At 47.7% G+C, this 101,033-nt stretch overlaps 4 protein-coding genes and 1 long non-coding RNA gene across 6 annotated transcripts in view; 1 reads left to right on the plus strand and 4 right to left on the minus strand.

Moving 5' to 3' along the window:
* The window catches only part of KIF3B (kinesin family member 3B), a 34,434-nt gene extending 17,473 nt beyond the window's left edge, over positions 1-16,961 (minus strand). Inside the window, exons 1-5 of the mRNA XM_081916807.1 lie at positions 16,840-16,961; positions 6,206-7,684; positions 3,629-3,730; positions 1,858-1,980; positions 414-532 (exon numbers count right to left, since the gene is read on the minus strand). Of these exons, the coding sequence (XP_081772933.1) occupies positions 414-532; positions 1,858-1,980; positions 3,629-3,730; positions 6,206-7,615 (1,754 nt within the window). The 5' untranslated portion in view covers positions 7,616-7,684; positions 16,840-16,961. The remainder of the gene's footprint in view (positions 1-413; positions 533-1,857; positions 1,981-3,628; positions 3,731-6,205; positions 7,685-16,839) is intronic.
* Positions 16,962-23,431: 6,470 nt separating this feature from the next.
* On the minus strand, positions 23,432-42,483 carry POFUT1 (protein O-fucosyltransferase 1). Of its 2 annotated transcripts, none has more exons than XM_081917148.1 (7): positions 42,237-42,483; positions 38,783-38,904; positions 37,771-37,953; positions 31,354-31,466; positions 29,053-29,245; positions 27,665-27,907; positions 23,432-27,154 (listed from the first exon to the last, which is right to left on the minus strand). In XM_081917148.1, exons 1-7 carry the CDS (start codon positions 42,376-42,378, stop codon positions 26,966-26,968), a joined length of 1,185 nt encoding a protein of 394 aa, XP_081773274.1. In that variant the 5' UTR covers positions 42,379-42,483; the 3' UTR covers positions 23,432-26,965. The 2 variants fall into 2 exon arrangements, with proteins under 2 accessions (XP_081773274.1, XP_081773275.1); XM_081917149.1 differs by lacking the exon at positions 42,237-42,483 and adding an exon at positions 41,913-42,076.
* A 92-nt stretch (positions 42,484-42,575) lies between these two features.
* PLAGL2 (PLAG1 like zinc finger 2) lies at positions 42,576-51,267 on the plus strand. The gene is made up of 3 exons (XM_081917034.1): positions 42,576-42,845; positions 45,481-45,846; positions 46,475-51,267. Exons 2-3 carry the CDS (start codon positions 45,596-45,598, stop codon positions 47,676-47,678), a joined length of 1,455 nt encoding a protein of 484 aa, XP_081773160.1. The 5' UTR covers positions 42,576-42,845; positions 45,481-45,595; the 3' UTR covers positions 47,679-51,267.
* Positions 51,268-57,298: 6,031 nt separating this feature from the next.
* Positions 57,299-89,638, minus strand: TM9SF4 (transmembrane 9 superfamily member 4). The gene is made up of 18 exons (XM_081916885.1): positions 89,502-89,638; positions 81,886-81,999; positions 79,461-79,560; positions 78,203-78,371; positions 77,946-78,075; positions 75,113-75,236; positions 74,177-74,295; positions 72,962-73,073; positions 68,892-68,962; positions 67,595-67,727; positions 66,272-66,353; positions 66,095-66,170; positions 64,134-64,217; positions 61,968-62,143; positions 60,339-60,402; positions 59,456-59,575; positions 58,293-58,382; positions 57,299-57,618 (listed from the first exon to the last, which is right to left on the minus strand). Exons 1-18 carry the CDS (start codon positions 89,520-89,522, stop codon positions 57,469-57,471), a joined length of 1,935 nt encoding a protein of 644 aa, XP_081773011.1. The 5' UTR covers positions 89,523-89,638; the 3' UTR covers positions 57,299-57,468.
* A 2,461-nt stretch (positions 89,639-92,099) lies between these two features.
* LOC309373187 lies at positions 92,100-96,200 on the minus strand. The gene is made up of 2 exons (XR_014169806.1): positions 95,863-96,200; positions 92,100-94,050 (listed from the first exon to the last, which is right to left on the minus strand). It is a non-coding gene; the product is annotated as an uncharacterized lncRNA (long non-coding RNA).
* Between the last annotated feature and the right edge of the window lie 4,833 nt (positions 96,201-101,033).

Consider the following 101,033-nt stretch of genomic DNA (forward strand, 5'->3'; position numbering starts at 1 on the left):
CCTGGGCAAGCCAGACAGGAGGGAAACACGCCCTTGCCATCGCCCATCCTGCGCAGTAGCCTAAGGCCCAAAGAGGGGAGGAGACGGTTGGGGGTAACAAAGCTCTTACGTTGGGGGAGGTCCAAAAAAAAGACCATTCCTGGATTCTGCTAGCGATTGAGCCAGACATGAGCTTTGGGGCTCTTCACTGCAAATATTTTGCACCAAAAGAAAGCCTGTAAAACACAGGTTGGAGTCCTGCCTGGTTACTCTCGAGCAACCGCAACAGCCACCTGACAGTAATGTTGCAAGCACGCTCCAAGCAGCCTCAGTAAAAGTGAAATATTCGCTTTTCATTCCTGGCCAGCAGACAGCTTGCTCTGCAGGCCATTCCCAAGCCCTCGAGAGCAACGCACAGCTGGCTGCAAACCTACTTGAGCTTCAGCTCCCGTGTGAGCTCATTCTGGGTTTGCTCCAGCTCCTGGCGTTCTTTGATGTGCTCCTCCTGAAGGTCGTGGATTTCAGCCTTCACGGCTTGCAGCTTGGAAAAGAGCTGAAAGAGAGAGCCAGAGTCATGGGCTACAGCACAAACCGCCAAGCCTACCACCTCTGCCTCATGAGCGAGCGGCTGAGTTCTTGCACAGCTCCCAGCCACTTCAAAAGGGTTTGTGCAGGGAAACCTCTTGGTGGATTGTGCCCCACAATGGTATACCATAAGCTCAGGTTTTGGTTAAAAATAAAGGGCAGAGGCTGCTCAGTCCAGCTGCCTTCTTTAAATAATAATAATAATAATAATAATAATAATAATAATAATAATAATAATAATAATAATTTTATTTATACCCCACCCTTCCCGGTTCAAAAAATGGGCTCAGGGTGGCTAACAACAAATTTAAAACACTTTAAAACACTTAATTATAAAAGCAGCATAAAATACAGTATAAAAACATGAATAACAATAAAATTCAAAAATCAAAAATCAGTTAGATAATCCCCAGGGCTAGCTGGCTGAATTGGTCCTACCTGGGCCAGGGGAGAATTAGCTGTGGTGTCTCAGAGCGGGTGATCCTCATAAAAGGGGAGGGGGAAGGAAGAGAAGGGAAATAAAAGAACAGGGAAATTAAAGGCCAGGCAGAATAGCTCTGCCTTACAGGCCCAATGGAAGGAGGTTAAATCCAGCAGGGCTCTGGTCTCATGGGACAGAGCATTCCACCAGGTTGGAGCCATCACTGAGAAGGCCCTCGCCCTGGTGAAGGATAGTCCGACTTAAGGATCCAAGCAGGGTCAGCAAAGGGTGTGGTCTAGGGACAGTCCCAAGGGCTTGGTAACGAAATCTGGAGGGCCACAGTTGGATTTCAGGCCTGAGGTTCCCCCAGCCCTGTCTGAAACCAACCTAGCAAAATATTAATTCTATTGCAAAATAAAAAAAATCAAGGTAGTACATGACTACATAGCATCACAACCGATTACGTATAATAATTATGGCTCATAGAACTAGTTAGAACCTGTAAAATTACAACAGCTTACCAGGTCATGCAAGTGGAGAATTTTCCAGCCGAAAACTCTGAATTTTAATATGCATCTGTCAAAAAGCTTTGCATCTCCCCCAAGGTCAAAGGGAACCACTGGGCCTTATTCTTCATGGGGAGATGCAAGCTGTGCCTGGTTTGGGTAGGGGGAAATTCAGGGGGTTTGATCCACTCTGACTCCTTTGAGACAATTAACTATTGCCTGCCCTAAAAGCGCGGAGAAAACTGTCACATCTTAGTGCCTTGAAGATGGGAAGCCCAATTCTTTGGCCACATCCATGCTAATTTCCAGAGCTCACCTACAGTACCTGTACATACCTGCCTGCCCACCTCCAGGGAGGCCACTCACCTTTTTCAGTTTTTTAGTCTTGATATCCACTTCCTGCTGCAGGGAGCTGTAGGTCTCCTTCAGCTCCAAGGTCTCCTCGTCCCGACTCTCCATCTGCTGTTGGATTTCTCGCTCTCGTCGTTTCTACGGGAGACAACAAAGATGCCCTGTTTTTTTGGCCTGGAGCTCAGCGCTGTCCCATGCCATTCACTCGCAGGGGGTGAGAGAATTTACACAAGGCGTTACTGTACCAATCAATGCTGTGTATTTTTGGAGGATTTTATGCTGAAAGTTCCCTTTGTTCCAAATCATTTTAAGGGGAAATATTGTGAGGCTCAAGAAGCCTGAACTTTGTCTGGAATTGCTGAAAGGCTTACTGATGACCTCGGAACAGACTTGAAGACTGACCCCAAACCATGTTTACCATGCACCACTAGATTCAATGGGCTCATTTCCAAGTACCTGTGCACTGGACTGCAGCCACAGAGTGGAATTCAATGTGGCAGTAAGAGGTGGATCTGTGAGCAGAATGAGGTCCACTTCCATAATAGGATTTCCCTTCTCTCCTCCTCCTAAGCCTGTTTTTGGTTTTCCACCAAACACCAGAGCAGATTCAGGGGACATGTAGAGCAGAGACAGGGGTGTTCTGTTGCATAGGAAGACTTTGTTCTGCATGTGCATCAACTGAGACAAATCCCACCCCTACATTCTAAGTCAGGGGTAGGCAACCTAAGGCCCGGGGGCCGGATCCAGCCCAATCGCCTTCTAAATCCGGCCTGCGGATGGTCTGGGAATCAGCGTGTTTTTACATGAGTAGAATGTGTCCTTTTATTTAAAATGCATCTCTGGGTTATTTGTGGGGCATAGGAATTCGTTCATATTTTTTTCCAAAATATAGTCCGGCCCACCACATGGTCTGAGGGATGGTGGACCGCCCCACGGCTGAGTAAGGTTGCAAAGTGTTAATTGGCCAGAGGGGTTTTACAGGATGAAAAAGGGGAAGAGCCAACGAAGAACGTAAGCAAAGTTCAGTAAAATAGCTTTTCTCATGCAGCTTCTTGAAGATCTTGCAGTGTTTGCATTTTACCAGCTTTCAGCCGTTCTCAAAGTTTTCAAGCAATTAAGTTCATGAACCTCATGTATTTAAAAAGGAAACAGTAAGAGCAAAAGCCGCTGAGAACATCCCTGGGACACTCATCATTGAAACTGAAAGGACTTTCAAAACAGCAGCATTAGAACTTCCATATCCAGAGGAAGTATACCTTTGAATACCAATTGTTGCAGAGCAACAGCGGAAGAGGGGAGATTTGCCTTCAACCCCAAATGCGCTTTCTAGATGCATGAAGTTTTCCATTGTGGGCAGCAGGATGCTGGATTAGACCAACTACTATTCTGATCGAAACTGGTATATTAAATAAATAAATAAATAAATAAATAAATAAATAAATAAATAAATGATCCAGCAAGGCTCTTATTAAATTCGCATTGCTGCAGACTGGATTCCAAAGGTGCTTGCCCAGGAAATGTTCCCAGTGGGTTCTGCCCAAATGTTATAGACATCCTTGATCCTCGGTGGAATGGAAAAACGTGCTATGAGCTTCCCAGGGCCACAACACAGGGCAGTGGAGAATGTTCAGCCCTCCAACTTTCATCATCCCCAGCAAGAAGGGCCAGTGGGAAGGAATGATGGGAGTTGTAGTCCAGCCACAGGCTCCCCCCCCCCCCCCGTTCTGCACACTCTGGAAACCCTGCAACCCATCTCAACGCATGCACTTCTCCCTCTCCCTCTTACCTGTTCAGCAATCTCCTGCCGCTTCTGCTCCAGGATTTTTTGCTGCTCGTTTGTGTGGTCCACAATATTTTTCCCTCCAACAAGGAGCTTGCTTTCCATTGCCTGAAAAGCAGAACGGGAGGGGTGGAGGGTTCCAATAACCGAAGTCAGCATATTGCAGAGCCTCACAATTACTGCTTTCTTTAAAATAAAATGGGTAGAGATCTCCCACAGTTGTCTCATAAACCGTGCCTCCTTAGACCTAAGTTTGGCTTTTGGTTCGTGCTGCCCAGAAGCAGCTGTTCGGCTTTGCAGCATCTCTCAAAGGACTCCAGCAGAGGAGAACTGCCCCAACCCTGGAGATACCAGGGAGTGAGCCTAGAATCTTAAGATGTGCTTTCTCCATACATTTCCCACGCTTATAATGGGTACCCTCAGTCCATTATAACGACTCTACACTTTGGGTGAAGATGGAGGACTGTTCATGTTTTGCATTTTCCCATCAGAGTTCTAGCTCTTCTCCTTACCTTTGGGAGGCAGTGAAATTGGGTGGCTGACGCTTTTGACAAGTGTACCCTGAGGAGATGGCTCAAATGGCCTCAAAGACTTCTTACTCTGCTCTCCCGGCACATTCCTCTTTCTTAACATCTCCTATGCCAGGCATGGCCAAACTTGGCCCTCTAGCTGTTTTGGGACTACAGTTCCCATCATCCCTGACCACTGGTCCCGTTAGCTAGGGATGATGGGAGTTGTAGTCCCAAAACAGCTGGCGGGCCAAATTTGGCCATGCCTGCCCTATGCAAATCCGAAGACAAGTTGACCTTTTCTAACACACTCATAAATTTGGGGTTTTCCTCTCCGAGTGACTTATTACGGTCCTTTCACACCAACAGATCACTGAGAAATTAAGAAGGATCAGACTCGATTATATCATCATCATATTTATTTATATCCCGCCTTTTCCCCTGACAGGGACTCAGGGTGGCTTTCTAGCTGTTTGGTGGGCTTTCATTACATATATGAATAATCGTTCCCATCTGAACCTGCCAAATATGACTTTGCATGGGACTATTCATGGCATAGGATGCGGGTGGCGCTGTGGGTAAAACCTCAGCGCCTAGGACTTGCCGATCGCATGGTCGGTGGTTCAAATCCCCATGCCGGGGTGCGCTCCCGTCGTTCGGTCCCAGCGCCTGCCAACCTAGCAGTTCGAAAGCACACCGGATGCAAGTAGATAAATAGGGACCGCTTACCAGCGGGAAGGTAAACGGTGTTCCGTGTGCTGCGCTGGCTTGCCAGATGCAGCTTGTCACGCTGGCCACGTGACCCGGAAGTGTCTGCGGACACTCCCGGCCTATAGAGTGAGATGGGCGCACAACCCTAGAGTCTGTCAAGACTGGCCCGTACGGGCAGGGGTACCTTTACCTTTATTCATGGCATCTGCATAGGTCTCGGTGTATAAAAACCTCCTGTGTCTCTGGGTCTTCATTTGAACCACATGGCAACCGCTTGTGACCCATGTCCCTGCCTCTGTTTTTCTTATTCTTTTCACACTTTCCTCGCATCTCAATGGAAGATTTGGTCATTGCTTTGCTTTGCATTATCACTGTTTTCACGTATCAGTCGATTGTTACGTGTTCATTAAGATTCATAAAAATGCAAATAAATAATGACAGGAAATGAATTGGGTTGGGCTGAGAATACCTGCTCAGGTCCCACTCCTTTTTTCCCCCCATCAAGCATTTCTTTTACTAATCACAGTTAGAAGAAAACACTGATTTTTGACCGGCCTTCAGATCTTGTGAAAACTTACCAAGATGGGAAGCTGTTTCACCTTTGGCTCATTAAGGTGAGGTGGCCATCCCCGACTCTACGAGCAGCTGACAGAGGAAGGATGAAGATGGTTCATTGGCAGCTGTGGGCAACACTTGATTAAATGTGCACAAGCTCTTCACATGCATGCCACCCCTTCACTCTCCCCTTCATGAAAGCAAGGAAACAAGCCAGGAAGTCACAATAAACTAGAGCTTTCTATTACGTGTGAACTGGACTAGGAAGCTATGGGCAACAGCTTCTGAACAGGCCAGGATAAGACAGGATAAAGCAAACAGCTGCAAGGTTGTTTGTTTGTTTGTTTACAGTGTTTTATAAATTTTATGAAATAAAATAAAATAAAGCTGGCCTGCCAATACCTGGAAGCCACTGTCCATCACTCCCCACTTAGCACACAACAGAAAACTATGGCTAGATGCAAGGTCTTGGCTTGCTTCCCTGCTTGCACAAAGAGGGAGTCTGTGAGTGCACAGATCTCATGCGTCCGTCCTTGCCTCTGAAGCCAGAATTTGATTGTCCAAATCAGGTCTTAAATCACCTACACCTCTCCAACTGCTGGCTGCAGTTCTCTAGCTGTGAATAATTTGGAAAGGAAAACCTTTGAACTCAGAATCTCAGAACCACTCTGAACATCAGAGAAGCGTTTCAGGAACAATTCCCAATCCCTATGTTTCTGTTTTTAGTCTTCAACACTGAACCTCCCCCAGAGAGGTTCCTCCCAGGCCACTTTTCTGAATCCACAGAACTCGGCAAAGAGCCTCCTACCTTGATTTTGGCGCCCAGCCTTTCAGCTGCCTCCTTCTCTCGCTTCAGGTCTTCCATCTTCTTCTCCTTCTCCTTCAGCAGCCTCATCTTGTCCTCGGCCACCAAACTGTGGTCCTCCAGGATAGCCCTCTTCTCGATCTCCAGCTTCTCCTGCTGCTCTTTCCAGTAGTCACCTTTGTTACCGCCTCCTTCCTCCTCCCCTTCTTCGCCATCTTCCTCCTCGTCCTCATCCTCCCCGCCGGCGCTGAAGCTTCCATCTCTCCTCCTGTCTTTCTTCTTCCTCTTGACAACGGACCGCTTTTCTAGCTGCGCCTTGAGCCTGGCAATCTCCTCCTGGAATTCCCGCAGCAGCGCATCCTTGGGGTCTTCGTTCACTCTGGGCTTGTTCTTGATGTTCTTGGCCCGGTTGGCGTACCGCAGCGTCGTCAGGGTCTCGTCGACGTTGTACGAGGCGGGGCCGATGTTGGCCACCATCACCGTCTTGGCGTTGCCCCCTAACGAATCCTGGAGCAGCCTGGTGAGCTTGGAATCCCGATAGGGAATGTGTGTGCTTTTGCCGTCCACCAGGGCAGATATGACGTTCCCCAAGGCAGAGAGAGAGAGGTTGATCTTTGTCGCTTCTTTCAACCTCTCCCCCTGGGCTCCAGTCTTAGACTGGCGCTCGCTGCCAGCAAGGTCCACCAGGTTGAGCTTCCCGACACGTATGTGGTTCTCCCCATCGAGCCCCACTTCGCTGCACTCGATGGTGATCACAAAGATGGCGTGCGAACGGGAGCTGTGCTCGTTCATGTTGGTGGCCCCGACTGAGCGGTTCTGGTTCCCCACGTTCATGACATGCTCTATTTCCTTGACGCTCTTTGTGACGAAGGACGACAAGTCCTTCACGTACACTCCCGTGTCTGGCCGCTCCTTCAGCTCCAGCCTCTTGGACTGATCCTTTGACAACAAGTCCCGGATTTCCTCCTGATAGATCTCCAGGTAAGAAGCCCTCACCAGGTACTGCTGGTTTTGAGACCGGGAGATGTGCGTGAAGATGTGGTCGAAGGAATTGGGGATGACGCCCCTTTTCTCGGGGTCGCCACGCACACCTTCCATCGTGTACGTCTTCCCCGTGCCGGTTTGCCCGTAGGCAAAGATGGTCCCGTTGAACCCCTGCAGGACCGAGTCCACCAGGGGCCGGAAGGTCTCATCGTAGAGTTCAAACTGCTTGGAATTCCAGTCGTAAACGGCATCAAAGGTGAAAGTCTTTGGCAGCTCGTGAGAAGTCCCCTTGGGGTTCTTCACCGACACCTGCCCCAACTTGACGTCCACCTGGACCACTTGCTCGTAGGACGCGACTTTCTCTTTGCTGTTCATCGGCCGGCATCGCACCACCACTCTGACTGACTCTGAGCACTTTAACTTCGACATGACAACAGGTTGGCGCTAGGGCAAACTCAGCAGACGGCAGGACCAGGAAGGCCAGGGGTTTTTCCAAACCTGGAAAGAATCAAAGGTGAGAATTGAGCACAGAGGTAAGGCACAAAAGCAGTGAGTACAAACCAGCCCCCCACTCCACCCCCCGGTCTGGCTTTTAACGCTAGAGATGAAAGTTGAAACCCAAGCCCAAACATCCATTCCCAGGGTGGACAGGCCAAGCCACCATCTCAAAATCTCAATTTCCCAACTGTAATAGGAAAAGAAGCAAAAACATCCCTCTCGGAGTTACTGTGAGGCAGAACAACAAGAAGAAATAACAATGTAAAATGTTTTTTCCCTTTCTAAATGACAGGAAATAAGTGCTTCCTATTCCCATTTGATCAGTATTAGTGCTGAAGCAAATGGCTTTTAACTCAAGTTTCGTTAAAAATGAGAAATATCACTTTGGATGATGATAATAATAACTATGATAACAGAAATAACAGTAGTAGTAGTAGTAATGATAATATATTAAATATGTATACAGTGGTGCCTCGCAAGACGAAATTAATCCGTTCTGTGAGGCTCTACGTATAGCGGTTTTTTCGTCTTGCGAAGCAAGCCCATTGACAGCTTAGCGGATTAGCTCTATTAGCGGTTTAGCGGCTTTTAGCGGCTTATCAGCTTAGCAGATCAGCTGATAAGCGGCTTAGCTGCTTAGAAAAAGGGGGGAAAAGGGAAAAAAACCTGCAGGAACTCGCAAGACATTTTCGTCTTGCGAAGCAAGCCCATAGGGAAATTTGTTTTGCGAAGCACCTCCAAAACGGAAAACCCTTTCGTCTAGCGGGTTTTCCGTCTTGCGAGGCGTTCGTCTTGTGGGGCACCACTGTACCACCCTTCATCCGTAGATCACAGGGCAGTTCACATCATAAAAATACAAAATCAAAACACATGATATGTAATAAAACAAGCAACAAGCAAACCTTCCCACAAACACATTTAAAAGGCCATAGAATGTTTATCAGCCCAAAGCCTGGTTACAGAGCAACATTTTCGCCTGGACTCTAAAGATAAGTAATGGAGAAGCCAGGCGAGCCCTCCTGGGGAGAGCATTCCACAAAAGGGGAGCCACTGCAGAAAAGGCCTGGTCTCATGTTGCCACCCTCCAGACCTCTCGTGGAGGGGGCACACGAAGAAGGGCCTTGGAGGATTATCTGCCGTGGTTCCTACAGCATCATTCAAAACCTTAAGTCTGAATAGCCTGTGCGGCCAGAGGTTCAGAGAGGTCTAGCCATTCTGAAATTCTCAACTTTCACCCTTTCAAGAAAAATGTGCAAAAGGGCAGTGCTAGCTCTTTTATTTCCCTTCCCTTCTCTTCCCTCCCCCTCCCCTTTTATGAAGATCACCTGCTCTGAGACCCCACAGCTAATTCTCTCCTGGCCTCCTCGCTGGCCCAAGTAGGACCAATTCAGCCAGCTAGCCCTGGGGATTATCTGATTGATTTTTGATTTTTATTGTTATTCATGTTTTTATACCATATTTTATGCTGCTTTCATAATTAAGTATTTTAAAGTGTTTCAAATTTGTTGTTAGCCGCCCTGAGCCTGGTTTTTGAACCAGGAAGGGCGGGGTATAAATAAATAATAATAATAATAATAATAATAATAATAATAATAATAATAATAATTATTATTATTATTATTATTATTATTATTATTATTATTATTATTATTATTTTCAGCCAGCTTCCAAGTTAAGAGTCTCTTGTATGTTCAGGGACGTTGTCCACACGCTGCCGGACTCCTTTTGCTCCTCTTTCCTTCCCTCACAGGCCCAGATTTTGTCACAACCCTGTTGCCCTCCAACCATGTTCTACAATGCACGCCTTTCCTTTCCACCTCGGCAGCAGCTGACCTCACCAACCAACTCAAAGCGCTGTAATAGTGCAAGCTGAGTTATATGACAATGATCTGCTCGATTAAAAAAAACCCCAACACCACCATTATTCAAAACTGTTGATTTCTTGCCCAAGGAGAAGCTTTTCCTGATAAGAAAGTAGAACACAGGAAGTGGCCGTAGACTGATGAGTCAGGCCGGTGGACCACCCAGCTTAATATTGTCTACACTGAATAGCCGCAGTTCTCCAGGCTTCCAGACATGGTCCTCTCCCAGTCTTCCCTGGAGATACCAGGGACTGAACCCAGGATCTTCTACTACTGAGCTACAGTCCTACACTGTATAACTCTGTACACCGTGGACTCTCCTTCCTTGGAGGTTTTTAAGCAGAGGTTGGGTGGCCATCTGTCATGGATGGTTTAGCTGAGATTCCTGCATTGCAAGAGGTTGGACTCTACGATTCTAAGATTTCCCAGATGCAGCAATTGCACATGCTATCCAGGAACTCTCAAATTTTAGATCCTAGAAAACTGCCCTAAAGCTTTTGCTTTCTTCCTACTTAAAATGCTTCCAAGTCACTTTCGTTAGCCTTAATTAAAAATGTAATAGAACTCTCAGAGGGGCTCATCATTGCTAGGAAACCACACGTTCAGGCCAGAATGATAACATTCCAGAAAATGCATGGGTGGCACTGAAAGCAGCGGCTTCTTGCCTCCTTCTCACCCTCTTGCCCCCACAATGTGTGATTGCTAGAAAATGCACGGCACGACATCCTCGCACTTCCCTCTTCCACTTCCTTGGGGTCTAGGATCTAGGGATCTTAGTGGGCCCACAAGCTGAACATGAGTCCACAGTGTGACGCAGCAGCAAAAAAGGCTAATGCTATTCTAGCTGCAGGGGCGCGGGTGGCGCTGTGGGTTAAACCACTGAACCTAGGACTTGATGATCAGAAGGTCGGCGGTTCAAATCCCCGCAACGGGGTGAGCTCCCGTTGCTCGGTCCCTGCTCCTGCCAACCTAGTAGTTCGAAAGCACGTCAAAGTGCAAGTAGATAAATAGGTACCGCTCCGGCGGGAAGGTAAACGGCGTTTCCGTGCGCTGCTCTGGTTCGCTAGAAGCGGCCTAGTCCTGCTGGCCACATGACCCGGAAGCTGTACGCCGGCTCCCTCAGCCAATAAAGTGAGATGAGCACTGCAACCCCAGTGTCAGTCATGACTGGACCTAATGGTCAGGGGTCCCTTTACCTTTATTCTAGGCTACATCAACAGAAGGACAGTATTCCGATCAAGGGAAGTCATAGTACAGTTCTATTCTGCCTCGGTTTCCAGACAGACCCGGCATCCTTTCCTGGAAATCACATACTGCCTGTATGGCTGCAGTAACGGAGTAATTTTGACTAATCTGTTTTCGCTTCCACCTCTGTGCTTGGAAAGTCACTGCAAACCAAGGCTGAGAACTGGTTCTGGCGAGAGGGCCAGATCCTTAGCTCTTCCACCCCTAGCAGGCCAAGTAGGACAGGTCAGTGGAGCAGCCCAGCTGTCAATCACCTAATGTCACAATGATGACAGGTGACCTTCTTTGCCCACAGGGGTCTTCAGAAGCCTCTTTTAAAGTGCTGCAGAAAATAGCATTTTGAAAGGGGCTTCTGAAGATCTGACCAGTTGTCAGGTCTTCAAAAGCCCCTTTCAATGTGCTTTGTACCAATCAGCTAGCAGGCAGTGCCTGCAATCCCCATGGATCTTACCTGCCACACAACAGACGTCATATATGACTTCACATGCAGGGCAGCTGGCCATGGCTTTGCCAAAAGGGCCTTGTGGGACGAATGCAGAGGCCCGGCAGGCCTAATTAGTCCAGGGTGGAGGCTGGAGACCCCCACCCCTGCTATAACCAAACCAGTGGAAGAGCCAAGAAGCCAAAGGAAATAAATGTTCAATCAGCCCTGCCAGGGACGGAGCCTGACAGCAGCCACAATCTAAGAGCATCAAATAAACAAGTTCGGTCAGGCTGCCTGTAGCTTCAACAGGAAAGCGATTCCTGCCCGTCGAGCCTTCAAGCACAACATGCCATGGCCTGAATGCAGGCCTAATTCTGTACTGACATGACCTGAACAGTTTTTATTTTAGTGCTGTCGGCTGTAAAGCAGACCATTCAACTCGGTGCAAGATAAAAGATTCAGAACGCTGCAACTGCGCCTTGCCAGAGATTAGGACACCTGGTGCATCTTCCATAACCCATATTACACCCTCCCCCCCAAAAAACAACAACTATTTGTGCTCTGCGGAGGTTTTGGACTACAACTCCCATCAGCCCCAAGCAGCACAACTGATGTGACATAGTCCAAATCATGCAGAAGGTGCTACTTTCTGGAAAGCGATAACACAGGTTCTCTATTTGCACGCCGAAGGAACACACAAGCATCAGAAAGTTAGGATGAGAGCTGAACTGAATGATCCGCTGGGCCCTGTTTCCGTTTAAGGCACGTACTGAAGTATACTCAGCGCAGATGAATTGCCTCGTCGTATTAACTGTATGGCTGGCTAAGGAGAGATAATGAGGGTGGATTTTCTTCCCCCTTTCAATTAACAATTTATACAAAGTGGGTGAAGTCAAGGGGAGAGGCTGCTGCTTGGTGGTAGAGCGCATGATTTGCATGCTGAATGCTCCCGTTTCTGCCACAAGGAGATCCCGTGAAAGGACCTTTGGCAGGAGGGCTGAGAGACCTCACTGTTAAGCCCTGGGGAGACGCTGCCAGCCACAGCAAAGGCTACTGAACTAGATGGGGGAGAGGTTTGTCTGAGTTTTAAGGCAGCTCCTTACCTTCCACAAAGCTGGGATTTCAAGCCTGATTTTGACATTGTGAGGACAAAGGGGTGGTATTCATCCTGGAGCATGGAATGAGGTTCTTTGAAACTAGCACGGATGGTAGCTGAAGAATTTGGGGGTCGAGGAGACGTTCTGGGAACCACACGATGGGAGGAAACGCATGGTTCCCAGCAGTGTGCCTTTGTTTATTTTGCCAAAAGCAGAGTACACCACATGTGACAGCAAATGTCCGTCAAGCAGGTTCTGCCATGCGCTACTGTGCCTTAATTGCTTGCACCCAAATATATCAATTATTTGTAACCAAACATTTCATGAGGCGACGCACTCCATCCCTGCTGAATGCCCGGCCCAACATCCTATTTTAGACACGCCTTTAAGACACGGCGTTCTCCGGAAAGATCCCTCTCACTCTTCTGAAATCCAAAAGCAATCTGGCCAGATCCCAAATTGACTCTAATCCACTACACTCACCCAGAGCTTCAGATTGCATTTCCAATTGTACAGAATACGGGAACCAATTCAAAGCCTGTTTTCTTGGAGCGTAGGATGAAGTCATGCCTGAAAATTAAGTCCTGGTACTATTTGAAATTAAATTGGTGTGGCAGTTCAATCATCAAAGAATTTTAGAAGAAATCGGAAATTAAGGAGACCAGTTAATTCAAATAGACTGAGCCTTGAGAACCAACAAGCTAGGACAAGATTGCTACATACTGGATATATTCCAGGACTGCCTTTAATTTTATTTTAGTAGTGTAAACACAAGATTCCACACTAGACCTGGAAGGTGGAGGCTGAGATTTAAAGAGATTCTAAGAACAATTATTTTCCATTTTTGCTACTTGAACCTGTCAAGTATCTGTAATTATGTTCCTTCTTAGCATCATTTGGCTCCTTCCATTATTCCATCTTATAAATGGGTAATTTGTGATTTTCCTCTCTTTCAGCAATTTTTCCTCTTTATGGTAAAGAGGTGTCTCAAATCAGACAGAATATTCCAGGTGTGAACTGTGGAGCATTATGATGAGGTATTTTTCTCAGCTGAACTAATTCTACTGAGTACACACCATAAACTTAACCTCCAGCTAAAAAATAGTAGTAGTAGTGTATTAGTAATAATAGTGATTTTTTTTTTAAATAGTGTTTATGTTCCCTGATCTATGGGCTCAAAGAAACTGGAAACACAGATATGTCTTAGGCAAAATATATTTCTTTTTGTGATTTTATTTTTTAGGAGTTGAAAATTGAAATTGAACACCCTTCAGAAAAGCAGAGCAATCAATGGCTGTTTGGCTTCTCTTGAAAAAGCCAAGCTTTGCTACCTTTCAGCTTTAATAGGGCTAGAGAAAATCACCCACCTCAAAATCTATCCTCATCCTGCCTTTCCCAGATGTCTCCCTCTCATATAGATATCACAGTCATGTACAAAAAAACTCCCTATATATACTAATTGACGCTCTTATTTCATCCCCATGAAATACAAAAGAGTCAAGCAAGGCCTTTGATCAGGGACAACATCTGCTGGGTTAGGGGCATAATTGCACAATGCTCTTCATCAGTTGGAACACAAAAATAGCTAAATCTAAAGTATTTTTTTACAAGACAAGGTTGATTGCATATGTAAACAATTTTATCGGTCCACAAAATCTCGCGTGTTCTTTCACTAAAAGACGGTCCAATAAAATATATCAATTCAGTCTATTCTGTGTTTCTTATTGACTGAAAATTGCATGACAATCGCCCTTATATGACCCCACGCTGCTAGGCATTCAGTGACAACCAATACAGCCAAGCAACAGAGCAACTGTCAAAATCAGATCTATGGCAGTTTAGAGAAACACACCACAGGCTCTGTTAAAACACACCGTCCTGAGAACAAAGACAGAATAAACTATTCATTTGCAGAATTGGGTTTCTTCTCCTGTGTAAGGAGAGGAAACAAGCACCCTTCTTACTTTGATGAAATCATTTTTTGCAGCAATGAATTGCTACATAAGCAAGACCACCACAGCCAACTGTCCCTTGCGCAGATGAGCAATGAACATAATGCTGCCTTCCTATTGCACCAGCAATATTATGTTGCACGAAATAGAATAGTGTAAGATTCTCTAGTAAAATGTGCCAAATTAAATATCCGAATCCCCTTTGCAGTTGACCACTATTTTATCTAGTTCTTTCCTCCTGATCTTCTTAGCTGGCAATAGTATGGCTCCCTCTAGTTCGGCTCCTTTGGTGGTGCCTGGTCTTCAGTGTCTATATGAAGCCTGATCCTATGTCTGCTTACTCAGAAGCAAGCCCTACTGAATGCAACAGAACTTGCTTCCTAGTTGTGTGGATTACACACACAGATGCATGGTTATGTGTGCAAGCCTACAAGACAAGGAGATTCAACAACCACAGGATGGAGACAGGAAGCAGAGTCTAGGAAGCAGTGTTAGAAATCAGCAAGGCGCCGGGCACATTTTGCTGCTGGCTGGGATGCAATTGCAACCATCTGGCTGGCCTCTCCAAGGTTTCTTAAGCAGGTAAGCAGAATAACTCATTTATTGCACTTATATCCCACCTTTTCCTCCAAGGAGTGGAGTACATGGTTCACCCCCCTCTCAGTTAATCCCCACAACAACCCTGTAAGGTAGGTTAAGAGGTTGTGACTGACTTCAAGATTACGCAGTGAGCTTCAGGACTGAGTGGGGATTTGAACCCTGATCTCCCAGGTCCTAGTCTGACACTCGAACCACTTCACCACACTGGCTTCCTAGAGTACTTCTGCTGTGGGGGCGCTATATAAATTAAGTAGGTAAATAAATACGGGGAAAGCAAAATGTCACTCAGAGAAGGATCTGAAATATTTTCCTTGAAGCTTGAATTTGTTTTATTCTGGACTGCTTAATTTTATGTTTTAATGTGTTGTAAACCGCTTTGATTTTTTTGTCTTTAAAATATAAAGTGGTATCAAAATGAAATGCGAAATATTAATAACAATTAAAAAAATCTCACTAGGGGGAAAAATGGCACCTAGACAGTCTGTAGGTTCAAGGTGTTCAAGGTGATATTTGGCAATTAGCTTATAAATCTGAGTTTCTAATACTGGCAGAAACTCTCCAGGGTCTTTTCCTATCATTTAATTTGTAGACTTATTTTATTTTTTTAAATCCACATATAAATGGTAAGTAATTCAACCTTGGCATGCGAAAGATATGCTCCACTGCTGAGGTACACTCCTTCCATCTCCCTAAATGTTTTGATGAGCAGCCTTGATGTGCAAGCTGCCTCCTGAACACAGGTAGAAGCATCCTCATATAAGACACTTAAAGCATGGCAAGAGGGCAGGTGTTCCCACCCAGAAAGGAAGATCAGTCACAAGCAGGGGTGAGTTCTGGTCCATAAGAGGAGCCCTGCTGGATCTGGTCCGGGATCTTGCTCTCACAGGGCTATGGGAAGCACAAGGGGGTTTCAGCAGAGGCTCCACGACCACCTGTCACGTATGATCTAGTTGACATTCATGCATTGCGGGGGGTTGGACTAGATGACCCGTGGGGTCCCTTCCAACGCTACGGTTCTACAATGCTGTGGTGCTGAGAGGCATAATGCCTCCGGCGGTGGAGGCAGACCACAGCCATCACGGCTAGCGACCACGGACAGCCGTGTCTTGTCTAATTGTCTCACAAAAGCCATCCCTGCTGGTGGCTGCCTCTTGTGTTTGAGGACTCCCTCAAAGAACTGCAGGGGACGGACGGACAGGCATTTAATAACATGCGGAAGAACAGAAGAAGAGATCACGCCCATGGCCCATGGCGTCCAGCATTGCCTCCTCACGGTGGCCCACCAGAAAACCCACAAGCAGGATTCGAACACAAGATCCCTCTCCCTTCCTGCTGGGGTTTTCCAGAAAGTGGGATTCAGAAGTGGAGGGCAAGAGCATGGCCCTCCTGGCTAGGAGCCCCCCATAGCCCCCTCCTCCTCCTCCATGTATTTGTTTCCATCCCAGCTGGTGGCCCTCCCTGCCTCCTCCTGCGGGGTCAATTCACCTGGGCAGGGCCTTGTGTGTATGAGGCAGACGCCGACCCCCATCCTCCAGAGGAAGGGAGGGGAGCATCCGGGTGCGTGCACGCATCCACCATCCACACCCACGCCCAGACACGCGTGTAGAAGGTGGCGGGAGGAGGGGAGGGGAAGGGAGCACCCGGGTGCGCGTGCACGCATTCCCACGGTTCCACGCCCAGACACGCGTGTGCCTTGAGGTGCAGAAGGATACGGGGAGAGGAGGGGGAGGGAGCACCCCGGTGCGCGTGCACGCATTCCCACGTTTCCACGCCCAGACACGCGTGTGCCCCTGAGCGTGAGGATGGGGAGAGAGAGGGGGAGAGGCGTGGGGCCGCCCGAGGCCCCCGCCCCACAGATGCGGTTCCTCCCCCTCCTCCTCCCGCCGCGGGCGCGCACCCCCTCGCCGCCCCAGGCGCGCGCACGGTGCTGGTGGAAGGGGGGAGAAGGCGAGGGAGGGCGAGGCCCCTCACTCACCTGCGCCGTCACCATGGAGACCCCCTCCTCCTCCCGCCGCTGCGGCAGGGACAGCGGCAGCACCGGATACGGCAGGGGGAGTCCGGCCCCGCCGCGGCCGCCGCTCACTTCCTTGGCAACGCGGCCGCCCGCCCCGAAGCCATCACTTCCTTGGCGACGCCCCGCCCCTAGCAACGGGCCCCGCCTCCTCGGCGCCCTCGGCCCTGGCAACGGGACACGCCCCTGGCAACGCGACACGCCCCTCCGGCCCTCGAGGCGCCCCAGCCACGTGCGCCAGGCGCGGCTTACGCGGGCCTGTGCTTTTTTTAAAAAAAAATATAATTTTTATTAAGTTTTCTGTTTCTACAATTTAAAATCCTCGTTCCTGAAGATATCAGTGACTTCCCTTCTTCTCTTTCCATGGTTCATTTTACATATCCTGAATCCCTGCATATTTTACAAAAACTATACAATTCAGTATTCCATTATTACAGCCATCAAAACTAATTTACACCGCTGAATTTATCTTAATGCTGCCGGCGTTTTCAACTGTATGGCTTAGGTGTGTTTTAATCCACTGGAGAAAGCAGGAGATCCGGAGTTTCTATGAGCTCAGCTTGATCTTTCCTTTTATAGTTTATAGTTGATATATGAATTTTTATATAAATAAACTTATGTATATATGACATTAATATCAGTCCATAGATCCATAGATGTCAGGGTGGTCCGCAACATAAAAATGCAATATAAAAAATACATAATACAGTTAAGCAAAAACAAACCAATAGCCTCTCCTTGTAATTGGGATGCTTAGCACATCTTTTAGTTGCTGCTTCGTTAACAGTGTTTATTGATGCTCTGTTTGCTCTTGGTTATAGTGTAAATTTTAAAAAAAAATAGTGCATAGTTTTTAGTGCTGCCTTTGCTGTGAACCAATGCTGGATTATAAAGTAAGTAAATCTTATTTTTAAACTTACTTTACAAGCTGTTGCCTGATTCTTTCCTAAGAGGGACTGGCTAAAAAGGAGGTTTTGCAGCCTAATTCCTATGCTTGCAATTTTGCTGCCAAGGATGGGATTTTAAAACTCTGTTTAACAGTCACACGTATGGGGGAGGGCCTGGAAGGATAAATTTGCAATTACCGGTAATATACCCTCCTACAGCACTCATGAAATTAAAAGACGCCTGCTTCTTGGGAGAAAAGCAATGACTAACTTAGACAACATCTTAAAAAGCAGAGACATCACCTTGCCAACAAAATTCTGTGTAGTTAAAGCTATGGGTTTCCCAGTAGTGATGTATGGAAGTGAGAGCTGGACCATAAAGAAGGCTGATCGCCAAAGAATGGATGCTTTTGAATTCTGGAGGAGACTCTTGAAGATCCAACCTCTCCATTCTGAAGGAAATCAGCCCTGAGTGCTCACTGGAAGGACAGATCCTGAAGCTGAGGCTCCAAGACTTTGGCCACCTCATGAGAAGAGAAGACTCCCTGGAAAAGACCCTGATGTTGGGAAAGATGGAGGGCACAAGGAGAAGGGGACGACAGAGGACGAGATGGTGGGACAGTGTTCTTGAAGCTACCAGCATGAGTTTGACCAAACTGCAGGAGGCAGTGGAAGACACGAGTGCCTGGCGAGCTCTGGTCCAGGGGGTCACGAAGAGTCGGACACGACTAAGCAACAACAATCTGTTAAAAATCATCCCATAAGGGCAAGGAGGAAAAGAAGCGGAATGAGAGCAGAGCAGCCGCTGGGGGGCGGGCAGCGGGAGAGGCAATAGGAGACCCCTCAAAAACTGGACAGCTTCACTGCCAGGAGTAGGAAGGGAGCTGTGGCAAGATGTGGGCATAAAGGAAGAGAGGATGGTAAAGTGATAAAAAACCTGTAGGAAATGCAAATTTATTCAGAGCGGTCCAGCCGGGAGCAAGGATGGGAGAGCTGCCAGATCATCTCGCGAAAACAGGTGATTGGGCAAGAAAATGGCAGATGGGATGCAATTTGGATAGGTGCAGTGAGGTGGCACCTTAGCAATAAATTGCGCCGACTCGGCGGAGTGAAGCCTGGGCATTGGGTCAGCTCCTGCAGCTTGGGACAGGCGAAGTGGCTCCCCAAAACCCCACAGCAATGGAGCAGCTCCCTGTGGCAGACAAGGATTGGGGTGGCGTCATGTGGCTTCCTCCCTCCCCAAAAGAGCAGCCCCTCTCCTCCTGCTAATTATGCTGTTTTAAATGATCGTTTTACATCTGACTTCCTTTAGTAATGTTTTCTATCGAAATAATGGTTTGGAATTTTTGGTTAAACTTCGCTGTGTTCAATGTTTATTTTGTAGTTCACCACTTCTGTAATGTTTTCTTTTGAAATATTTTATTTTTTTCATTTCATGCTAATTATGTTGCTTTGAATGTATATTTTATATTTGACTTTTGTCAGTAATCTTTTACTGTGGATTGTTTGATTTGATGTTTTGATGTGTGGTAAACATCATTTAAATGTTTTTCTTGAAAATATAAGTTGAGTCTCTTCAGGTTAACCTATTGATGGTTTGTACATTATATTAACCAAACCAGTCCAAACCAGTAATATCCATTTGTACACTCATCCAGCCATGGTTTGGAGGATCAGGAAGGTGTTGCTTTCTCTTCCCCCTTTCGTTACTAGATGCCCTACTCCATTTTTCCGTTGCGCTTGTCTGTTTCCCATGCCTTTCCACATCAGGAAACTATGGTTAGTGCTACCACCAAACCATTGGTTCACATGGGACTGAAGAAGTGAGAGAAGTTATGTGATTTGAATGACTATCTGAAGTGAGCTGGTGAAAATGGGGTCCCTCTGCGCCTCGGCACACACTACTAGCTTTGCGTCTACACACAGAAAAATTACATGTGTTGTGTCCATTGGAATTCATTCCGTATTAAAGTCCGATGCAAGTAATTTTTGTTTAGGCTCATCAAAGCCCCTTCCTAAATAAATCTGCTATATAATTTTTGTTCTTAAAACTATCTTAAAAGCTTTATGATCCTAATTCATCTTCTCTGCACAGCAGATGATCTTTGTTATTTGTTTTACAGCTAGAAATGCCATCTGATCTCAGTCCTAAGGGCAAAAGGACTTCTAGGAATTCAAATTTGGCACTGGCGCCCAGTGAAGCAATTCTGGTAGAATGGAAATGAGGGAAGGAACATAATTTATGGCAGTTCTGGCAGAGAAAACATCAAGTGAATGGAAGCACAAGTGCCCACTGGAGGAGTGTATTGATAAAAAAAAATTAATTGTGATTAATGTGTTTTATGGGACTTTCTGGAAGAGACCAGGGAAATTGCATCTGAGGCTATAAAGCCTTCAATGTTCCAGATCTTGGCCTGTTGCCCAAAGCCTTATGCTTGCTGGATGCAATTTCTCCATTACTTTGCTATCTTGCTGTGCACAATTTCTCTGTCCCCCATTCATTAAAGAGTGTGTGTGAAGCCCCATTAGGGAACGGGAGACAACTGAAAAAGAAAGCGAAGCAGAGATGCTTTTTGGTTAAGCTGTCGCAACGTTGTCAATTTGTATACTTCCCTTCAACTTCATTTTCCAGCATGGTTAAAAAAGGGGCAGAACACCATACAGTATAAACAAAGAGCAGCATTTAAAAGAGGGGTGCTCAGCTCTCCCCAGATGCCGCTGACCTCAACTCAAGACAGGAGCTGCACAGAACTTTACACCTTGCCTGGGGCTTGGAAACGACACTATTTGAACTTCGCCTCTGTGCAGTATGCCTCTGAATGCTAGCTGCTGGGACTCACAGGTGGGCAGAGGGTTCAGAGGGGAGGTCCAAAAAATATCTACATGGTGCCTAGGGAACAACTTGCACCTTAATATCAGCAAGACAAAGGAGATGGTGTTGGACTTTTGGAGGAAGAGAGGAGAACTAGCCCCCCTGTACATCGGGGAGGGCTGTGTGGAGAGAATCTCTTCCTTTAAATTCCTAGGAGTGTATCTCAGTGAAGACCTTAAATGTAAAGGTAAAGGGACCCCTGACCATTAGGTCCAGTTGCGGACGACTCGGGTAGCGGCGCTCATATCGCTTTACTGGCCGAGGGAGCCAGCATATAGCTTCCTTCTGGGTCATGTGGCCAGCATGACTAAGCCGCTTCTGGCAAACCAGAGCAGCGCACGGAAACGCCGTTAACCTTCCTGCCGGAGCGGTACCTCTTTATCTACTTGTACTTTGACATGCTTTCGAACTGCTAGGTTGGCAGGAGCAGGGACCGAGCAACGGGAGCTCACCCCGTCGCGGGGATTCAAACCGCCGACCTTCTGATCGGCAAGTCCTAGGCTCTGTGGTTTAACCCACAGTGCCACCCGCATCCCTGTGAAGACCTTACTTGGAAAATAAATACAACCCAGGTGGTTAAGAAAGCCCAACTGAGACTCCATCTCCTCAGAGTATTGTGAAAGAACGATGTCAATCAACATTTGATGATCTCCATAATACTGGTCAACAATAGAAAGTGTCTACAGAGGGTGGTGAATACAGCACAAGATATTATGGGCTGTCCCATGAATCCGCTGGATGAAATAGCAGATGCCTCAGGAGAGTGAGGAAAATTCTCAGGGATGATTCACACAGAAGATATAGAAGCATGATTAGTCGCACCAACAGGGTAAAGAACAGCTTCTATCCATGGGCTGTTAGGCTGCTGAATGAAAAGATAACAATAGGAGAACTGACTTTCGGGTTTGGTGGGTGTGCGTCAGTAAACGAGGGGAATTAAGACTAAGAGAGCTGAGTGGGGGGTGCTCGTGGAATCTCACTGTACACAAGTTGTACAAGTGACAATAAAGTATTTCAATTTCAATTTCTTGTGGTCGGATCCTGCTTGCTGGTTTCCCACAGGCATCTGGTTGGCCACCATGAGAACAGGATACCAGACTAGATGGGGCTACTGGCCTCATCCAGCAGGCTCTTATGTCCTTAGGACTAGGATTGATGTTCTAGGACCTAAGAGCATCCTTAAGCAAGGAGTCTGAACCTTAAGGGAGTGGACCACCCCCCAAACTGACTGAACACCAGTTCAAACAGTTGAGCCTCAGTTTCTGAGCTTGTTTGTTGGCCCTCATCCAAGAAGAACAACAAGAAGAGGAAGAGGAGGAGGAGGAGGAGTTTGGATTTGATATCCCGTTTTATCACTACCTGAAGGAGTCTCAAAGCGGCTAACATTCTCCTTTCCCTCCCTCCCCTACAGCAAACACTCTGTGAGGTGAGTGGGGCTAAGAGACTTCAGAGAAGTGTGACTAGCCCAAGGTCAGCCAGCAGCTGCATGTGGAGGAGCGGAGACGCGAACCTGGTTCCCCAGATTACGAGACTACTGCTCTTAACCACTACTCCACACTGGCTCTCCAACACATTACCAGTGCTGGGCACTTCTAGTGCCTTGCTTGATACAGATGAAAGACGAGTAGAATTGATTGTTAGACTCTCCATATTCACAGGACCTCTCTCCCGGAGTCCTGTTTCTTCATTGTCAAAGCGTAGGCCTGATGAGCTGTTAGCTCGTCACAGGTTACCCATCTTCATCCTAGCCATTTCTCAACCTGTCTGGTGAACTAGAGAGCTAACTTGGTCCTGTACCACAGGTGAGGACGTAGTCATGCCAACCACCCAAGTCGTCACCACATTCAACAGAAGTACCAGCTATGTCAGCTGGAAACAGAGAGCCCCCAGGAACCCACCAGACTCCATCAATCTTCAGACACACACCACCCTAATTAATGGAGCAGCCACCTCGCAAAACGGAAGCAGCTCCTCTAGAGGCCAGGCAGTGGCTTTTACCACTGATGGCTGCTTGCGTTCCTGTAGAGAAATGCCCCCATATAAGAGGTGTTCAAGGAGGAAAGCTTTGGTTCTCTGCAAGATTTACACTCACCACTTCCTGGCCAAGGGGTCAGGCTGCCTTTCTGCCCCAGCTAACAAATTTAAAATTGAATGAAGTAAGGTGGTGTGCTGCCCTTTACATAATGACATTCTAAGAACTACACTCAAATAGTAGGTGGTCAACTGACACTATTTAACAGGTGAATTGCGCCATGTACCAATCTTAAGTCAACACTGCCCAAGCTGCTGCCCTAAACTGCTGACTTGCAAGTAACAGAAATCAACAGAACTTCATTCCATTCAGAATTTGATCATCTGTCTGGAAAAAAATCAAATTGTTCAAGGTGATTATTATTATTACTACTAGTACTAAATGCAATGGGAGAAAAGCAGTTCTTGGGCAGTCAGATAAAATCTTCAACTGTGCAAAGAATCTCTTGGTTAATCCACTCTGCATAAGAATCTGTTGCTTTTAAAAACAGATGCTTGGAAGTGTGCACAGCTTGTGTGGAAAGAGAGAGCCCATGACCTCACTTCTAAGCTGGGTCCTTCTGCCAATGGCATAAGCCTAATCAGCTCCATGGCAGGGAGATTCTATGTTTGGAGATCCCTAAATTGAAGAGTGAAAGGCAGCCATCTGGGCAAAGAACTTCCTTTTTTCTAAAAGGAGAAAACATCGGCACACGGTTTCACCAGGTGGATGTTAACCATAGCCAAAGCTAGGAGGAATGTTTCAAGTCATAAAAACACTCAAGAGAAAGATTAATGTTTTATTATGAAAATGAAAAATCACAAAGTTATGCTCTGTACATTAGTTAATTAAAAAAAAAAATTAAAACATGGCTTCTGATATTGTGCATAGCACACAAATACCCCAGATGTCTTCCATTCTGAGCCAGCCACATAAATGGAGTTTACAGTGGTACCTCTGGTTACGAACATAATTCGTTCTGGAGATCCGTTCTTAACCTGAGGTACCACTTTAGCTAATGGGGCCTCCTGCTGATGCCGCGTGATTTCTGTTCTCATCCTGAGGTAAAATTCTTAACCCTAGGTACTACTTCCGGGTTAGTGGAGTCTGTAACCCGAGGTACCACTGTACACAAATGCTGGCGAGGCTGCACCCCATGGATGAATTGCCTCCTCTTGGCACGGTGTAGCTGCACCCCTGCAAATTCCATATGGTCAACATCATTAATAGCACAGCCCTATGAGTATCCACACTGAATTCACTGGGACTTACTTCCAGATAATGGTGTATACCAGGCTTCCTCAACCTCGGTCCTCCAGATGTTTCTAGCTATCAGGACCAGTGGTCAAGGATGATGGGAACTGTAGTCTCAAAACATCTGGAGGGCCAAGGTTGAGGAAGCCTGGTGTACAGGATTGGCACCTTAAAAATATTTCATTAGCTGCATTTAAAACCAGAGGTTGGCATTTCCTCCCACAAAGAGGCAAGATATATTGACGGTATAGCACAGAGGATTCTCACGCCCATTTGGAAGCCTCCAGATATGAATGTTGATGCTTCAGTGCTGGCTAAGACACAATGGGCTTTATATATAAATATATGAACTGCAGAGTAACTTCGCATACATGATAAAGGGTTTACAAAACTATGAATAGTGTGGAGAGCAAAAAGGGAGATTCCCCTTACCTCTCATAATACTGGAAAGCCAGGTTCGTCTAACAAAACAGACCAAACCAACTACTGCTGGGCAGACAAAAAAATGTCACAGGACATAATTGAATCTCTGGAACGTCCTTTGATAATATGTGGAGCTATCCATGGGTTTATCAGGCAGTAAAACAGCTATTTTTCAGATTCCTGGCAGTGGAATCTACAAACAGCCATTAGCCAATCAGAACTTCCATATGGCAATATAACTTGATATACAAGATGGAGGTGAGCTGGTGAGGAGAACTGCTGCCTTCAGGCCCTGCCATTGTCTTCTGGGTGGCTGCTGTTGGGAACAAAAGGTTGGGTTAAGATGGACCTTTGCCGGATCCATCAAGGAAATTGCTATATTCTTATGCTTACCGACGAATTACAGAAGAGTAACTGTTTGTTCTTGCTGCTCCAGTCGGAAATATTGTGGCACTTACTGATCTTTGGAATCAAAATACTGTATTTGTTCAGAAGCTCAAGCAGAAGGGAGGATCCCATCTAACAGATGAATTCAGAGATCATCTCCATGTGCTGTCACAGCCTCAGCCTTCCTTGTTTTTGTTTTGTTCTTCATAAACATTCCTGGACAAACTATTGAGAGTCTTTTTTTCATTTGATCATCACCATCATTTTCATCCATATTACCGGTAGCTTTGGAACACATGGTTTCACTGCAGAATCTACCAAAACACAGGAACTGCATTTCTCTTCCAAGCCTAGTGCTTCTCTATACCTTTTAAGACTGAACCTTTAAACAAACTTCTTCAGTACTTCATAAAGATGAGCTAAGACGTCTCCAGCAAATACAATGCTAGTTTTCAGCTTTGTAGCTTGCCAGTGATAATTCACTATCAATAAAGTAAGTGATGCAAGGTAGTGATTAAATTAATAAACTTGCAAAGTTGCTGCTTATAAAAGTGTTTACTGGTCAGCCGAAACTGTTAGCATTTATGAACCAGTTTTTTTCAGAAGATGGCAGAGGAAGACAGAAAAGAGACTGGAGGCAATACTGCTACCACAAGCAAACAAACCTAGGAAAAGTTCATTTGCAATTCAATCCTGCTATTGCAAGATTGTTTCATCAACACCTAAAAGGAAGATACAGAAGCTAACGATGCTGTCTGTGCAATTCAAGCCCAATAAAGCAAATAGAAAGCTCCAGAAAGTTCTCTCCCCCAGCACAACATATTCAGTCTTAATATAGAGTGCAGATGGAAGGATAGTTCAGGCTTGCAGTCAGCAGCCAGGACAATTTGTCAACTGATGTTCAGAATGCACAGGAGCAGATAATTATCAGAGGGCATGTTGCTGTGCCGTCACCAGAGAAAGTTACTACTGATGTGATGAGGAAACATAACATGAACTAGGTAACCTGACAGTTTGCAGATCTCCTGCCTGAGGATTTTTCTGTGGGAAAACTCTACAGGTAAATTAGTGAGCATAGTTCAGATGTACATCGAGAAAGCTGAATCATGATTTCAGAGCAATTATGCAGAGAAAAGTGCATAAACACTTTAAAACAAAAAAAAATCAAGATCCATTATCTGTTGGCTCCTCTTTTCAAGAGACTCAAAGTAAATGTCTGAAATTCAAAGTGGACCAAGTGGTTATTCCTTTCAGAGACTTTTAAAAGGTCACAGCTTCTAAACATAAAAGGGATGCTCAAAGAATGAGTGTACAAGAGTTTGAAGGAATCTTGGAGGTCTCCTAGTCCAAGCCCTGATCAATGCAACAAAATAGTTGCAGCCAGGCTGGGTTTCCAGAATAGAGAGCTCAGAAAGACATTATTGCTAACCCACCACAAACCATAAAATGCAATTGATGCAGTGAGCTCTCAGCAAAGTTGCAAATGGGCCCAATAAAAGGTGCATAATATTTGATTTATGGATTATTATGGTGTTTCAAAAAGGAGATTATTTCTTAACTTCTATTTTATACTATGTACAGTGCTTAGACTGCCAATTTTGTAAAATACAAAACTGCTCTAAAAGACTCTTGTGTAATAGGATTTTTAAAAAAAGTATCTCTATGCTACCTGGGAATTGCCTCAAACAGAACTGGTCCACAGGGCACCAGAGTTATTAGGACTAAAACACCTCTGAACGTCCCATAACGTGTCACAGCTGATAGCAAAATCATTTGCTTATAGTCTCCTCACTCCCAGCAAGGGGGAATGGGAATTAAATCCATTTGGCAGCTCAGAAAACAAAAGCACACAAGGCAAATGTCAGTCGGGTTGCACAACTGAGAACGTATCTGCTGGTTCCCAGTTCTTAATGTCAGAACACTTCTTGTCAGTGAACAAGCTGTCTTGAGAATACTGTGCATTAAGGAAGCACCAGACGAGTCATTAATTCCAGAAGAGGTAGCAAGACAGCATAGAAAGGAGAAGAGAGGAACGGGAGTGGGTTTGCTTATTTTAACCACAACTGTGGGAGGAGGGAATGTTTCCTGGAAGTCATCCACTTCTCCTTTCAGGTCAAGTTCTAGTAATATTCAAGGAATGCCATGAGGATGAACCTGCAGAATCCAGATATATCCAGTGCTTGCTTTGAGGGAGACCTTGTATTTATGAGAACTGTATGCAAGTAGTGGGTCAAAAGGCATCTCTTCCTCTAGGGGCTACAATTCGTCCCTTGATGTGGGTGGATAGTCCATGCCAAAAAAGGACGAGGGTCTCCCATGCACATCGCGTTCTCTTTTCACAAAGGCAGTAAAGGAAGAAACACAGTTTCCAATGAAGTGGTCAGACTTGCTGAGAATGTACAAATCTACCTGGGGCACTTCAGGCTGCAGGTACACCACTTTTATCTGAAAAGGGGAAAACAAGCAGAGCCCAGTTATTGAAAGTGAACACACACAAGAAGACGTGGCATTTGCCACAAGCTGTATATCTATCCCTCCACCTGAACTTGTTTCATCAAGCTGCACCTTTCTATAACACCTTCAGGTTCCCAGAGTATCTTTCAGACAGAGCCATTCTGTCTTACAGTCCTTGGTTCAAGAACCACCACGATGTCTTACCTCAGGTTTGCCATGTGGAAAGTCACCTGAATGATTTTAAAAGTAGTGTTCAGCTACCTCTATATCTAATGCAACCGCATCATATATTCTGAGCAAAAGAACTGTGTTGCCAAATCACTCAAAGACCCAGTAGAGCCCAAACTTTCTTCTGCCCATCCCTGCTGTAAGCCTCCCTGATTCCTCCGTCTAAGAAGAAAAGCAAGATATGAATATTTCCAGTGCATACACCCAGAGAGAGAAAAGCAGTGAGGTTTGCACCAATAACTTCTCATTGCTCCAGCGGCACCAGGACATTACCTTTTGTTTGAAAAGCTGCTGTATTTCCTTCGTATAAGGTTCAGAGTCACTGGCGATGTACACAGCTTTTGCATCTGTCTTCTTCACCCAGAGTCTTAGCGCTCGTTTTATCTCTTTCAGGCCTGGCAGACACATATCCATGGTAAGGGGTGCAGCAGTGTTCCGATCATAGCCCACACACTGTGGCGACGCCATTAAATGAGACCCAGCAGTGCCATCTTTCAACATATTGCATGCATTTTTCTAAGGCGGGGGGAGGAGAAAAACAGAACATCATACACAGGTAGAAGTGGTAAGAAACAGAGCATCATACAAAGGTAGGAGGACTTCATAGCAATGGAGAAGGAGAATTCCATACAGCTAGCCAAAGCAGGCAAAAAAACCACATTGCTAATGGAGGGTCCTTGCCGTGGGATCACAATCATCCAGTGCTTTACCAGCTGCACTGGCTCCTGGTGGAGTACAGGATCAGGTTTAAGGTGCTGGTTTTTACCTTTAAAGCCATTTGCGGCCTAGGACTCACGTACCTATGGGACTGCCTCTCCTGGTATGCCCAGCGGAGGACCTTAAGGTCCACAAATGACAACATTTTGAAGGTCCCAACTCACAAGGTTGTTAGATTGGTCTCAACTAGGGCCAGGGCCTTTTCAGCACTGGCCCCGACTTGGTGGAACGCTCTGTCACAAGAGACTAGGGCCCTGCGAGACTTGACGTCTTTCCGCAGGGCCTGCAAGACAGAGCTGTTCTGCCTGGCCTTTGGGTTGGACTCAGTCTGACCTTTATGTTTCCCCCCCCCTTATGGTCTTGATTTATCGGCTATTTTAAAATGAGGCTGCATTTTAAATTGCATTTTAACCTGTATTTTAATTTTCCCCTCCCTCTCCCTCTCTTTCCCCCCTATTATGTTTTTACTGTGATTTTATTGGTGTTAGCTGCCCTGAGCCCGGCTCTGGCCAGGGAGGGCGGGGTATAAATAAAATGTATTATTATTATTATTATTAGCTTCAGTTATATTCCCATCCCCAAACAGTCTAGTTCAAGTATGCAGGAAGCTGTCAATATCTGCAAGTCACAATGTGTACACCCCTTCAGGATCAGAGAAAGCATGCCTCTGAATATCACCAGCTGCTGGGGAAGAAAACAGAGAGAGGGTACCTGATCTCAACTCCTGTTTATGAGCTTCCCAGAGGCACCCAGCTGACAAAGGATGGCCCTAGGTAGGCAACAAGATGCTGAGCCAGGTAGGATTTTGTTCTGAACCAGCATATGTTCTAAACAGCCCCACCCTCTCCCTTTTTTATTTGTATGGAGCTGGAAGCTGCCAGTCAGACTCTATTACAGCCCTGCCCACATTACAGTCCCCAAGGAAGTACATGTAAGAACCATACCCAGTCCGAACCGACACGCAAATGGATTCCCACGTAGGGTCTGACCAGGAACGAATTAATATAGGACTCGCCTTTGTTCACCATCTCATCAGACCATACCATGTACTGATGCAGGGACCGGTACTCTTCCAGAACTGGAAACTGGGCTGGTGCCCCCGGAAGAGCCACAACAGGATGTTCAGAGGAGGGAAACCTAGTAAAAGACACAGTGGAAAGATCAACAGGAGTTACAACTTGCCATGTTTGCTCGCACCAGTGCTGCTCAGTTTTTACTGTTGAGAACTTTTAATGCAAATGCTTTTTTCTAGTTATTTTTTTTTTTAACACACCTACAACAAAGAGATGAATTACTAACAAGATTTATGAAGAATATGCTAACCCGAATAAAGTTAATCTGTATTTTGCATTTCTGTTGTCATGCTCTTCAGCTCATAAGAACTTCCTAATTCCCCAGACGCTTTGCATCACCTCCCAAATATTTGCATACTGGAGCTTAGGCGGGCCTCCTTAGGGGAAAGAAGTTGCAAAGTGCACCTCCCTGTATTTTAAACTACGGCAGCAATCTCTGAAAAATCAACAGACTAAGCAAGCCGACTTTAGTTATGCATGCATCTGCCTAATACTGTCACAGACCTTTGCCCTACGCATGCCAACTGGCAGCAGTGTCTTACGGTCTCAGAGCTGGAGGTGTCTTTCCTAGTTCTACTGCCCAAGATCCTTGAACTTCTTACAAAACACATACCACCCAAAGACCGTTATGCGACTCTTCTTCCTTATTAAAGCTCTGTGCAGTGATAGCAAATTGCAGGTTAGATGTGGGTTGCAGGGCCAACTTTCAGATTGTATTGAGATGGCAAGGGGAGTGAGACCGGGCTGTATTTTCACCCTCACATTGTTTAGCTTTTTCCTAAATGATTTAGAGGAAAGTTTAATGGACCCAGATGGTCATCTCCCAAAAATAGGAACCAGAAAGACCCCTATTTTGCTATATGCCACTGCTTCTTATCCCATCCTCAATGGAAAATGTAATATTATCAAGGCATTTTTATCTGCTCAGTTTTTGTCTGATATTATATTTGGTCTGTTTTTGTGTTTTCTTGTTGTTAAATCACCTTGGTTGCCACCCGTGCGGAAAGGCAGGATAATTGTCCATCTTTCTTTACGGTCTGCAAATAACAACATCTTGGAGATTCCGGGCCTCAGGGAGATTAGGCTGGCCTTGGCCCCGGCCTGGTGGAACACTCTACCACAAGAGATCAGGGCCCTGCGGGATTTGGCATCTTTCTGCAGGGCCTGCAAGACGGAGTTGTTCTGCCAGGCCTTTGGTCAGGGCTCAGCCTGAATCCCCTTCTCTTTTTGTATAAGAACTAGCATGAAAGAGGCCTCCCAGCATTCTCACAGGCCCATATAAGAACAGCGTAAGCAGTTGGGCCTGATGAGCATTTACTGTTCCCAACCATAGCTGTCAACCTTCCCATTTTTTGCGAGAAATTCTCTTATTCCAGCGCAATTTCCCGCTGCTTTCTGCTGCTATCCCGGATTGTTAGATATCCCGTAGACTGTCCCCAGGACAGGTGAGGCTGCTGATCCCTTATTTTCAAATCTGAAAGTTGACAGCTATGTTCCTAACCCTAATCCTGAGGAAAGCCATCTAATTAGATTTTAATTTGATACTGACTTGTTTTTTAGGAGGTAATTTAATTATTGTTTGATTTTATATCAATGTTATTGTTAAGATATTCTGTTCCACCTTAACAGACGTGTGGAATTGTTGTGTGTCACATGTCTGTTTACACTCCAGCACAGCTTGCTGGGAACTTCCGTTGTGTGTATAGCTACTGCTTATGCTGCTTGCTTGGACATGAAAGGGAGAAGACATGCTTTTCCTTTTGTCCTGGTGTACGCTGAATAAACTGCCTGTAAATATGCTTTACACAGCCTCTCCCTGCCACTTCTGTTGTGTGTTTACTCTGCTGAGTTGCGTGCCCAGCTTCTGAAGCTCTGGGTTGCAGATTCATGCTGCACCAAGGACTGGGGTTTGACTGGCACGTTGGCCGGTAGGCTGGAGCCAGCTGGGGGCTTGCCAATTGCCCCTGATTCCTTAGCAGCATCCCAACAGTTATACGTCTGACGTTAGCCGCCCTGAGAGCGGTTTCAGCTGGGGAGGGCGGGATACAAATAAAAGATGATGATGATGATGATTTCCAAGAACCCTTTACAAGCCAGAGCAGCAATGGAGGAATGTGCCCAGTGCCTAACCATGCCCTTCGCCCAATGGCACCCCCAAGCGACACTTGCTACCTTCGAATCCAGTGGTCCTTGTAAGAGGCACTGAAGGAGAGGCCTCCAAACAGCTCCGACCTATCGAAATCCACAGCAAACTGATCCCAAAAGGGGCCAAAGGGGTTTCCATCCTGCAAAAGCAAAGGCAGCTGCTCGTTCACTGCGGCAGACGAAAGGTGAGGCAGGCCAGAGGAACAGGCAGCTTTGCAGTTGCCACGGGAGCCACAAGCTCCTAGCTGACACAACCCATATTCCATAGTCCCGCCCCCACTGAAACCTGTGTGTAAGTTTACCAGAAGCTTTCCAAGTATAGAGAGGATGAAATGAAGTTAAATACAAACACACTGAAATGATCCACAGAACATTATCTAGAACAAGCTTCCTCACACTCAGCCCTCCAGATGTTTTTGGCCTACAACTCCCATGGTCCCTAGCTAGTTGTTGCATAATACTGTTTTATAATTTATGATAATTTAGAATTTAAATGTATTTTCATGCAATGTTTGATACTTCCAGCTGATGAAGGTGAATACATCGAAACAGGGCCCTGTCCTGGTTTCTTATCCATAATTTCTGATCCATAATTGACTTCTGCTCAATGATTGAAACTAAGATCTTCACGTCAAATCTGACTATGGACTAACATGAACTCTTATCTCTAATACTGTAACAAATTATTGTGTTTGTCAGGGAACTGACATCTAAAGCGCCGCAGGTGCAAAGGCTCCCTGAGGTTGAGAGAGCAGTAGCAGCGGAAGAGGGAACCAGTAGAGGGCGAGCAAGAACTCCAAGGGAAAGTGAGTCGGAGGGATGGCTCAGAGACGCTTCAAGCGAAACCAGTGGGGAGGTCTCAGGACCTCCTATAGGGACACCCACACCTCGACGGAAACTGTCACGCCGAGAGGCCAGACGACGTGTTTCCGTTAAGGAGCTTTTATGTTGGAAACGTTTCCGAAAGCAGCCACTTTCGGATTCTACTAGTGATTGACGCAGCCATGCTGGAGGGGCTCCGTCACAGGCAGAGGTTTGAAAACCTGATCAAACTCTGAGGGACTTGCATTTTACGCACAAGCAGCTCATCGTCCCATCACAGCAATCCGAAAGTCACCGAAAGCCAGCTTGTGCAGAGAGAAGCATCATGAGCAACCCAGCCGGAACCGGGGGTGCAGGAGCAGCTGGAGGGGGTCCAAGCCTGGAAGAAAGGTACAGAGCGTTGGAGATCCAGTTGGCGCTGCAAACGGCGAGGCTTGAGGAGAGGAGGGCTCAGGATGCAGAAAAGGGAAAGGAGAAAACCACCCCGCTCGCCAGAAAGGTACCAGGATTGGTGCAGAAATTCGGGGGGGATCCCAGGAACTATCATGCCTTTAGAACAGAGATGCAATACGCTCTAAACTTGCAGTTTGATGACTTCCCCGACGAGGAATCGCGAGTGGCGTATGTGATTGGCCATCTCGAATCCGGGGCGAAAGATTGGGTTAGACCCCTGATGGCAGCGAATAATGAGATCTTAAAGGACACGAGGAAGTTTTTTCGTGCCATGGACCTGATGTTTTCCAGCGATATTGAGCAGGGGGTGGTGCGAAGGCAGTTAATGGCTTGCCAGCAAGGAAGCAGATCTGTCCGTGAGTACTGGACTGAATTTACTATGCTGATTCATAAATTGGGGTGGGACCTATCGGCGGAGCCCATCCAAATGCTTTTCGAAGAGGGGCTTTCTTCAACCGTCAAAGATGAGCTTTCCCGGGGGCCCAGGGCGGAGTCTATGGACCAATTAACCAAATCTGCGCTGGCCATAGGAGCGCGCCAGGAGGCGAGGGCTTTGGAAAGGCGGGAAGGGAAAGGAGACCGTTGGAGGGAGTTCCGCATTCCAGACATTCCAGAGCCATCTTTCCCGCCGGCAGAGCCGATGGAAGTTGGAACAGCGCGGGCGCGCGCAGTTTCAAATCCCAGTGAAGGGCGGAAGAAGGAGGGAAAGAGCGCCAAGAGATGTTATCTCTGCCAACAGCCAGGGCACTTTGCCAGAGTCTGCCCACAAAGAAAGGAATGGCAAGGGATGGCAGGAACTGTTGGGGGAAAGGAAGAGGAAAGCAAGGAGCAAGTAAAAGCCAACGCCTGGCTGCCACCGTCGGGGCACAGCAGCCAGGCCAAAGAGCAATGAAAGTGCCCATGCCAGAACCTCCCAGACCTGCTTTAGTGATAGAGGTGTTACTAGAACTGCCAAACGGACACCCACTAAAGGTCAAGGCGCTTTTGGATTCAGGCAGCTCCTGTAATTTCATGAGTAAGGAGTTTGCAGCTGAGCACCAGATACAGACCATCCCTTTAAGTAACCCCTTGCAGGTGACTACGATTGACGGCAGAGAGCTGTTGGGGGGAGAAGTTAGCCAACAGACTGTCCCGATGATAATGAGAGTGGCAAGGCACACCGAACAGATAGCGTTTAATGTGGCCATCCTGGGAGGAGCGCCCATCATTTTGGGGATGAGCTGGCTGGCGCTACACGATCCGCTAGTGGGCTGGCATCAGAGGGTGGTCTCCTTTGGGTCAGCGCATTGCCTAGAACACTGCAAGGAGGGGAAGGTCTCGGGAGGAGACAGAGTCACCCTAGCGGGGATGGAAGTGATGGGCAAAGGGAAGGTGCCCCCACAATACGCAGATCTGAGCAACGTATTCAGCGAAAGGGAAGCAGACAAACTGCCACCGCATAGACCCTTTGACTGTCAAATCAACCTACTCCCAGGGGCCCAACTCCCAGTAGGCAAGCTGTACGCCATGTCAGACAGGGAGATGCAGGAGCTGAGGGAGTTCATTGACAAAAACTTGAAGCGAGGTTTCATCAGAGAGTCCCGAGCGGTGGGGGGCAGCCCAGTGTTTTTTGTGGACAAAAAGAACACAGACAAACCGAGACTGGTGTGTGACTTCAGGGCCCTCAATGCAGTGTCGGAGCCCCTGGCTTTCCCTATGCCCCGAATTGACGACATTTTGACCAGAGTAAGGAAGGGAAAGATTTTTACAAAACTGGACCTGCGGGGGGCGTACAATCTGATACGCATAAGGAAGGGAGATGAATGGAAGACCACCATGTTTACCCCTTTGGGAGCCTTTGAATACCTCGTTATGCCCTTCGGTCTACAAGGGGGCTCCGCCTGTTTTCAAGCTTTTATAAACCACGTTCTGGGACCTTTGCTCTACAAGAACTGTGTGGCCTTTTTAGACGACGTGTTGGTGTATTCGGAAGATGAGGAACAGCATGTGAGGGACGTTCGAGAAGTGTTGGGCAGGCTGCAAGCCAACCAGCTGTGGGTGAAACTGGAGAAGTGCCAGTTTCATACCAAGGAGGTGGAATTCCTGGGGTACCGCTTGTCAGACAAGGGATTGGCCATGGATCCAGGCAAGGTTCAAGCGGTACTGGAATGGAAGACACCGAAGACCAAGAAGGACGTGCAAAGATTCTTGGGGTTTGGGAACTTTTATCGGAAGTTCATCAAGAACTTTGCCCACTTGACGGCGCCCATCACCGACTGCCTCAGCAGCAAGAAGAAATTTGTTTGGACGGTGGAGGCGGATCGAGCCTTTGAAGAACTGAAAAGGGCTTTCGCCTCGGAAGAACAACTTCTGCATGTGGATTTACAAAAACCCATGAGAGTGGAAACAGATGCATCCGACCGGGCTATAGGGGCGGTCCTTCTTCAACCGGGGAGGAGTGCGTCGGAGTGGAGACCGTGTGCATTCTTCTCGCGGAAACTGAATAAGTCCGAGAGGAATTACACGGTGTATGACAGGGAACTACTTGCCATTCACGAAGCATTCCGGAGGTGGAGACATTTATTAATTGGGGCACAACACAAGGTGCAAGTGTGCACCGACCACAAAAATTTAGAGTATTGGAGAACAGCTCGAGTGCTCAACCAACGACAAGTGAGATGGGCACAGGAATTCTCCAAATTTAACTTTGAGATTTGTTATGTGCCAGGCCCAGAAAACGTCAGGGCGGATGCGCTCTCACGCAAACCAGAATATTGGGAAGGGGAGGAGGTGATCGAAGAGAGACATGTCATCCCGGAGGACCGCTGGGTGTGTGGGGCGGCGCTGGTGGGGCAACGGGAACTGGTGGAGGAAACGGAAAATGATAAATATGCCCAGGATAAGCTCAGAGGTCTCAGGGGGGAGGGCGAGAGCCCCGGAGGTTTTGAGGAAAGAAATGGGGCATTGTATTACAAAGGGGCACTGTATATACCCGAAGGTGAATTGAGGGGGAGAGTACTCAAGCAGTTGCATGATAGCCCCACGGCGGGACATTTTGGGCAACACAAAACCATGTGGTTGGTTACCAGGGAATTTTGGTGGCCTAAGGTGAGGGAAGATGTAAGGGAGTATGTAAGAGGGTGTGACCAATGTCAGCGAGCCAAAGGGGAAAGAAGGGCGCCGGCAGGGTTATTAGAACCTTTACCCACACCAGAACGGCCTTGGGAAGCGATATCAATAGATTTTATGACGGATCTGCCAAGGTCCAAGGGGAAAACAGCCATCATGGTAGTAGTAGACCTGTTAACTAAGATGTGCCATTTTGTAGCATGCTCACATGCAGTGACAGCGGAAGAAACGGCGAAGTTGTTTGTGGAACATATCTTTAGGTTGCACGGGGCTCCCTCGAGGGTGATCTCAGATCGAGGCAAACAATTTACTTCCAGGTTCTGGAGGAAGCTCATGAGCTTGCTACACGTGGAAGTTAATTTTTCAACTGCCCGGCACCCTGAAACCAACGGGCAGGCGGAAAGGGCAAATGGCATTCTTCAACAATATCTTAGGTGTTATGTCAATGACAGAGAGAACGATTGGGTCGAAAAGTTGGCGTTGGCAGAATTTGCCTACAATAATGCGGAGAATGTGTCCACAGGGATGAGTCCCTTTTTGGCTAATTACGGGTGTCACCCCAGGGCATTTCCAGGGGAAGGAGGGGAGAGATGGAGCGTTCCAGCGGCTGAACATTTTGTAGAAGAGATGGAAGCCATCCATCAGCAGCTCCAGCTCAACTTAGAAAGGGCCAAGGCACAATATAAGAAGCAGGCAGACAAGAACAGAAGGGAAGGTGAAACCATAAGGGTGGGGGATCAAGTGTGGTTGTCAACCCAAGGGTTGCCGTTCAAAGGGGGTTGTAAGAAACTGAGGCCCAGAAGATTGGGACCCTTTGAGGTGATTCAGCAGGTCAACCCGGTAGCTTTCAAACTCCGATTACCCAACCACATGAAATTGCACCCAGTGTTCCACAGGTCGTTACTGTCACCATACAGGGGGGGACGTGAAGGGGAGCACGTCAGGGGACCAGCCTTGGAAGAGAGGGAACGCCGCAACCATGTAGCGGAAATCCTCGATTCCAGGTGGAAGGGTAATCAGGTGGAGTATTTGGTGGCGTGGGAAGGGGAACCGGAGTCAGAAAACACCTGGGTAAGTGCAGAGGAAGTCAATGACGAGGTTTTAACAGAAACGTTCCACCAAAGGTTCCCGAGGAAACCTCAGCCTATAGCAAGGTTTAGGAGGGAGTATTTCGGCACCACCGATGAGGAAGAGGAAATGGAAGGGTTCGCGGAGTCGGAGTTGGAAGATGGAGTGGACTCTGATGACGAAGAGTACCTAGAGAGTAGGAACAGCAACAAGTGGAAGGAAGTGTTCGCGACGTCGGAAGATGAGGGAGGTTCTTTCAGGGGTTTTACCTCCTCACCGCCAGTAGGAGAGGAGACGGGAGGGGGTGAAGGGGGCCCTGGAGGGGAGGTGGATGTCAGGGAACTGACATCTAAAGCGCCGCAGGTGCAAAGGCTCCCTGAGGTTGAGAGAGCAGTAGCAGCGGAAGAGGGAACCAGTAGAGGGCGAGCAAGAACTCCAAGGGAAAGTGAGTCGGAGGGATGGCTCAGAGACGCTTCAAGCGAAACCAGTGGGGAGGTCTCAGGACCTCCTATAGGGACACCCACACCTCGACGGAAACTGTCACGCCGAGAGGCCAGACGACGTGTTTCCGTTAAGGAGCTTTTATGTTGGAAACGTTTCCGAAAGCAGCCACTTTCGGATTCTACTAGTGATTGACGCAGCCATGCTGGAGGGGCTCCGTCACAGGCAGAGGTTTGAAAACCTGATCAAACTCTGAGGGACTTGCATTTTACGCACAAGCAGCTCATCGTCCCATCACAGTGTTATACATATCCTTATGAGTTTGAATTTGTATTCTCTGTTTGAGTTTGTAATCCTTGTCAGAATACATACTTTTGAATGGATTAGTTTTTGTTACAATTGACTATTGATTCGCGAGTAGGGACCACTCCCACTTTTGAAATTTATACTGGCCAGAGTTCTTGGTGTGCTTTTTTCTTGATTTAGAAGAACGGCAGCAGCAGAGCTTTTACTAAAGCCCAGGGGCACCTCAGGGATGAGAAAGACTCCTACCTTCATGGGGCAAGTTCTTTTGTCAGCACTCCTCTGAGCCGCTGCTTCAAAGCAGTATGCCACTCGCTTGCCAGGAGGCCAGTGGATGGGTGCCAACTTTTCCATAAATTCCTCCAAAGTGATGACCCGGTGGTACTCCAGGAGAGGCGCCAGCTTGAAGTATTCTTTGTAGGGAACGTGCTGCTGCAATGCAAAGAGAACAGAGTTTAGGAGCCTGTCCACACACATAACTGTTCCAGCAATAGCGAATCCACAACCGTCTGAAGGAAAAGCGAGCTGCATAACGTAAAGGGCTGAAGGATTTCCAAAGCCTAGTCTACCCTGGTCTGTCAGATTTGCAGGTTTGATGTACTATTGACTCCTTCACTATCCATGAAACTCCAGCTTGAAGCAGAGGCCAGGAGAGCTTTCAAGACCTGCAGTTGGCTAATTAAAGACTAGAGGGGGACCAGGGCTTAATGGTTGAAAACTATTTATTTTTTTTGCTTGTACAAGGTATACAAAATGTAGGTAGCACCCAACACCAGCAGAATTAACTCATCTGTTCCAAGGACCTATTCACTGAGCCTGCCTATGTGTGGCTTTGGGAAAATACAGTATTTTTCGCCCTATAGGACGCACTGGCCCATAGGATGCACCTAGTTTTTTTGGGGGGGGGAAATAAAGGGAAAAAATTTATCCCCCCCCCCCCCAGCCACGGCTTCAGCGCGCCCCGCGCTCCGGGCAGCAGGCTGCTATTCGCAGCCTAGGGAGCCCTGCGGGAACTCCCATGGGCTCCCCAGGCTTGCTGATAGCTTCCTGAAGCCTGGAGAGCGAGAGGGGTCAGTGTGCACCGACCCCTCTCGCTCTCCAAGCTTCAGCGAAATCCTGCATTCGCCCCACAGGACTAACACAAATTTCCCCTTCATTTTTGGAGGGGAAAAGGTGCGTCCTATAGGGCGAAAAATACGGTACTTAGCATTCCAAAAGCACAGAACCCAAATATACCTCAGAAGTTCTCAGAACTACTTACATTTGTGTAGGGAGGCCTGTGATACCGGTACTCAATCCAGGGGGGCACAGCTAAGGTCCGATTCACCATTTTAGCAAACGCCAAAGAGCCCAGAAAATGGTCTGCTTGGTTTCCAAATCTCCCTTGAAATAGAACATAAAGACCTATTTCTTAGTCACCAGGCTGGGGCAGAGCAACAAGCCTAGGGCAACTTCATACTGAAGAACTACATGGCTGCCAAACTCAAAATGCTGCAGATCTTCCTTCATTATGTTGAATTATTCACAAAGCTTAAGCATAAGGCAAGTTGCATAAATGTTAGGACTCTGGGACTATTCCCAACCCACAGAAGCTTGCAGAAGTCCTCTCCCCCCATTAAAAAAAAGTCCTAGTATTCAATGACGACCAATAATTACTTCCAAATTACAAGAATGGAAACTCTTAGAAAAGTTTAAGAAATTTATTGCACAAAGGACTAACAGAAGAAACTATACTTGGGTAGCAAGACTTCTGACCTCTGTGGATTTATTTGGAAAGCTCTCAGAAAGCGGTATCAAGGAAGGTGGCACTGAGACGTCTGATAACCTGGAGGCAAATTATACCCATATTGAATAATCAAGTGGCTATTTACAAAGCTGAAATAAAAATCACAGTTGCTGTTTCCTTAATTGAAAGCTTGCCCAGGGAGCTTATAATAGTTTAGCAGTCTTTAAATCAATCTCTCTCTCACACACACTTTAAGTCAATTGTATTATTTTCTTGCCTTTTAACATTTATCTTCTAATTGGTGCACTCCACTGCAGAGAAGAGGAACCATTACATAGGAGTCCAACACACCGCAGGTTGATCAAGAACCACAAGCAGGTCACTCCCTAAACTATAATGCAATAGTAGCATGCAGCAACCTAACAATAATCGACAGGGCAGCAGCCCCACCAGGAACATGCTGGTGATGCAGCACCCAGCAGGATGGAACTCTCTGCTCGCCAAATGATGAGCAGAAGGTTCAAGCCTGCTGGCAGCACAGGTCTGCTTTGCCCTGTGGAAAACACACTAGTGTAGCAGCACCCAGCAGGACTGAACTTGTCCCTCTGACCCATCATCTGACAGACAGGGGTCAGATTGTAAAAGGCCATAACTCGACTGCACAGCACCTGTATTGCATGCGCAAGGCCCCAGGTTTGATCCCCTATATCATCATTGTAGCCTTTCTAGGCCCTTCATCATTAATATGAATTAATTTTAGATACCACCCTTCATCCAAGGACCACAGGGCAGTTTACAATATTAGAAACACAAAAATACATAATATAATAAGCAAAACAACAACAGCCTTCCACACATACAATTTAAAAGGCCATAGAGGCCTGGGAAGGACTCTTGGTTTGCAACCCAAGGAAGCTGCTGCCAGTCAGTGCAAGCAACACTGAGCTAGATGGACCGCGACCCACATCAAGGGCAAGGCAGCATCCCAAGTTACAAAAAAGCACAGCAGGAGAAACAACAGGTTGGTTATTAGTTTGTTGTTGTTGTTGTTTACTCAAAGGTAAAAGGAACAGAGGAGGAAAAAGATGTGAATCTGCGGCCTCCAGGTATGACTGGACTTCACTGTCAATTATTTTTATTGATTTTCTGAATTACAGTATTACAAATCATTGCCAAATTAATTCCATTAAATATAGTAGTGCCCCGCAAGACGAATGCCTCGCAAGACGGAAAACCCGCTAGACGAAAGGGTTTTCCGTTTTGGAGGTGCTTCGCAAAATAAATTTCCTATGGGCTTGCTTCGCAAGACGAAAACGTCTTGCGAGTTCCTGCGGTTTTCCCCCCTCCCCCCTTTTTTCCAAGCCACTTATCAGCTGATCCGCTAAGCCGCTTATCAGCTGATCCGCTAAGCCGCTTATCAGCTGATCCGCTAAGCCGCTTATCAGCTGATCCGCTAAGCCGCTTATCAGCTGATCCGCTAAGCCGCTTATCAGCTGATCCGCTAAGCCGCTTATCAGCTGATCCGCTAAGCCGCTTATCAGCTGATCCGCTAAGCCGCTTATCAGCTGATCCGCTAAGCCGCTTAACAGCTGATCCGCTAAGCCGCTTATCAGCTGATCCGCTAAGCCGCTTATCAGCTGATCCGCTAAGCCGCTTAACAGCTGATCCGCTAAGCCGCTTAACAGCTGATCCGCTAAGCCGCTTAACAGCTGATCCGTTAAGCCGCTTATCAGCTGATCCGCTAAGCCCACTAATAGTGCTAATCCGCTAAGCCGCTAATGGGCTTGCTTCGCAAGACGAAAAAACCGCAAGACAAAGAGAATCGTGGAACGGATTCTTTTCGTCTTGCGAGGCACCACTGTACAGCTTTAATACAGACCCTCCCTACATGCAGACTGTCTCGCCAGAGTGGTGCATGCTCTAGTTATCTCTGGCTTGGACTACTGCAATGCGCTCTATGTGGAGCTACCTTTGAAGGTGACCCGGAAACTACAACTAATCAAGAATGAGGCAGCTAGACTGGTGACTGGGAGCAGCCACCGAGACCACATAATACCGGTCTTGAAAGACCTTACTGGTACACTTCCAAGCAAAATTTGTGGTGTTGGTGCTGACCTTTAAAGCCCTAAATGGCCTCAAAGGCCCAGTATACCTGAAGGAGCATCTCCACATCCATCGTTCTGCCCGGACACTGAGGTCCAGCTCCGAGGGCCTTCTGGCGGTTCCCTCACTGCGAGAAGCCAAGTTACAGGGAACCAGGCAGAGGGCCTTCTTGGTGGTGGCACCCGCCCTGTGGAACGCCCTCCCTTCAGATGTGAAGGAAATAAGCAGCTGTCTTATCTTTAAAAGACATCTGAAGGCAGCCCTGTTTAGGGAAGCTTTGAATGTTTAATAGACTATTCTATTTTAATATTCTGTTCGAAGCTGCCCAGAGTGGCTGGGGAAACCCAGCCAGATGCGGGTATAAATAATAAATTATTATTGTTATAAAACCGGTTTCCCGCTCTCCACATGAGATATGTCCAAGATGTGCCCCTATTGCTGTGCTTTGTTCTCAGTTCAACTCTAGTTAACACCCTCCAGAATTGGTCAAAATGATTATCCATCAGCTGCCCCTTCACATCCCTGAATGCAGCAAAACAAAGAAACAAAACCCCAAGTGAACCTTAACGTATATTCTCAGTGACAGCAAGTGTGGTTATTACTCCATCTCCACTTTAAACATCTGCTTGATTTTGAGTAAGTTCTGCAAAAAGCAGGTACGGCTGGACTTCCACTCCCAGCAGCCAGCGCGGTCCGCGGTGAGGGATGACGGGAGTTGTAGTCCAACGGCACCGGGAAGGCCCCTCAGGCTCCTCAAAGCCCCCGGGGGCCTACAGAGCCCCGGCCTGCGAGAGGAAGGAGAAAAGGGGGGAGGGAGAGGGGACGGTGATACCCGAGTGGCGCCCTGGGAGGGGAGGAAAGGAAGCGCCCCCCCCCGCCGCCTCACCCATGCAGGGGCAGTAGAGTAAGTATCCCGACGGGTCCCAGGCGCCGCCGCCGCCGCCTTCGCCTCCGCTGCCCAGGTGGAACAGGACGAGCAGCACCTGCAGGCCCGCGACGCCGACCGCCTCCTTCCCGGGAACAGCCATGTCTCTTCCTCCGGCTTGGAAGAAGCGGCTTCGGCTCGTAGAGTTTAGCGGGAGAGAAGCTGCCTCGCTAGGCCGGGCTAGGCCGCGCCCGTCTCCATGGCGACCGGCCCCTTTTCCCGGCACGCCCCGCGGCGGCGGCGCTCGTGAGGGCAGAGCGGCCGGGCCGAGGCGGCTTCCGGTCTGGGCCGGATGTGGCGCCATGGAGGCCTTGAGGGGCGCGAGCGAGCCCGCGAGAGGAAAATAAAGGCGAACGAACCGCCGCCGCCTCAGTCCCCTCAGCCGCCGCCGCCGCCTCCTTCTCCTCACGGAGCGGTTCCTCTTCCCCGTAGCCTCCGGTCATGGGGCCTCCGCCGCCCGCTCAGTTACCACAACAAGAGCTGGGCCCGCCTTCGTCGTCGTCGTCTTCTTCCTCGCCTTTTCCTCCAGCCGGGACGAGCCAGCGGAGGGGAGCGACTCGCGGGGTGGGGGTGAGCGAGCGAGCGAGCGGCCTTGAGGGGTTGTGTATTAGTGGCGGGGGGGGACGGTTTCTTGAAAGTACGCATGCGCGGGGGTGGCGGGGGGGTTAATGGAGTTTGGGGACCCCCCTCCAATGTTAGGTACACCCCCCATCCCCCCAGATAGGCCATAATATTCCAGTAGCGCCGTGCGCGCGTTTACAGAGCCACAACAACAACAAAGGTCAGTCCCCTGCCCCGAGGAGCTTCCAGACCTATGGTGGGAAACGGGCGGGCAGGAAGAGCAGGTGCAGCTCTGCTTCGTTGCAGGTGGAAGCAGGGAGCGGACTGGAGGAAGGAGCCCTAGGGCTGAAGAAGGGCAGAGTGGGGGTGGGTGGTAGCTAGGAAGACACCAGCCTCTGTGCCTTTTGGAGGGAAGGGTCAGCGGAGTCGCTGCGGGTACTGGGCATGCAGGAGACTCCAGGATCAACCTCTGGCGCGAAAAGGATCCGGTGGGAGGTGTTGGGAAAGACCTTTTCTGCCCCTAAGCTGCTGCCGCTGCCAATCAGAGCAGGCCATTTTGGGCCTGATTGAGACAGTAATCATGGCTAGGAATGAGGCTGACTCCCATATTCCGTTGCCAAGAGAGAAAATACACAGAGAACTCCATAGTTTCTCTCCCCTTAAAATAAACACGAAAAACTTGGAGCTTCCCGTAGTAGAGGAGTGTATGGGATTTTAGTGCTATGAACTCTGCTTGCCCTGTTCTCCCTCTTCAATCCTCACTTCTTCCATAAAACTAGCTTAAGCACTTTCTGCACCTGTTTGTTCGCAGAGGGTTCCCTGAGTCTTGGATGCAGTAGAAGCCATGTGCCTCAGCCACACAAACAGCATTTTAGCCGCTCAGGTCTTACTTGAGTCCTTGGCTATGTGCAGAAGGCTTTCCCTTGGTTCTGCATGCTCACTGTCCAGAGTGCTGATGGGCAGTTTCTTTTCTGCCTGGAGAGGGAAGGGCATGAGAGAAGAAAAGTGCTGGAGCTCTGGCTTTGTGCCCACCTTCCCTGAGAAGGTCACATGGCCTTGTCCTGATTTGACCTACTTGGATGGAAACACTTGGCCCCAGCAGAATGGCAGCCTGCCCTGTTGGCTTGCCAAATTCCCAGGCAGATGTGCAAGCACAACAATCACATTAAAAATAAATCTTGGCATCCCTCCGGCAGGTGACGCGAGTAGGGAACGTCACTTGAACAAGGATCAACAGTAAGCTTTATGAATTAAGTGAAATTGCAGGGATGAGGCTATAGTCAGAAGGTTGGGGCCTCTAAGCAGTTTCGTTTCAGTGGCCCTCCTTTTGAAGCTGGTTGGGGGGCGTAATTTTAGTATGAGAAAGCAGCCGAGAGGTACCAGGGCGTGTACAATGAAGAACTCTGACCCAGCCATCTTCTGAAAATGATATGATGTTTACATAGAACCATCAATGTTGTGGTGCTTTACAGCGTACGGTAGCCCAATCTTTCCCAAAAGGCATTTGAATTTTAACCATGTAAATGACAAAACAAAAACAAGGGCATGCTTCAGTTTCCCAGATGTAAAATATAAACAATAATTATGTACCTAGTAGGCCAAGATGAGGACATTAAGGTGCTGTGACTTTTTTGTTCTTAGCATGTAGTCATTACTTCAGAAATCAGAAAGTGTTCATGTGGTCTTACCAGCTGAACAGTTATCAGGTCTTTCCCCCCACCTCCTTTGCTTCCATTGCTATGGGGCTGGTGCTCCCAGATCACTCGTCTCATCCCAAAATACATTTTCCCGATAGCAATTGAAAAAGTGACATCTGTACTTAGAAGATCAACAGGAATGGGGTAGAGCAGGCAAGATACTTTATTCTCTGGTTTTGAAAGGTCACCAAACTTACGGAATTTGGCTTATAACGACGTAATTTCCATCGCCCAAGTGGAAGTATTTCAGGCCTTATAGCAGAGTGGGAATTTACTGGTCCTGCTTTCCCCCCTCACTCACTGCTTTGCTTGGTTGGCTATGCCTCTTGCTGGCCTGGGTAGAGCATATAAAGAAGTGTGAGAGGGGGTGCAGCAACTAGCCCAATGTACAAAGGTAAAGGTTACATGAGTTGCTCTCTCCACTTTTGCCTCCTGAAGGTTGCCCAGAAGGCAAGGCGTCCCTGAGACTGGAAAAGGTTCCCACCCCTGCCCTTACATCATGCAGCTCACCTGATTAAAGCAGTTCAGTGGGTAAGTGTTGGGTAAGGTAAATGCCATCTCCTTTATCAGGCATTTGCAAAATTAAAAGGAGTGTCATACACTGAATCCAAGACACACTGTGTCAGTAATGAAAGCTCAAGATGAGCTGGACTGTGTCCTGAGCCTTTCTTTCTTTAAAAATGCAGACAGATTTCCACTGTTGCTGCAATAATTGTACACTCACATTGGCATTTAAGATTGTGGTAGCAATCTCTTCTTTAAATATTGAAACTGAGAACAAGTCACAAGTCTTTAAAGGTTGATGTTGACATCTAGGAATCTAAATCTTTTCCTGTACTCAGAATAGGGCTGTTGCCTAAAAGTAGATTTAAAAGGTGGAGTCTTGTCCCACCATCTCTGTGCATGTGTCCATTCACTTCCCTTAATCACGCAATTTGTCATTCCAGGTAGCAACCTCTTCTTGCTGAAACTTTTGAAAATTGTCAGTGGGTGTGACTATACCAGTGAGATGCCCATGGGCAGGACTTCTGCTTCATTTGGCCCTCCTCTGCTAGGCCTGCCATGACCGCATTCTTCACCAGCGTCCCCAACTGGATTCAAGATGCAAAGCAGGAGGAGGAGGAGACGGGCTGGAAACTAGTCCCCCGCCCCAAGGGCCGAGAAAGCGAGAGCCAAGGGAAATGCCAGCACGAACCGTCAGGAGCCTCCTTCCCCAGTGTGGATAAGCTGAGAGCAAACCCAGAGCAGAGACCGTACGGCTGCCCTCAAGTGCACTGTGGCAAGGCCTTTGCTTCCAAGTACAAGCTCTACAGGTATGTAGGGGGGATGGGTTAGAGCAGGCATGATCAAAGTCCGGCCCGGGGGCCTAATTTGGCCCTCCGGTCAGTTTAATCCGGCCCCTGCTGCAGTTTATCACCTTGGGCAAACTGCAAAAAGCAGCTCAACAACTTCAACCCTAAAAGGTCAAAAACTTTGTTTGGCCCTCATGCATGTTCACTTCATCAAATCTAGCCCTTTTTGAAAAAAGTTAGGACACCCCTGGGTTAGAGGGTTGGGCTAGGACGGAGCAGCCTCAGGTTCAAATTTGGCCATGGAACAGGTTTGTTTTAGAGCAGTGTTTCCCAAGCATAGGAAGGATAACTTACACTATGCGGCCATAGATGAAAAGTTTGGGGCTGCTGGTGAAAGGCAACAGACCTCGCCACACAAGCCTCCATAGCATTCTCCCCCCAGGTCCCATTTATGATCTGAATGGTGTAAGATGTGTGGATGGGTGTGGCAAATGCCAAATTCTTTGTTCTCCTTCACTTCTATAACTCTTAAAACCGGGCAGAGGAGAATCTCCTTTCTCAAGCTAACCTGCCCAGCTTTTGTGGTGCTGGGGGCAGGGGCGGGGACACAAGCAAGCTGCTTATAACCTGTGCTTCTTTTCCCCTCAAGGCACTTGGCCACCCATTCTGCCCAGAAGCCCCACCAATGCATGTACTGTGAGAAGATGTTCCACCGCAAGGACCACCTTCGCAACCACCTGCAGACACATGACCCCAACAAAGAAGCTCTCCACTGCCCAGAGTGCGGCAAGAACTACAACACCAAGCTCGGCTACCGGCGCCACCTGGCCATGCATGCTGCCGCCAGTGGCGATCTCAGCTGCAAAGTGTGCTTGCAGATGTTTGAGAGCACCCAAGTCCTGCTGGAGCACCTCAAGGCCCACTCCCGGAGGCCCTCGGGCAGCGTGAAGGAGAAGAAGCACCCGTGCGACCACTGCGACCGCCGCTTCTACACTCGCAAAGATGTGAGGAGGCACCTGGTCGTGCACACGGGTCGGAAGGACTTCCTGTGCCAGTACTGCGCCCAGCGATTTGGCCGCAAAGACCACCTGACCAGACACATGAAGAAGAGCCACTCCCAAGAACTGCTGAAGATCAAGACGGAGCCAGTGGACATGCTGGGCCTGCTCAGCTGCAGCTCAGCCGTTGCAGTGAAAGAGGAACTGAGCCCCGTCTTGTGCATGGCATCCCGGGATGTGATGAACAGTAAGAGCTTCCCTGGGATGCTGCCAATGGGCATGTATGGGGCACATGTCCCCACCATGCCCAGCTCAGGAATGCCCCATTCTTTAGTCCCCAACCCTCTGCCAATGGGAATGAGCTACCCCCTGGAGTCCTCCTCCCCACCACAACCTCCCCCAAAGTACCAGCTTGGATCTACCTCATATTTGCCTGACAAGCTCCCCAAAACAGAGGTGGACAGCTGTTTGGCAGAGCTCCCTGGAGGCCTGTCCCTTGTGCCTGGTGAGCCATCCTCGTCCTCCCCTCAGCCTATCACCCTGGAGGAGACACTGCTCTCCAAGAGCCCCGCTCTGCTTTCTGAGGCTCTCTGTGCTGCTAACATGGACTTCTCCCATCTCCTGGGCTTCCTCCCTTTGAACCTCCCGTCATGCAACCCTCCCGTGTCCTCGGCGGGTCTGGTCATGGGCTATTCACAGGGAGAGACCCAGTCACTCCTCACCACTTTGCCACCGCAAGAGGCGCCAGGAGCTGCGACCTCCCTTGGCTTCGGAGCACTTCACTCGCTGCCCTCCATGTTCTCTCCTGGCTTGGGTGCAACCACCTTGCCACGTTTTCACCAAGCGTTCCAGTGAGGCAGCCGGGGAAAGAACGGGACTTCCCTTCGGCGTGTGGATTCGGTGCGGCAAAGGTGCCCAGATTTGTTCTCCTTCCTACCGTAGGCTGGGAAGGCTTGAGGGGAGGAGTGCCTGCGTGGACTGAAACTGCCACGCGGACTTTGATGTGCGCCTCAGTCCCAGACAGTGTGTAGGTTGCAGCAAATAGAAATTCAGGTATTTCCCCAACCTTGTTTGTTTGGTAAATCAGGCATCACACTGACCTTCTTTGGGGCTTCCGTCCTCATTCCACTTTAGGAGGTGATTGAATCGGGGGTCTGCCTCACGTTAGGGCACAACATTTCTTCTGTATTTCAGCACCTCCGTCCACGGGGAAGGCTGGAAGAGCCTGTTGTCGCCTGCTGCCCCTCCCACAGCACCTCTCCTGGTTGCGCCCACACAGTACTGAGTGTGTGCAGAGTCAACACTTCCTTTCTTCAGAGCCGCTTCATTAAGACTCATTCCAACCGAATCGTGTTTACGCACCCGTAAAAAGTCTTCCCACCCACCCCTCACCCCCACCATTGCAAATCAGGAAGTGCCAGGAACACCGTCCTTGTTTCTGGCGCAGCTCGCACACTGTTTACACAATGGAATCGGGTCGCCCTGATTTCACTTCACTACTTCCATTTCTTCCCCTGTGGGGAAAGCAAAACTGACTATGGATTGCTTTTGCCAATTTAGCTGACTGCTCTGTAGGTCATGTTCCCTTAAATCTCAGCGTGGGTCAGAAGGATCCTGCAGCCCAAACAGCCCGGCTTGCTTTCTTTTCTGTGTTTGTGATCACTCTTTCCCAAAGCATACGCAGGGGTGGAGGGGAGTGGACCACAGCCTCACCTGTTAATGGAAGCTCGTTGCTTGAGGGCTTCTCTCCACTTCTGTGGCTTACTTAAGTTCAGCACAGGTCTGCCACAATGCCTTGCAATTGACACTTGGTCCTTGGCTTTGAAGCACAAAGGAGCTTGCTGAGAGAAGCCAACACTTCAGCCCAGCAGCAACAAGTCCTGAGAAGAAGCTTCCTTCTACCTCACCCCAGTGCTTGTTGGAGGAAGCCATTGGGCTGTGCTTTGCAGTAGCCACAGAGCTTATATTTCAGCCTCATAGGCCTTGGAGTGGGCTTGCCCAAGCCGTTCCTTTGCCCAAAGGAATAGGGTCACAGTCTTGCTCTCCCAGTGGCTCAGCAAGACTTGTGCCACTTGCCTCTTGAAGGAAGTTTGGCAGCATTTGTGGGTGGCAACTTTGACCCAGCTGTGTCGTGTTCTCAATATGCCTTCATACCCTTGTTCCTGCACCATGGGTGTGCTTCCCACAACTTCCTATCCTCTTTTGTCGCCTTGGGACCTTGCATTCCTTTGTAAGACCCGCTGGAGTTTTCTTCCCCCCCCTCTCTTGCACAGCCAGTTCCTAGCGTTTCCCCCGCGTTCCAGGAATGTGTTACCCAGTTAAAATGAGGGCTGCTTCGTAGTGTTTTCTGCGATCTTGCACCCATACAGAAAACCAAGGGGTGGGGACATGCAAAGAGTGCAGTGGCTGTCTGGGTTGCTGTCTGCTTCTTCTGCGACAGTTCAGGGTCCTTGCGTGCTTTGTCTTCCAAGGCAAGTTGATGAACTGGGCCCATTGGTGCTTCCCAGTTGCTCCTGGGTTTCTGCTTCTCCATCATGCATTTGCGTGCCGGGTTTGCTGCTTCCTTTCCCCCTCTTGCTTGGATTCCACTTCCTTTTCCCCTTGCCATTTCAGCAAGCTGCTTTCCTGGGCTATTCTGTCTGTATCACAGCAAATACCTCATGAAGTAGGTTCCCTTCCTCCCTGCCCTTATGAATTCGCACTTGGTAACCTCATTTGGGGTCAGTCTGCCTGTGTGGCACTTCAGGGTATCTTCACGAGCCCCAGATGTTCACTTCTTCATACCTCAGATATATATATACATACATATATACATATATAAATAAATATATGGGGTGGAGTAGGGGTTAAGACAGTAGGATCTGTTTCTCTTGCTTGCCCTGGATATAAGCCTACCTCTGCCTTCATCCTAAGACATAGTTAGTGGTCTCTCTGGAGCCCCTTCTGTTTCAGCAGATACATAGCAAGTTTGTTTTCTCCTAGTTCCAGTTAGTTCCAGTTTGCTTTTAAGGTCTGGGGTTTTCTCCCGTTGCCTTCCAGTGTTTAGATGCTTTCAGTACAGGATTCCCCCTCCTGCAAGGACAGGCTTTGTAGGCTTAGCTAGCCCTTCTCTAGCTGGAATTTTTTCATATCAGTTTAGTATTTTGCATTATACTTACCTCAACAATAGCATGTGAAAGTGAGTTCCACAAGCCATGCTTCTTGATCTGTTTTTAAGACGTTGCCTTTCTAATTTCAGCGAGTGCCTTGCGCTGGGTAAATAGGAGAGTGTCTGGGCTTCTCCTTATCATTCAGTATTTTTAAATACCTCAGTTCTGTTTCCTGTTCCTCTCTTTTTCCAGAAATTGCTGCACAGTCTCTTATGCAATCCTCACCACATCCCTACCTCGACACTTGTGATAAATCTCCACACTTCTACCTTCTTCAGACTTTTGAACGTAACTGATCCAAGGTTTTCTCAGTTTGAGTTGCCTTTTTGTTGTGTGACTCTTCCAGTTTTTGGCAATTCCTGCCTTGTCTGTTGCCTGCTTTACTGCTTCCAGCCTTGAGTTTTGACAAAAGTCTGACTCGGGAGAATATTTAAGGCTATAGCCCTTGTTCTTTCGAATATGTCTCCATGACTTGTTTTTCTTTGCTCTTATTACCTAACCGAAGATATAGGTAAGATCTCTGTGCCCCCCAACCCCACCAGGTAATTCAGAGCCATCTTGGACCCCAAGCTTAGTATTCACATTTATACCAAAATATTTCTCTGCTAATAATTTGGGGTGGGGTAAGAACTTGAGTGAGAACCATCCACTGAAGCCATGTTCACATGTTACATATGTAAGATTTGCCATCATGTCCCCGTGTTGTTCAGCCAGGATGCATTTTGCAGGAGGAAAAAGCACAGACCAGCTCAAACTGGGGTGAGGAGGAGAAATGTGGCAGAATCTTCTGTCCCACTACCAGGGTATTCTCTCTGTGCAGAACTAAGTTTCCACTGAAGTTTTTTTGGGGGGTGGGGTGGGGTACTTCCTCCACCCCTCTTAGCTTTACTCAGGAGTGAAATTGCCTGAATCTGAAGGTAGCCTAGTGTTACAACTAGGCAGTGGGAAGGAAGCAACACTTAAGATAGGAATTAGCAGGTTCCTCCCCTTGGTGCCTATCCCAGGGATAGTGCTACAGTAAAAGGAAAGGGTTCATCATTCTCACTGCTCATCAGTACACAGCTTTCAGGTTACCTTGAAAAGTAAGATGAGCTGATTATCTTACCTAGTAGTTGTTAATCTTTATCCCATTATTACACTTAATGACAACTAGTTCTGCAAACTTATAGCCAGTGGAAATAAGGATATTTTCTTAGTGTTAAACTACTGTAAGTTAATTTCATTGAGGCCCATATTATTTGGAAAGCTAAACAACTGGTCCGTATTCACCCTTTCCAACTGGCATGTGGGTTGTTGTTGTTTTTTTAAAAAAAATACTTCAGTTGTTTCCTTCCTTTTGATCCTAAATGTGGCTTATTTATAGGGGACTTAATTTCACACAACTTGTTTCATAGTGTGATGCCCGTTGTGAAGTAGAATTGGGTCTTGGAGTTAAAGAGGTTTCATTCCTCCTCGCAGAGAGAATTCAGCTTTAACCAAGGCCATTCCTTCATCTCCCCCCTCCCCTATTTCCCCAGAGCTTACGAATGATTCAGGTCATGATGAGGTGATCTTGCCACAGCCGTACTCTGTTAAATGCCGCTTGTATTCTTGTGTAGTCCAACCTGATATTTACCACCCTTTCATGAACCATTGAAGGCAAAAGGTTTTTCTTCCTTTCTGGTGTGGCAGATGCCAGTTCATGCGGCACAAAGACTGGTAGGATCACCTGTTGGAGATTCCTACCATGTCAAAGGGGGGATTGGCTAAAATGGCTGCAGTTTGTTGGATCCTCTTGGCCATTTGTTCATCCTTGGTGTACCTTTTTAGCCTCCCTCTTGAAGAAGCTGGTACTTAGACCCTTCCTAGCTTTAGTGATGCCAGTGTTACAGCACCCCAAACAGTTTGTCTCCCATTTAGCTTTGCGGTTTCTTCCTGTACCAGTTAGCCACCTGTCTTATGCTGAATGCTACAACATCACAGCTCTCTATGTTGGACTCTTTCTTATTGACCAAGCTGTTTATTTCCCTTTTAGTTAGCAATAAGCCCAATGGCTTTATTTTACTAGCACTGACTCTTCTCTGTAAATAGTAAACTCATCAAGGGGCAGGGAGGCTTGTACCATCCCTTCCTTTCACTGGCACATCTTAAAACTCATAACCCATTTTATTTTCTGACTGAGGTGGCAAGTTGCTTGAAATTTGCAGATAAATCCAACACGCTCTTCTGTCCCAGAACGCTTTGCTTTCCCGTCCTTTTGTGTTCAGATGATGCCTTTGCAAGTTCTTTCGTTTCTTGCCTTGTTTTGTGGGATTGATTGTCCCCACAAGAAGAATGTGTCCTTCACAGCAGTGGAATTAAATTTTAGAATACCACTATTTCTAGACTTGCCCATTAGAAAGGGCGAAAGCGAAAAGTTGTGCAGCCTCCTGGGATTAAAAGGAAGAGGGAAAGTTAACATCTTTTGGATTAGTGTTACGTAGGAATCTTTGCTTAAATAGTTATGCCAGATAAAATGAATGACTGCAAGTGCAAGCTCTGCAAAGAGTTACACCTACAGTGTGTTGTCTACATGTGCACTGCATGCTCCCCTCCCCTCTGCATTGGTGGTCCTAGCAGAAAGGTCCCTAGACTGCCAGATCTTAACAAAAATGGTGAAAATGGCATATGATCAAAAAGTGGGAGTTTTGTAAAAGGCGAAAGATTTATACGATCTGAGGTGAAACCAGAGTATTCTGTGATTCTGGCTTGGTTTGTGTCTCTCTGCATTTTTTGCAACAGCTATTTCCTTGGGACATCTCAGAGTGCTTCCTCTCACCATCCACCCAAAGAAAGAAATGTTATGTGTTGTGTCAATGAACTAAGTATCTCTCCGCTGTTATCCATGGCTGTTTAAACTGACCCCCCCCCCAAAAAAAACCTAGGTAGTCTGGAATGGCTGCCTTCGCCTTTCCGGTTTTAGTGTGTTCTCAACCTCTAGCGAGCATCTCGTTAAAACTCTGGGTTTTTGCTTAGTCTTAATAACTAAGAGCTGTGGTTTGTTTTGTTTGTTTTTAAAAATGAATGCTTTGTAATGTGTTTTAACCAAGGTTTTACCCTACCTGCTAAACAGGATGCTTTTGCCTTAGAGCAGGCTGAGGGGCTATAACCCCCGCGCCACACACACACACACACACACACACACACACACACTCTTTGTGATCTGCCACCTCAAGGCGCCGGCCATCACTCCCATGTACCTGCTGCTGCTTGCGATGGTAGCCACGTTCTCATAATTTCATTGTACTTCTGTGTGCATATAAAGGATGGTAAGGGAACAGGGCAACTGCTGTCACCCATGAGAAAAAGGGGGTGACGGAGGCATTGCAGGAAGGAAACAAGACTTAGTGGCCTGCACCTCCCTAGAGAGGAACTGAAGCCTGTGGGTGCCTGCACTTGGCATGGCACGTGCCCCGGGTAAGACAGCTGAGCTCTGGTTGCTCCTGCAAAAGCCTTAATAGCATACACTGTGACTCTGGTGTGCTTTGTACTGGGCAGGGTGTGGGGCAGGGAACATGGGCAGAGGACAACATAATCTGCCTGCAGTGGGGCACGATTCTTGCTTTGGAATTTGAGATTTGGGACAGCGTCTAGGAATGCTGTATTCCTCGAGTCATTTTTCACGGGAAAGTTTCCTGTTCCTCTGAACAGCACAAGGAGAACTGACTGCTTGAACTCACAGGTGGCCCCTCTGCCTGAGAGTGTCTGTCCCATGACTGTGTTTTTGCTCTCCTGCTCAGGGCTGTGGTCTAACAGCTGAACTTTCAAGGGCTCATTTGGAATTTCTCCGACATTGCAAGAGGGAGCTGACCTCTTTGGCTCACCTGAGCCGTACCTGCCTCGTCTCCCAAGCCTGCCCACCTGCCTGCCCTCCGCAAGAGCCACCAAGGCCTTCTAGGCCTGAAGCTGGGACTTCTCAAACAAATCTAGCACTTTTTCTAAATACAGCAAATAACCTCCTCTGATGAAAAGTATTGTAGGACTTCTTACAAGTCCAGGTTTTTAAAACTAAAGATTGAAGTGCCATTAGGAAGTGTACAGTTCATCATTGTTCAGTTAGCTTTTCTTTGTCTTACAGAATTAAGTCCAAAATGAAAGAGGGTGTGTTTTGTTTTTTTAAAAATGAAAATGCTTATTAAAAATGTTTGAAGTATAAGCTATTCTGTTTGTTTGTGGGAGTGGGAACACCTATGAACAACGCAGGTTGTATATACTCAGGATCCATATTCTCTATCATCCTGCTGGAGCCTCTGGCTCTTCCCTAGAAACCTATCCCAGGTTTTTAGCATGGGTTGCCGCTGCCCGGGGTGAGGCCAGTGTTTCACATTAGTCCCTTCACTAGCCAGCATCCATGGGGGGGGGTCCTGTTGTCCTGGCAGCCCAAGACCTCCATACACACTGTCCAGGCTTGCACCCTGGTGACGTCACTTCAGTGCTGCTAACACAAGACACAATGTGGGAGGCAGCAGGTCCAAGTTATCATTTTCGGCAGCCACAGCAGGTGCTGTGATTCTCCAGTGGTTTGACTTGCCCCCCTCCCCCAGAAACAGATGGATACCAGCCACAGGAAGTTGAGTGTGTGCTACTATAAAACAAATACCTGCAAATGGAATAGTGGTTCCTAGATAGACTCCTATGTAGAGTGAACATACTTAATGGGCTTAAGAAGCCTTTGTGGAGTGTCAGCTGGAAAAGTATAAGACTGGGGGGGGGGGCGTGGCGGGATTGATTGAACGAGAGTGGAGGAAGTAACATGCTGCTTCAGCCCTGAACAAATGAGTACTTAGGGGTTGGGACATATGGTAACATTTTGTTTTTGGTCCTACTTGTTTATATTAAATGCCAGTCACATGGGATATAACAGACTAATAAAAATACTGTTGATAAGACTTATCTCCCTTGCAAAGAATAAGAGATCTTCCCCAAGTCTTGATCTCTTTTGGGGCTTTGAAATACCACCTTGAATGACATAAGACCTTTTCAAGTTTGTGCTGGCGGCTGTGGGTCAAAATTATTTCATACATTTAAAGGCAATATTTAAGAAACTAAATGGTAAACCCCACACTCCATATATGGTTTCAGCGAGACAGGGACTACTTAGAACCTCACCCCTTCAAGGGTAGAAGCAGTAGGGACTCCGGTGGGAAGGAAATACACCCACCCCGGAAACGGAACGAAGCCATCGAGTAGCTTCAAGAATGGCTGTCCTGCAGGGAGAAGATGGGCATTCTTCCTCTTGCCAGCTCAGACGTCCATGGCAAAGTTTCCCTTCTCACAGAACATCATTTTTGGCAAATGATGTGATCAGAATGATTAACAGCAGAGCAAATGCGAGTTATGTCACCTGCAACTTGGAAAACCTAAGACAGGTCACCCATGGCTGAAGCTGCACAATCAAAGACACAATGACAACAACAGCATATTTATTTACAGTTGGGCTCAAACAATACATTAAAAAATACAAGAAACATAGTGGAAGGCCAGGGATAGAGCGGTTCTGGTTGGAAAAAGAAAATCACAGGGAGGGGCAGATAGGACTTGGGGAATAAATCAACATTGCACTCTTCTGATCATTATGTCAGCGCAAGCCTTCCACCCTCCTCCCTGCCCTGCTGCTGTTCTGGGGTTTCTCCCAATTCATCGGAATGAATTGTAAGGGCGCATTGGGCAGGGGAGCCTGTTGCACTAGGTGAAACTCTTCCATACCTCTGCTTCTGCTAGTGTGCAGAATTAGCATACTCCAGGCCCTAGTCAAGTACCCTAATGGTAGCTCAGATCACAGTTCACCAAGGGATCCATAGCAAAAGTAGTAAATGCCATGGCTCCCCCCTTTGTCAGACCTTGATTCGTGGCTGGCGTGGCTTTGGCATGGGGGGCAAGGAAGCAATGGGTGGGCAGAGGAGCAATGCAGGAGCAAGGCCCCCATTCCCTGTGAGCCTGCAGGATCACCCCAGTAGTTTCCTGCAGATACCACTACCACAGGGCAGGTAAATTAAGACACACATAAGAGGCATCATCATTGATGACAAATACATGTTTAACGATCTTAAATATGTGTTCCCAAAGAGATTAATTTTCCATGGAAAAAATGCCCCCCCAAGTGCATGCCTCCCTTCCCCACCCCACCCATGGCATACCCACAGCTCGTTCATAAAGCAGAAAACTGCAACTAGACCATTCCACAATTAGACCTAATTTTCAGCAATTGAAAAAAATAATAATTCCAGTATTGTAATTCTGATTACAAATAAGCAAGTTTCTGTTTATCAAAGGAAGTGTTTACAACCATCTCCCAGTAAATTGATTCAGGCTCGTTTGCGATGCGCAGCGCATTAAGAGCGGGGTGCTCCTGTCTCAGAGAAGGGAGACTGTGATCCATTGTGCTTGGCTAAAATATAATTCGATAGCCTAACCTTGGTCTTGTGACTACGTAACCTAGTTCACATAGAAGTCGAGAGTAAAGCTGCCAATGCACTTCAATTTCTGGAGGGAGAGACAGAACTGAACAAGTGAGAAAAGGGGGTCGGCCAAATGTGCAGGGGAATGGGGTAGGAAGGGAGAACAATTCCTTTCGTTTGACATTGGGGTCAGGGGAACAGAACTCTCGCAGTTCCCTCCCATCTCTTGTACATTACAGCAGCAGTCCCCAACATCTGAGCCATGGATTCCTTGGCACATGAACAACAGAGCACGTTTTCCAGTCTCTAAACCTCACCCAAATCCCAGTGTTGAGAAATCCCCTGGGGTTCCCCCAGGACTTCCAAGTAGCCTTCCTCCAGTTTGCAGGCCTGTTCCACTTTTCAGCAGGCAGTGGTTCCACATCATCAGTTTATCGTGGTTCAAAGCAAGTGAGCGTCCCAAGACAATAGGTGTCTGCCACCGTCTGCACTGTGACACTCCCAGCATCAAGCAGCCCAGGGGAGGCAGTCTGAGAGCCCTCCGTGAGAAAACTGCACTTGCCGGAACTGGAGCAGGATGAGGCGGCAGCAGACCTTCTTTCTGCCGTCTTGCTCCAAGCAAAGGCACAGCAAAAGGCTACGCTGTGCCATCACCAAAGGATGAATCTTCCCCAAACTCATTCGTGAATTTGTAGCCATTGCAATCTCCTATTATTGTCATTACAGAAAATGAATTAGATGAAAAGGGAGGGGGGAGAAAGATTACTCATTGAGGGGAATGCGTCTCGGCTAAAAAAAAGAAGAGAGAAAATAAATCCCTTATAACCAGAATAGGATAAAAGTTAAAATGCAAAGTATCTACACACCCTCCCCACCAAGAAACCCGATTCCACGGACGCTGTGCCAAAGGTTACATTCCAAAAAATTGAACTATTTTTATTCCTTGTGTCCCCCACTCCAGCCGGGTTTTGTTTCCTTGGGAGAAACAGGAGAGAGGGAGAGAGAGAGAGTTCCCCACTTCCTTCCTAGGAGGAAACAGAGGGGACCAGCTGCTTTGTGCCACGTGGCGCCAGAGCATCTTCAGTCTATTTTCACAGCAGCGTAAATCTTGCGGACAAACATGTAGGCTGCATAGAAGCCAATGGTCCCCGTCAAGAGCCAGAAGGACAGCACCATGAGAGCTGTGTAGCCAAAGTACAGCAAGGAAGGAATGAACTCGACAATGTCCAGCTGCAAGAGAGAACCAGAAGGAGGTCAGAGGAAGCATGCGCCAAAGCCTCTGCAGTGGCCCCCCTAACCCAAGGAAAAGCAGGGTGGGAACCTCGCTTGGCCTCCCACCTCAACCATGTTGTGTATCATGGAACATCCGCCAGGGCCTTCTCAGTGATGGCTCCGACCTGGTGGAATGCTCTGTCCCATGAGACTAGGGCCCTGCAGGATTTAACCTCCTTCCATTGGGCCTGTAAGGCAGAGCTATTCTGCCTGGCCTTTAATTTCCCTGTTCTTTTATTTCCCTTTTCTTCCCTCCCCCTCCCCTTGTATGAAGATCACCCGCTCTGAGACCCCACAGCTAATTCTCCCCTGGCCTCCTCACTGGCCCAAGTAGGACCAATTCAGCCAGCTAGCCCTGGGGATTATTTTGAATTTTATTGTCATTCATGTTTTTATACTGTATTTTATGCTGTCTTTATAATTAAGTGTTTTAAATTGTTGTTAGCCACCCTGAGCCCGGTTTCTGAACCGGGAAGGCCGGGGTATAAATAAAAAAATATTTATTTATCTCCCACCCAAAGTGCTCAAGAGCAGCAAGTTTTGCCCCTCTACAGCCTCCCTGACCAGATATCGCAGCCCATTCAATAGTTACTGAGTGTAGGATTCGGATCTGGTGAAAACAGCAGCAGTACCTTATTCACAAAGTAGAAGACTGCGTAAATCAACACATAGAAGGCAGAACCTCCGGACACTAGGAAAGTCCTCCACCACCATCGGTAATCCTGGCAAACGAAGGAAAGACACACGGCATCATTCTGCCAGCACTCTCAACAACCCTCGCAGGTGCCCAGTCGTGTTTGGGCATCTGCTGTTTTGACCACACAAGCTCTGCGAGTGGCATGCTGTGACCGAGAGCATGCAGGTTTGAGATCTTCAGGTGTGGTGAGCAGTAGATCTGCAGCCCAGGACAGGGAGAGAGCCAAGCTGCTTTCATCCCTGCGGTTCTCTTCAAACTAGGCAAGACTGCAAGCTGAAGCCAGACTCTCCAGACACGTGAAAGTGTAAATTCTTCCTCGCAGAAACACAAGCCAAAAACCCTCCCCGAACACAGAAAATTAGCATGCCAGGGAAAAGCCGACTTTCCTCCAGGGTATGCTGGCTTTCTTGTGCAGTTCTGGAAAAGCAATACTGATCAATTCAGATGAATATATTAACTGGCTTGTATACTTGAGGACAGGAGCTCTGTCTCTCTGCCTAAATCTGATCCATGTTTCCCTTTGAGGCACCTTGCAGAACAGGGTCCCATTCCCTGCAACCCCCCAACGACAACCCCAGGATTAATCTGCTCTATTACCTCTGCAAGCATCTTAAAAAGCAGAGACATCACCTTGCCAACAAAGGTCCGTATAGTAAAAGCTATGGTTTTCCGAGGAGTGATGTATGGAAGTGAGAGTTGGACCATAAAGAAGGCTGATCGCCAAAGAATTGATGCTTTTGAATTTTGGTGCTGGAGGAGACTCTTGAGAGTCCCATCAACTGCAAGAAGATCAAACCTCTTCATTCTGAAGGAAATCAGCCCTGAGTGCTCACTGGAAGGACAGATCCTGAAGCTGAGGCTCCAATACTTTGGCCCCCTCATGAGAAGAGAAGAGTCCCTGGAAAAGACCCTGATGTTGGGAAAGATCACAAGGAGAAGGGGACGACAGAGGACGAGATGGTTGGACAGTGTTCTCAAATCTACCAGCATGAGTTTGACCAAACTGCGGGAGGCAGTGGAAGACAGGAGTGCCTGGCGTGCTCTGGTCCAGGGGGTCACAAACAGTCGGACACAACTAAACAACAACAACAACATTACCTCTGCACAGAGCTGGAAGTACACCATGACGATGCTGATCTGCGAGCAAGAGACCACGAGGATGATGAACACCAAGAAGAGGAAGCCAAAGAGGTAGTAGAACTGGTTCTCCCAAATTGCCTGGATGCGAGAGAAGAAGATGTGCACAAAGGAGGAGACATGAATATGATGGGACAGCTCTTGATACACAAGAAGCTTTTTCGCAGAAAAAGGCAGCGAAGCAAACCTGCATCACAAACCTCTATCCAATCCTCTCCACTTTAACCATGGCTTTTCCTCAAAGAATCAGAGGATTCTTCAATTGCTTGTGTAACCGAGTTGGCTCTAGACAGGTCTCCCAGAACTAAGTTGCATTTTCAGTTCTGCTGGACCATTTCCTCGGGAGAATTGTAAGGGATCCTGGATCCGTTCTATGCTCATGAAAGGCATCTCTGTCTTGCAGAGCAGCCAGACACCCTTCCCTTCTTGCAAGGCACTCCCCAATTGGAGACAGTTAAAGAAGCAAAATGTTGCAGCTCAATTTCTGGGGCTGCCACGACCAATAATGGAAGGCTCTGCAGGGCCACATCTCAACCTAGAGTGCAAAGCCCAGAAGACTTGACAAGGGAGAGCAAGCATTCTTCATTCTGTGCACACCCACCCAAAAACATGCTTGTTCTCAGTGCTATTTTTCTAGAAAAAGAGGGGCCGGAGCTCACCATGAACTTCTCCCTGGTTCTCTTAGAATAGCAGTGGCAGCCACATGAGAGGTGCCGGAGCTGAGCTGAAAAAAAGCCCTGCTTGTTCTGACAGACCCCATCCCAACACCACCCTTTAAAAGGCACATGATGCACCTCTCTGGGAAGCCCACGTCAGAAAAGAAGAGAGCAGCAATGGCGCTTACGCTGAAGATGAAGAAAAGTTCAATGAACATGGCTCCAAAAGGCAGAATTCCAGCCATGAGGATCCTAAAGATGAGAGACAGAATTTGGTTACTGTAGGAGTAGGTGTAGATCCAGTGATGCTAGTTAGAGCTGCACACATTGCAAACCTAAGAGCAGGCCAGCTGGATAAGACCCAAGGCCGTTTAGTCAAGCACGGTTTCTGACAACAGCCAGCCAGACGCTTCCAGGAAGTCCACAAGCAGGGCCTGAAGGCTCTAGGCTGCTTTTCCTCCCCCAGAAACTAGTATTTCATTCTGTTACTATGGGAAGTGGCCATCCATAAGTCTATGTTCCCATCTATTCCAGCTCTGGGGATGTAAGAAAGTTAGGAAGCTTCCCTCGTACTGTCAGCATTTTGAGCCATCCAGCACAGAGTTGGTGACAACTCTGACAGACAGCAGCTTTCTGAACTCTGTAATACAAGACCCTTTCAACAGGACATGACCCGGACTGAACCTGGCATCACCTGGCTCCAAAACATATGATCTGGCACTAAGCTACAGTTACATCTTTTCATTTTCTGCCCCTCAAAGTGCCTGAGCCCCACCCTGGTTGGCTGCAGATGATCCAGCTGATTGGGGTGCTGGTGGCGGCAGCAGTATAATAATATAATAATAAAATTTCATTTATACCCCAACCTTCGCGGCTCAGAAAACCGGGCTCAGGTCAGCTAACAACAAATTTAAAACACTTAATTGATGCAACAAAAAAACAGCATAAAATACAGTATAAAACGTGAATAATAAATTCAGAATTCAAAAGTCAATTTAGGGGGGAAAACCATCCAATAAACTTTAGATGATCACCAGGGCTAGCTGGCTAAGTTAGTCCTATTTGGGCCAGAGAGGAGACCAGGGGAGAATTAGCTGTGGGATCCCAGAGAGGATAATCTTCATAAAAAGGGGAGACGGAGGGAAAGAAGGAAGGGGAATAAAAGATCAGGCTAAGCTCAAATTAAAGGCCAGGTGGAATAGCTCTGTCTTACAGGCCCTGCAGAAGGAAGTTAAATCCTGCAGGGCCCCAGTCTCATGGGACAGAGCATTCCACCAGGTTGGAGCCATCACTGAGAAGGCCCTGGTCCTGGTGGAGGATAGTGTGACTTCTTTAGGGCCCGGGACCTCTAAACTATGATTATTCATGACAAGATAAGCCGTCCGAGAGGCAGAACTGCTTGCCCTCACTAGAAAGCTTCCCCTTCCAGCAACGGAACAGCACATCCTTTTAGAAATAAGCCCTTAGACGGAGCCATCAAATTCTGGGTAGCTCAACTGAACGTCATCCCAAACCCAGCCAGCAGCAGCAGCAGCATCAGTGCTCCAGCTCCTATTTAGAATCATCAAATCCTAGAATTGTAGGGTCATCTGGCTCATCCACCTGCAGTGCAGGAATCTTTTTGCCCTGTGGAATTTGAACCCATGACCCTGAGAGTCTCATGCTTTACTGCCCAAGGTGGTAATGGAAGGGCCTAAGGATCTTTCCAAGCTTTTCTGCAGCAATTTGCTCACTGATCCCCAAAAAGAAGAAAAGAAAGAGCTACCCAACAGTCATTTGGCCCAGCTGCGCAGGAAAGGGTTTTCTGGGTCACTCACCCGACGAATCGATTCATGTACCACCTCTGCTCCGGAATCTGCCTTGGAATCTGATTGGTCCGCACCGGATTGTCGTAAGGCTGCTTGCGAAATCCAAAGTAGTATCCCAGGTAGACTAGGGGCAAGGAGATGCCGAACCACATGCAAAGGAGAGCCACCATGGTGGGGAAAGGGACCTGCAAATGTCAACCCAGCTCTTAGAACAGGTGGCTGGCAGAAGGTGCGGCGATAGCTGAACGGGACCTGGCAAGGCAAGATGTACCTGGAGCCACCCCTTTGCCCCAGAGCATCAAGACGGATGGTTCGCAAGGTGATACTATGGCCTAGCAATTCTTTAGAGAAGGAGTGGGGAACCTTTGGCAGTCCAAGCACCCCATTTCCTGATGAGAAGCCTTTGGGGGACTACATAACAATGGCAGTGAAGCTAGAGAAATTATATTATTTTTTTGGTGAGGTAGCCCACATAAAAGCCAGAGGTTTCCATGCACAGTTACAGCCACACACCCCTCTGCCCAACCTGGCAGGCAAGAGGAATTGTCACAGTTCAAAGGCACACTCCCTGCTGGGCAAAAGCACTTGGAAAGACTGGTGTGGCTGGCACAACTGGATCCCAGGCTCTGCACATCTGCCAAATTTGGCCCAGGAGCAGCCAGGAGATAAGGATCTGGTCCACCGGCCAGAAAGAGCTCCCTGATCTGGAAGACACCAGATTGGTGAAGGTAAGTCTAAGAGAACTCGCCTGGCAGGGGGGAAATGAATGCAACACCAGGAAGCTAACGTGGTTTCATAATTCCTAATGTTCAAAATGTGTCCTGCTTGGGTATCATCATCAACCTTTTATTCGACCGTCAGTCAGAAAAAGTACATTTGTCAATACACAATTAAACATCCAGGAAGATTTTAGAGCTTAGCCAACACTAAAATGGGCTAAACAGATAGCCCCATATCAATACAGTCAATTATAGTCTTGCGACGCTTAAAAGCTAAAAAAAGAAATTTGGCCACCAAGGAAGGTATAGCTCTAGTGACATTATTCAGCAAGTGTAAAACCTGGTTTTCTCCGGGTAGGAAGCTAAATTGACAAAGGAGTGGATCTATAAAATTTTGTCTAAGCTCTGCATAAGAAGGGCAAGTCAAGAGAATGTGTTTGGTGGACTCAACCACACCCATGGCACAATGACAGGTTCTCTGGGCGTATGGTACTCCCCTGTACCTTCCCCACAATATCGCAGAGTCAAGGACATTTAATCTAGCCGCTGTAAGAAGTCTGCGGTATTCCACATAGTGGATTTCTGCAAGGTAGGGGGCTGGTATGGTCCGATAAATCTGGTCCCCTAGGAACATCCCTGGTTTTATCTGCTTGGGCATTTCACAGAATATTTTGGAAAAATCAAGATTTAGAAAATTGTTCTTAAATGTCCTTTTTAATAGCTACAGAAATGGCAGCATCCTCTTGGGCGTGGGGCCTGAGGGAAGGGAGATGATTTCACAGAATGTATCAGGAAGCTTTTAAGGTCTCATGTTTTGTCCTTTTATATTCTGTTGGAAGCTTCCCAGAATGGCTGGGGAAACCCAGTCAGATGGGTGGGGTACAAGAAACAAATTATTAATTATTATTATCATTATTATCAATATTATGCATTGTATGTGTATATTGGTAAAAGTAAAGGGACCCCTGACCATTAGGTCCAGTCATGGCCGACTCTGGGGTTGCAGCGCTCATCTTGCTTTATTGGCCGAGGGAGCCGCCGTACAGCTTCCGGGTCATGTGGCCAGCAGGACTAAGCCGCTTCTGGCGAACCAGAGCAGTGCACGGAAACGCCGTTTACCTTCCCACTGGAGTGGGTCCTATTTATCTACTTGCACTTTGACGTGCTTTCGAACTGCTAGGTGGGCAGGAGCTGGGACCGAGCAACGGGAGCTCACCCCGTCGTCGCGGGGATTCAAACCGCTGACCTTCTGATCGGCAAGTCCTAGGCTCTGTGGTTTAACTCACAGCGCCATCCTATGTGCATATTAGGGAAGGCAAAACATGAGGAGCTTAAAAGGAGCCAACCAACATTTCTTATGTCTCAGAACATATAAACACACACAAATTATGAATTAGAAAAGAGTAGACCAAGCCAAGTGTTTCCAGAGAGAGCAAAGAGATGGGAAGATACATACCGCTCCCGACGAGTGCTTGCCCCAGATGAAACAGTTCAGGACAAAGCATATCCCAAAGACAACTCCTGGGTACAGGGTGGCTGTCTGCAAAGAGCAAAACAAGCAGGACTGAATGATGACAGTGACAGACGGTGTCTGCAAGGCTCATCCAAGGAACCTAATGCAGTTCCTACGCCACTTCCCAGCACCAGGCGCAGAAGGCAGCAGCCTGAGAGCCCCTGCGAGAGCCGGTGATCCACAGACCAAGCTATGACTCACAAAGCCCCCAATTCAAATTCCAGATCCGCCACAGATTAGTTCCCTCAACACACATTGCTTCAGCTCCTGATGAAGCACCTGCAACTGTTGGGATGTTCCATTCCATCTTAAGGAACAGACATGGGACTGTTGTCTGTAACACACTCATTGCATGCTGGGAACTTCCATTTGTGTACAGCTTTCTGTTTTGCTTTGGACACGAAGGAGATCAGACATGTTTCCTTTTGTCCTGATCTACGCTGAATAAACCCGCTTGTAAATATGCTCACACAGCCTCTCCTGCAACTTCTGTTTGCGCAGCGTTTCTCTGCTGAATAGCGTGCTCAGTCTTCTAAAGCCTGGGTTGCAGATTTATGTTGCACCAAGGACCGGAGTTCGCCTGGCACACCGGCCGGTGGGCTGGAGCCAGGTGGGGGCCTGCAAATTGTCCTTGTTTCCTTGGATGCATCGCAACAGCGACATGGTGATAACAATATTGACTAGCCACACAGGACTGTTGTAAAATTGCAATGGGAGAAGGAGTGCAAAGTCTCTGCACACTCAAAGGTACTTCCTTTCAGTTTTATCAAAAGGGACTTCCAGTAATAAACACATAAAATTGCTACCTACCTACCTACCTACCTACTTAAAAGTGCTAGGAATAATCCTCATCTCAGTTTGCATTCCTGATGCTTTCAGTTTTATCAAAACGGACTTTCAGCAATAAACACATAAAATTGCTACCGACCTACCTAAAAATTTATCTACTTGGAAAATGCTAGGAATCACCCTCATCTCGGTTTGCACTCCTGATGCTGTGGGGTAAAAGTCTGAAAGCATCCCAGAAGCAAACAGTGAAGTCCCAGAGCAGAGACTAAACACAAGATTTGATGTGGAGAAGCAGCCAGGCCTTGCCAACTCAGACAGAAGCAAAAGCTGCAGGGACCTGCAAAGCTGCATGAGTTATTCCAACAGCCAAATACAACTTATTTATTTAAGGAATCTGTAGTCCCTCTCTTCATCCTGGAGCCCCAGGGTGGCAAGCAACATTATAATTGCAAATACGAATAAAAATCGAAAGGTAAAGGGACCCCTGACCATTAGGTCCAGTCATGGCCGACTCTGGGGTTGCGGCGCTCATCTCGCTTCCAGGTCATGTGGCCAGCATGACTAAGCCGCTTCTGGCGAACCAGAGCAGCGCACGGAAACACCGTTTACCTTCCCACTGGAGTGGTACCTATTTATCTACTTGCCCTTGGATGTGCTTTCGAACTGCTAGGTTGGCAGGAGCAGGGACCGAGCAACGGGAGCTCACTCCGGCACGGGGATTCGAACCGCCGACCTTCTGATCGGCAAGTCCTAGGCTCTGTGGTTTAACCCACAGTGCCACCCATGTCCCAAGAAAATTCTAGAGCAAAATAAATCAATATCATAAAATCCACCAACGATAAATAAAACAGGCGGCGGCAGCAAGAAATCATTTTCACTGTGCCCTTTATCCCTCCCCAAAGCCTGATTTCTTCTATTATGCCTATTTTCTGTTGTAAAGCAAAGGTCAGAGTCCAAGGCATAACACACCCAGCAACTCTATCCCAAGGTTAGGCCAGGGCCCCTTCCAACAGCCACAGTGGTTATCTCATCATCAGAAACAAATGAGGCTCCGCAGTTTGCCCTCACGCACTTTCCCAAGTCCCTCAGGGTTTGTGAAGACAAGTATCACTTACGCAGAAAGCCCCTTTCTTCCACCGGTGGCCTTTCAGTGTCCGATAGAGTCGGCCAGCGGAGAAACCACCAAAAACCCTAGTGCAGAGGACACAGAGAGGAGAAACAGACGGTTACCTCCCATCACAGGTCAGGCAGAGGGATGGTGGCCGACGCAAGGGACAAGCCACACCACTTACCCCATGAACATGAAGAGGAAGCAGGCTGTGGTCATCAGGGCACCTCGGCTGGAAGGAGACAGCATCCCCAGCATGGCCACAACTGAAAGTCAAGGCAAGGAGGATTAAGGCCCACCACTCACAAAGCAATACTCCTCTGCAGAAAGCTAACCTGCCGGAATTCAAAGAGAGCCCTTGCACACTGAGAAGAGGTGTGTGTGCTTTGGTGAGTATTCACAAAGCACATTTGTTCACCGTGGCTCTATTTTTCAAATTTCCTATCCCCACTTGTTTTTTCAGACAGGCTTGAAGTGGGTTAGCGAGCAGTCATTAATAATAATAATAATGTTGTTGTTGTTGTTTAGTCGTTTAGTCGTGTCCAACTCTTCGTGACCCCATGGACCAGAGAACGCCAGGCACCTCTGTCCTCCACTGCCTCCCGCAGTTTGGTCAAACTCATGCTGGTAACCTCGAAAACACTATCCAACCAATAATAATAATAATTATAATAATTAATAATTAATAATAATAATAATAATTAATAATAATAATAAATTATTTGTACCCCACCCATCTGGCTGAGTCTTCCCAGCCACTCTGGGTGGCTTCCAACAAAGATTAAAAATACATGCTTGGTTCCCTGTAGCTTTGCTTCTTGCACTGAGGGAACCGCCAGAAGGCCCTCAGCGCTGGACCTCAGCGTCTGGGCAGAATGATGGGGGTGGAGACGCTCCTTCAGGTATACTGGACCAAGGCCGTTTAGGGCTTTCAAGGACAGCACCAACACTTTGAATTGTGCTCGGAAACGTACTGGGAGCCAATGTTGGTCTTTCAAGACCGGTGTTATGCAGTCTTGGCGGCCGCCCCCAGACACCAGTCTAACTGCCGCATTCTGGATTAGTTGTAGTTTCCGGGTCACCTTCAAAGGTAGCCCCACGTAGAGCGCATTGCAGTAGTCCAAGCGAGAGATAACTAGAGCATGCACCACTTTGGCAAGATAGTCTGTGGGCAGGTAGGAGACATAATCCCTAAACAGCTCTGATATACATTTAAAGCAAACAACTATTAACAGCACACAATTCCCTAGAATGCAAAGGGGTCTTTCGAGGGGGTGGGCGCCGTCAGTATGTGGCTCCAAGAGGAAATTGACACCTGAGAATCAGTATGCAGACAAGCCGATGTCTTGGCAATTGCCAAAAGGGCTTTGATGTAAGGCCATATCTCCCAGCATAGAGAGACCAGCTTGTTCAACAAGCTGTCTTCCTCCTTAGCCTGTAGAGTCTCTTCTCCCCTGCCCACTTTTCACAAAGAAGCACCCCCAGGCTCCCCAGGTGGGATACTCACAAATAACAATCAGGATCATGCAAAAGAGCTGGATTCCAGAGCCCAGGAGGGAGCTGAGGATCATGGGATACTGAGGCGGCCTGAAAACATCACCGTGTACCAGCTTCCACCCAGATTCCTCCATGGTGTCTTCCTGCAGGGGAAATCGACACACAGGGGGATTGAAATCAAGCCCCATGAAAAGGACTGCCACGTACACTCCCCCCCCCCACTGCCACAGAGATGTGCAGAGCATGTCCTCTCCTCCCCCAGGGCTCTCCTCTCTGCAGAGAGTCACCACATTTCACAAAACCTTAAGGCCCTTCTGGGTACTGCCTGCAGCTGAAAAGTGTTTCAGCCCAGCAAGGAATGAGAAGGCAGGCCTGGCAAGGTCTGCCGAGAATCTGCTGTTAAGTGGTTAAGCCCCAGTATAAACTCTGGACTAGCAAGGGACTCTCTACCCACATCACTAGCTATGGAATTTGATGCAACAAGACACAGCAGTGCTTTTAAAAAGGGATCGGTCAGGTGAACAGCAGAAAGTGACCAGGTGGCTACTGGACATTATAGCTATGTGCTACCTCCAGGTTCAGCCTTGCTCCAATGGGCTTCACAGAGGCATCTGCCTGGCTGACATAATAATAATAATAATAATAATAATAATAATAATAATAATAATAATAATAATAATTTATTATTTATACCCCGCCCATCTGGCTGGGCCTCCCCAGCCACTCTGGGTGGCTTCCAACAAAATATTAAAATACACTAGTCCATCAAACATTAAAAGCTTCCCTAAACAGGGCCGCCTTCAGATGTCTTCTAAAAGTCTGGTGGTTGTTGTTCTCTATGACATCTGGTGGGAGGGCGTTCCACAGGGCGGGCGCCACCACCAAGAAGGTCCTCTGCCTGGTTCCCTGTACTTGGCTTCTCGCAGGGAGGGAACCGCCAGAAGGCCCTCGGCACTAGATCTCAGTGTCTGGGCAGAATGATGGGGGTGGAGATGCTACTTCAGGTATACAGGACTGAGGCCGTTTAGGGCTTTCAAGGTCAGCACCCACACTTTGAATTGTGCTTGGAAACGTACTGGGAGCCAATGTAGGTCTTTCAAGACCGGTGTTATGAGAAACCCAGCGCTGAATAAAGTCGGATTTAATCCGGCTGAGCTCCTCTTACATTCTCTACCCATTTCCTTGGCTACCTCCCCTCTACCCTCAAGAGGAGATTCTGGGAGCATTCTCAAGATGCAAGGAAGGGTTTCCACTCCCTCTCCCCCCCACCCCACCTGCCAGCCCCAAGCACATCATGCTTCTCGTACAATGTCATCTTCCTTGTTGTAGTTGGCAATATCCTTCCGGAGCGTCCGGATGATGATCATGCTGAGAATACCTGAAACGAATAAGACCTGGAATGAATGAACTGCAGTTTATTCCACTGAGCACCTAAGCATCTGCAAGCCAGCAGCATACAGGAGCAGAGGGTCATGAGGAGTGATGCGTCAGTCGACACAGAGTCCCCCGCAGTCCACATCTGCCCACATGTCCTCAGACAGTAGCAATGTGGGGTGAGGTTGGGTTCTCACAGCAAGAATTGCACTTTTGAGTCCCCTACACCAAAGGAGCTGCTGCTGCTGCTACAAGTATTCATTTTCACATTTTCTCACACCTTCTGCTAACACACATGGGGCCGCAGCAAAAGCAAGGAAGTCGCCACTTGGACTGGACCTTGGAGGGCAGGGGGGTTGATTTCAGTGCAAGCCATTCTTTTCCTCTTCAGAGGCATTTTAAAAGTGTCTCTTTCATGGGCTGCCATGTTGGGCAGTGGGGATCAAGGGGAGGAGGAAAGAAAAGCAAGGTAGCCAAGTAAGGGAAGCCAGAGGGATCTATACCTGTTCTGGGATATACTCAAGATTAAGTTATAACCCTTGTAACTCCCAGGACTTTATTATGATCACACCAGTGTTAATACCCTTACACCTCTTTTCAACCAGGTAAACAGCACAGATGTGGGTTGAGAACGCTGCGGGTTGCGAACATGCATCCCGCATGGATCACGTTCGCAACCCAAGCGTCCACTGTACAGGGTTGTGTTCATATGTCTTCTAAAGGTTATATTCTATTCTATTCCATTCCATTCTAAGCAGATAATGCTTATTGAACATAAAAAAATAAATAACCACTACATCCCTCATTTCTTGCAATGCTCTCATTGTGCACCAGGGGGCGCTCCTCCCTTCCAAAACGGGTCAAAGGGAAGACTTGAGCCTCTGCCTGCCCTCATGCAGAACCACATAATTGCTTGCAGCAGTTTCCATCCAGTGCGCAGGGCCTGTGAGTTGCCCAAAGACACCGGCATGCTGAGGAAGTGGCACATACAGGGTGCAGCATGGACTGTGGCCCTTACCCTACACTGCTTGGCCACAACTGAAGGGAAAGCGACACACAACCCAGCCCTGCTGCAGCTCAACCCCATCTGCAGGCAGCAAAACTGAGACACAGGCACCAGGCACTGAGCAAAGACAAGCAGCAAAGACAAGTGAAGCCAACCACCTGTCTCCTGGATCCTTGCCCATCCTGGCTTATAAAAGCTAGCCGGGAAGGACTGGGCGATGGGCTTCGTGGGGTGGTGAATGCTTCCCTCCGTGAGGGAGCCTTCCCAGACCCGCTGAAAGAGGCGGTTATCAAACCGCTTCTTAAAAAACCATCTTTAGATGCGGCCACGATGGCCAATTATCGCCCAGTCTCAAACCTTCCATTCTTGGGCAAGGTGATTGAGCGAGTGGTTGCTGAACAACTCCAGGCACGCCTGGAAGAAGCGGACCATTTGGATCCCTTCCAGTCGGGATTCAGGCCTCATCATGGGACTGAAACTGCCTTGGTCGCACTGGTTGATGATCTCCGGCGGGCTAGGGACAAAGGTGAGAGCTGTTTCCTAGTTCTGCTGGATCTTTCAGCGGCGTTTGATACCATCGACCATGACATCCTTCTGGACCGTCTTGAGGGGCTGGGAGCTGGGGGCACTGTCATACAGTGGTTCCGCTCCTTCCTCCTGGGCCGTGTTCAGAAAGTGGTGGTGGGGGATGAGTGTTCAGACCCCTGGCCGCTCACTTGTGGGGTGCCTCAGGGTTCTGTCCTCTCCCCCATGCTTTTCAACATCTACATGCAGCCGCTGGGAGGGATCATCAGGAGGTTTGGGCTGGGTGTTCATCAGTATGCAGATGATACCCAGCTCTACCTCTCTTTTAAATCAGAACCAGTGAAGGCGGTAAAGGTCCTGTGTGAGTGTCTGGAAGCGGTTGGAGGATGGATGGCGGCTAACAGATTGAGGTTGAATCCTGACAAGACAGAAGTACTGTTTTTGGGGGACAGGAGGCGGGCAGGTGTGGAGGATTCCCTGGTCCTGAATGGGGTAACTGTGCCCCTGAAGGACCAGGTGCGCAGCCTGGGAGTCATTTTGGACTCACAGCTGTCCATGGAGGCACAGGTCAAATCTGTATCCAGGGCAGCTGTTTACCAGCTCCATCTGGTACGTAGGCTGAGACCCTATCTGCCTGCAGACTGTATTGCCAGAGTGGTACATACTCTGGTTATCTCCCGCTTGGACTACTGCAATGCGCTCTACGTGGGGCTACCTTTGAAGGTGACCCGGAAACTACAACTAATCCAGAATGCGGCAGCTAGACTGGTGACTGGGAGCGGCCGCCGAGACCATATAACACCGGTCTTGAAAGACCTACATTGGCTCCCAGTACGTTTCCGAGCACAATTCAAAGTGTTGGTGCTGACCTTTAAAGCCCTAAATGGCCTCGGTCCAGTATATCCGAAGGAGCGTCTCCTCCCCCATCGTTCTGCCCGGACACTGAGGTCCAGCTCCGAGGGCCTTCTGGCGGTTCCCTCCCTGCGAGAGGCCAAGTTGCAGGGAACCAGGCAGAGGGCCTTCTCGGTGGTGGCGCCCGCCCTGTGGAATGCCCTCCCACCGGATGTCAAGGCGATGGACAACTACCTGACATTCAGAAGACATCTGAAGGCAGCCCTGTTCAGGGAAGTTTTTAATATGTGACATTTTAGTGTATTTTTCATTTCTGTTGGAAGCCGCCCAGAGTGGCTGGGGAAACCCAGCCAGATGGGTGGGGTACAAATAATAAATTATTATTATTATTATTATTATTATATTATAGCTAAGGACACTGACGGACACACAAGTTGCTGGTGAAGAAAACCGCAGTGACCAGACCAGGTGCCAGAAGCATTCAGTACCTATTTACAACCAGCTTCCAATCCTTGCAATACCCTGACAGTGTTTCAGAGTCTACCTATGAAGCAGAATGAGGAGGCAGAGCAGAATGTGCCATTCTAGGCCTGAGACTGTGTTTCTACACCAAGGACACTTTGCAACCACAACAGGGTGAAAAAAAAGGTGGGCTAGAAACTGCAGCCCTTATGCGTTGGGTTTTCTACTGGCACAGGGTTTCTCTTTTCTTTTATTATGAGACAGTCTTTCCAAAGTGCTTCTGCATGGTTGAATAAGATATGAAAGAGGGTAAGGAATTGCTGAACTTGATTGTGTAAAGGGGAAATCAGAAAAGGGAGACGTGAGGAAGTCAGGAAAGAGGGTTGTAAAGATAATAAGTAAAAAACTAGATTTTTTTTTCTTTTCGTTTTTTCTTACTTTTTTCATGTCTTTTTACTGTATTTTTCTGCCTTGTTTGAATCTGATGTTTTTTATTGTCTTTTTCTATTTTGTTTGATTGTGATACTTGTTTTACTATATAAAATTTTAATAATTTTTTTTAAAAAAACAACAACAAAGTGCTTCTGCATGGGTAGACCCAGCCAGGATCATCCAGCCATGTGGTGAGGGTAGCATTCGAACCCAAGCCCACTGGACTATTTCTGATTTGTTACTTTCACTCAGCATATGCATAAATGATAGCGCAGCTGGGTCTACACGACTTAGGTAAAGGGACCCTTGATCATTAGGTCCAGTCGTGGGCGACTCTGGGGTTGCGGCGCTCATCTCGCTTTACTGGCCGAGGGAGCCGGCATTTGTCTGCAGACAGCTTCTGGGTCATGTGGCCAGCATGACTAAGCCGCTTCTGGCAAACCAGAGCAGCGCACGGAAACAGCGTTTACCTTCCTGCTGGAGCGGTACCTATTTATCTACTTGCACTTTGACGTGCTTTCGAACTGCTAGGTTGGCAGGAGCTGGAACTGAGCAACAGGAGCTCACCCCGTCATTGCGGGGATTCGAACCACCGACCTTCTGATCGGCAAGTCCTAGGCTCTGTGGTTTAACCCACAGCGCCACCCACGTCCAGTCTCTATTCCTCCCATATAGCGGCAAGATAATCCCTCCCCACCCAACAAAACCCCCTGGCTTCTCTCTTACCCGAAAGGAAGAACACGACCACGACAGAGTTAATGATGGAGAACCAATGGATCTGCACGTCACTCATTGTGAGGTAAGTGTCCCAGCGAGAAGCCCATTTGATGTCGCTTTCCTACAGGAGAAGTTTAGCTAGTTAGTAGGTTAATTGAGTTGGTCCACTATTATTCCCACGCTGGAGATGGAAAGTTGAGGCAAAGGGGTAAGTGGGGCATTTGATTTTCTGCAAATCAGTGCTTTATGAATAAAGAAATAACCCACAGGAGTTGTATTCAACTAGGTTCCACTCGGAAATTAATGGCCCCAAGCTAGTCATGCCCATGGATTTCAGTGGGTCTACTCAGAGCATGACTGGCACTGGATGTAAACACAAACACACCCCGCTGCCCAAGAAGAAAGCAAGACAATAATCCCAAAGATCAAGAAAAGACAACATTGGCTCCATCTGTTGACCAGGGAAGGAGCAACTGCAGGGAGCTGGCATCTCCTCTGCTCACTTCCCTGTTAGCATGTACATTCAGCTCCAACCGACAAGATCCCCTGGGATTGCAAACTCTGGGCCCATGCATCAGCCAGAGGTCTAAAGGCTGCTAAGTTCATGCTACAATTCCAACTGACAGAAAGAGGGATATAAATCTTGTACATAAATAAACGAACGAACGACATGAAAAGGCAAATCACACCCAGTTCCAAAGCAGCAGACTAGGGGACAAAAAGGCACACCAGCCAGAAACGCCCTAACTGGTTCCCCAAAGGCTGAAATGGAGCAGGGCTTTTCACAAGATGGGGGCCACCCCCTAAAAAGCTCTGCTTCTTCAACATGGTGCCCTCCTGACGCCTTAGACTGCAGCTTCCATCAGCGCATGCTGGCTGGGACCGATGGGAGTTGTAGTCCCAACCTGGGGAAGGGTGTTTTTGTGACTCCGTAATTTTTTTCTTTGCAGGTGGCACCCGAAGCAAGCTTTCTCCTGTTGAGTCTTAACCTGTGGTGGGGAACCTACTTGATTTTTAAAGAAATGTACAGGAGATGAAAGGAGTTCCCTTAAAGGCAGCTGAGGCCCTCCAAATCCGTGTTCCAACACTGGCTCCCACTCTTCTTTTAATTACGGTATCCCTGCCCTCGGACATCTTCTCCCCACGGTGACCATTTCCCCTACACCAATTCCACCTCCTCCCCTCTTTCTCTCCCCCCCCCCAAATAAAAAACCCGACCCTCACCTCCCAATGCACAGAGTAGGTGAAAAGCAGCTTGTTCTCCTTCGTGGGGTCAATCTCTTGAGGAGCGGAGTTGGCAGCTTCAGGCAGGACACAGGCACCCTTTTCGTCAGCTTTCAGATCTAGGGGGCAAAAAAACCTCACAAGTCAGAAGCAGCAGCCGGACTCCAGAGACCCAGGCCCTATACTGTCCATCTTGCACAGTATTGTCTACACTGACTGGCAGAGGCTCTCCAGAATTTCAGACACAGAGCATCTCCCAACCCTACTAGAGATGCTGAGGATTGATTGCTCTACCACTGAGCTATGGCCCCGAGCTACGTATCCCTACCATATTCCTGCTGCAAAAGCAGCAATGTATGAAACAGTTTTTCATGAAGTCAGACCTTTGATCCCACCACACCAGAGATGGAAGCCTATGCACCCACTTCCCATGGTGCTAGAAGTCTCCCATCAGCTGCACACCCAGTGTAGCCAATGGCCAGGGACGAGGGAAACTGGAGTCCCAACAATTTATGGTTCCCCACCCTTCACCTGCATTGGCCAGCAGTGACTCTGCAAAATGTGCAGGTCCCCTTCTAAGCGATTTCTGTGAAATGGATCAGGTTGGCCGCACCTGCCTGCCCATGGGTTTTTTTTGCCAATGAGTGAAGTCGGAGCTGTGATGGATAAGAGAGTTGTTTTGAGTAGCAGGCAACAGGAATCCCTGGTGTCCCAAACACTTCCTGTTTCCCAATCCCATTCAGTGCACTTTTCCTGCTTTGTGGGTCCATGTCTAAAGCCATCCAGAGAGAACATGCAAGAAACCCTCACCCCAAACACATCATACAATGGGATCTCCTCTCCCACCTGTACTTTCTTCTCCAAAATGTCCCTCTTAGTTCAAGTCCAGAGCTTGGCCCTCCCTCTCAACACAAAGTCCTTGCTCTCTTCTCTTACCAGCAAGCTTAATGCTCTGCGGAACGACCTCAAAGCGGACCACCCTGTAGGTGGGCTCCTGGTTCTCTTCCACATCCTCTCTGTGGTAGTAAAGGATGAAGGAGAGGTGGTTGTGCAGGTAGAACTAGAACAGATGGGATATCAAGAGAGATGTTAGAAGCCCTGGAGGAAGAAAATACAAATTAATTGGGGTGATGTGCACTATCTCGCCAAGTGGTTTGCAGGCTCAGAGGTCTCCTTCGTGTGTTGCACTTCTCCTCAAACTCTTCATGATAAGGGAGTACAGATTAGAAGATACATGCTTCAGGTTTAGCATTTTCAGGTTGCGTTCCACGGTGACCCGGAAGTAAAGGAACGGGTTACTTCCGGGTTTTGCCGCTTGCACATGCGCAGACGCTCAAAATGACGTCACACGCATGCGCAGAAGCGGCAAATTGCAACCCGCACAGGTTGCGTTCTGCTCAGGATGCAAACGGGGCTCCGGAACGAATCCCGTTCGCATCCAGAGGTATCACTGTCCATCAAACTACAGACTCACAACCTGCCCTGGGGGGTGGGTTCCAGGGATTGTGTGTAAAGCTGATATCACATATAGCCAGAACCACCCCCTGTGCAACCACCCCTACCGTTCCAGAGCCAACACACTGAGTGAGCCTTGCCCACCATGCAAGGCAGAGAGCATTTAAGCTTTCTGACTTGCTTATGAGGCTCTGGGAGGCGCCTGCTAGGTCTCATGCAAGAGCCTCCCAGAGCCCCAGAAGCAAGCCAGAGAGCTTAAAAGTGCTTTTCACAGCAGGAAAACCCAGCATGGAAAATCCATCTTGTGTGCATTTAATTTGTGCAATCGCAGCTGGCCAGCCACCCAGCGTGTTAAGCTGTGATCGTGCAACCATTTAGGATGCTGCCCCCGCTCCCCCGGCAGAAGATAATTCAGAATTTGGAAATCAGAATAAATTGCCCATATCAAACCATTGGGCTAATATTTATTTGGCTCTCAAAATCCAGGCTTCCTCTTTTGTATGGGGCGTATTAGACTGCAAGACTGTCAGCATTTGGCGTTTCAAGTTTTATTGCGGCAAAAGCCAGTGACATTAAACACCACAAGATCAAACAAAAAGAAATCAACAACAACATCAGAAAAAAAAAGATTACACAAGGGAACTTCGCAGTGTGCCATTCAACAGAAGAGATTTATGCTTCCTGATTACTAAAGTGCAAAATTTGGCCACCTCATATGATATTGAGCTTGAGGAGTCTTCCAGAAGGTATTTTCGTAGAATTTCGGGGGAGGATTCCAAATAATGTTGTAGGGGTATAAATTTTGATAAAAGCGGCAAAATAAGTTGAACTCGTTCTTCACTATAAAATTCGCAAAATAGAAGGATGTGTGTGACCGATTCTACCTTATTAGACATACAGGGGCAGAGACGCGCATGCATTGGTACCCGCGTGAATTTGCCGTACAGCACTGCTGAGGGCATTGTCTCAAAACGGGCTCTAGAGAAAGCCCATCTATAAGCTTCGTTAGTGATGATTTGGCTTTTTAAAATCCCTGAACAGCAGAGAAGGAAAAACTTTAGGTGCCTGACAAATAAACAGTAATTCCCAGCTCTCACACATTTACCAGCCTATGTGTCACCTGAGCTGATCTCCAGAGGGCAGGAAGGAGAGGGCAGACTTAGTGGCCAGGCAGCTCAAATACACGCTTTGGGAGAGCAGCATGCAAGTTTGTGGTAAACACCGCCTGAATTTTCCTCCCTGCCACCTTTCAGTTTCTGGTATGTGTGTACATGCGCACTCAGATTTCCATACAACATTCACAGCAAAGCTCAAAGGCCTATGATTGGTACGTTCACTATTACAATGCAAAATAAAGTGTGCTTTAAAGGGAGCTGCTATGGTCACTGCTTTATTTCCCACAACAACTGAAACAGGTGCCTACAAGTAAAACTCAGAGGGTTCATGCTGTTGTGGCGCCCCTGAACCATCCCCTCCCTTCTCCGGGCAAAAGAACAGGTTGGAGGATGGATGGCGGCTAACAGATTGAGGTTGAATCCTGACAAGACAGAAGTACTGTTTTTGAGGGATAGGAGGCGGGCAGGTGTGGGGGACTCCCTGGCCCTGAATGGGGTAACTGTGCCCCTGAAGGACCAGGTGCGCAGCCTGGGAGTCATTTTGGACTCACAGCTGTCCATGGAGGCGCAGGTCAATTCTGTGTCCAGGGTGGCTGTCTACCAGCTCCATCTGGCATGCAGGCTGAGACCCAAGCTCTAGTTATCTCCCGCTTGGATTACTGCAATGCGCTCTACGTGGGGCTACCTTTGAAGGTGACCCGGAAACTACAACTAATCCAGAATGTGGCAGCTAGACTGGTAACTGGGAGCGGCCACTGAGACCACATAACACCGGTCTTGAAAGATCTACATTGGTTCCCAGTACGTTTCCGAGCACAATTCAAAGTGTTGGTGCTGACCTTTAAAGCCCTAAACGGCCTCGGTCCAGTATACCTCAAGGAGCGTCTCCACCCCCATCATCCAGCCCGGACACTCGCTGTGAGAGGCCAAGTTACAGGGAACCAGGCAAAGGGCCTTCTTGTTAGTGGCACCTGCCCTGTGGAACGCCCTCCCGCCAGATGTCAAAGAGAAGAACAACTACCAGACTTTTAGAAGACATCTGAAGGCAGCCCTGTTTAGGGAAGCTTCTAATGTTTAACAGACCACTGTATTTTAATACTTTGTTGGAAGCTGCCCAGAGTGGCTGGGTATAAATAATAATAAATTATTATTATTATTATTATTATTATTATTATTATTATTATTATTATTGTCCTCACCTTGCGGCTGTCCATGAACCCGAGCCGATAGCCATGCTCAAACTGTATGTCTTTCTCCTTGTTCTTCTCTTCCTCCTCGCGGTTTGAGTAGAACTCCAGCCGCGTGGCCACAGGCAGGTTGTCGGCGATGCTGCAAAGATAAGCCCTCAAGTCAGAGCTACTTGCCCACTGCTGCCACCCAGGGGGCCCCTCCTTGACTCGCCATAAGCAAGGAGGACTCCCGCCGAGTTGCTCTGTCTCATGCTCAGAGGACTCACAGGTGTACATAGTATTCCTCCTGGATCCGTTCGGCGATCAGCTTGCTCGCTTCCTTGGTCAGGGTTACAGGCTTGCTGGGGGATTCGCACAAGACCTCGCACTTCTTCTCAACGTTCATGAAAACCTGGAATGGCGTGTTGACGATCCGGTCCCCTCTAAGGACCTCACCTGCAAATGAAAGGCAGGCAGGGAGAATGAGAGAGAGAGAGAGCTCACAGCACTGAGTGGCAGAGCAAACCCCCAGCCTTCAAACTTTGGCAGCTCCTGCTGTAAACATCTCAAGCTGACAGCTGGAACAGACTCTACTGGGCAAGATTAGGAGCCAGGAGCCTGTGGCCTTCCAAAAGTTTTTGGATTTTGATGACTCCCATCAGCCACAGTCACCTTGGTTAAAGGTCAGGGATGATGGGAGTTGCCCTCCAGCTACTTCAGGAAAGACACAGGTTCCCCATTGCTCTTCTAGATGGGCCAATGGTCTGTCTGATTCAGGACAAGGCAGCATTATAGGTTAAATCATCCAAACACACCAGTGGTTCCCAAAGGGGACAGGACCACACCTGCGGGGGATCACCTGGGGGGGGCACTAAGAGGCAAGGGGGTAGCAGGAGTGCGCTGGAGGTGTAAATGGCAATCATATTTTTAAAAGCTGGTATCACCGAATCCAGTTCACTGCTGTTGTTGAATTAACTCAGCTAAATAGTTTCAACTGGATTTGGAATAAACGTGCAATTAGTTGTTACTGTTTTGAATTTTATAGTGTTTTTATCTTCCTTAGCGGGTCATGCAAACGGCCAGTCTGAATAATGCTTTTCATAGGATAGAGGGCACTGGAATCACTTTATGGAACCAAGGGGCGGTGGCCCAAAATAGTTTGGGAACCACTGGAATATACCATCCGTGTTACTGGGAGGACAATATGCTTGCTTTATTCTTCTTTACCAGGCATTCTGGGTGGAACTGGCACCTCACCCCTCCCTTTAGAAACCACCAGTTTCCCCAGAGAGATCCACCCTCATGATTAAAGCATTCCACACAAGGAGAGTGAAAGAGCGTCAGCCCAAATGAATAACTGATTGCCCATTGCATTCTAGACTACAGACAATAGTAGAGGAAGGGGAGACTGCAATATGCTGGAGCCAGGGCCTTGGGGAAAGGGCTGGAATGGGTGCCCCACTTCATGTACACAGTGCACGGATCCTGCAGTCAACCACAGACACCAAAGTATGCAAAGAAAAGTGGAGGACTCTGTGCCCTTACCTAGATTTTCAGCTTTATATGTGACTGTCTGAGGATGGCAGAAAGGTAAGGAGTAATATTCATAAGGTAGCTGTGTTCGTGAACTGGTGAGCTTCACAGCCTGGAAAAACAAGGGGATTATCAGATTCACTGTTCTAGCTCTACCGAGAGGGACGGAAGTTCCCCAGTTTCCACCTTTACAACAGGACCAATGCCCCTCTACCCCTTCCACTGAGATAAATTATGTAACACAGAGGAAACATACAAGACAGGATATGGCCATCGAGACACCAGGGCTTGGCCGCATAAAAATGTTTTTATGCTCTGCAGGATTTGCCAAACCTTGCTGGCATCGGTGTGGAAGCTTACATGGCAAGATAAAGCCCACAGCTTTAGTAAAAAAAATAAAACAAAGAGGCCACGGAAGGTTTGAGCCTATGTCTGACCCGCCCCCAAGAGGCTGCAAACAACCCCAGAACCATGTATTAATGGTCTTGGAGAACTTAACTTCCTGTAGTACTTGATCCTACCCACACCCCTCAAAAATGCTGAAGCACAGACAGAGGAAACCACTGTGGTTTTCAGCTTGTTATAGCTGCAAGGAAAACATTACGGGAATAGAACCTACAATTCTTTAAAAGGATTCACAGGGCATTCAGCATTTTTACAACACTTTAGAACAGACTTCAACATTTTCTGGTTTGGGATGCAGTTTTATTGAAACATGATTCCCGTTTTTTTTATATGTTTTTAAAGTAAATGTCCCTTTGCCCTTTCTCTTGCACTGTCTCTTTTGCCAGGCATATCTACACAGACCTACGCTTTAGAGGAAGGGAAATCAGCACGGTGGCCCTTTGGATGTTGTGGGACTCCAATTCCCATCAGCCCCAACCACCATGGCCAATGGTCAGGGATGATGGGAGTCGACTCTCGCCTGATCAGCTGTACCCCCACACCACAAACATGCTTGGGGGATCAGACCCTGCAGCACCACGAAGAGACTTTGAAGGCCCACATGAACCCGTGGGTGCCATGTTAGCAGCTCATGTTGTAGGGCGTGAGAGATGTATTCCTCTCATTGGTGTCCAAAAGCCACAGCTCAAGAAAACGTTCCTTGGGAATGCTGTCACTACTTTGCAAAGCGCTCTCAGCTCCTTCAAGGCTCCCACCAGGGTTCACAAATGGCCCAACCGAACTGCCAAATATTGCCGGGTGATCATCTATTGTTTGATCGTGGCCATAGGTACCTTTTCTCCTTATAATTTCATTAGCGAGCCCTTTCCTAAGGGCAGCTTGCTCGCAAGCCCTACGGCAGCTGGGGCCAACTTAGCTGCACAGCAGACGCTCCTCCTGCCAGCTGCTGGCTAGAGCTACAAGCATTTCCAAACCGGAAGGCAACCCTCACTCATTAGATGGCATCAAGTCAGTCTCACAGACATTCAGCCCAACACGAGAGAAGGAGGATGTTATGAGACACACCTCACTGGGCAACTTTGGGAGGAAGGGCAGGATATAAATGTAATAAAAATAAAATAATAAGTAATAATAAACCTATGTATTCCACTCTGAGCTCTTATGGGTGAAGGAAAGTACAAAACGTTTAACGTAATAATTCATCCTTTTTTTAAAGGGCATTATTAAAGGTAAAGGGACCCCTGACCATTAAGGTCCAGTCGTGACCGACTCTGGGGTTGCGGCACTCATCTCGCTTTATTGGCCGAGGGAGCCGGCGTACAGCTTCTGGGTCATGTGGCCAGCATGACTAAGCCGCTTCTGGCGAACCAGAGCAGCAAACGGAAACGCCATTTACCTTCTCGCTGGAGCGGTACCTATTTATCTACTTGCACTCTGACGTGCTTTCGAACTGCTAGGTTGGCAGGAGCAGGGACCCAGCAACAGGAGCTCACCCCATCGCAGGGATTCTAACCGCCAACCTTCTGATCGGCAAGTCCTAGGGCCTGTGGTTTAACCCACAGCACCACCCGCGTCCCTTCCCCTTCCCCTGAGTGCCTCCTAAATCTGTTCTAGGAGTTGCCCCCAACCCTTTGGAGCAGATTTGAGGAGGGCACAGCCCACATTCGGGGGTGGAGGGGGGAGAATTTTGGATGTGCTAGTGCAGTCCTTCTGCTAATGGAGCAGGGACCGAGCAACAGGAGCTCACCCCATCGCGGGGATTCAAACCGCCGACCTTCTGATCGGCAAGTCCTAAGCTCTGTGGTTTAACCCACAGCGCCACCCGCGGCCCTAAGGGTATTATTACTGTTTTGCAAATATAGCTAACTAATGGTATTCCAGGTTGGCATAAGTACCACTGTTTATTATTGTTTCTCTCTCTCTCTCTCTCTCTCTCTCTCTCTCTCTCTCTCTCTCTCTCTCTCACACACACACACACACACACACACACGGTGTGTGCCTATTCAAATGGTCAACCACTTCACCAACCTACCTTTATTTCTACAGGATCCTTTTGGTGGAAGTTGATGGGTGCCACCCCCGGCACGTAGAAACTGCTCACCCCATGGCACAAGAGCAGTAGCACCACTGGACACGTGAGCTTCTCCTGCAACGAGAAAGGAGATTTTGTCTCCATAGCCAAAGGCATCCAGGGAGATGCAAGCAATTCCCAACCCTGGTTGGCTGTTTGTTTGCTTTTAAGCCTGAACACAAAACTGAGCCACACAGCTGGCTCAGTAATTTTGGGCAAATCCGCAAGAACTGCAGAAGTCGCAGACAAAGGGGAAACCAAGAGTGATACCTAATCTATTTGCCCCAACTAAAACCCCGAAAGACTTGTTTCTTTAAAAGAAAGAGGGGATTCTAGCCGAGAAACAGAGACCAATCGCAAGGCATCACGCAGAAGGCAACAAATCTAAGCCTCTCGGGTGTAGGCCAGGTCAGGAAGCCGGGCCCTGTCTTACTGGAGACAGAAAACTTTCCATTCTCGAGGAAAGAGAAACCCTTAAGAAATGCAGGGTATCGAAGTCAGTGCGTAGCTCTCTCATCCACCACGACTCTCTCTCTGCCTTCTTTACAATAAGAATGCAATTCTTGAGTTTAGGGGGGCAGGAATCCAGTCTACCAATTCAAGACCCATTTCAACATCCTTTATTTATTCAAATTATACATTCATCCATCATTAAAACCACTAAAATTCTCTAGTTTACAAGACGAAAAGCAAGTAGCATTTAGAAGTACAGTAATTGAAAACCATTTTTTAAAAAGTAAAAATTTAGAACAAAAAATATTTTCGGCTCATCTGCAAAACATACTCGAGGACCAAGAATGCACAGTTAATTTAAGAAGCCCAGGGTTTGTTTTAAAATGTCTAGGTAATAAAAAGATGCTGAAAAGTCCATGCAGAGGGCACCAGGTGAGCCTCTCTGGGTTGGCTATTCCGTAAGTGGGGTGCCACCACTGAGAAGGCCTCCTCTCTAGGATCCACTTGCTGCCCTTCCCCTGACAACAGCAAGTCCCATATCTCATGTCTTGGGCAACCAGCTGAGGTTTGGGAGAAATGGCCTCGTGGGCCTGAGTAGACCTTTAGCGTGGAGATTTCCCACTGCTGCCTTAAACCCCCTTCCCCAAGTATTTTCTCTCTCATGCACACTTGCGGAATGACTATTACTTATAACTGTGAGCTAAGCAGAGAAGTGGAAGAACCATGTGATTATGTGTCACTGGACTACAGCATTTCACACACACACACTCCAACATTTTGTTCACCCACTTGCAGGCTCAAATGGTACAGCAGGCTTCCTCAACCTCGGCCCACCAGATGTTTTTGGCCTACAACTCCCATGATCCCTAGCTAGCAGGACCAGTGGTCAGGGATGATGGGAATTGTAGTCTCAACACATCTGGAGGGCCGATATTGAGGAAGCCTTTGGTACAGCAACAAATCCATCACACAGATCAACATCTCAAACTACAGACTTTAAAGCAAGGGAGACAAAACCAAGGGCCACATTCCCCCGTCGGCAACTTTCAAGGGGCTATGAGCCAGGGTGGGCTGGATTCCAGCCACACAAAAGTTAAAAGCTTCTGGGCACACAAACATCTCATCTGCCACCATCCTGGCAAGCTAGAGGTATCATCACAGGTCCAGCTGAAGGGTCTCATCCGGAGAAAGGGTTTGTGGCCTACAAGTCCACTAAGGCCTTTGTTTCCAACTCCTGCTTCTAAGTGACACACCACTAGCCCATTCTTACCAAAGTCAATTTCTTCACAATTTCAACTCCAGGATGACTAAGGGAGGAGAGGACCCAGATGACAGATCTAGTAACTAATTCCTCTAATACAAAGAGGGCAAAGTTGGCATGTATCCATAAACAACATGACTCGTATCTTCAGACATTGCACTAGAGAACGGTTGCTCAGCTACCCTCATAGATCTTGACACAGGTGAGCCCAAGATATTGCCCACCCCAACCAGATGGAGCAATGGGGAAAACTGTGGAAACAAGACGTAAGATTCACTGCCTGTTATACAATAAGAGAAAATCTCATGAAGATGGTATATAGGTGTGTCAGAGCTGCCCAAGGTCCCAGCTCACAGAGGACCAACGCCAGTTCTTGTTATATACAAAAGTCTTTATTAAGGTTCAGTTTCGATTCCAAAGCCGCGGCGCACAGCTCTACGTCTCAACCCTAGACCGCTGAAGTTCCGTCTGAATCTCCTCCCCCCAGACACCAGTTCAAGACCCTAGCCTTGCTCCACCTCCTCCTTTGCTCCTTTTTCCTCTGGGTCCGTCTGCCCGCCGGGGTGTTGCCCTTTCTGGACTCTTCTGATGCTGAAGAGTCCCCGGATTCTTCCCCCTGCCTCCGGCGTGCTTTAGGACCTGGCTCCCAATCCGCGCTCCCAGCTGTCCCGCGCGCCTGTGCATTTGAACTTGGCGCGCGCGCCCAGCTGGCAACCTTCCTCCTGACCGTTACACTGCTCCTGCCGCTGCTTCCCCCTTCGGGGGGGGGGGCTAGCTGGATCTGACTTCCCCTCTGTTCCCTCACTCAGCGATAGGGGCGTGGTCAGCCCTGACTCATCTTCTCTTTCCCCTGGAGGGGAAGCCGGTCCTGACACATGGGACTCTTCCCCCCCGCTACGCTCTGGTGGGGAAACTGGTCCCGATCTCCAGCTGCTGCTTTGGGAGTCACCGCTGGTCCCTTGCTTCTGGTGCGTCCCTCCCGGGACCCCCCTTGCTCTGGCTATCGGTGCCCCCTTCTGGGAATCTTCCGAATCACTGGACAGGCTCATGGAATCTCTTGCCCCACTGTCATCCTCACCTACGCTGCCCTCGGATTGTTCCCCTTCGCTCTCTGCTTCCTCTTTCCCCCGTGCCTCTGCTCCTGAACCCCTGACAAGGTGGTACATGACTCCCACTAAACTAGCTAAGATCTATAAATTAAAATCTAACACTTGCTGGAGATGCAATATGGTAGAAGGAACGATGTATCATGTATGGTGGGGATATGAAAAAACTAAAAAATTCTGGAGTAGTATACATGAAGAACGGAAAAAGATGTTCAAAACATCATTTGAAAAAAATCCCAAAACGTTTCTATTGGGTATCTTATCAACAGATATCCCTAACAACAAGAAAAAAGTGTTTTTATATGCCACAGCTGCTGCCAGAATACTAATAGCTAAAAATTGGAAAGGGGACATAGTCCCATCAATAGCGGATTGGCAAAATAAGGTATGTGAATTCGTAAAACTGGCCAGAATGACAGAAGCTATTAGATATCAATCAAATCAGAAATTTGGGGAAGAATGGTAATGTGTGAAAGAATATATGACAAAACATTGCTCCAAAACAAAACCACCGATATGCATTGATTAAATTTCGTAAAGCTAAAATATGGATAGATGTTTTATGGATGAAAATAATAACAATATTCACAACACAAAAGAAATGTAAGTAGAAGAAGTAAGAAGTAAGTGGTGGAGGGAAGTCACAAGGATAGGAAAAAGGAACGAACACACACACAGTACTGAAAACAGTTATAATTTGAATGTATTGTAAAGTGTTAAAAATGTGCAACTGAATGAAACTAAATAAAAAAGTAACAAAAGACATACTGACACATCAAGTAGTGCACACACACACAGTCTTGAAAAGCAGCAGAGGATAGACAGCAACTCAACTCCTGTCCAAAACTTTAGAAACCATAACCAAGCAAGAGTAGCAAAATACCCTTTTTACAAAACACACTGGCAGCCACTTCTATAAATCAACTACAACCGTAACTGAGAAGGGCAGCAGCTTAGTGGTAAAGCGCTGGCCTTGCATGCAGAAGATGCCTGGTTCAATTCTCAGCATCTTCAGGTAGGGCTGGGAATAGTTCCCTGCCTGAAACCTTGGAGAACCACTGCCAGCCAGTGTAGGGAATACTGAGCTGGATGACCCACCAGTCTGACTCCATTTCCTGTGTTCTTCTAACCAACCAGCCTATCTATTACCAGGGTCAGCAACCTTTCTAGGCCACACTTGGGTGGCTGAGCAAGTGTCAGAATTAAGAAGCTTTTCAGCAAGTGTGAGAAACAGCTGCATTTGAAGCAGAAGTAAGCTCTTGCTTAAGTCACATTCATTCAACAGAATGTGAGGAAAAGTTGCTCACTGATTGTGTCCAACGTAAATGCATGGCTCAAAACAAAAACAGGGTTCAAAAATTATATATATATATATATATAAAACTGAAGACAAAGGGGAGGCAGGGGAACAGCAGTGGAAGCAAGACAACAGAGGTGAGCCTCAAGTTGGTGCTATAGAGCAGTCCTTTGTTTTGCGAATAACACCCTAAAAGTCTCAACCATATACAGCATTTTTAAGCTATGTGCATTTAAAAAAATAAAATAAACCAGCCCTTCTCCAAAACCAGGGCAGTTAAAAACTATGCAAACATCACAACTCAAGAAGCTAATGGTAAGAAAGTTTGAGGGTGTGGTAGGGAAGGAAGAGACAAGACTCAGGTCTCAAAGTAGGGAGTTAGAATAATATAATTTCAGAGGTGGCCCCTCAAAGGGCATCTTGTCCAACTCCTGGCCCAGTACAAAAAATATTGCATCTACAGCCTCGCTGACTGATGCCCAGCCTGTTTACATTTCCAGGAAGAGACTCACACCTACCCAAAGGTTCCACTGCCAAACAGTTTTTACTGTTTCATTTAACCTATATCTGCTTCCTCACAGTTTCCACATATTGTCCTGCTCTCTGAAGCAAAGGCAATCCTAGGCATGTTTACTGAGATGTACCGTAAGTTCCAATGGGGCTTTCTAAACTGTTGCGAAAACTGATGCACAGAATCTCCCTTGGCAATTTCTCCTTGTGCTCACCTCCTCGTACCAAGTTCACAAAAGCTGGACACCAGTAAGCATTGTGCGGAGGAAGTGGGCAGAGGTTACTTAATGAAACTTGCAGGAGATTTAGGGCAGATAAGAGAGTGCCCTTTCACACTATGCATAGTTAATTTATAGCATCTGCTGTCATAAGGCGAGGAGATGGTCACAAGATCCTGGCTGGACTGGACTGGCTGCCAATTATTTTCCAGGCCCAACTAAAAGTGTTGGTTTTGACCTATAAAGCCTTAAACGGCTCAGGACAGCAATACTGCATGGACCGCCTCTCACAATATGAACCAACTTGGCCCCTGAGCTCATCTTCTGAGGCACTTCTCTGTGTGCCTCTTTCACAAGTGGTCTGGAAGGTGGCATCACAAGAATAGGTCTTTTTTGCAGTGGCTCTCTCTGGTGCCATCATTACATATCTTTAGTGGCCAGGTAAAAACGTTTCTCTGTAACTAGGCCTTTGGCTGATTAACCATTCTATGGCCTTTTAAATGTGTTTGTGAGCGTGGGGTTCTCACTTTTGTTTGCTTTATTATGTATTTTGTGTTCTCATTTTTTATTTTTATGTTGTGAATCGCCTGATGATCTTCAGCCAAAGCGCAGTATAGAAATTCAGTAAATAATAATAATTTGGATGGATTCAAAAGTGAATTAGGCATGTTCATGGAAATGGATAGATGGATCAACCAATCAGGAAATTCCATGTTCCAGGCAAATATATCACTGAGCTGCTGTCTTTCCCAAAGTACGGTATATGGCCAGCCTATGTGGTGAAAAGGGTGCTGGAGCAGATGGACTTCTGGCCTTGCATTAATAGGAATAATGCCTCCCCTCCTCCTTCCCACAGAGATAATCCTCTGCAGAAAGGGAATGAGATAAGAACTCTCTATACCTTCTCACATCATCACTGAGTATTATCCTCCCTGCAGAAACAACATGTTCTGCAAGTTCAGAGTACAGAAGACAAGCACCAGCACTAGAAAAACTGTGACACAAAACTGTTTGCCTTTAGACATGTGGACTCAACCTTGAGATCATCAAATGACCACAAGGTGCCCTGCCCAACAAAATTCCACTGCCGTGACTGAGCCCGTTAAGCTGCTCCAGCCTGTGTGATTCTTATCAAGTTTATGGCACAGCTTTGGTGTGTGGTGCACCGAAACTCACTGCTTCTGGTTGTTAGCATACAGAAAAGGAAGTGATGCTACTCTCTGCCTCCAGGCGTGTTGCAAGAGAGCTCTGAATGCAAACACAAGGTTGACAAAGGACACAAACTTTGTCTCGGGCTGTGCAAGGAGTCCCTGCAACATGGGATCCAGAACACAATCTCGATTCAGAGCAAATTCACCAGTAATTTTCCTCGAGACAGGAACACAATTTCAGGTTGGTCACCCAGGCCCAACAACTTCCTGAAATCTGGACCACAGCTGTCTAAACACAGCAGGAGTCCTTGAAAATGGCAACCTCTTTAGAGGCACTACAGCAGGGGTCAGCAAACTTTTTCAGCAAGGGGCCGGCCCACTGTCTCTAGACCCTCAAGCTATATTTTGGAAAAAATAATAATGAATGAATTCTTCTACCCCACAACTCAGGGATGCATTTTAAATAAAAGGGCACATTCTACTCATGTAAAAACACACTCATTCCCAGACCGTCCGCAGGCCAGATTTAGAAGGCGATTGGGCCGGATCCAGCCCCTAGTTTGCCTACCCATGGACAACAGCATCATTCCTGGCCCAATCCGGCTGTGTAAAACAAGAGCTCTATAGGGAATGTGAGATTTGAGACTGGAATCCAGTTGCACACAGAACACAGTGAACCAGCAAGGCATGTTACAAAATACAGATAGCAAGGATGGGAAAAATAATGTCCCATCAGTAGCTGACATCTGGTTCCAGTTGCAGTTTCCACCTTTTCGGCTATTTTGAGTCTGTTAGTGCCACCAGCACTGATTGATATACCGGTTTTCAGGCAGACCTCACAAAACAGGTGACAAAGCATTGCTACCCATCGTTTTTGAAACAGTTGCAACAGAATATCAATTCGAATTACTAGGCCTTTTTCTTTTCTTTTTTGCATTGCTTGGATGAATTCTTTGCCACTGGCTTCATTTGTACGCTACCGTGTTTGACATTACAGAGATCGCAATGTCTTGTTGGCTTTTTTCAGTTCACCAAGACCATCTAACGCAATTCAATAAGGTCTCAGGATCGCGATGCGGGAGCAACAAAAAGCGGGCGCGCCGTTGTCGCCTGTCGCCGAACCGCGGGGCTGGGAGGGACCCCCCCAGGGTCATCCAGCCCACCCCCTGCAAGGAAGGGACGCAAAGACCGAGGCGAGCCCTCAGGGCTTGCTGCTCGTCGGGTGTCCCAAAGCGAGAGCAGCCACAGCCGGGGTCGGGCTCCCTCCCGGCCTCGCGTCTCCCGGGGAGACCTTCGGAGGGAGCGCCCGGCGCAGAGAGGGACGCCTTCGCCGGCTGCTTCGGGGTTTGGGCGAGGGGTTTCTCCGGGGCGCGTGGGTCACCTCAGGAGGGTCCCGTCAGGCGCGCGAACGAGGCCCCCTCATCTCCACGCCCCCTCCCCACCGCCCCCCTCCGAAAAGGGCCGGGGAGGGGTCTGGGCCCGCGATGCGAAGCGACCCCGGCCCCGGAAAGGGGCCCTCGGAGCCCCCGGCGGCCGCGAGACAGCGCGCGGGGAAGGAGGCTCCCCGGCCTCCCCACTCACCAGCACCCCAGACGCCGCCATCTTGGATCCACGTGTCGACGGCGACGTCAGCGGAAGCGGCTCGCGGTTGGCCGAGGCGGCTCGTCGCCATGGAGACGGAAGCAGGTCGTCGCCGCTGAGGGGAAAGGCCTGTCGCCTTCTGCCCGGCCGAGTCGCTCTCTCCCGCTCGCCCCGCTGGAAAAGGCCGGAAGCCGTTCGGCCTCCGCGAAAGGAACGTCAGCTCGCGAGAACAATGGGGTTTTTTTTTGTTGCTGATAGGGAAGGAAATAAGCGCAACTCCTTTCCGCGTCTCCATTTTGGGTATTGGCAGAACGGCTACCCACCCTCTCCTCGCCATCTTTACTAGGGGCAAAGGAGGGGGGGAAAAAAAATAAGTGAGGCAGCCATCTTTTTCGTGGGTAAGATGCGACGGCTTGACCGGAACGTCATCTTCAGTGCTGGCAAACGCGCTCTGGTGAGAGCGTGAAGCGTTATTGGCTGCTGAAGGTGTTTTACCCCACCGTGACCTTACCCGTTGAAGCATAGTCGCCGCCATCTTTGGTAAGGGCGGCAGGTGTGTGCGCTGCAAAGGGCAGGTGTCTTTGGGGCGCCGTTTCTCCCGAAGGATGCTCGACTCAGTTGAAAGAACATCAGTTCCTTGAGCTTCAAGCCACGGTCCCTGGGCACTTCAGACGCCATGTGCAATTATTGTTAGGAGTGTTGCAGGAATTTATGTATAGCTTGGGGGGGGTGTGGGAAAATGATTGCTTGTACATGAGAGCATGAGCAAATTTCTTATTATTACAGGGTGATTTCATAGCTAGAAGCATCCTTGGAGCATGAACAGAGCGTGAACAGCTCGTGCTGTCCTATATGATTGGCTAACGTGGCATGGCCTGATGCTCGCATGGTCTAGTGCGAAGGTTCTTATCTGCTTGCTAGAACAAATTGCTTGGCTTGTACTTTGTATCTTTCTGATTTCACACAATAAAAAGCTGTGCTGCATTAGCCCTAGGAGCAGCCATATTTCGGAACCTATTATGGTGTGAGACTGATTTTTCTTTGGATGCCGAGCTGCAACTCGACAATTGGTGCCCCGTGTGACTGCCTTCGGACTTCACGTTGTTTTTCATTGTTCAGCACTCACCAACACGTCGTTCATCCACGTTGTGGATCCCTGGTGAGTGCTCCCGTGTGATTTCTTTCGGACTTCATGCTGTTTTACAACGTTCAGCCTCACCTCGCCCGGCAGGGCTGCAGACGCGTCGTTCATCCACGTAGTGGATCCCCGGTGAGAGCTCCCGTGTGAATGTGATTCTGGACTACGTTACGGACTTATCAGCACTTATCTCCGCCCGGACAGGGCAAAAGGCGCCTCCCTCATCCTCCTAAGGATCCCTCGGTAAGTGCTCCCTGCTCTTTCTTGCAACTCTTGCAATCATGGGAAAATCTCTCTCTGCACCACAGAAAAAATTTTTTAAAGACCTTAAATTCCTTTTGGCCAGTAACAACCTTGCTGTTCGGAAAGCTGACCTTAAGTCCCTTATAAAAGCCCTGGACACCCACTGCCCGTGGTTTCCCCAGGATGGAAATTGGGGGTTAGACGATTGGAAAAAAATTGGACACTTCTTTCAAAATCATCCGCAGATTGATGTAAAGGTTTTACATGCCTGGGGTAACGTCTACAAAGCTATGTCGTGCTTAACTCCTTCAAACATTCTTCTGGCTGCTGCACCAGCTTCCTCAGACGCCCCCCCGGTTCCCGCTTTGCCTGCCTCAAACCTTCCTCCTAAACCTCCGGACATTCTCTCTTCGCCTCATCCTGTCACTCCCCTGCATTCTTCAAATTCTGCAGCACCCCCCGCTCTTCCACCTCCTCTGCCCAAGGCATCTGGCACCGTTTCCACCCCACTTCAAGAATCTCTTCGCGCCGCTGCTCCGTTGCTAGCTTTTGATTCTACAACTCCTAATCTTTTTCCTGTGATTGCTCCTGCCGCGCCAGGGGGAGGCCCAGCCCGGCACGAACAGTTTGATTTGAGATTCATAAAAGAACTGTATTCCTCTGTCCAGAACAATGGCTTGCAATCTCCTTACACCCTGGGTTTGTTAGGCACTATTTTTCAACAAAATTTGATACCAGAGGATGTTAAGCTGTTGGCCCGCACTGTAATGCAGCCTCATCAAATGATTTTGTTTATACAAGCTTGGCACTGGGCCTGCCAACGTCGTGTTGATGGGATTCGGAATAATCTTAATAATGTTGCATTGGCTAATCATCAGGCTGCTTTGGCTGCTGCCGCTGCTGGTGCCGCCCCACCCCCAGCCCCCGTCATGTTAACCCAAGCTGATGTCCTCGATGGGTTAACGGGAGGAGGCAACTTTCTTACTGTTGCCCAACAGCTAACTCTCGATCCTCAATATTGGGAGGCCACTACGGCTGCTGCTCAGGAGGCCTTGGCTTCTGTCCCTGATGACAAAACTGAGCGCGATGGCCGATGGGGGAGCGTTAGACAAGGTCCTACAGAGCCTTATGGACAATTTGTCGATCGCTTGTATAACACCCTTAAACGGCAAGTTCAGGACGTAGCAGCCCAAGAAGTGATTGTCCGCCAGCTTGCGTTTGATAATGCGAATGAGGACTGTAAGCAAGCACTACGCCCTTTGATGGCAACTCCCAATGTAGCCATTGCAGATATGCTTAAAGCCTGCCAATCGGTGGGGACTGAGATACATAAAGCTCGCTTGCTAGCCGCAGCTCTATCCTCCACTGTGTCCAAAAATCCTGCAAAGGATAAAACCTGCTATGGATGTGGCAAAGTGGGCCATTTTCGTGCACAGTGCAGATCTAATACAGAGCAATGTCGTCCTAGCAAAAAATGCCCCATTTGCAAAAAAGGTTTCCACTGGGCCAATCAGTGTCGCTCCGCCACGCCTCAGCAGAACCAGCAAAATCAGCCGACGGGAAACCGGCAGTCGGGCCCACCCCGGGCCCAGGCTCAACAATAGGGGATCCAGTGCATTCTCCAGCCATCCCACCTCCGGCTTTACCTCGCCTCCTTTTAATTCAGGACTTATACCTGCCAGTCCCCTTTGTACCACACCAAGCCAGGGTGTCGATAGGGGCTGGTTTTTCTTCTTCAGCACAATGCCTTGTTTTTCCACTGTCAGAGGTTTTGCAGCAAGGGATCCACCTTGTTCCAGATGTTTTACATGGATTACATCAAAATGACCCCTATGTGACTGTATTTTCTGATCGCGAGGCGCGTTTGCAATCAGGTTCTCCTATAGCAAAACTTATATGCGTCCCGAAGCCAACCCAGGACCATGACCCCCTCATTGCTGCTACCTTCCCAGTCACAGAGAAGCGTCCAAAGATCCACATGACCCTTGGGGGTCGCACGATTGAAGGGGTCTTGGACACGGGGGCAGACTGTTCTGTGATCGCTATCAAGGATTGGCCCTCTGCCTGGCCACTTGAGCCAGCTTCTTCTGTCATTGGCGTTGGTGGCGCTGCAGCTGCCCAGCGCAGCAGGAACCCTATTTTGATTCAAGGCTCACAAGGCTTTGAAATGACTATCTTACCACTGGTTCTAGACATTCCCGTCTCCCTTTGGGGGCGAGACCTGCTTGCTGCAGCGGAAACTACTATTTCTACAAATTTATGCTAAGGGCTGCCCCTGCCATGCCCCGGACTGCGCTTTCTCTCTGCTGGACCACAGACACCCCCGTATGGGTGGATCAGTGGCCTTTGCCTAGACAGAAGCTTGCAGTGGCAGCCCAGTTAATTGCGGAACAACTTGAACTGGGGCATATTGAACCTTCTACCAGCCCATGGAATACGCCTATTTTTGTCATCAGAAAAAAGACATCTGGAAAATACCGTCTGTTGCACGATCTACGAAGGGTTAACAACCAATTGCACCCTATGGGGACCTTGCAACCTGGCATTCTAAATCCCAACATGTTGCCACAAGACCATCAGCTTGCAGTCATCGATCTCAAGGACTGTTTTTTCTCTATCCCTTTGGCACCACAAGACAGACAGCGTTTTGCATTCACTTTGCCAGTCCTGAACAACTCCAAGCCAACCCAGCGCTTTCAATGGTCGGTTCTCCCACAAGGTATGAAAAATTCTCCGACCTTATGCCAGTATTATGTGGATAAGGCGCTTCAACCATTCCGTGAGCGCCACCTAGCGGTCATCTGTTGTCATTACATGGATGATATTTTAATTTCATCATCACACATCCCTGACACTCTTCTCGAGGACCTAATCCATACTCTGATGCAAGCAGGATTGACAGTGGCTAAAGAAAAAATCCAGCGGACTTTACCTATTACGTACCTGGGACACAAACTGACAGCATCTGCAGCCATTCCAGTTATGCCTCAACTACAGTTTCCTGGTCATCTTAGACTGGTGGATTTACAACAAATCCTTGGACAGCTGAATTGGATAAAGAGTTATTTGGACCTGCCCACCTCTACTTTGTCTCCACTATTTTCTGCCCTTAAAGGACATAAGGATCCAGCAGACAAGATCACAGTCACCTCTGCAATGAAAGAGGCTCTAACCACTGTGAACAACCATCTCCGCAGGTGTATGGTGGACAGGATTCCTTCTCTTTCCATGGCACAATTATCACTTGCAGTATTTGCCACCCCGCTCCTTCCAACAGCTATATTGTACACCACAGGCCAAAAGCCTGGGACTGTGTCTATTGTGGAGTGGCTTCACTTGCCTCATACTCCTCCGCGGAACGTGTACGCTACACACAACAGCGTCATGGACCTTGTTGCTAAGGGCCGACATCGAGCCCTTGCCCTCTCTGGAATGGACTTACAGTCAGTGTACCTGCCCTTTTCACAGGAAGAATTTCAGCATCTGATGATGACAGCCGTTTCTACCCAAATAGCTTTTGCTGATTTCTTGGGACATATCTTTCATACTCCTCCTAAAGACCCTCGTTTGTCTTTCCTTACAGGGCTACGTTATGTCTTGCAAACTGCTTTGTCCCCCTTACCCTTACCCTCCGCCCTTACTGTGTTCACTGATGGTAACAAATCCAGAGGGGTGGTGGTGTGGGAAGAGGAGGGGGGATGGAAAAGTTTGTATACTACTGAGCAGACCTCAGCACAACGTGCTGAATTGGCAGCTGTAATTTTGGCATTTCAACAGTTTGCTAATATCCCTTTCAATCTCATTGTGGATTCTCAGTATGTATATAATCTTTTGAATGTCTTACCATTGTCTTATATCACTCCTGCTATTGACAAAAATTTGTTTACATTGTTTTCCACTTTGCAGAACTTGGTACAAGCTAGAACTTGTCAGTTTTATGTTGCCCATCTCAGATCTCACACTGGCCACCCTGGGTATTTGGCAGAAGGTAATGCCCGGGCAGACCATGCTTTGAAAACTGGTATTTTTTCATTGTTTTCCGACCCATTTGAAAGTCATTCTGTATTTCATCAAAATGCTAAAGTTCTGGCAAAATCTTTTTCCTTGCCCATTTCTCAAGCTCGAGACATTGTGTCACAGTGCGCAGTATGCGCTAAATCTCCCACAGTCATTCCTTTTGATGCAGTTAACCCTAGAGGCCTGCATCCTCTGGCAATTTGGCAAATGGATGTCACCCACACGCCTTCTTTGGCTCCATTTTCTAGGGTACATCTCACTGTGGACACTGCCTCTGCTTTTATCTGGGCCACTCCTCTCAAAGGAGAGACCACTCGTCATGTTATTCAACATTTAATGCGCTGTTTTGCTGTTATGGGAAAACCCCATACCTTAAAAACTGACAATGGCCCTGCGTACACTTCTCAGGCCTTTTCTGATTTTTGTTCTTTGTGGGATATAAGGTTGACTCATGGCATTCCTTTCAATTCTACAGGGCAGGCGATAGTCGAGCGTTCTCATTTGACCTTTAAGACCCTTCTCAACAAGCAATTGGGAGGTCGATCGCCTGCTGTATCTGAAATACCTAATGCTGTACATCAAGTATTGTTTACTCTAAATCATCTCTTGTATCCCCACAATAAGGATTTTACGCCTGCTGAACTCCATTTCCGGAAGGAGGAAGTATTGCAACGCCCTTTAGTGTCTTACAGGTTGCTTCCAGATCCACAGTGGAAGGGTCCAACTTCCTTGATTTCCTGGGGTCGCGGGTTTGCGGCAATTGACGTAGACGGAGTTCCCCGATGGGTTCCAGCCCGCTGCGTTCGACCTTGGCGCTCTTCTGTTGCCTCGTCTTCGCCCGAGGAGACACCAGCACCTTGAAACCGTATTTTACGCTGTTTGCCGGTGATGACCTCTCACCTGACCTCAACCCACATTGCAGTTGGAGACATCGCCATATTGATGTGCCCTGGATTACGTCACCTTCCACAGCGGTTCCAGTGTTTCCTGGCACGTTGAAAGGCCATCTTCAACCCTATCGCGTTGGCCCCCCTTCCCCCTGGGAAGCCACCGTTTCTACCACTTATCGTTACAGTTTTGCCGCCTCTTGTCTGGGAAATGAACCTGGCTTTGAAGGATGCCCTCGTCAGACCGGCATCGCTTGGGTTTTGCCCCCCAATAGCGACCATCCCATCTGTGTCACCACGTTTCGTTGGGTTTGGATTTTTGGCTCCGCAATGCACGGAACAGTACATAAGGCCTATTTACAGCAAATGGGCTCCTGTATCTGCAGAAATGGCTGTGTGGCTTCTCCTGGTTTGTGGTTTTTGCATGCCAATAATCGAGCCACGAAATACCACGCAGGTTGCTCGGAAACAGCTATTGGAATAATTCACCATTCTCACCCTTATTGCCCCCCCGAGCAACCAATATGGCATCGTCCTGAGTGGCCCCACAATTCCACTTCACACGGATGGAGCCTCTCCGTGAACTTTGTAAAACGCCGCTTTCGTCGTGCTGCTTTTTTGCAGAAGGCCAGGAGGCCTGAACTTTATCATCAGATTTGGACTAACAATACTTACGTTAGAGACATTAATCATTTTGCTTCTATGCTTAACCTTTCTGATTGTTGGATGTGTATGCATATCCCTCCTCAATCAAAAAGATCTGGCATTTTATTACATGGTATTCCTATAAATGCTTCATATAAGATTAGCAATAATATGAAGGACAATCGCATAAGTTTACCTCCTGTATCTCTATCGCTTGTAGAATTAGCTCCTTATTGTTTTCATTTTAATCACAATAGCAAAAAATTTTTAGGTCATTATCCATATTGTAATTGGACACATGAATACATTAATGGATCTTCTTGTTTTCTTAATGTTACAACCATGAGTGGCAGACCAAAGGTTTTAATTAATAATGTCACAACTTACATGACCTATGAACAACAAGCTGCGTGTAGAGACTTTTATGTTTGGTTCGAATGGATGAGAAAGAGCAGCAGAACTACATGTTTGCTTCAATCTGATTTATGGTTACTTTGTGGCACACGTGCCTACAAAGAAATCCCCTCTGCCTTTTCTGGTACCTGCACGTTAGGTATAGTAGTACCCTTGGTATATAAAATAGATAAGCTCCCAGCGGTCCGTTTGCGTAACAGAAGGGAAGTACTATCACCTATTTCTCAATATACAGGGACGGCCATCTCTAGGTCCCTTCTGCCTTCTTTAGGTGCAGCCATGAATTACCGTGATTTGCATAAATTGGCAAACTGGACAGAAAATTTGTTTAATTCCACCATTTTGGCTTTAAAAATGATTAACAAAGAAATATCAGAAATAAGAAATGTAGTTCTTCAACATCATTATGCTTTAGATGTGATCCTTGCTTCTAAAGGTGGAATTTGTGCCTTAATTTATTCTCATTGCTGCATGTATATAACTGATCAATCGACCAATATCTCTGCTACTATTGATCATATGGAACAAATGATAGCCCATAATCCTTTGAATCCACCTGAAGGTTTTGATCCATGGGAGTGGTTGTCTTCTTGGTTACCTAATGGATTATGGTTAAGAAAAATACTATTGATTGTAATTGCATGTATTGCTGGCTTCATTATGATGTGTTGTTGCATTCAATGCATACCCTCTTTGATTTCCCAATGCACTGCATGGTGGTACCGACCACGGCCCACCACAGGGGTTACAAGAGGAATTTATGTTGCAAAGTGTAGACGTTTAGGCAATGAAGTGTACGATTTGGACTAATGGTCCCTCTTTTCCTCTAATAATATAAACAAAAAAAGGGGATATGTGGGAAAATGATTGCTTGTACATGAGAGCATGAGCAAATTTCTTATTATTACAGGGTGATTTCATAGCTAGAAGCATCCTTGGAGCATGAACAGAGCGTGAACAGCTCGTGCTGTCCTATATGATTGGCTAACGTGGCATGGCCTGATGCTCGCATGGTCTAGTGCGAAGGTTCTTATCTGCTTGCTAGAACAAATTGCTTGGCTTGTACTTTGTATCTTTCTGATTTCACACAATAAAAAGCTGTGCTGCATTAGCCCTAGGAGCAGCCATATTTCGGAACCTATTATGGTGTGAGACTGATTTTTCTTTGGATGCCGAGCTGCAACTCGACAGGGGGGGGGTTGCCCCTCCAGCAGAAATCATGCACATGCAGCCCACTGCCAAAACCAGCACAATCGCTTTTGTGATTTGTCCCCACAAAACACTTCATCACAGTTTCTTCCTATCTATTCAAAGGACCTCTGCTGCACGATACCAAATGTAAGAATTCACTGATCAATGTATCTCTGTACTGACTCACAGGGAAAACTTCAGAAATTCATATAGACATGTGAGCTCAGCCACTCAGCAGCCCCTCTGCCTGAGCGATAATCCCTGGCATCCTGATACCTGAGTGCCAGACAGGTAGCCATTCCAGAAATAACAAACCCAGATGAAGACAAAAGGGTGTCATTAACGTGGCTGGGAAACAGAGAAATGTAAATACTGTATCTTTTTGTTACACTTGATGTGTGGAGGGCAAGGGGAGGCATGGAGCAGGGTCCAGGATGCTTAGATTACTGCCACCAGACCTCCCTTTTCCTGATGTGACCATGATGTATTAGTGATGTAGGTTTTATGGGGGGGGGGTGTAACATGGGGAATAGCAGCTAATAAAAGTTTGGGGGCTCTTTTGTTTGGGGCTTCTATCTTGTTCCACCTGGTGGCCGGTGGGAGTCCTGTCGCGACAGTCTTCAATCAAGATCAAGCCTACTGGCTGCTGTTTTGCGCTGGTATTCCTGGCTGGTGTCCTTGGCTTTTTGTCCAAGGGAGCCCTCAGATTTCTCCATTAACAAGAGTGACAGCAGTTCACTGGGAAAGCCTCAGAGAACTCCAAGCATCTAGATCTCTGAGCAATTATTATTTTCTTTATTGAATTTAGGTACCGCCCTATACCTGGAGGTCTCAGAGCAGTTCACAGAACAATATCAAAATATAAAACTACTATATATATATAATCAAAATAAACCCAATAACACCCCCTCCCAAAAACCCCATATTTTAAAAGGGCATAGGGTATATACATAACTGCTGATCTGCTCTTTAAGGAGAAGGACAACCTGATCTAGTACATGTATGACACCCTTTGCTGTCTTTTAGTGTTATGCTGGACATTGCTCATAGTTGTGGTGTGGAATCTATAGTATTTTAAGGCCTGAAAACCTTTAGAAAAAGTAAGAAGGTGTCCTGTTGACGTTTAGGATTGTCAGGACTGCAGTTCCTTAAAGAGAATTGTAGGCACATTTACATGGGGGTGTATCCCACACTGAACTTAGTGAGTTGCTTTTGATCATATGGACGTAAAGATAAAGGGACCCCTGACCATTAGGTCCAGTTGTGACCGACTCTGGGGTTGCGGTGCTCATCTCGCTTTATTGGCCAAGGGAGACGGCGTACAGCTTCCAGGTCATGTGGCCAGCATGACTAAGCCGCTTCTGGCGAACCAGAGCAGTGCACGGAAACGCCGTTTACCTTCCTGCCGGAGTGGTACCTATTTATCTACTTGCACTTTGACATGCTTTCGAACTGCTAGGTTGGCAGGAGCAGGGACGGAGCAACGGGCGCTCACCCCGTCATGGGGATTCGAATTGCCGACCTGATCGGCAAGTCCTAGGCTCCGTGGTTTAACCACAGGGCCACCCGCGTCCCTTATATGGACATGGGATCCAACTTTAATTAGATCCTGCCAATATAGTTTTAAACTGGCTTCCAAATGCACCGTTCCAAAATAATCACAGCCCTTGTCCAAATCACACACACACAGAGAGATGTTTGACTTCTTAACATTTTTATCATTACAAAACATGCAAAAAAGTTTACATCCAAACATTTCAAAATATAGACTAAATATCCTGAAACAAATCCTATTTTATTTATTACGGAGCATCTGAGTTTTGCAGAGCTGTTAAGCTCAGGCAGAAAATGAGGACAAGGCAGAGGCCGGCTGTAAAGGTGCTTCTGTTTATCTGCGGAAAGTATTTCCTCAACTTTCACTGGCATTAAAAATGCAAACATTCCAAGTTGTGGAGGTTCTGGATTTCACCTGCTCTGGGTCCAGCCTGTGGACAGCTCACCAGATGACATCACAAAGATACTAACAAAATGGACAGACACAAAGGATGTGTGAAAAGTGCAAAGTTCTCCTCTTCCTCCCTTCTACACTAGATAAAATATCTATATATTTACACCTCATGTGTGAGGTTAAATTTTTAATTTAACTTTTAAAGAAAAACATTAACAAAATTGCAGAGCAGATGGGGAAGGGAAGAGGAAACTGATATAGCCCTTTTGCTGAAATAACCCTTTGACAGCTCCCCACCCCCTTTTAAATCCCAACCGTGAAAATGTATAATTTGGCATGAAATCTACCTACCTTGAATCTGAAATGAGAGAACCTAGAAATATGGATATTTAACTGGCTAATTTTTATTCTGAATTATTTTAATATGCTGTTGTATCTGATACAGGTTCAGCAGCAGGGGTCATCATTGTTGGTCAACTTTCATTATCCACACACTTTTTTGGGGGGGCATTGTCAATCCCCAGAGCTTCCTGGCTCCACCACTCCTATGAGCGTGCAAGAACATGTAGATGGGACAGCAGCCTTGACTGGCTTTCAATTCTCCCTCTGCTCCAGAGAGAGAGAATAATAGGCAAGTGAAGGAATTCCACTTTCCCTCTGTTTGTATTGGGTCTGGGAGGGGCAAGGGAATGGGCAGTGGGGACAGCCCTAAGGAGGAGGTGGGTCGTCTTGGGGAAGAAATCTACTGAGGTAATCTTTTCCAAATATACACTGAGCTGGCACGGATCCATTATTGCTCCTTATGCTACTTCTCTGCCATATTTTTTAAAAATCTCATTCTTTCAATCTTATGTTTTAGGATTCTGCAATTTTGCAGTTCTATTCTCTATGTTGTTTTATTGTTACCTGGTTTGGGAATTTTCTATAAAAATACATATGCCTCAAACTTGACATGCAGTTGTGAAAACAGTGCCGTCCTGCTCTTGTGAACAGATGTGGTCTTAGTGCCCTTTCTGTTGCACAAGGATCAAAGGGTGCCTAAGCCACAA

The sequence above is a fragment of the Podarcis melisellensis genome (assembly GCF_964234715.1).
Source record: "Podarcis melisellensis genome assembly, chromosome: 6".
In the NCBI taxonomy this organism is placed as follows: Eukaryota; Metazoa; Chordata; class Lepidosauria; order Squamata; family Lacertidae; genus Podarcis; species Podarcis melisellensis.

Bases quoted from the DNA above. Each gene is read 5' to 3' on its own strand.
- POFUT1 (XM_081917148.1), bottom strand. From the start codon at position 42,378: ATGGCTGTTCCCGGGAAGGAGGCGGTCGGCGTCGCGGGCCTGCAGGTG. The intron at 37,954-38,782 runs GTAAGTAGTTCT...TTTGCATTGCAG, and splicing joins ACAGGCCTCCCTACACAAAT to CAGCACGTTCCCTACAAAGA. The intron at 27,908-29,052 runs GTATGGTTCTTA...CCCCCGCCTTAG, and splicing joins TGCGTGTCGGTTCGGACTGG to AAAAATGCATGCAATATGTT.
- TM9SF4 (XM_081916885.1), bottom strand. From the start codon at position 89,522: ATGGCGGCGTCTGGGGTGCTG. The intron at 74,296-75,112 runs GTAAGAGAAGAG...TTTGCCCCCTAG, and splicing joins GCAGAGCATTAAGCTTGCTG to ATCTGAAAGCTGACGAAAAG. The intron at 57,619-58,292 runs GTACTGCTGCTG...TCTCTCTTGCAG, and splicing joins TCTTCTACTTTGTGAATAAG to CTGGACATTGTCGAGTTCAT.
- PLAGL2 (XM_081917034.1), top strand. From the start codon at position 45,596: ATGACCGCATTCTTCACCAGCGTCCCCAACTGGATTCAAGATGCAAAG. The intron at 45,847-46,474 runs GTATGTAGGGGG...TTTCCCCTCAAG, and splicing joins TCCAAGTACAAGCTCTACAG to GCACTTGGCCACCCATTCTG.